We start from the raw sequence: 114,812 nt of genomic DNA, 5'->3' as shown, positions 1-114,812 counted from the left end.
AAATGAATAAAAACCGGAAAAATAACTTAAATAACAAACGGTTTGCAGGGTTAGCATCACTAGGTTAAGGGAATTTTTTTAAAAAAGGAAAAAAAACCCCTCAAAAACCGCCGGTAGGTGCCGCTGACGTACACAAGTAAAAGAAAAGATACGCAAATAACGAACAGAATGCCCCCAAATCGTTTATTACAGCAGTATGTGTTCCACATGACCACCACCATAGGGGATAACATATTGCAGGCGAGTCACAAATCCAACAATAGTAGAGTGCAGTAGGTCCCCATACACGCGGCTTATAACGGTGAACGGGTTGTGGATTAGGAGCGCAAGTTCTTATAACCGTCTCATTTGCATATTTCCACCGAAGTCGGTGGTGGTGATGTGGAACACATACTGCTGTGATAAACGCATTCTGTTCGTTATTTGCGTATCTTTTCTTTGACTTGTGTACGTCAGCGCTACCTATCGGCTGTGTTTTTAGTTTTTTTTTCTGTCTTAAAAAACTTTCCGTGACCTCTAGCGATGCTAACCCTGCAAACAGTTTTTTATTTCGGTTATTTTTCCGGTATTTATGAATTTTTAAAGTTTCTACGCGGACTTTTTGCCCATCCCGTATTTGTACATTTTTATTAGTACTTGATAGATTAACTATATTTCTCATTGACACAAAACGACACGGTAAAACTACGAGCCATCACTAATCATTGCCAAAATAATCGCCAATTGTTCCTAAAACTGCCAAATTACATAAAATAAATATTTTCTTCAGTCAATCTAGTGTTAACTATATTTATAAAATCAAACCTTCAACAGAGAAAAATCACAGGAATTAGAATTTTTTGTTTTTTTTATATGAAACGGTCAAATATAATTATATTTATTTGTAATTGCAAAGTTACACCCAAATTATCTATATTTTTTACTATTTCAAATGAGATAAAATGAATGAAGTTGAAAATATGGGGACTGACCATTTTTTTTACCTAAAAGTCGAGATGACCAAAAAAGACGAAAATATAGCAGTTGTATTAGATTAGCTCCATGTGACGGGAGAGAAAATGTGAAATTTGAGAGAAAAAAAAAAACTATATAAAATAATTATAGTTTTTTCTGCCAAATTTTTGAGGGAAAAAATGATTACCTGATCGTGACTGCTGTTTGATGGGTTGCCTTATTTTCACGAAAAAATACGCCAACTTGACGATGATCCCGAATTATGTGTTTTGTTGTCGAACTTTGGCCAGGGATCACCAACTTCGCTGCAAATTGGCCAATTTCGAGCTTTCGCAGTAACATATACAAGAAAAAAACACTTTGAACACGATTTTCCTCAGATTGCAGTTTTGAGCTCATCCGTAAGTTTAACACATTTGTACTGACTGTACTCATTTGAGTACAGCGAGGATTTGGCTTTGTATAATATTTTAGCCTTGCATTGCAGGTAGATGTTGCATATTTTAGCACGTGTAGATGACAGCCCTACTCAGACATTGGCATCGAAAAAATTTCTCGAGAAGCCATTTCTGGTTTAGAAATGAACTCTCTCTCTTGAAAAGTTGGTGCATTTTATTATCTCGTGGATTTTTTTTTACCTTATATTATTGACGTTATATTATTATTTTGATGCGAGTGATTCTTTAGTAATTGATAATTTAGATTACAGTTTAATTTAACTAACGTAACTAACGTACTAATGTAACTAACGTAACTAATGTAACTAACGTAACTAATACAATTCAATTTCGTTTCACTTCAAAATTTTTTTTCTCTCAAATATGTCGTCATATTTTGCTGTCCTCAATCGATGACACTAGTCGCAAAGTGTCACACTTTCTGTTGATGTATTTGAAAAAATCTCTTGGAATATTCCTAATTGTGGTTCCATTTCAACAAAAATATCCCGATATCGAAATGGAATTCAAAGCACACCACGGTGCGGGCATGAACGGGTTTGGAAAAGAAATTATCTCGCCAAAAATTCTGAAATTTTGTAGAAATATGTATTCGACATGCGTTATAGTAAAATGAACCTCCGACTTTGATATTGACCAATGAAAAGTATTTCTTGAAAATTTTTGAATTATACACACCATTTCTGAAATGTATATACATTTTTTCAAAACATAAAATTCTAACAAATAGTTAGATATCCTAGTTCGAAGTTCATTTTACTAACACACGTCAATTAAATAGTTTTGTAAAGTTTCAGACATTTCTCTTGTAAATAACGTGGTCATCACGCATTTTGGTGCATTAGTTTTTTTTAATCGTACGGAGGAGCTCGGGCGCGGTAGGCCAGGTCGATAACATACTCGCTTAAAGTACCAACGGATGTTTAGAGGTGTCGTGAGTTCGATATCCGGTTCGTCCTTGTCAGAAAACTTAACAAAAGCCGTACAACAAAAACGGTAACAAGACCGCAGGAAAAAATTGCTATCGCAAGGAGTTCCCCATCGAGGGGTTAGCGCACCAACCCCTGGACGAGTATAAAAAAACAAGCCTGCCGTTCGGAATCGGCAATAAATTGTAGATCCCGGTCTAATTAGCCCTCGTGTGCAGAAAATGACCGTGGTGCGACAAAAATGATCAAATGAACGGATGAGCTCAAAAACTGCAATCTGAAAGAATCACGTTCAGTGTTTTTTCTGGAATATTTTTACATTATATTTCATCACTTTCTCTCATTAATTTTGAAAGAACAAACTAACCGATCGACACGAATTTTTTTGCATTTGATTTGCAATTGATTGAAATATTTAATTGTAAATTGTGTAAAACTGTAATTTTTTAACAGTACTAAATATAGATCGTAACACTCCCTTAAACTTTCACGTATCTAATTCACGTTTGTAATAGTTAAATAAAAACACACGAGTTTCATGTAGTTTTTATTCATTTCAATGTACAAACAACAAAACAAATCATTCATACAATTAGTCATTAATGATTAACTGAACGAATGAATACTTATCTCTTTTCATGGCGACACAATCAATCATACAATGTCTCACAGAAACATATCATATAACAACATCTATTAGCTACTATAATGTTGATGCTACAGTCAACATCGATTTTAAGTGACTTTTTTGTTTTTTTATCCTAAACTATCACACAACATTAACAACTTTCGGCACACAGCACATTTTTTATGCAGAAAATATACGTTTACTACTTGTTGTATCTACTTGATTTTGTTTTTTGAAGCAAAAAAAAAGCTCTTATAGGGAATAAATAGGCGTAGCAAAAAATATATCTCAGCATCAAGAAAACATTTGTCTTTGAATAAAATAAGAGTTTCAGTTTTTTTAGCTGAGATTCTTCAAATATTTTGGTTTCATACAAAGATTTCTGACGGGAAATGTACCTACACAAACACTTCAGCCTGAATGCAAAATAAAACAAATTTTATGGATACAGTATTATCACATTCACTTTAAAACGGAGAAAAAGCATTAAGCGTTAAGCTAGCCTTAGCCCACACCTATAAGAAATAGAGGAGTGTCCATGGTTTGGACGGAGAATTTAGTTGTGGCTTATCCTTTATTTTGGTTTAAGGACTAAAAAATGCTATCGTTTGACTACATGACCATGGCCGAAATGATTGGCGCCTTTTATATTAATTTCAAGTTGAATTCGAATCTTGGCAAAATTTCAATTTTGAACATCTTCCAGTATAATTGATTGCCTATCTAATATAATGGTGGATTTCTAGGTGTTTAAAACTTGTATAAATTTACATCTATGTAAGAATCCCAATTTAGGACCTTTCTATCAATCAGAAGACTAATAACCAGTTGATAAGTTTAAAGTCTTGTTACAATCAACGAAATTTCTCTTATACCAGGCCAAAAAATAAGCCAATAGGCCAAAAAATAAAGTTTCTATCAAGTGCGAGTAGTAGGAAATTTGAGGCTGTGTGCAAGGTGCAGGCTGGAGCCAATATCCCGCTACTGAAGCACATTATTACACTCATCCGTGTTCTTTTACTCCAATGTTATGGATACAACCAAATTAATTATAATGATAGAATAATTTCGACTCTAATTTATATTCGTGGTTTCATCAGATATGCCTTTGAAACATAGTATTAAAACGACTGCGTTCAGAATAAGATAATAGAAAGGTTTCAATTTTAGTTTTTAAGCAGACCCTGGTAAAAACTATATCTATAGCCTTTTTGTCATGAATGGTGAAAGTAGAGACAGCATTTAAGATGACTTTATAACGAATACAATCAAACGTTTTGATGTGATTTCTCTTTTGAACAACGGTAAGGCCTGGTTTACCTAAACAACACTACACTTCTCATCGAGAAGATTGGTGTATCTGATATATTCTCCTTTATATACATATCACAGTCACGGCCACAACAATTTCGACTCATAATTTCATCTATGAAATCAAAGATAATTGAGCAATTCTACACACAGTGAAATAAATATGGACTATAATGCTGTAACAATACCCACAATTGCTTACTTCCGATGAAATACGAAGGAAACTTAATGAACAAAAGGTAAAATCGAATCGTGTTTGTCTTTACACTACTACCACTACCAGTAAGAATTTAGATATTCTGCTCTAGTGTGTATGTATAAATATAATAAGGATTCTAATTTCCAGTATTAAATGTCGACAGTAAATGATAAGTTTTCAGGTGAGGAATAATTTTTGGACTTTTACTGTCTATGTGTGTGTCACTTTTTGTCAAAATTCAAGTCCACAATATGTAGAATTATCGGTTGTTTTATACCGTTTTTTTGTAATCTCGACACAACCCATAGCACATATTTCTGTAATTGCTATTATTCAAAATCGTTAAAAATTCGATCCGGGGTGTCATGACCCACCTTGATGACATTACTAATTGCTCTAAAATTTTATACTTATATAGACTTCAATGAAGAGCTTAATCGAGCTTAACGTGTCACAGGGCAGTCGATAGTCAGTTGAAATACAACTAGCTCATGAGAAAATGTAAAATTGGCTATAATTTATTTGAATGATATTATATTGTTCAAAACTAGTTTTTGCAGTATTCATCAGTTTATTCAAGTATAATTCAATTCTCAGTCCCGCTGTACGTGGTATTACAGCTAACTAGCTGTACAATTTGATAATATGAAGATATGAAACATTTTTTGTACGCACATTTCTTGCTTTTTCAACACTAAAATATTTACATTCATGAAAGTTTTAATCAAGATATTTACTTAAATTTAAATAGATGTTACCTTCAATCGATATGGAAAGGCATTCTCCTCTTAAGGAAAGAAATAAATTAGCCTTCTTTAAAATAATTCTTTGAAAAATTCAGAAAAGGAATGTAAGACAATGATGCTTTCGAACCTCACATTTTCACATAAAATGATTTGGGAAGGGCATCAAAAGCTCTAACGCAGATAAATGTTTCAAGCATCTGTGCTGGGATTAAAAGTTCACGATAAAATAATAATAATATGTTTTCACGTACAAACATGGAAGAATGAAGCTTATAAAGTCCCATTCAATCAGATTTGTTGCCACCTCTTCATCAGAAAATGCGACGAGAGCATTTCTATATACACATGTATATATATAGAATAGACATAAATATATATACCTCATTTTCTCTTCGGCAAAACCAAAGATCAAGGAAGTAATGACGGTTTCGAGAGCTCTTTTTTGGCTCTAATTTTTCTTTTTGTTTACACAATATCACTGACAAACATTCTTCTCACATGAGGGCATCTTTTGTTTCATTCAACTTAAAAGTGAAGATGCTCCCAATCAACAGGACGGCAGCTGTCGTGAGGACGGGTAAAGTGCGGCTAATGTTGATGAAGCGAGCGAAGGTTAGGTTGCCGAAGACAGCCGCCAATCGACTTATAGCACTTAGAAATCCATAACCAGTGCTCCTAAAACAAATATATATATATATATATATATAAATGAACAAATTAATTAAAGTGCAAGGTAATGAATTCGAGCAAAGGAGCCCTCAGAAACTATTGTGATACGCACAATAATGTAACTAGATAGTACCATGGAAACGGCGATGAACAGTGACACAATGTATTGCTCCTCTGTCACTAAAATTGCAACGACGGTGCAGATATTTGAATCTTCTTATATAATAATACAGCAAGATATTAGAACTTCAAAAATTGACAGATTTATGTAATTAATAAAATAAGCATGTACATGAACAAAAGCACAATACCTTAGTGTTGTGGGATACGATTCAGTGGTAATTATATCAACCGCATTCCAACCAGATATAGAGATGAAGTTGAAAAGAGCTTCAAACGTTATCACTGATGTTTCATCATTAAGGAACCAGATAAAAAGCGCACTAACACTCGTCAGAAGAAGTGAGGATCCTGTAAAAAAATATTAAGAAAGTTATTGGTATGGGAGCCATAGGCGGAGATACGGGACGGGACGGGGGACGGGGGGGGGCCCAGCGTCAAAAGTGGAGTGGGCAGATCTGATGTATATGTGTATATATGAATTGACATCATCATCATCGTGCCCCCCCCCCAGACTTCCAATCTCCGCCTATGATGGGAGCCACATACATTTCAACATGATATATTTTTAAACAGTAATAATCTGACACTTAAAATGAGCTTCTTCGAGTTTTCCTGATGCCAACTTTATTTAGATCTGCGATCACTCCCTATAACTTTACATTTTTCGAGAACTAATTGTCAACAAACTTGCAATTGATATCACCAGTTCGGAGAAAACAATCGGTGACATTGTATTGGTCCCATATAAGACACAGTGATTTTAACATTTCAGTGTACATTGACAATGTACAAAATATATTACAGGTAGCATCGCCTTATTGTTTTTCTATGGGTGAAAAATTGGTTACTATCCTCGAGCGATTGTTATATATATATAAACTACGTACCTATCTGTAAAATGTAGTACAGATAGGTACTACAGTCAAAGACTACAAAGTGTATGATATGCAGGAGCGGAACTAGAGCAACACACAAGAGCTTTCTTCGCAGATCTATCGATATTTTTCCTTCTAATATTTTCAATATTGTAACATAAGTATATTAATAAAGTGGCTATTCTGAGAAAGACGATTTTTGAAATAATATCTAGATAGTAAGGAGAAGAAGAATATTTCGTACCTAGAATGCGTACACGTCCAAAAATATCAAGCGCAAATGAGGATAAAAGATTTCCTGGTATAATTGCCAACTGCGCAATAAGGTTCGAAAAAAATACTTTAGAAAGGTTGTTGTTGATATCGAAATCCAGTCCGCATCCGTCAATAGTAGTATAGAATGTTGAGTTTACAAAAGTGCAGCCAATGAAGCGATAGGCGTATAGATCGGTAACCTGTATGGATAGAAAAACCAAGATCGACGTTATCATACGCAAGAGAAAACTATACAAGGATTGAGCCGGTTTTGATATTACTTGTATATCCTTAGAATACAGATATACAGTGAAACCTGTGTATAACGATACTGTCTATAACGATAAACCTGCCTGTAATGATATTTTCTTTGGTCCCCGCGGAATTCTTATTCAATGGGAAATAGTGCAAATGCTCAAACTCTATTTTTTCTAGGTCCCTACGGTATCGTTATAGACAAGATTCACTGTATGTAACGATTGCTTAAGGCATATTACCGAAAATTTAACGCCTTGAAAAGTGGAATCTATGAAAAAAGTCCTCGAGGATCGTATCTTGTGGAAAGTCGAATTTACAAAAGTGCAGTGATCGAATACGATATGGTTTAGTAGCAACTCTTCGAAAGATACTTGGCTGAAGGCCACTCTCTCATAATGGATGTTTTCCAAGCGGTTATTGAAATGTTCGTGGCTGATATTTTTGTTGCTTATTATAGTGGTTTTCATGTCGTAGTTTTCTTCTTCAAGCTTGCGAATGTATTCCGGAAACCATATTGACATACCATAAAACCTAGAATGAAAAGTTTATTTCGTCATGCCATCTATAGGAAAAGTTGATTGCATCAAATATTAAAATGCAAACTTATCTAATGAAGCGTACCCAAATGATGTAGTGATCCACACCACTAAAAGAATCAGAGTAGTTTTCATGTAAGGAGGCCACAAAATCTGAGCGAAAGAATTCCAGAACTGATAACGAAAACAAACATTTCAGTGATTTAAGATAGACAGAAATGTGTATGATACTCTGTACTATATGATGTACTAAGGGGGGGGGGGGTAGAGGAGACAAAACTATTAATCCTCACTGTTTCCAGACTTTCGAGAATATCTTCTACGAATCCACTACCAGTTGTATGTTCATTTGCTGATTTTGATCTTCCTGAAGGTAACTCCAGTTCGGAAAGTTGATAATTGGCGTCCGTTCGCTGATTAACTTTAAACATCTTCTGGTAGACACACATTGCTTCAACGTCTCTACCACACTGAAAATATATTAAATGCTCAATCGAAAAATTGAGAGAGTTATGAGATTGCATTATGAGAGAGGTCGCAAACCTATGATTACATCTTATCTGCAAATCATCTTACATTGTTTTGATATTTCCAAATTTAGGTAAATATGTTGCATCGTAATTTCGAAATCGGGTATGTGACGTTTACTCACTTCTAGAAGAAAACGAGGACTTTCAGGTACGAAGCATAGGCCTATCATTGACAGTACTGCCGGAATAGAGCATACCAGCAGAAAAATTCGCCAACGACTCAAACTTTTATCGGGTGTTTCTATGGTCAATGGTGGCAGGTCCATGTAGGAAACTTCAACTACAGAGAGAGAGAGTTGCGATAATCCATTTTTTGAATGAGTTCTTCAGAAACGTATAACATTTGGGGGGGGGAAACCCCCCATAAAAATGTAATTGGCACTGTACTTACCATCAGTGGGAATGATACACCAAGCCATCAACGCCGCGAATACTCCTCCAAAAGCCCAAAACATAAGAAGATAGCTGAGATGTCTACCTCTCTTCTTCTTCATGAGAAATTCAGCGTAATACGTGAACACTATCGGTAATGATCCACCAATCCTAATAATATTTTAAATATTTTAGTGAACACTGAATAGTTTAGTAATTATTCAACAAATTTTTTTATAAAGGATTAAATTATTAAAGGAATGAAAAAAATATATATATATCACTTCATTATACACGCAGTACCATTAAAACCCACTCACCCAATACCACTGCAGAGTCTAGTTAGAAGCAGAAGTCCAAAAAATGGCATAAACGCTGTAGCTACAGAGAAGCAAGCGTTGGTGGCCAAAGCAGTCAAAAGAGTGCGCCTTCGACCCAATCTATCAGCTAAAGTTCCCCAAACTAGACCACCAATCATCATGCCCAGAAAAGAGATTCCAGCTATTTTAAGGAGAAATAATTGTCGCACTTTTACATTTTTTTTCATGTGTCACATCATACTAGAAAACACAAAATAAACATTCAACGAAGCTGTAAAATTAAGTCTTGAAGTTGAAAATTACATTTCTCTCTAGAGATTCTAAAACTGTGGACTGTTAATTTTGAATGTTTTCTATACAGGTAATTCAGCACAAATCCACTGGTTGTCAAGTAAAATGTCTGTACACGTGCATACTTGTACACAATTTGTACTCTGTGGTCATTACCTAAGTTCGCATTTATGATACATGTGGAAATATACACCCAGCGGCCAAAAAATTAGGAACACCCTGCTACTTACCACTAATATGGTGGGAGAACTCCTCTGGATTTGATAACAGCAGATATTCTTCTAGGCATGGACTCTACAAGTTGCTGAAATCATTGAGGAGGAATATTAATTAGAACATGCTAACGAAGTGGCAGCTGTTAATTCCCTCAGATTAGAAGGTGGTGTTTCGGAGCTTCTAGACCTTTTAACCCCGTCCCACAAATGCTCAATTGGGCTGAGATCGGGTGGCTTAGGGGGCCATTGAAGCAAATGAAACTCCGAATCATGTTGCTCAAACCAATCTGAGATAATTCCAGCCCCGTGGGAGAGTGCATTGTCCTGCTGGAAATATATATATATATATAGCCATCATCATCAGGAAACAACATGGCCATAAACGGGTGCCCGTGGACAGCAACGATGTGGAAGTAGACGCTGGCATTGATGGATGTTTCCAATGGATATAGGGGACCTTTCTTTCTCTCTTTCAAACCCAGCAAAACTCAGGTCTATCACCATGGGAAATTTACTAGAGAGTGAGTTGTGCTGGAAGTGTGAGTGTGCGTACCCAACGGTCTGAGTGCATATCTAGTGTTGTGTCAGATTTTGCAGTGCTGCCACCTATACTTCAGAAGTGAAGTGAGTGAAGTGTAATGATTGAATACTTGTACCGTTTGTAGGCCTGTTGCTGTCTGTGGCGAGACCATCTGCACCTCAAAAGTTGGGAACCACAGATAACCAACTTCAGCCGACCACCACTGTGGCGGAAATAAGGGACCAGAAAAATGCTCCCCAGACAGTGATTCCGCCGCCAACCGCTTGAACAGTTGTCATGGGGCATGATGGATCCATGGCTTTGTGTTGCTTGTGCCACATACGGATCCTGCCATCAACATAATGGAGAAGAAACCTTGACTCGTCAGACCAGTCAACCTTCTTCCATTCATCAATTGTCCAATTTCGACGTCCAAAAGCCGGTTTCTTCTGTTCTGCAGCAAAATCGAATGAACTCTCTTGTTGGTCACCGGCTATTAAAACGAATTCGTTTTAAGATCCGTCTTCTAGAGCGTACGGATATGCTTTGCACTGTTTTTGAGTTGTATTGCGCTGCAATTTGTTGCGTTGTAGCTCTTCTGTTGCTGCACACAATACGTGTCAGTCTCCTGGCACCTCTTTCGTGCACAAGCGATTTCCGCCCACTATTCCACTTTCGGCTCGAAGACGCCCACAATCATGCCGCGTTCATAGTCACTCAAATCTCTCGTTTTCCCTATGAACATATCAAATGCAACGTTAACTGGTGCTTCTGACCAGGAAAAAGCTTTTTATCCGCAAATCCGGTTTATTACGTCAGCGCACGTGCTGCACGGACGAGTCGAAGTTTGAATGAGAGGTGTTCGTAATTTTTTGGCCACTGATTGTACATTGCTGTTTTAAGAACTGGAAGCTTTTATGAAAAGTGGCACAAACAAATGTGTTAAAATATGTCTTTTTGGACAGGGGTGTGAAGACGCTGTGCACTAATGGATCCGTAATATCCTCTCTGTGGTTAATAAAGCATATTAAGCTCTCCCCAGCTTATCCCAAGCTGAGTCGGGCAAGCGTGATTTGTCATTCTCGCTCTTTACTCGGGTGTATAGAAATTAAACAGATGGTAGCCGCGCTGCACATTAGCCATGCATGTTGATTGTGCTATTATGTTTGAAAAATTTCTGGCCATACAAAGGGAGCAATAAAGAAGACGACATTTTTAGATAATAAAGCCCGGGAAAAATTGAGCATGTAGGGATTTAACCTCACAGTTGTGCAGTAGGCTAATCTTTGCGCATACTGGATCTAGTAATCATACCTGCATTTAAAAAAAATATTCGAAACATTGAAATTTGTTGAATTCGATTAATTATTTACTTACCCAACCATCCTTTACGTGATTCACTCATGCATAATTCACGCTCAGCGCTAGGCATAACATAAGCGACCACAAATAGTTCTATGGCATCAGCAGCCAGTCCAAAACCAAGCACGAAGAATATAAGTATCTGAAACCAACCAAAGCCAGCCTAAAAAGAAACATTTTAGACTTCAGTAAGAGATTTAGTTTTCGTTATATTTTAGTCCAATAAAACGTTTGGAATCAAAATATTCAGTAAAATAATAAAATATGTTAGAGATGGGCTATTATAACGACACGGCCAGTGGCGTCGGAGCAGGGGGTGCTGTGGGTGCTCGAGCACCCACGGAAGTTTGTAGAACGGGTCCGAGCACCCACAGAATTGATTCAAAAATCGAAATTTCCTACATGAATCTCAAGACGGGCACCCACAGGTTCGAAACACTTCCGACGCCCCTGGACACGGCCATAAAATTTTTGGAGTGGTTTAGCTTCACCTGAGCAAGAGCATCTTCATGGAATTGAGACAACAAGGACACGTCTGTTTCAACGTAATCCATTTCTTTCGGGAGGTCATCGGCTGTTTCATCTCTTTGATCATAGCCACCTTCTTCGGTATACGACGTCACCTCTCGGTTCACTAGAGATTCGCTCTCTGACTCGAGTCGTCCACTTCTCGGCATTTCGTGTAAAAGATAGCAATCGCTATTTTTCAATTATTTTTACCTGAAAATATACATAAAAAATAAATCATCAATCTAGTCACACAATCTAGTAATATATTTCAGGTAAATATGGAAAACTTTTCACAAAGAACTGGACAACAAATTGCAATGATATTTCTTCTGTACGGAGGTTTTTGACAGCTGGCTGATGCGAAGATGAATTTAGGAAAGAGAGAAAATTCAACTGTCCTTGCGGGTAATCGAACCTCCGTCCTCTTACTTGCCGGTTAAGCCTACACCATCTGTAGCAGAAGGCCTCCGCGTAAAGCTCGTGACGTCACTGAAGAAGGTCATCTCACCTATAGACATTGGATATACTGAAAAAAAGGGCAAAGATGGCGCATGCGTCTCGGCCTGCTATATCCAATATCTATAGGTAAAATGATCTTGTTCAGTGACGTCACGAGCTTCGCGCGCAAGCCATCTGCTATAGATGGTGTTGGTTGAGCGCCTTAGACCAGTGGTTCTCAACCTTTGGAAGTCCGTGGCCCTGTTTCATTTGATTTTGTCAGTGGAAGGCCTGTTCAAGCACACAACTAACGGGAAATGAATGGGGGGAAAAGAAACGAACATACACTCGCTGCCCGTAATGAATGATGTCACTGACCGGCGGTTGAGAAACACTGTCCTAGAAAACTAAAGGCGATGATTTCCCGCAAGGGCAATTGAATTTTGTTTCTTTTCTAAATTCATATTCGCATAAGCCAGCTGTTGAAAACCTTCGCATGGATAGTGGAGAGAGACATCATCCGTGGATATTTCTCCTGAACTTGTTAAGAATATATAGGGTGTCCTGTAAGTGCTAATGTCGCCTTTATCTCATCAACCACCTATTATAGAGATATGATTCGAATTTAAGAAATGCTCAAAAGCGTTCAAAACTTACCCTGTAACAGTTTTAAGAGAGAGAAACTGTGTCACAATAAAAAAAAACTAAGTTTATGTACGGCCCCTTTGTCCTCTAACTTCCAATTAGAAAGTTGTTTCCCTGTCTTTTCTGAGCCCAAAAAGAAAATCAAATGCTTTTAACTGCAATATTCACTGAGATATTTTAATTTGAAATTCAAAAAAAGTTGAAAAATAACAACAAAAACTAAAGGACAACGCTCCCTTCCCTCATTATTTGCAGTTAAAAACATAGGATCTCTTTCGGTGGACTCAGAAAAGACAGAGCAATAATTTTCTAATTAGAAAAGTTAGTGAACTGAGGGACCGTATAAAAATGTATATATTTAATTCTGTGACACTTTATTTTCACTCTCAAAACTGGTGCAGAGTAATTTTTCAACACATTTTGAGCATTTTTTAAATTGAACCCATACCTCTACGACTTTAACGGCCGTATTCACCGACACAGTTTAAACTTAAACTACAATCGCAAGTGAAAGGAGGTGATATCAAAACGGATTGGTTAAATTCAGGATTTTAACCAATCCGTGTCGATCTCTAAACCTTTAACCTGCGATTGTAGTTTAAACTGCTTCGGTGAATACGGCCGTAAAACCATTGGTTGATGAATAAAGGCCGCATTAGCACTTACAGGACACCCTGTATAATAATTAATTGCATTACACATTTTATGTAAAATTTTCAACACATTTAATGCGTCTATATACCAAACTAAAATCATTATCACTGAATAAAACCGAGTAACGTAGAGATTATCGTAACCTGAGTATAGGTCTAGTTCAAAATAATATCAGAACTGCAGGTTTATGAGACATGGAATGAAAGACACCGAATGCAAGTGAAGATACACTTGGCATCTCTTATCATCCCATATATTCTGAGTAATATATGGACCCACTCCAGTTTTTTTGTACCATTACTGACAGCATCGACGAATAAGAAGAATCGCATCGCAACAGAAACTCTGACTCTTTGCTAGAAATAACTAATGATACTGCAATCGACATGAATATGGTTGGTAACAGGACATCTTTGTTTGATTATCCTACTATCGTCAAATGATAGCAGTAGTGGTTATCGATTAATAAATGATACACAAATAATTATCCATCCGCACACAACTCTAGTCCATCATCAAAGGGCAATTTCCTACCGTTTTCTGTCGTGTCGGAATGGTGGCGTCTTGTGCTATGGGTGACGAGTGCGATTTTGTGCTGCCATCTATTTCTTAAATAGCTGGTCAGTGGATGTAATGTTAAGTAAATGCATTTGTGTAATGCTGTGGGTTTGCCAGATTGACACTGGCGGTGAGATTCTCTTCCCCAGAATAGTTTGATACATATTTTTCCGTATAAAAACACTTAAAAATATACTTTTAAACACTTAAAAGCATAAATAGGTACATAAATCAATATCTCCAGATCGCCGCGACGCCCCTGACAAAGATTGGTGACGCCCCTAGGAGCTGTGAAGCACACTTTGAGAAACACTGCTCTAGCCCCTCAACGTAAGTCGTATCCCGTTCCCTTTCAGACCCGAGCATTCATTTTTTTCGAAATTTTTTGGATTTTTTGCATTTTTGATACTAAAAAAATTACATGAAAAACATAAATGTCTCAGCTAATATTTTTTTTTTCAAAATTAATTTTTTTTTTGTGAAGAAAGGATCCACTTGGTTCAATTCTTTTCCAACCGAGATGATGCAAGGTATATTCATCTTCACATAAATTTTTTTTCCAGAATTTTATGTAATAAATCACACTTTTCCAGTAGACACATCTTAAAAGCCTCCCGAAAATTCAACTTTAAATGCTGCCCTCTGATGAAAGCCTCCAAAATTCATATTCACCATATTTCTAACTCAAACCTACACAATCCTTCAAGTCAGGGCTTAACTCCCTCAGGTAAAAAGAAAAAAATTCTACAGTGAGAAAAAGCAACCCACACATTTGTGGCACCAGAGTCTGAAAGGAATATGGAAGAAATACATTCGCGTTCTCTCCCTTCTCGGAAATTCTTCATTGATAACCTTGTAAACGAAAGTTGTTTTTTTCCCCTATATCTCAGCTATAATTTTTTTTATTCCCTCCTTCGCTACGGTTTGACGAGTAAAAAAAAGTATTGCTCACGTAGGGAAAAGGGTGACTGAGAGAAGGAGGAAGAGTGGAAAAACTGTTCTCATAAAATCTTTTTTCCCTTTTATTTCCTGTATGTTGACAAAATCACTTTTCGAGGTTTATCTCTGCTAGTTCAACTGGACGGTGTCCAAACTTGTTGCCAAAAGCCAGTATTTAAAGTGGTTAAGGGGAAAGATGGCTCTCATTCGTACTTTGAAATTGAGATATCATGAAAAATCCCCTTCAGGTCAACTCTCTCGGACCGAAAACTGGACCCGGCATGACGATAAGCCCACGAGTTCACAATGGCCAGGTGTCAATCTCAATAATATCCTTAAGATGATGTAATTTTTGTCTTGTACCTGATGGTGGTAGTATATTTTAGTTCACTGCGAAATTCAATCAACTATGGAAAAAACGAGGTTGGTGTTGAAATATTCCAATTTACTCTGGAGCCATTCTCAATTCAGAATATTTAATATTTTCATAAAGGGTGAATGATCATTGAAAGCCCCCCCGCCCCGTCATCAAAATGCGAATCCCCTCGATGCTGACGTAATACAGTAGAATCCGGACTATTCGGCCTAATGTGGCGAAAGCGCGTTCCGGATAACAGAAAAGCCGGATAGGTCGGAATTTTATAAATGCTCACTTCCTACCCACACCACACCATCAAAAACATCATTTTAATACTAAAAACCGCTCCTATTCATATTTTATGACCTCTTGGTACAGGTCAGTACTTTATATATAAATGTTATGTTCTTGGTAAATAAATGTATACATAATGTGAATGCTTGTTATGTACTCTACTGTACGTTTTAAAACTTTATTACAGGAAAAGGAAGTCCAGGAATATAAATATTGCTATGAAAATTATGTAAATAGTCCTCATTTATCATTTATTATGTCATTTTTCGCCTGCAAATAGTCATTGTCTTATGTAAAAATTAAAATTAACGCATTCCTTTGTAAATATCGCCAAATTGGCATCAAACTTAGTGAAGTTTGGGGACAGCTCCGATGATTTGACGAAGCTAAGAGACTTGGCCGGATAATACGGAGGCCGGATAGTCGCGACCCGAGTAGTTCAGTTTCTTCTGTACTTGAATGACCCCTTTGACATGACAAGAGCCGAAGACAGAATGAGGTGAGAAGGAAAACAAAATATTTTCCTGTTTCCTGACAGGTTGCAGCTCACCAATCTTGTCAATATCACGCCAACAAGTGGGCTAAAATACAGTTTTATCATCTTGTATGAAATTCTCGAACCTACAGAGTGTCAAGACATGCAAACGGTCATTTTAATTTGCGAAAGACTTACATTAAATCTTTTTTTAATTGAAAAGCCGTCGAAGTCAAGCGGTGGAGTCTACAATAAATAAAGAATCACTTTTATTGGCAACTTCTATTATAATGTTGCATCAGAATCTTGGCTTTAGATTGGCATCACGCCAATCTAAAGCTATTCATTTTCACTAATACAAACTTTCGGAGTTTCCTTTTTCCAACAGGATATCCGTATATGCGAGTGTCAAAGCGATGCCAGATATTGGTCTAACCCAGTGTTTCCCAAAGTGGGCAATATCGCCCTCCCTGGTGGGTGAAGGAACTGTATAGGGGGTGATATAAGCTAGGAGGATAACATAGAATCATATTGGTTCACTTGAGTCGGGGGGGGGGGCGATGACAGAAAAAATTTCTGAAGAAGGGGCGATAGAACAAAAAGTTTGCTAAACTATGATCGAACCCTTGTATTGTTATTAGAAATAACATACAGTACTACACTCTACGTACCATTTGCATAAGAAAGAAATTTCTTATAAATAAAACTGCACGATCACTGGTGGGCATTTATATTAAATTGTGAGGATACGAAATCGTGAGAAACTTTGAAATGAAGTAAAGAAACGCTTATACAGTACCGTAACGCAATAAAGCGAACACTAAAACTAATTTAAATTCTTTAGGGAATTTCATCGCCGACAGTTTTGAAGATAAATTCAATTCCACCAGAGAGAGAAAAATCTGCTGCGAAAACATCTTCGATGGTGGATTGTATTCAAAAAGAAAATAAAACAACAAGAAATGACGTTTTTTTATGCGATTGGAAAATCATAGAATGTCTTCGAGATTCCATGAAATCCTTAGAAAATTGAATTTGAAAAAATTGAGGTCTTCTTTTTTACCCCAGTAATTCAAAATAAAAACTACTGGATTATCCAAATATTTATTCACCTCAGCATCCTGGATGACCCGATTTCAGTAGCGTCGGAGCCGGAGGTGCTCGGTCCCCCACAGTTTGTAGAACGGGTCTGAGCACCTACAGAATTGATTGAGAAAAATCGAAATTTCTCCTACATGAAACTTAAGATGAGCACCCACAGGTTCGATACACTTCCGACGCCCCTGCCCGAGATTTCGATCTTTCCAATAGTATAATGCTACTTGTATGGTTTGGTGTGATAACTACAATACAAACCGCCTTTAACGTTTAAAATTCCAATAGATCACTAATGCTGACTATACAGGGTGTCCTATATAGTACGAATAGACGGATAACAGAAATCTCTTAATACATATGTACAGTAATGTGATTTCACTTCAGGCTTGGGACAAAAATGAAAACAAAATCCTTTAAAAGTGATTCAAGAAAGTTTGAATCGGGATCCATATCTCAAGAGTCCTTGGCTGTTGATCTAAGCGACCCGTGGTCCCGGCGATCCATAGGTTAAGAATTCCTGCAGTAGAGTAACGGCAATCAGAGGTGAACAGGACCGGGACGCGTAATTACAATCCCTACTTTCTTAGTAACACAGGAAGCATTAGCACGCCGGTGAATGGTTACTGCGAGCAAAAAAGCTACCAAGACGTCACGAGAGGCGGGGTTTTGGGTGAAACCGAATTTCAAAGTTCATTAACGAAAAATGAAAGCATTTTTTATTGAATCAGTAAATGTGATACCTGGACGCAGCTCCGTTGGGCGCTCGCTTCGCGAGCCGTCATTATTGTCTTCTCGATGCACGTGAATTTGATTGAATCAGAAACAAAAATGAAAACATTTTTTAGTAAATCAATAAAGAAATTCGGATGGGTTTCAGAGAGAATCAAACACAACCTTTATCTTTCCAATTACGTGAGTCACGTGCGTGAGTCACGTACTATAACCATTGGTCCAACCGTGGATGCTGGATTCACGCACAATTAAATGTATCTATTGTTAAACGTCGCCAGCAAAAATTTCATCATGAGTGACGTAATGGTTCACCACTCATTTCGGCCAATCACGCGCTAAATTTCTACAATGTAGCTAGAAATGTAGGGATTGTTTATAAGCTACCGGAACACCCCCTCGGATTATCCGAAAAATAATAATGTAAAATGGCTTTTTGAAGGAAGGGAGAGAGAGAGAGAGAGAGAGAAGAGGGAGACCCTACTTTTTTTATGGGTAAATATACCGAGGATGACGTCACTCTCCGCTATCCATACAAAGGTTTTTAACAGCTGCCTGGCGAAGATGAATTTTTGGAAAGAGAAAATTCACCTGCCCCTGTAGGGAATCGAACCCACGTCTTTTCACTTTCCGGGTGAACCCCCTAGACCACTAGACTACAGAGGCAACCAATACCTCATTCTTTCTTTGGAGCTCGCGAGCACTCGATTCCCCGCACAGGGGCAGTTGAATATTTTCACTTTCCAAAAATATATCTTCGCATCAGCCAGCTGTTAAAAACCTCAGACTTAACAGTCTTAGGCTGGGATTACACTATAAAAGTTTGATAAAAGTCCTTTTATAAAACTTGAAAAATTCAACCAATAAGGTTGCATTCTAGAAAATGCGACCGGTGACCTTATTGGTTGTATTTTTCAAGTTTTATAAAAGGACGTTTACCAAACTTTTATAGTGTAATCCCGGCCTTAGTGCGTATCTGGTGTCGTGTTTTTGAATTTTCAGTGCCGCCATCTATGAGTGAAGTGTAATGATTGAATATTTGTACCGTTGTAGGCCTGTTGTAGGTCTCTGTGACGTGAATTTTTAACAGCAGATCGGCTCGAATTTTCGTCTCGAAGTTGGGAACCACAGAAATCGAGACAGGGCAGGGTTGGTAGGGTCTTTTATGTTCCATTAGAGCCCATCTATCACCCTCTTTCGTTTAGCAGAATAGGTCATGTTCACCCTGTATAGCCCTACTGTTAGAAAAAATTGACGGCCATTTTTCGATAGAATCGTTGTTAAAACAGCTGAGTTCTATATCATTTACTATCCTATTCCGATCATGTCCCATAAGTTCGAGGCTTGTCAGTACTAAATAGAAAAAATCCTGAAACGAATGAAGAATTCGGATGTATTTATGCCGTTCAATGAATGAAAAGATAATGGCGCGAAATAAGCATTCCTTTATTTTATTCCGCTGAGGAGGAAACATTGGGGTCCTATTGAGAATAGAAAAGTACAAATCTTCTTATATATACCAAAAAACTTTTTTTTTCAACAAACGCTTTTCCAATACGTGACAGAAATCGACAATAGCCAGAAATCGATTGGTTTGGTAAAAAGAAAGAAAGAGAGAGAGAGAGAAACTTGTGTTCATGGTTTGGGTGTCAACGCCATGTCACGCAAAGGTTAGAGACCAGAAACAGATGCTTCGAGAATATATTATTCAAATACCCTCAAAAACATTCGAATTCAACGACCATTATGACATTTCCACAAAGTTCTCTTACGAATAGCGACCATGTTTTGTCTTGTGTATGGAATTTTCTCTTGATCATCCACCATCTTGATAGATGATTATTAAACTTCTCGGATGAAGAGTAAAGAATATGTTTTATTGATTTTACATTTCGAAGAAACGCCTCTTTCTTTGTATAAAGGAGCCATTTTCTTATTGAGAGAACATGGTTGTTCTCAATTCGCATGATATGCTCGCTATTTGTATTGGATTTTGGAATATTTTCAAATGGTAGAGTATTGAAATATAGAAATATTATTTGAAATATATATCAGCTCATGTTATAGAGAGAAGTGGAGCAGGGAGACGATAGTAAATCTTATCCTTTGTGTTTAATAAGGACAAAAAGGAGAATGAACTCTCAAAATTTATCCGAAAGTGTTCTGCAATATATGTTGGTTGGTTGGGGTACAAAATATCTGTCTTCGAATCAGAAAATCGATTTTCTTTGAATTGAAACTGTACTGCCTGTAAGATTTTAGGATCTGCAAAGGAATAGGCCTACTCAATTCTATTCTAAGAATTGATTTCAGTCTTTTCATCCCTTTGCTCAATTTACTCTCGAACCGATTTTTAGAACCTGCCTGTTGGAAACTTCTGCGCTTCCGTGTTTCTCAGTAGGATGTCTCTCTTAGATTGGATGGAGTAGTTCTGGCAAAAACAGGATGATTCTAAGAAGCAACATGAAACTCCACCTGAAAAGAAAAGTACTCGATCTAAGTGCGCTACCGTTACTGCCTTATGGGGGCAGAAACGTAGACACCCATGAATCAAAACAATACAAAGAATGCAGACGGCTCAAATGGACATGGAAAAATGAAATAAGATGCTAGTTTCTTGCTTCAGTTCCTTTGAAATAAGATGATAGGCATTTGCCAGAACAGACAAAAAGCAAATCACATGGATAAGAAGCAAATCAAAGGAATGCCATCGAAAGAATCAAACGTTTGAAATAGAGAAGATGGGCTGGACACGTCGTTAGAGAGGGCAGGACAACCGATCGATCACAAATATTCTGAATTGGTATATCCCCGGAATGGTAAACGCCCTAGAAGGTAACTATAAACAAAATAGAACGATGGCATCAGAAAGCAGGCTGGAGTTAACTGAGTGAGAAAGGCATCAGACATAGGGAAATGGAAAATTTAAGAGGAGAAACTACATCCAGCAGTAGACTAAAAATGATCGATGATGATGTTTCTTAACTATCGTAATTGAAATAGCAGTCCTGCTTTCTGCTTTACGAAGTTTCACTCATATCTATGAATTTTGTAGATATGATTGCGTGTGTTTCATATAATCATCAGTTTCATATATATAGGCCGTTTCAAAAACTTTTTTTACTACTTTTGAAGTCAACGAGGAATGAACTCTGACCGGGACGTCTCTTCCCTCATACGATTACCTGATCTTCATCTTAGTGCCGGCATCCTGTATAATCTCAAAGCAGAGAAAGTTTGCAGGTTTAGGAAAGGACCATTTAAGGTACGGGTCTTCAACGTTTTGCATCCGAAGGCCACATGAATAGATTCGTGGAGTTAACGTGGGCCACATTCAATGGGAGGGGTGAATCACTGGAGTTGGGCACCCGCCTCCTCCCTCTCTTCCTGACCCATGCGATGAAAATATTATGGTTGTTATAAAATTAGTGAATTTATTTTGCAAAAAAATAAGTATAGTCTATATATAAATAAATTATAATGATCTATGTGCATGTGTGGTGTAGCAGTAGTAGGTAGGGCCTCCAAAAAATGGCTCGGGGATCCATGATGTTCTTAAGTCAGCCACCTCGTTGGGCAATTTGCCTGTTGTGGCGTTGTATTTGTATTGTATTGTATTATTCTGCGCACGCTCGAAGACAGCACTTCCAACTAACATCAAGTTTAACTGAGGGCGATAAAAATATTTAATTAAGCATTAAAACCAGTAGGAAGTGGACTCTATACGACTCTACATTACTTAAAATTGTGCTATTCCACAAGCTTACAGAAACTTTTGTGCGTATGATAGAATTCCTAAAGTTTTAGCAAGTCTTATGATTTAAATACATTTGATTTAAATATGTCATCAATGACATATATACACTATACATGTACTCACTGAGAATGCATGCAAAAAAAAGGAAATTATTACGCAAATAATAATGAAATCCTGTCCAGGACGGCAAGTTGCCAAATTCCTGTAAGCCCAAGGTCATCGATTTTTTCAGCCATTCCTTTCAGAGAAAAAAAAAAGCTGAATTTCTCCAAGAACGAGGTCATTATCGACGCTCAATATCAAGGCAAGTATATTAAAGGTAAATTGTTGGAAAAGGTTACGGAAATAATATACAACCACAGTGACTATTTCCCATAATATTATGCTGTTCATTAGATGAGTCTGTGTAAGCTTGTACTGGAGCTGTAAATCAATCTCAATTTGATAATTTTTGCCACACTATGGCCTTTTAGTCACACGATGGCTAACTAACGGAATACTGAACCTAAAGTTTAGAGCTGATTCGCTTCTACAGTTTCCAAAGATAGATTAATGCAAAGTTACCAAATTAGGAAACTGAGATAGGAGGACGCCTGCGTGCGCGCTCTCCGTACGTCGAGTTTACCAAATTTTACAATAGATGCGTTACTGTAGTGACAAAAAAGACTTCTTAAGAACTTTATATATATATATCTATATAGACCACTATTTTCTATATTAGTGAATCGAAGAGATAACACTCCCCTCCCTCAAGGGCCTCTTAACGGCATCAGAGGGCCAATGGATAAAGTGATTTATTTGCTCCCCCCCCCCCTCAACCTTGCCAGAAATACCTGCTACCCAATTTACATACGTCCAAAATTTTACCAAATCTTATGTTCATGAGGCCCTTTCTGCACTTGAGACGCCCGAGCTGAGCCCCCAACACCACCTATAGAAGAAGGTCTTCACACGAAGCTCGTGACGTCACTGAAGAAGGCCGCCTCATCTATACCCATTAGATATACAACAAAAAGGGGTTAAAGATGACTCATACGTCGGCCTGCTATATCCAATGGCTATAGATGTGACTTCTTCAGCCTTCTTCAGTGACGTCACGAGCTTCGTACAAACGCCTTTTTCTATAGGTGGTGTTGGCTGTGCCTAGGCAGGCACATACATTAAGATGGCGCTGCCCTCTCTCCGCACTTCAGTACACGGCTGAAGTGCGGAGTTCTTCGCGTAGTGAAGAACTCTGGTTCTGCGTGTAGTGAATTGTTTATTCACTAACACGTTTGTTAGTGAATAAACAATGGTGTTCTCAAAATGGATATTGTGGTTCTCTTTTTCAGAGCTGTTTTTCGGACTGTCTTTTTCATTTTATCCTGGAGCAAGCTGGGCCGTGGTAGTATAGAATCTGCCCTCTTGGAAACAATTTGTGTTCTTGTATTCTGGAACGACGAGTAGTGGAAGGGTGTGAACACGTACCGAAAACATACACATACACAAACACTCATGTTAAAGAAAAGATATGATTGTTCCAGTGAAAAAAAAATCCCCCAGAAAAAAAAAGAAAAAGATTCCAGTAACTTGAAATGGCGCTCAAGTGGCGGAGTGATAAGATGCTCGTCTTCCACTATGAAGGTTACCGCAAAGGTTCACGAGTTCGAATCCGGGCAAGAACATCAGAAACAAGTTCTTTACCTACTGAGTCTGGGCAGCACCTACTAGAGATAGAAGGCCTCGGCCGTCTGCTTGTGACGTCAGTAAGTAGTCAATTTTCCCTCAGAATATTCAGGGGAAAAAATTCTTTGCTCGTGTGAGGAAAAGAAATGATCAGGCTCAGAATTGGCGATTTCTATGCCCCACATCCAATCACTATGTGGTATTTGTGAGCCAATCAGGAAGATTCTACGCCAAAATAAGAAGAAACGAAACAGGATGCTGTGTTTCAAAATGTGGCAAACTTGCTAGGTAGTCTGAATGACGTTTATGGCAAACAGTGCAGAGGCCTTCTATCTCTAGGAGATGCTGGTCTGGGGCGACCAACGATAGATGAACTTTTCATTTCCAACCCAACTCTTCTGGTTGGAAATTGCTATATGGCGATATATGACCGGAGTTAGTGTGCGGTGAAGTAGTAACCTGAAAAGAAGGGCGAATTTTCTAAAACGTAGAAAGATGCGTGAAATGACGTCGAAAAGGAAGACATGTCTTCCTAAAGGAGAACGTCTTGTAAGCTCTGTTTTTCACGTGGAAGTGCACCAGGGTCAGGAAAGATTCTGAAAAGTAGTTAGCAACTTTTTCACAAGGCACCAGAACGCTCTGTCATGCATTAAGTCATCAACTTGGGCTACTATAATAAATGACTAAAATTAGTCGGTGTTATACGGGAAATGAAAGATATCACATATCTCTATAATTACAATATCCTCTGAAACCGATCATAATCACCCTGGGTGTTATTAAAGCTTGATTAATAATTGTGGTGATTAAACTATTGTCAAACTACAATCATATATCTTTTTATAATGAACATTACTGTAATTTTAAACTTCCATTCAATGTCTATCGCTTGAAACTTCATTAAGATTTATAATGAGTGAAATATTACGCACACTGACAGGTCATTATTTACAGTCCATAGTTTCTCGTAATTTGATTATTTCTCTAAAGCTATTCTCCATCAAGTTTTGTAATTTCAGTGGCAGCAACGTTGGTCTTTCTATCCGTTATCGCGTAATTACTGAAATAAACGGAGGGAAAAAATGTTTTTCTGACAATAAATTATGTCGTTGTTGGTGTCGTATCAATTTTGGCAGTACGATGAATATACATAAGTAAAAATAGGTTGGTTTAACCCTGTAAAAGAGAACAGTCGGATATCTAAAGTAAAGCTACAGCGGTGTTCAAAATTGCGAAGTAAAAACTACTTTTATATCGAATTTGTTGAAAAATACTTGATAGAATGTAATAAAATTTCGTATTGTTACAAAGTTATATAGCTAAAGTTATATACTTACTTTACCGCACATATCTCCAGTCATATCGCCATATGACAAATTTTTACCGATGGAGCTGGGTAGAAAGTAAAGGCGCCATCTGTAATTGGTCGCCCCAGGCTCGGTAGGTAAAGAACTTGTTTTCTATGTTCTTCCCCCGGATCTAACCAGTAGATCCTAATGGTAACTTTCATGATGGGAGACGAAAATGCTACCGCTGCACCACTCGAGCGCTGAAAGTATATTTCTCGTTCCATACCCGCAGCACTACGCTGCTTCAAACCTCGCAAACAATGGTTTTTTGACGACAAAATCACCTTAGCTACACCTCATAAACTGGTTTTTGTGCAGCTCGGAGTGGTGTAGCGCTGTGAGCATAGATCCGGCTTACACAGACAAAAGTTTCAACTGTACAACTGTGGAAGTACCTATTCGTGATCGTAATTGTTATGAGAACAGGAATGTCCAAAAACTGTCGTTGCAAGATGGCACTCGGAATGAGGCTTGAAGGATGTTGTAATCTTCTAAAGTTACACAGGGCTTTACGATCTCTGTATACCTCGGAGCATTCAGGAAATCTCTGTCTAATACATGGAATTATTTTTGCAACCATCTAACATAATGTCAGCCCAGATCACGATACCTCCCCCGTCATAGTGGTTCTTTTCCCTGATATTGAAGGGCTATCTGATCGCAGGTTTTTTCTTCAGATCAAGGTACATCATGTATTAGTGTCTAGTTTGGATGAAAACTTATCACTGAAGAGACCTGGAGCCTATCAAAATTGAGTGCAAGACTCATATTTTCGGCACCATGCTAGACTCGCCCTCTTTCGTGAGAAATTTCGGAAAAACGTATATTCATTTTTCCTGAATTTAAAACACAGTATAATTGGTTAAAAGTTGAGATGTTTGATCATAACGGCAAAAAACCATCACTTTCATAATAATTTCTTTAGTACGATTAGACACTTCTTCAATCTTCGTCTTACACGAGAGTTAGCTATCTTCCTCAAGAACACTTGGTACCTCGCTGGTCCAGAAAACATGTTTAAATCTGTCTGGACCAACAAATTCGTGGGATGAATCTTATTCCCGAACTACAAAATTACATCTTTCAAGAATGGATAAACATTCTTGAATATACTACAGGGTGGGCAAAAAGTCCGTAGAAACTTTAAAAATTCATAAAAACCGGAAAAATAACCGAAATAAAAAACGGTTTGCAGGGTTAGTATCACTAGGTCACGGGAATTTTTTCAAGACAGGGTAAAAATAACTCAAAAACAGCCGGTAGATGGCGCTGACGTACACAAGTCAAAGAAAAGATACGCAAATAACGAACAGAATATCTCCAAATAATTTATTACAGCTGTATGTGTTCCACATGACTCCCACCACAGGGGATAACACATTGCAGGCGAGTCACAAAAAATCCAGCAACGGCAGAGTGCAGCAGGTCCACATACACAGTTTACAACGGTGAACTACTTGTGGGTTAGGAACGCAAGTTCTTATAACCGTTTCATTTGCATATTTCCACCGAAGTCGCTCGTACTAGCGCCACTTATCGGCTGTTTTTTGAGGGGTTTTTCCTGTCTTAAAAAAATTCCAGTGACCTAGCGATGCTAATACTGCAAACCATTTTTTATTTCGGTTATTTTTCCGGTTTTTATGAATATTTAAAGTTTTTACGGACTTTTTGCCCACCCTGTATATCAGAACGGAAAACAGCGAAACATTAACAGTACACGACAAATATTCGAAAACATCATTTCAGCAAATTTGTCTCAAGTTAGATCCGCCTGCATTGACATATCCTCACCTTGTTGATATTCAATTGCGAAAGTTAATTGAAATGTATTCGACACTGATGCATAGATGCGTGCCACATCTCATCTGATGTACTGGTATTAATTATACGATAATTTGTTCCTTGCCTCCAAGCTAGAGACGGAATCACTTATCATCGGTTCAGTTGGCAAAGCTGAAAATATACAGCGATCGTGCTTAGTCTAGAGAAATTAATTTAAACTGCGCTCAAACTGGCCTCTGGGCATTTTTGGTTCGATAAATCAAATGAGGTCGAGTGGACCTCTCGACGAATGCCGATACTTCCAGTCTGTCTATACTTTGGGTTCTTTTATCCTCGTAATAAAGCTTTTTATTCCGAAAAACAAGAACAGAGCAGTGTATTCGCAAATAAAGTTGACCGTGACAACTATTTGACCCATCTGCATTTTATGGCAGGGTATCCAAAAATTTCCCGTAAAACAGTTTTCATTCTCATTTCTCCAGCATTGAGGCTCGAGAACGTGGCTTCGTTGGCTAAACCCTTCCACGAAAACGTTGATTTCATACCATCATTTTCGATCTTCTATAAGGAGCATTGAAAAGTCTCCTCATTTCATTAAGACGTTCCCAAAGTACCATAGCTTTCTGATGAATAGTTACTGCGATAGACAGGTCAAAACAGGAAGACTTTAATTACAGACAACCTATACATGTATATGAGAAAAGGGTCTACTAGCAGAAGTTTCTATATGCATAGAGAAGTTTTCTTGGGTGGTTTTACCCAGGTTTGTTTCATTACAAATTTGGCATTAAAAAGCGCACAGGGGAAATGAAATGCTTTCTAAAGGACTATTTTGGTTCATAGACTCTGGCAACATAAACATATATAATATGGTCTTATTTTCAAACTTCAATATTCGTCCTCTACTGACCTTCCAATATAAAAGGTAGAGAAGGCACTATTACAGATAAGGTTATACAGTGCACGATTTCCGCCCAGACAACTGCCTAAAGTTCTTGGATACGTATCCGCTAACAGAAGCGTTCTTTTGTGTCTTCTCCATACCATTAAAGTTTGATCAAATGTTTTCTAATCACCTTGCATATAACCATATTGTCTCACAGCCGTTAACTACAACATTCTTAAATTTATAGCTTACGAATCAAACATGTATTTGAACCATAAACATACTTACATGCAACCGATCCATCATGCATTCGTATTAAAATAATCGAACTATAATCGAATTATGTTACGGAAACCAGTTAATGAGATAATGAGGATTAACTAATTAGATAGGTGGTATTGAATTCGATACCAAACTTATTAATTTTAAAGACGGAATAAAAAATTCGTGACCACAATTCTCATGAATACAAACCTGTCTCTTCAAAGTAACATCCAGTGAATTTCCAAGGTTTGTTGCACCGTTTCACCAACCTGCTGGTACTACCTGCGAAGTTGCGAATCTTTGCGTATGATATCAGATAGAATAGGTATTTAGGAAATAAATACGTTTGTAGATTATGATATGCTCACGCAATTTTATATGAACGAAAATAATTTCAAAAATATATAAAAACAGTTATTAAAAATCACCTATTATTGATTGAAAATGTTCGATGGATATATGGAACGTTCCTTTACCATCGAATGGGATCGAGTCTTTGCTCATCAAGTTTCGTTTGTGATCTGGGCACGAAAATTTGCCGCTATTTTTAACGGGGCCTGGGGATGGTGCGCAGAAAGTTACAGTTACGGTACTCCTCTCTTACGTAAGCAGGAGTTTTATGGACTTTTTTTGTTGGTAACAAACTTATTCCGGAGCATTGATCGGTCCCGGAACGTTCAAAAGACTCTCAACGGAACAGAAATTAACTTCCGATACATTTCATACATTCAATTTTTTCGTACATATCTAGATAATATATAGCTTTCTTATCAAGAAAACAGAAATGTGATATCAAGTTCGACATTAACATGAGTTAATTGATATTTTCAAACATTGATAAAACATTTACATTGGTATTTTATATGACTACTTTTCAGTCACCTCGTCGGATGTATATTTTTTTGCTTTAACCTTTGGTTTTATATATGCATTCGAACATAAATGACTTATGTTATAAGACGTTAAAAATGATAGGCACGCATGCTCATCAAACTTCATCCCGCCTACGCATAGATATGCACGTGTGAAGATGGTGGTTGAGAAAAGGGTTAAAATGCCGGTAGAAAATTACTAGACAATGGAATTGAATGTTAATTAAAATAATATGGCAGTTACCGGTACCTTCAGAAGGAAACTATACCATCAAGATCTCATCTCCTATATAAAATCATAATTCCATGTTACCACATGCATATGAATTTCTGGAATTATTCTTATAGGTATACTGTGTAAAATATACATTATCTTCACGTAAATTGAAGACTTCATTTTGAGCATAAATTTAAATTTACCATCGTCTTTAAAACAGTTTACTACTTACCTGTTTGATAATTACAACGAGCATCGTCTATAGAGATTATAACAAAATCGTCATGATTTTCTTCGAGTATATAAATGCCAATATATATAAGTGCTTAAATAATATACGCATAAACTTTTAGAATAGATCACATGAATTGTAACAAAAACTTGAACTTACCTTTTTTTCTCTCTATAGAATTCGAAAATTAAAAGATCTTTTTTCAAACAAAACAAACTGACGCCATCTTGTGCGGTAAATTTAAGTAATATTATTGCAGTTCTTGGAGATTTGAATATATTATATTATAATGTAATCTCGTATTAAGTTGTTGGGGCGCGTCTAAATCTCATTATAGAGTCAAGATTCGTCTCGAGACAGTAACGTTGATAGGATAAGTAAGAGGCCGGGGGACACACCACACAGAGTAAAAGAGTGGTATTTTGGTAGTGGTGGTGAAGGTAGCAACTTGGCTCTGGTTGGCTCCTGGGTTTGGTTCCGTGGAGAATGACAAGGAGCTCTTGTGCTTTTTCCAGTTTCTCTCGCGCTCTCTCTCTCTCTCCGAACCGTTATTGATTTTGCACTTCCAGCGACACCGGGTAACGGTGGGCGCAATCAGAAGTGCGTTGTTGCAGATAAATTCGATTATAAAATTTCCTCGATTCAATTACTATGTTGGAGAAAGTCGACCGGTAACCGTAATAAACATTTTGACCCTTTAAATGTTCTTTTTTGTGTTATACCACGTGACTTGAGCTCATTAATACAATTTTCTACTTTCTAGCAATTATCAAACTTTCTCCGTGAAAAAAAATACTTTTTTACATCTGCTATTAAAAGGCAAGTTGAAAGTTGCACCTAGTAAAAAAAAAATTATGACGAAACTTTCTAGGTAAAATTTACGGTTCCATCATTTTTACACTTATCATTAAAGATCAGAATGATCTAATGATATTTTTTGTCATAATTTAGAACGTTGGGTCGATCGGAACATTAATGCCGCTCAACATCCGACTTTGATTCTAAAGGGACCCTAGGAGAAGGAGGCATTGGGGAGCCTAAACAGTTGGTATGTTTTGTGGGTTAAGTTGTTGTTTAAATTTTTTAGAGTGTCAAATTGGGGGGATCCTAAACAAATGTCTCACTTGGCAATATGGAAATCAAGTCCTTGTTTTAGCTGATTCCGAAAAGTTTCTCTCTTATGTTGGGGAAGAGAAGTTAGTGCGTGCTCTAACGCGTCGAAAGGACTTTTTCTTATTAGACACGTGATTATGTTGGTTTTCTGTAATTTTGCAACTCAATTTTGAGTTTGTTTCCTGTTCAAAACAAGTCTTCAACAGCGATCAACTCACTAACAAAATGAATATTAATGACAAATAACTACAGAGAATTTGTTTGGCCTGTATCGTCATCGTAAGTTTGAGTCAATTCTGAATGTTTCTCTAACACTACTAGCTGTAATCTATAAAAGATTTTGTGAACCCAGAGCAACAGAGCCTACCAAGACGGAGCGAGCCATAAATACGCATTAGATCTCACAAATTTTCTAAAATTTCTTGAAGAGTGTAACTATTTGTGTCGGTGAAACTTCGAGAAAGAACTTAAATTTACGACGGCTCTCAATTTCGGAAACCTGTCTGGCAATTGACGACAACCATGTGTGAAAGCTACATTAAAAGTTACACTCAGGAAAGATTCAATTTGTCAGAGTTTGCCACTTCCGATTTAGAAGATATAGATGACAGTTTTCTTTTCACATTACATGCACGACACATAAGTACCTGACTGTCAGATTTCACAAAGCATAAATTTACCGTATCTCATCTCTGTGAAGCAACAGAGGGATTGCGTACAGTCAGTAGAGTTGAACCAGTGGTTCCCCACCTTCGGAAGCCCGCGGGGCCGGTTACATTTATTTTCGTAGTTGGAAGGCCCGGTTAAACACACGACTGATGGAAAATGAAACGGCCAATAACACTCTCGGCCCGCTTTGAATAATGTCAGGGCCCGGCAGTTGGCTAAACCATTTGCTTACGACTCCATCTATCTTTCATAACGGAAAATACAGATAGTACTTCTACATCAAGAAATATTCTCACAAGGATTGAGCCGGTTTCTAACTCATTAAACTTCGGAAGATCTTTTGGTACATTAGGTGAATGTCTTATCGACCTGAGATATTTTTCTTTAGAATCAAATACCAAATTTCCTTGAACAAAGGAGAACTTATAAATTTGTCTATTATTGATCATAAACTCTTATTTCTTAGACCGTACAAAAAAAAACTAACGTAATATATAAATCTTAAGATAACCTTTTGTACCGACGGGAGAATCTTTTGTGTGACGTGATCGCCGTGTTCCTCATCTAACACGTTTGCTTTCATGTCTCCAACGAGATTTCCGTCGATAGAAATTTCGCAATTAGTCTCTGCTGCGTTTCCTTAGACTTACTTTATTTGTTCTCGAAAGTAATCACGGACAACGCTCAAGAAGAAAAAAAAAATCAAGGTTGATCTTTGGAAACGTTCCAACATATCCACCAAACAATTTTTTCTAGACTGTACTATCATCAACAAAACAGTAATATACCAGTTATTAGATTCTGACGCACTTACCCCAACAACAGTTTATTGTTGATCGTCATGGACACGTGTTTCTTAGAGACCTTTCAAAGTATCTTTCGCGAGTTATTCCACTAAAAGCCTAAGGAAGAAGAGTTTTACTTCTAAGAGTATCCATGCTTTTCGGATCCAGTTTCAGTTTTACTTCTGTCCAAGAGAGAGAGAGAGAAAGCGTTTTTTTTTTCAATAACTCTTAAGTTTTAATAGAATGTTTTTTATTAAAACTCATATATGAGTATAAATAAATTTTTTTGTTTGGAATTTCATTTGTATTTCAAGTTCATGACAGCGGTTACTGTATTTAAAAATGACGTGTTTTGAGGTATTTGTGGCCTTAGCTATTCATTTGAAACTGACAACATGAAAGAGTGTTTTTACACAAATTGTATTGCGCATGCGACTCTGTGATTGCATAATGCGCAATAGGCATCGTTAATCATTGGGCTCTATGTTTTTGATGAGGTTACTTGCTAATGGTATCGTGACGTAATGATGAGTTTTGTGGTGCAAGAGCTTTGGTGATGAGAAAGCTAACATCAGGGATACCCTCAGGGTATCATATAATTATGCAAAATGGTGCAATTGCAACGTCCTGCATTAGTTTTTTTTGTTTAATATTGAGACAAACTTTCACAAATGCATGAATGTTCATTCCTTGCTCATCAGACTAACGTCTAGGTTGGATGGGGAAGACAGCATCCATCAACATGTTTCAAGAATTATAGCAGAATAACTGTAAAAATATGGTTTTGCGAAAGGACAGCTTTGTTGAAAATGAAGAGGGACGCACATTAGTAGCATTAGCGTAGTTAAGTGCCACGTATTAGTGATTTGCTGCTTTATAATGTTTTACTCAGTAAGATGTTTTTCGAAATTCTACCCATAATGGGGTCCGAAGGTTACATAAAGAAATCAGGCCGAGCTGAAATCGCTGAAGCTACAAATATGAAATTTGGTCATTAGTTCCATTTTATGATGCAAAGACTCATTAAAAAAAAAAGTTTTTCGAAATTCTACCCCTGAATGGGTCACAAGGAGGTTTAATGAAAATATGAAATTTGGTCAGTATTTTTATTTTGCAATGTAGAAGTTCACTGAAAAGGGATTTTTCAAAATTCAACCTCTAAGTGGGGTTCAAAGGTTATATGGAGAAATCGTCGCTGAGCCGAAATCGTTGAAGTTGTAAATATGAAGTTTAGTCAATTGTTTTATTTTACGATGTGAAGACTCACTAAGGATGGACTTTTCAAATTTCAACCTCTAAGCGGATCATAAGGCGGTTCGAAGATCAATCATGGCACCGAGCTGAAACCGCTGAAGCTATAAATATAAAATTTGGTCAGTTATATATTTTATATAACTGACGCCCACTCTCTATAAGACGGGATTTCTGAAAATTCAACCCCCAAGGGGATTATGATAGGTTCAATTGTTACATGGGCGAATCATCGCCCTGTAATTTTCAAATTATCAAATCCACGTTAGCGAAGCCTCGGGTAACAGCTAGTTTGTTATATATATGTTACTGCCAAAGCCCGAAGTTGGCTAGTTCACGAACTGGCTGGTCCAGTTGACTCGGCCAATGTCCGAAATTCGGGTTTCCGCCGGGCTTTGGCTGTCCCCTATATATTGATCCCTATGATTCGAGGTCATGACCACGTTGGCGTATTTTTTTTTTTTTTTTTTTTTGTGATAGCTATGGCCATTTATAATTAGCCATAGCTAATCATAATTATTATGGCCAGCTATGGCGACCCTAACGATCAAAGGAATCTGATATCTTAGTGATTCATATATATAGGGATCGACCTATAGAGACCGGCCAAAGCCCAGCGAAAGCCCGAAATTCGGATATCGACCAGATCAACTGGGCCGGCCAGTTCGCGAACGGCAGTAACATATACACATTTAAACAATCTTCATTAGATTTAATTTTAATTACATTTGAATTTTCAAGTCTGCTTTTGGGCACCGTATTTCATTTTCGTTCACCACCTCAGCCCCACGATAAGTCGAGAAACACCACTCTATAGCCCTGTAAGTTGTTGAATTTCGCCGAGCTTGTAAATGGCTACCAGGAAAACACCCCATACTATTAATACACCAACTTTTTTGGTGTAAGATACGGAAAAAAAAATACCTTTTGTGTTGTGTGAAATCAGTTATAAACTGTAGGTCCAGGTATAATCAAACTCGTTGGCACAAAATGACAGTGGTACGGTAAAAATGGTAAAATTAGTAAGACTAATGAGGAAAAAAAAGTAAGATTCATTGCTTATCGTGCAAGTCATTTCTTCTAACACTAAATCTGTTTAAACTACGAAGGATTACACAAATATAAACCGGAATTATTTTATAATTTTTCAAAGAAATAAAAGGATACACAAAAAAACCACAATTTTTCTACACAATTTCAAGATTTTGAATTACATTTTTTCTAATGAAAATTGCTAATTTCTAATACTTCCCACGAAATAAGAAGCGGAGTTCTTTCTCCACTCTCCTCCGTCATCGTCGAATCCCTGTTCTCCTAATGCCTCATTTAGCGGTTTGAACAAATGATAGTCGCAGAAGGATGAATCCGGACTGTAGAGAGGATGTTACAGAGCTGAAAAGTGAACCACCTTCAGCTTCCCTGTTGTTGATATAGAATTGTGGTGGCCAAGCTTTGTCGAAGAGAAGAATAGCACGAGGAACCCACCTAGGAGACACTCTCAGGTACTCCAGGGTCCAGGCCATCCTTATTGATGGATTGAGCTCTCGCATAGCAAATAATGTATCAACTGGTGACGCTATTTCTGATATCTTCATGCAGCCATCTACTTCAATGATTCCGCGTAAAGCACGTTCGTTTTCTGCAGTCATGCTCGTCCTTGGCGCTACGCGGAGGTATTTTCGACATCATCAGGTCCTGCTAAAAACTTTTATGCCAATCACAGATTTGGGTTTCGGATAGTGTTTGTTGCTTGTGAACTAGGCACAGAGCCTCTTCGAAATTCCAGACGGAGTCAAGCTTCTTCAACCAGAAATCTCATAATAAATACAATAGCTGTTATCCACGGCTTCACTCGCGTGGATTTGGTAATCTGAAAATAACTCGGCGATGATTCCCGCATATATAATTTGAACCCCTCATGATCCCCTTGGGGGATGAATTTCAGAAATCCCGTCTTAGTGGGTATCTACGTTATAAAATATAATACTGACAAAATTTCGTATTTATGGCTTCAGCGATTTCGGCTCAGTGATGATTGTTCCATATAACCTTTGAACCCCCCGAGGGGGGTTGAATTTTAAAAAATCCCTTCTCAGTGAGTCTGTACAATATAAAAATACCAACCAAATTTCATATTTATAGCTTCAGCGATTTCGGCTCCACGCGATTTCTCCATATTACCCCCTCTATTAAACCCCTTTATGACTCTCTTAGGAGTCGAACTTCGAAAAAAAAACCCTTCTCAGTTCGTCTTTACGTCATGAAATAAAATTTCTGACCAAATTTCATGAATTCAAGCGATTTCAGCTCGGCGTGACTTCTATATGTTACCTGTTAACCCTCTTATGACCCGCTTAAGCACCGTTTACATGGGAAATAAAATAACTCGGGAACTTACAGGTAACCGAGATTTTTGCTACAACCCGTTTACACGGTGTTCAGTTTATGCTGGTATTCCCTCCTTCTTTCCGGAAGTCATCACTGGTCATTTGGGTTGAACGGAAGGGTTGACTCAAAATGGCTAATGAAGGAGCTAACAGTAGTTTTCGCGGCACAAAAGGATTATGGAAGAGGAGGTTGATGTCAGCTACCATTATTCTGCAACAAAGATGGGCCTCTTTTGACGAATTTCGATCCCATAAGGAAAAAAAGTTGCCATGCAGGTAATAATCACCAAAGCAACCCCCAATCTTACACATGTAAACGATGCTTTAGGGTCAAAATTCGAAAAACCCCTTCATAGTTGGTCTTTACGCAATGAACAAAACTTCTGACCAAATTTCATCAACATAGCTTCAGCGGTTTCAGCTCAGCGTGATTTCTCTACGTTAAACCTTTGAACCCTCTTTTGATCGCCTTAGGGCCGTATTCACCGACATGGTTTAAACTTGTAGTTACAATTTTTGGATAAGAGATCAACATAGATTGGTTAAAACCTTGAATTTAACCAATCCGTGTCGATCTCTTATCAAAAAATTGTGACTATGGCTTAAACCATGTCGGTGAATACGGCCCTTAGGGGTCTAATCTCAAGAAACTCCTTCTTATGGCCGTATTCACCGACAGAGTTTAAACTACAATAGCAGGTTAAAGGATTAGCGATCGACACGGATTTGTTAAAATCCTCAGTTTAACCAATCCGTTTCGATCTTCAATCCTTTCACCTGCGATTGCAGTTTAAACTGTGTTGGTGAATACGACCGTTAGTGAGTCTTTATGTCATAAAACAAAACTTTTGATCAAATTTGATATTTATAGCTTCAGAGGTTTTGGCTCGGCAATGACGAATCGGTCAGTCAGGACATGCTATTTTATATACAATTTATAGATAATACTCTGAGCAACGCATGTGCCCCAAAATGGACTGACGGTTTTCGAAATAGGATAGCAAGAAAACGGTGACAAATATTAGGGTTATTCTTAAAGAATATCAATGTACGGAGTGAGGAATTTTTTTACTTCTCTTTCTTTTGGGTGATACAAATTTTCACCAACAGATGGTGATTCACATCCAGGGGCTGTCAATCATTGAAATACTCATGGAAATTACCTCACGATGTTTACGAAATTCCTACCGTCCACAGCAACCACAATCGAAGTAGAAAATTAGCGGCGGCATTCTTCTCCAAAGTCTTTACTGGAAGGGTTTCACATTCATCACACGGACGATCCGCACCAGTTCAAAATGCAATCGTGGTAGGGTTTCGTCAGGACACTGCATCCTTCAAGTGGCCCCACAGGAAGAAATCGCATGGATTGAGATCCAGTGAATACGGTCGCCAATACATACCCTTGCCCGTTTCATTGGGAGTAGTCCAATGCAATGACGCGGTCGTGAAGATATTCTTCCAGGAAAGTGAAAACATCACCAGTCTGATGAGGCCTAGCACAATCTTGCATGAACCAAGTTGTTTCAGGTGATTCGTCAAAAGCATTGCGGATGGCCACAAATTCGTGCAATATTTTAATGTAACGACAAGAATTCACTGTCTCCTGTAGAAAAATGGGCCCAATGATGCCTCTGTCGCATAAAGCTGTCCATACAGTAATTTTTAATGCATACGAAGATTGTAAAATGCAAACATGAGGATTCTCCAGATCCATCATTTCTTTTAATATACAGAACCGTCCAGATGAAAATGTGCTTCGTCAGATAACCATATGCGGTTTGCGTCAATATTGCCATTGTCAATCAATTGCAGCATTTCGATGGCAATAAATCAGTCTCTTATCTCTCGAAACCACCAAAAGTAGCTGCTGTGTTTGGAGTTTGGTTTGTATGGAAACATTTAGAGACAATTTCGTAGTATTCTTTGTATTGACGTCTTGCTAAATGAGCATGCAGCTGCAGTTTCGTGGACCGACCTCTTCGGACATGTTGTGATAATGTTTTGAACGGCGTGAACGTTTGCTACAGTCGTGTCATACTGCGGCCGTACAAAGTTTCCCATAAAATAATCTGCAACACTACCGGTTTGTTTGAATTTCTCGAACTGTTTCATTGAATTCGGATGTAGACCGTTCTTGACGTCAAAATTGCTCTGGAAACACTTTCTTATCACTGTTGTTCTCTCACCTAATCGGTGGTGTTTTAGAACAATAAATACTCTTTGCTCCAAAGAATACACCATTTTCACGCTTTGCTAACACTACTTTACCACACACGAACTCTGGTCATATCGCCATAAGGGAATTTCCAACCGATGGAGTTGGGTGGGAAATGGAGATGCCATCTATCGGTAGTCGTCCCGAGTGTGACGTCGGTAGGTAAAAAACTTATTTTCAATGCATTTCCTCCGAATCGAACCCGCGGAACCTGAAAGACCTCTTCATGATGGAAGACGAGCATCTTACCACTGCACCACTCTGGCGTTAGTTTTGCTAATACTGGAATCGTTACATACTTATTCACTGACAAACTCTCACATGAATTTGCACTGCGTGGACTCACTGGCTTTTACGCATTCCTCACATACGGCAACATGCTGCTGTAGCACTATCTGTTGGTGAAAATTTGTACTCCCCAAAAGGAAGCGAATTAAAAAAAATCCTGACTTCGCACATTTACATTCCACAAAAAAGACTAATATCTGTCACCGTTGTCTTGCTATCCAATTTTGAAAACCGTCAGTCCATTTTGGAACACCTTGTATGTACCTCTTGCTTGCTCATTACGCTACTGACAAAGACAGGGTCCCAAAGTGATGTCTTCACAAAGTTTTGAAAAAATTACCACTGTTTCTACTCATTTAATTGTGCACAGAAATACAAAAAACATCTGGCGGAATTATTATAGGGTCACTCAAATTTTTTTTTTTAAATATTTATACAGTGGCCGCCGCTTATAAGAATCACGTTTTTTCACCGATTTTATCCTTATAAGCGGTTGATTCTTATAACCGATGGTCTTTCTATGTTAAAACAACGTTTTATTTTGCCGATTTGATTCTTATAAACTGTTGATTCTTACAAAAGTGATTCTTGCAAGGGATGCCTACTGCATTTTGACCGCCAATGATGAATTTGAAAATCCTACAACCCTAGAGTGACGTCATTCAAACAAAACAGAAAAAGAAAGGGGAAAAAATAAGGTTTAAAAGAAAAATGAGACTAGAGTGTGTAAACAAAGTGAAAAAAGACATTTTTTTCATAGATAATCGTGAAGATGCGCGAGAGGCGAATAGTGACCAACTGTCATCATTTTTCATAATTTTTTGAAGCTTTAATAATTGCACTGCACAGCTGAATTTTTTGTTTTTATGTGTTCCCGGGTGACATGTATGTACTCATCATAATTTTTACCTTGGTATCCTTTCCACGTGAGTTCAGACGCGAGTTGCTGCACACGATAAGAAGAGCCCTGCAAAAATCCAATCCACCAAAGTAACCAGTGAAAGGGCCACCCGCCAACACCTCACCCTTCGGGAATGAAATTCCGGTTTATATTTGATTCACCCAAGTAGTAACTAAGAAAATTTAAATTGCAGCGATAAAAGTTTGCATTGAACTTCACAAGATTAGCTCTAACAGTAAAAAATGAGAAGCGGCGCAAAAGACACGATCAAAGTCGTATGGAAAGGCTTCAAGATAATTTCATTAGTCTTTCTCTATCTTGTTAGGAACATCAGACGAAAAGAACTCCTCGCGCCTTATACAAAAATCACCACGACTTTGAATCCATCCAAGTAATTGGACTGCCTTACATAATCCAATAACTGATGTAAGAAGTTTTTTTGATCTTCGTGATTAGATCAGAACGTTTTTTTGACGGAAATTTCGTTAGTAAAGTTGCGTGTATCGTAATATCCGTAAGGAAAATCTATGTTATCAACTACTCGTGTTGAATCTTGACAGTTTCAGTTACGACATGGACTTTAATGTTCTAGTAAATTTTGTTTTCCTCCAAAAAGAACGTATGGTGACAATTTTTTATACGATATTCCACATACCGTCTCTTTTTCCATCGTTTTTAAAATGTAAAAGGAAGACTAGTTGCCACGAAAGAGAATACAATGTCCAGGGTAAAAGTTTAGTGACTAAATTGCCCCCGGGTTTTACCACATTACTCATGGTGTATACAAATGTGAGAGTTTTCCGGGTCTGATTTTATTGGTGCGGCTTATACACCTTAATGCGGCCCTTCGATGCTGCAGCTGACCGTTATGTTGGCCCTTTGACATAAAGAAGTTCACCACCCTCGGTCTATTTGAAGGAATGCAGAGAGGATGAAAAGTCCACGACACATTCCAAAAGGTGTAAAAATCAGCCAATTATTATGAAGAAAAATGCTGTTTTTTACCTATGGCTGGAGGAGTTTTTTTTTTTGATAAATTAAAAAAAACTCAAAATTTCTTTGACAAAAGGTGCTATATCATAAGAAAAAAAGGACTCGATATAAAAACATAAAAAGCGAACAAAACAAAATTAGCATTTATTGCGATTGGCGCTACATATGAGGAAAACTACCACATCTCAATATGAGCATCTTTTGTAACTCAGTCTACATCTAAAGAATACTCGGTTTGAACAAAAAACTGGTTTTGGCGCTCCAAATGATGTCTAATTGTTGAAAAAGAGCAGGATAGGAAACAGCGATTGGCCATAGCGATGAAATTACACTGGCACTCAAAGAGGGCGGATTAGTCAGTCATCTGGGTATTAAGGTGCCATAGACGAAACCATTTCCAGAATGACGGTACATATTGAAAGGTGATATTTTCAGGGTGCTTTCCATTGTGATTAGTACAAACAAGCATGCTAAAATGCAAGAAAGCTCATTTCTGGATACCCAAAAATAAGATTTGTAAATATATTGTTGGTCTATGTTGCGCCATGGGGGGGGGGGTTTAATAATAAAAATCAGGTTATTAGCATAATTAATGTTTTTAAGGCTATCCTGTGGTAAGAAATGTATAAAAATGTTCACTTTTTGGGTCCAAGTAACCCCAGTTTACGGTACTTCAGTGCGAATCGCACATTTTTATGTCGATTTGTGGATTTTTTGATTAACTTTTAAAATGTGTCACGGACTTTTCACTCATTCTGTACAGCTAAGAAAGTCGTTTTTATGGGTTCACTGTTTTACGCAGTTACATACTATGTTGATATTGTTGCTATGTTTAAGAGACAAAGCCTTTCAAAAATTTCAGACTTTATGTTTATAAATTCTCAAGGCAAAGAAACTTCTTTAATTAAGAAGTTTCCGTATGTGATATAAAAAAACGTCGCGCACATTATTTCAACGTTTTATTTTCAACGTATTTAATAGAACAGTATCATTGTTACAAGACATTTGTGTATATAACAGTTGTTTTATGAGTATGAAAGAAAGAGTACACACATACATAAAACATAGGCGTGCGCAGGATTTTCTGGGCTGTGTTGATCTTTCTTTTTCTTCCGAACGGGGGGGGGGGCGCGTGTTTTTTACTGCAAAACCACTAAAATCTCGATTCAGGTTCTCCCCTCCCTTTGCGTACGCCAGTGCAAGATAGATCATGTGTATCACAAACAACATGTTTTAACAAATGTCGATTATTTCTTCAAATTTGATAATTTTTTTCAAGTACAAAAATCAAACAATATTCTATAATACAATAATGACAATCACATCTAATCTAATACGAAGTCAACAAATTTCTATTAAAGGAAATATATTTCTCATTTATATGAAATTATAATTGTTACGTCAAACTTGAGGTTTTCACACATGCGGACGTCATTCGGACCCGCACGAACACTTCGAAGTTGCGGGCGCATTCCGCATCGTGTGAAAAGCTCCGTATGTACCAATATATATATAGTTAACCAATAGTTAAAACTTCTTCCGGACCCGCATCCGCTCCGTGTGAAAGGGCCCTTATGTGAAATTATTTTTTTTACATACCGCCTTAACTGTGTGTGATATTGACTAACAATAACTGCTAATTGATGTCGATTGACGATAATGGGTCATAGTTGGCTCAGTTTATCGTCCATATCTTATCAGTCAGTATGTGTTTTGGCTGAAGAAGCCTATTGAATGTGAATGTAGGATTTACTGTACTTTAATGTGCATATTAACATTTGAATTTGAGCATCAAACAAGTATGCAGGGAAAGTCAAAATGCTAACTCCAATTATAGATAACAATAACTTTAACATAAATATTGATAGAGCAAATTATACACAGTACAGGAGGAAATATTTCCAAGTTATTTTTATATGATAACGTGATTCTCACGTGTTCCCAAGATATCAGGATGATCCGTCCAGGGAACTTGTTATTGTACATCCATGCCCGAACCGGGATTCGAACCCAGACCTGCACAGTCTAGCTCCCTAAACCGTACTGCCAGGCGGCAACTAACAAGTTTTCTTGTTAGTACATTTTGTAATTTTTTTACGCGTACGCTTCCTCACACGGGGATGCTAAAGTTGCATGGGTACCGGAAGACTTGGCAGCCAGGCGATCCAACACGTGTATTTCTATGGCGCCCCTCAGACGATGATATTGGAGTATTGGCGACTAGAACAGAGATTTTCAACGTGAAAGCTCTCGTGGAACCCTTGATAGTTATAAGGCTGCTCCGCGGAACACTTGATGATAATGATGCTGTTCCATGGAACCCAATTAAATTTTTTTCAAAAATCTTTTACTCAATATTTATCTTATATAAAGGGTGTCCCCTACTGCCGTTTTAACAGCGTCATAGGTCCCGGACAATATGATATGCTTGCACACCAACTCTTAATTTCATTATTTATTCACCTAAACCATAGTGCCAGATTGCCTTGTCGTGGAGGCCCCTATGCATCTGAGGTACTCGGACCGTGCAAGGGTGAGGCACACATCGCCCAAGTGTCGCAGTGGTAAGTCTTCCACTATGAAGGTTATTGGCAAGGTCCACGCGGATTCGAATCCGGGCGCAGAACATTAGAAAGAAGTTCTTTACCTACCGAGCCTGGGGGGCGAGCACCGTAGGATGGCTTCATTTCCCACCCAACTCTAATAGTCGGAAATTGTCGTATGCCGATATATGATCGGAGTTGGTGTGCGATAAAGTAGTAGGGTGGGACACGCGCGTTAAAACCACCCTGGTTGTCCCGTAAAGTTCACGTGAGTTCGCAGTTTAAACCTTAGTCTGCGGGAATAGTCATAGAAAAGCTGCTCTCAGTGCGGCTGAGTAAAAAAAAATCCATTTTTTTTTAAGTTGTCTTTTGTCAAAGATGGATGGCAATCAAACCATGGGCGGAGATACGGGTGGGGGTCCTCCAGCGTCAAAAGTGGAGTGGACAGATCTATATAATGTATATATGATTTGACATCACCATCGTTCCCCCCAGCAATATTGACCGTGTCCCCCCGACTTTCAAGTCTATCTCCGCCTATGAATAAAACTCAGAGTTGAAAATTGAATATAATAAAAAAAATTTATGTGTGGAGTTGAAACGAAGAATCTGAATTTGAACCCACAATTACCAACAAATAAAGCTTGGGGGTTAGGAAAACACCTCACCTCTACTCAATAATGTACACCCGCCCAGTAAAGTACAAGCAAACTTGTGTCAGAAAATAGAGAAATAATAAAAAAAAAACTAGAACACATATATAAGGTGTCTCAGCACCAAGTTTACGATTTTCTAGGAGGGGTAGGGTGCACCCAGACGACTCGGAAATGCAGGGTCGGAGATGTTTTCCTGACGCGTTAGATGGCGTTTTACGGGAGTGGTGATTCCAGACGTTTGGTGCATTGGCCTGCTCGATCGCCGGATCTATCATAGCTTGATTACTTCTTCCGGAGCTCCCAGACTGGAGGCATAGCAAAACATTGGTGCATGACACCCCTGTTGATAGCACTGGGGAACTTGTTCCCTGCATTGCAGGGAAGTTCAAGACATGCCCGGAATCTTGCAGAATGTTTGAAATTCAATGCGCACGTGAGATGTGAGAAATGCATTAGTGTCATCCACAGCTCGTGGATAACAGTTTGAACACAGAGCCGTGACTAGGATTTTTGCCACTCCCACAACTTTAAAATTCGATAATTTTGTAACGGTGATCTTTGTTCTCACCTAAAACTGCCACCCCCCTAAATTTTGCCTCCCGGAGCTGTTGCTCCTCTCTAGTTCCAACCCTGTTTGAACACATTTGACCTCTGCTATTTTTTCGATGCACATTCATTATTAAAATGCGTATTCACTTACGTGGTGTCCTTTCACTTCTGATGTTTTCTGTATACCCTACCGCATCAGGGAAGCATTTCCAACCATGCATTGCTATGTGATTCCGAGTCGTCCAGGCGCATCCTACCCCTCCAAGAAGTTTGTAAACCTGAGACATCCTGTATATATGCGTACGCTATCTATACGTAATTTAAAGAGTTTCATCTTAACCCTTTATATCCTGATGGTACTTTAAAGTACCAGGTTAGATAATTTGTTTTGAACTAATTTTTTCAAAAGCATTGTTTTTTTTTTGTCTATAATCAGAACTAAAATTTATAAGATAACTATTTATTATTATCATTACATTTATTCTTTTATTTTAATTTCCTTCTTATTCTACAGGGTGAGCAAAAAGTCCATAGAAATTTTAAAAAAATCATAAAAACCGAAAACAAATTGAAAAATAACCGAAATAAAAAACAGTTTTTGGAGGGTTAGCATCGCTAGGTCACGGGAATTTTTTTAACAGGAAAAAAATAACTCACAAAAATAACGCATTGCAGGCGAGTCACAAATCCAGCAACGGCAGAGTGCAGCAGATCCACATGCACGGTTTATAACGATGAACTGGTTGTGGATTAGGAGCGCAAGTTCTTATAACCGGCTCATTCGCATATTTCCACCGAAGTCGCTCGTACCAGCGCCACCTATCGGGTGTTTTTGAGTTGTTTTTTTTTTGTCTTAAAAGAATTCCCGTGACCTAGCGATGCTAACCCTGCAAACCGTTTATTATTTCGGTTATTTTTCCGGCTTTTATTAATTTATAAAGTTTCTGCGGACTTTTTGCCCACCCTGTACTTTTCACAATGTCGAATATAAAGGGTCGAAAGAAAAAAATTGTAATCACCCCGCCTGGAGGATGAACACGCTACTACGGTGATCATCCCGGGATGAAGGGAGCATGTCGAGGGAGCACGCTGGCTCTAGTTTTTGCGATAAAGTGATAATTAAATTTCAATTCTACGACAGACTGCATTGAAATAGTGAAAAATATGCATTAGTTCAAAAACTAGAGCAACAGCAAAAGTAACACCAGTTTTGAAATCAGCAGCACAAAAATACCCTAAAAACAGTTGAAACTTCCCCTTTGAGAATGCAGGGCGATCATTCTCACATTCAAATTAGAAATTCGTTATTTGTCGTGTATGTTTATGAGCATTAACTGCATATTAATATTCATAAAAAAGTTATTGCCATCTTTAATCGGGGCAATCTCATTTTGTATTTTGACTTACCCTGTATTTCACAAGACTAGCTTAGCTTTGATAGTAATTCGATTTTTTGATCCATATTAATATATTGAGGTCTCTTGAATACTTGGTTTATCACTACTACGGCATAGTAGATGAGTTTTATCTACGAATGACGGATGTGTGTGTATTTTGCCTTATTGATTTCTCTTCAAGAATGGAACTAGAGGAGCAAACCTTTTTTTGTGTGCAAAAGTCTTATATGTTTTGGCAGAGAAATTTCATTAACTTGTCCCAGATGTTCCTCTTCTCTCTTTGTTGGAAGCCAAAAAAAAAAGGTTATGTACTTTATGGAGCCCAGAAAACCCAGTAGATGATATTAAATACCAAAAACGCTCCTGGAAATAGGTATCTGCAAACGTTATCTATCGATTTAGCGAAGTTTTCAGTCAGTTTTGGTAGACAGCAACATTCTTTCTCTTCATACTCTTCGTCTTCGAGTTGTAATTCAACGTCTACTTCTTTGTTTCGACGCCTTCCACCATAATCCAGAGTCGTACCTCCATTTACGGTGAAGACTTTTTTTGGCATTTTCGATGATGTATAGAATGGCTGAGAAAAAACAGACATTTAACGGTAATTAAGAACGAAATAAAATCTCTCTCACTGAACTATATTCTTCGATGTTACTTGGAAGAAAAATTTTATTGTGTATTCTGTCACGTACCTTGAAGATACTCCTCGAATCAACTGTCTGAGAAGATGTAGTTGACCTTGAAGGATTTCTCTCTCTACCTTTGCGAGCGATAAAATTCACAAAAGGAAATTCCAGTAAGGCACAAAACACGAGCCATGTACATGTTTCGATCCAAACATCGACTGCTTTCACGTAAGATACCTACAGAAAATAAATAAATAAATAAATAAATTAGTATATTTCGATCGAATAATGTGATAAAAGATCGACAATACTGATAACAATCTGGAATATTAGAACAATGAACTGCTGTTGATTCTCATCACGCTGAAACCTCGAGTATTTACCCACAAATACAGTATGAGCTTTCGCTTTCGATCACCGTGGATATTGAATCGACGTCACTTCAGATGTGTTGAGTGGTGGCATTGTCACAACAATCAGTGACTAATGACCGAGAAACATGGGCGTTTATTAATATTTTCACAATAACCAGTCCGACCGAAATTAATCAACATTGAGAATTATCATATAGGATAGAAGTGAAGGAACATCAATATCGGTAGAGCACACACACACACACACACGATGAGATTTCTCAATGGGTCTTCGGCTAAATTCAAATCACAATTTGTCACTCATGATTTCTATTTTCTGCAAGCGAATCGGATCCTACCGCCGCATTGATTAGCAGTGATTAAATACAAATGCAAATGAATTAGAATTTCTTTCAGCATCCATGTTATTACAGTAATACCGCTAATGTTTCAATTCATTAATTTTCTGAAAGACTAGACGAAAAACACTAATTGCTGCAATCTAAAACTATGTTATTAGAAAAGAGGACCGAGAAACGCTAAAGAACAAGAATGAACGTTTTCAATTAATTGCTCGAGTGTAGCGTTACCGATAGATAATGACTTTAAATTTTCATTTTACTACTCACTTCACTGAAATTTCGGTATAATGATTTTAATTATGTTGCAAATGAGCATCCGATTTCAGTTTGTTTCTATCTGTTAATAGTCCCATTCGATACGCTCGAGTTTTGTTAGACTTACCCGGGGTATAGATTCTTTTATGCCTCTTGAGCTGGTGATGATGGTTAGGATAGTTGTTATACCAAGAGCAGTTCTCGCTGGTACTGCGTACACGTCGAGCCAGAACGAGAGCCACGAGCCAATGACCAATAAGCTAATAGGCAAATATACTTCCATTAGGTAATATGGTATTTCTCTTCTGAATTTGAGGTGAGCTTTTAGGCTGCTGAAGTTGCCTGCGGAGGAAATAAAATAATAAATGGCAAATTCCGAAAAATCCAGTGTGAAGGTGTGAAATACGCGTTCGACTAAGATAGCACACAAGATGTCTGCCCCCAAAAATTTTAATGCAAGGGTGTTGTTCAATAGTGGCACTTTGCTTTAGAAATGCCATGCAATGTCATTGGCAATTTCAACCGATTAGTTGCGTACCTACTTCGTATCAGAGCGAATAAACGTCCCCCCTTCCACTCAGTGCATATGCGCAATTACAATAAGAAGTCAGCTTTCTAATATAGTACGGTAACGATGTTCTAAAACAGAAAAAAAGCGTCACTGGATAAAATTGAATGTGTGACAAGACGTGCACATTTCTCCGGTGCGACCAGACTCCAGTGCCACCCAAGTCTGGCTTAAGGGCCCACCAAAGATCCAAGCCTAGGGGGCCGTGATCAGTAATGTGGGGCCCATGACGGTAGGCTTTCATCGAGGAAACTACGAGAAATACAGATCGTTAATATAAAAAAATGAGGGGCATCATCACTTCTCGCCAAAAAGAGTGATTTTGGCTGATATTGCTCAAAATATTGCTAATATGTGGTAAATAGAGTTGTTGCAAACTATATAGTGTATTAAAATCTATTTCACGAAGAAAACATTGAACATGATAAATATGTGAAGTAAATTTCCATACATGTATTTAAATAGTCATATGAAAAGTAAAGTAAGTAGTAACGTGTGTAGGTATTAAATCTTAAACATACACGTTATTTGGATACTTTTCTGATTGTATGTCTCTAGGATCAACGGTTCAGTGGTAATTTGTGGCCAAGGGACTTGATGCATATTCACGCGACAAGACTGCTCGTTCGTTTTGGTTTCGGGCCCAGCTTTTTCGGTGTTATTCTCTTTAGAATTTTATGGTCTATGCATTCGTGCCCGATTTTATAAATTTTTGTAATTCTGGTAATACATTGCCCTCATATATCGCAACAATATAAAAAAAATCGGAAATTTTTCAAACTTTTTCAATTTACTCTCTTGTATCTTTTCGAGTTTTTGAGATACAGACTCCGAACTCGAAATGAATTATAAGCACATACAAAATCCCAGACTTTTCTTTAGATAAGCATTCGAATCGGGTGATTAATCTTTGAGTTATGAGATTCCATTTACAGACGCGTGTCGAATATTGAACGTCAATACTGAACGTTACAAATCGGGAGTTCACTCTGCACACGCGCAGTTCCAGACTTCCGGTTGCCACGAATGTCGGAGTGGTACCGGCACGAATGTTCAACCCTTTTCTTTAAAATGAGACCAAGATGGCGGCACTCTGTCTATTTTTAGCCGAGCTATTGAAGTTCAAAATTACTTCGACAGAAACTGTCGCTCGTTCGGGCGCGATTGCCTCCCCACACCCGGCATTGATTTTCAAGTCGTTTTCAAAAGTCTCACCGCAGAAATTTCCATTGGATCGAAATGAATTCTATGAAAAAAAATGGGGTAGAGGCTGTGTCGTAGATGCAGCAGCAAGTTTTGACGTGAATACGTTCTTTGTGCTTACCTTTGAGCACTGGCATAATGAAATTGGTATCACTGGACGTGTCTTTGAATAGCTAACAGACTCTAACAATGTTGTCCATTTGCTTTGATAACTTCTCGAGACATAGAGTAAAACAATTTTATTACGAAAGCGGGCAGCGAGCCTGATGCCTAGATTGAAAGATGTATTAACCCCTTCGCTTACAAGCTATTGGCAAGAAATTCGGATGATCTGTATATGACGAATCGACGATAAATATTATAACCTTGTGTCCAGTTCCTAACCTAACCAAAACTAACGGCACGTTAGAAAGATGCGGTGGCTAAATATGACAAAAATGCCGATTGATGTTACAAGAAAATTCGGAAATCGCAGTCCAATCTACAATATTTGGTGGGAGGTTGTTCCAGTCAGTAATGGTTTTTGGGAAGAAACTAAATTTTTATGAAAATTGCAAACATGGGTTGCAATTTTTGGGGATGGTTGAGTCCAACAGAAAAATGTGAGAGTTTAATTAGAATTTTGGAAGTGACGATATTAAAAAACCCATGGCGGATTTTTTGAAAAAAAAACGTTAAACTAAAGATAAGTGTAACAGAGGTAAGCGGTTGGATATTGAGTTGGCGCTTGAGCTCCGATATGAAAACAGACGAAGACCAACAGTTAAAAAGGAAGCGTGTGGACGTATTTTGGATAGATTCTAATTTATCTATGTTGGTTTGCATGTGGGGGGGGGGGGGGTCCCAAGTTTCACGACATAAAAGAGAAAAGGGAGGATATATACACTGGTGAAATAAATTAAGAGAATTTGCATATTTTATCGAAATTCATGAAAAGAACTGAACTGAATGTAAAACCACTGCTCCTAGACAAAAATGCAAATCTTGTACGTCAAATACGTAAGCGTGCACGTGTGTGTAGGCGGAGCCAGTAGAGAAACAGGCTTTATAAGCGCGCGTAAGTTAAGACGCATTTCGTTCGCTAGCACACATCGGCGAATTTCTTGGTGTTATTTTGCAGCAATCGGTTAATTTCAAATTGTAACAATAAAAATGAGTAACCACCAACGTTTAGATGATGGAATGAGGTGGCGAATTGTGGGGAGGCTAGAAGCAGGCCAATCTCAAGTCCAGATTTGTAGAGAGTTCAATTTAACGCCCAGCGTCGTGTGTAACTTATGAAACAGTTCCAGGATACCGGATCCATCGAGAGAAAGCCTGGGCAAGGTCGTCCAAGAGCCACGACGGCCAGAGAAGATCGCCATTTGTCGGTAATAGCGAGGCATAACAGGAGTACTACAGCTTCTCATCTCTCTCGTGACTTGTATGCAGCCACAGGAACCAGTGTATCAAGGGTGACTGTTTCCAAAAGACTTCATGAGAGAGGGTTGTTTGCAAGAAGACCTGCTGTTTGCGTCCCGCTCACTTCTACGGACAGGAGAATCCGTTTATCATGGTGCAGAGAGCATAGAGATTGGAGTATGGATCAATGGGCGACCGTTCTCTTCACTGATGAGTCCCGGTTCAGCCTAAGCACCGATTCTCGCCGTACGTTCATATGGAGAGAACCAGCGACCCGCTACCTACCCTCCAATGTCCGCGAAATCAACCATTATGGCGGAGGAGGTTTAATGGTCTGGGCAGGCATCATGTTGGATGGCCGCACACCTCTCCATGTCTTTGAAAGAGACACTGTGACTGGTGTGAGGTATAGGCATGAGGTCTTGGAGCCATATGTTCGCCTTTTCAGGGGTGCAGTTGGCACCGAGTTCATTTTAATGGACGATAACGCGAGGCCACATAGAGCTCTTCTGCTCGACGATTTTCTAGAGAGTGAGGATATTCGCCGGATGGATTGGCCAGCCACATCTCCAGACCTTAACCCTATAGAGCATGTCTGGGACGCTCTGGGGAGGGCAATTGCAACTCGCAACACCCTCCGGGAAAACCATCCAGGGAATGAAAACAGCGTTGCTGAACGAGTGGGACCAATTGCCACACGAAATGATAAACTGCCTTATTTCAAGTATGAAATCACGCTGCGAGACCTGTATATCTGTAAGAGGGGACCATACCCCCTATTAACGCATTTTTTTGTTTATTCTGCAACCGCTGTTTCATATCTTCCGACTCCAACGAGTGTTACGCACGATCATACGTGTGTATTACAATTATTGAATGGTTATTTGTTTTGTATTGTATCAATGTATGTGCATATCAAATTTCATTAAAATCGGTACAGTAGTTCTAGAGATAATCGACCAAGTCTGCAAATTCTCTTAATTTCTTACACCAGTGTAGAAGAAAAAGAAGGAAATAATGAAAGGAAAACAGAATAATAGATAAGTAGATAATAGAGTAGGTACGAAGTAGATTTCTCTTTTCGCCCTCACCCTACCTGTTCTCTTTCGCTCTTATATGTACAGTAATGTACAGTAGGTATAAAAAAATCACTAATAAGAGTATAGAAATAAACGGAGGTAAAGGGAACAACTTTATTTCATAGGGTTACAACAAAGCTTCGAGATGATGAGGGGAGAGAGAGAGAGGAAACAGAGAGAACTTGTTTGAATTTATTCCACTGGCGTTGGACGCAATATTACGTCCTTGATCGTAAAGTGGTTAAAACCGGAGTCGCATCATTAGATTTGTCTCAAAACCAGACGACACCATTAGCTTTTATTTGCATTGCAAACCTCTCGAGATACAACGTGAAACGGTTTCGTTACGAAAGCGGGCCGCGGGACATTGGCATTCCCAATGGTCGACCTCCATTGCACTGTCCATTTCATCGGTAACGAAATCCACAGCCATATTTGACGCCCGAGTTGGACGAGCGCGCCTGCGTTGCCTATATTCGCGGCAGTACTGCACGTATGTTTTGGGTTCGGGCCGGGCGTTTTTGGTGTCATTCTCTTCATCATTTTGTGTTCTTCTCATTCGTGCCCGATTTCTGTCATTTTCATTGTACTTTGCAATGATATATCGTGACATTTTGAAAAAAATCTGGAAATGCTCACACTTTTTTAAACTTACAGCCTTTTATCTCCTAGTGTTTAAGATACAAACTCAAACCTCAAAATGAGTTGTAGCACATATATTCTTCAAAACAACACCTGATTCACTGGAATTAGATGAGTAGTTTCTGAGATCTCGTTTATATATAGACACGTGTTTAATTCGAAAGCTCGAAAATCGTTGGTTCACATAGTGTGTGCGCAGTTCCAGTGCCGTCTTAACGCATGGGCCCACTCGGGCACGGCCCGGGGGCCTCACAAAAATGCGATCTAGTTGAAATTTTTTAGAGTAAGCATGTAAATTTGTCTGGTAGGTCTTCAAAGAAACCACTTGACCCGGGGGCCCATGGTGTTCTCAAGACGGCCCTGCGCAGTTCCTAACGTCAAGCTGCCACACAAATACACACACAAAAAAAAACCAGTACTATCATAAACTTTCATCTTTTCTCTCTTTAAAATGAGATCAAGATAACGGAGCTATGTCAAGTTATTGAAGTTTGAAATTAGTTCGACAAAAAACTGTCGCTCATTTGGACGCGATTGCCTGTTCACACCCGGCATCGATTTTAAAGACGTTTTCACGTCAAAAAATATCCAACATTAGGGTTCCCAGATTCGAAAACTGAGAAAGGAGGATGCCTGCATAAGCACCCTTAATGGCGTCACTTATTCCAATTTTCACAATAGATGGCGCCACTATTCCGATCAATAAAGCCACCACAAAAACTTCTCCCAACTTTGAAAGCCGAAACAAACTACACTGCCGTGACGTGATTATAACGTCACATCATAGACGTTGTGAATGCTGATTCGTGGGAATTCTGTGACGGGGAAATCATGTGACGTAGAATTCCGTAGAATTCACTTCACTCACGTCACGTTAGTGTAGTGTGATTCGATCTTAGAAGTGCTAAAAAACAAAGCAGAAATAGAAAAAATTCACGACAACACTAATATCAATGAAGAAATGTTTCAAAGAAAATTTTCCCCAGAAAAAAAAAGGAAAACAATTCCGGAAACCTGAAAAGAAGGACAAAAGGGTGAAATTTCCAAAACGTTAGAGGACGCTTGAAATTAAATCAAAATGAGGACGTTTGGTAACCTTATTCAACATGAAAGGTAAATATTTATATTTTTCATCATAATTAGGACGACCATAGTCCCGTATTGTGGAATGGCAACGTCTCGCAGGGCCGTTTTAAGAGTATCATGGGCCCCCGGGCCAAGTGGTTTTGTCGGAGGCCCTACCTGGTAAACCCTAGAAAATTTCAACAGGATCTCATTTTTGTCAGGCCCCCGGGCCATGCCCGGGTGAGCCCATGCGTTAAGACGGCACTGACGTCTCGTACTACTTGGAATGTCAATTTCCCGTATTTCTTTCGTGGAAATATGGTTAGCTTAATCACGATATAAATAATTAAGCGATTATAGTGATAATTTAATAAATTAGGAAAGTAATTTCAATCTTTGATTTCAACTGAGAATAAAAATTCGGACAGCCTTCGATGAAAACAAAGCGACGTTTTTGCGAAAAGGCCGGAAATGTCCAAAATTGTGTGAAAATACGGTAAGGTCCCGTGTAGCAGAGTGCTGCCATCTGTCAAGAAATATATAGACTATTCTTGTGTCTTCAATTTCTTTTGTTTTTTACTTGTATAAATTTCGAAATTCACAGACGATTTTATTTATTAATTTTATAAAACGTGATTAAAAATTGAAACAAAATTACATTTTCAACATGATTTTGTGTCGAAAATTCTGTGTCTTTAGTATTCGGAATGGAGTTTATTGTTCACTGGAACGGAGCAAGAAATGCCAATGAGATGATTGAGAGAATAAAAATGAAGTCTACAACTTTTTGTACCATCGCCCCCTTCTTCAGAAATTTTTTTTCCCATCGCCCCCGATGCAATCTAACCCATAGGATCCTATGTTATACCCGTAGCTTCTACCGTCCCCCTGAAACATTCCATCGCCCTCCGGGGCGTTAACTCCCACATTGGGAATCACTGGTCTACAGCATAGTTTCCCAAACTTTTTGTCCCATCGTCCCCCTTCTTCTGAAATTTTTTTCTCTTCGTCCCCCCCCCCCCCTCAAGTGAACCCATAGGATACTATGTTAAACCAATAGCTCTAATCACCCTCCCGGACCCTTCCATCGCCCACCAGGGGGCGATATTGCCCACTTTGGGAAACATTGGTCTACAGGGGTGAACGACCTCGGACCAGTGGCGCATTTACGAGAGAGGGGGGTTACCGGGCTATAGCCCCAGGGGGAAAGTTCGGAATGGTGGCAAATTTGAGTAATGGGTGACCAAGAAAATTAGAAGAATGGGAGAAGTGGGACGAAATTTGCATAAACCTCAATAAATCCACCTCTGCCCAGACCGCAAGGGCCTAGGTGAGTGAGTGACCAAAAGAGTGACCTAGAGCAAGGGTGATAAACGTTTTGGAGAGTGCGGGCCACTTCAAATTGAATGTGCCGTGGGCCACTTAGGTGATTTGGAAATGTGTCACGGACTGCTTGAGAAATCTTTAAATGTACCGCGGGTCACTTAAGTAAGCTGTAAATGTGTCGCGTGCTGCTTAAGTCATCTGGAACTATGTCGCGGAGCACTTAAGTAGTCTGGTTTCGCGCTCTGGGTCACGTAAGTGATCTGTAAATGTACCGCAGGTCCCTTAAGTTATCTGGGAATGTACAGAATGTATAGCGAGACACTTAAGTGATGGTCAATTGCACCGCTGGTCACTTGAGTGATCTGGTCATGTGCCATTTAGTTTTACATTTTTAAAAAACTAGGTTTGAGGTCACGGGCGAGATCAGGTGACGAGGGTGGACTACGATTAGCCGGCGGGCCATGGGTTGAGCATGTATTACCTAGAGAGTTTGCGAGAACGCGGGTGAGCAAAAAAGTGACTTAGAGCGTGAGAAAGTATGTGAATGACTAAACGAGTGATCAGGTAAGTGAGTGACCTAGAGAGTGCGCAAGCAAGTGAGTGACAGTATGCAAACATGTCAGTGACCAAAACAGTGCGCAAGCACGTGAGTGACAGTATGCAAACATGTCAGTGACCAAAACAGTGCGCAAGCACGTGAGTGACAGTATGCAAACATGTCAGTGACCAAAACAGTGCGCAAGCACGTGAGTGACAGTATGCAAACATGTCAGTGACCAAAACAGTGCGCAAGCACGTGAGTGACAGTATGCAAACATGTCAGTGACCAAAACAGTGCGCAAGCACGTGAGTGACAGTATGCAAACATGTCAGTGACCAAAACAGTGCGCAAGCACGTGAGTGACAGTATGCAAACATGTCAGTGACCAAAACAGTGCGCAAGCACGTGAGTGACAGTATGCAAACATGTCAGTGACCAAAACAGTGCGCAAGCACGTGAGTGACAGTATGCAAACATGTCAGTGACCAAAACAGTGCGCAAGCACGTGAGTGACAAAACTACAGCCAAAAAATTTTTGGAGGGAAGTAAAGTTTCTAGTCATGCCCAAAAAAGATTGTCAGAGGGATGTCAAGTTGCTAACTATAGCCAAAAAAATTGTCAAAGTGGCGCTGTTCCGTTAAAATTGTGAAAAATCGCCGATGGTAGGAAATAAATGCCTACTGCAACACAAAATTGATCAAAATGTAATTCACAAAAAGCTTTCTATGTTTGACAAATATGTTAAATGAATATATGTATCTGACTACAATTATTTATTACAATTAGAGCGATAATTATCATCATATAATTATAATCTTAATCCTTGATTTCAGTAAAAAATAGAAATTAAAGTAAGATTCGTTGAAAATCGGGAAAAACTGGACATATAGAAAAGTCGGGACGGTCAAAATCATAGGAATGTCCCGTAAAAAGCGGATCATATAACGAACCTTTCGAATTTCAGTTTCTGGCCCGCGAATTGCAGAAATACCACATATCTGGCCAGCCTGAAAAATGTTGTGCACTCCTAGTCTACAGCAGTTCTCATCCTTTAGAAGTTCGCGGCCCGGTTGATTTCTTTTTTGTGAGTAGAAGGCCCGGTCATACACGACTAATGCGAAATAAATTAGGAAAAGTGAAACAGTGTGAATCACTGACGGCGCGGTTTGACTGATGGCAGGGACCGGTAGCGGGCTGCGGCCCGTCGGTTGAGAAACTGGTCTACAGCATGCAAATACCTGATGTTTCATATGTCTGTCTATCAGCTTCACATGTCACGCCGTCTTTGTCCAGAAAGTGTTCGGGCAGTTCGACGCTCTCTAAAAAAGTCACGCAGTCACTGTGCCAACTTAAAGTCAAAGCTTTCATGTCGTACGACCCTACAGAATATGAAATTTACCGCAAAAAAGACGTTTATTTTTCATTGTATTAGCATGTACACTCAATGACCAAAAAATTACGAACACCTCTCATTCAAACTTCGACTCGTCCGTGCAACACGTGCGCTGACGTAATAAACCGGATTTGCGGATAAAAAGCTTTCTCCTGGTGAGAAGCACCAGTTAACTTTGCATTTGGTATGTTCATAGGGATAACGAGAGATTTGAGTGACTTTGAACGCGGCATGATTGTGGGTGTCAGAAGGGCGGTTACAGCATCTCCGAAGCCGCAAACCTTCTTGGCTTTTCTCGTACAACAGTATCTCGAGTCTTCAAAAAATGGCAGCTAAGCGAAAAAACTTCGAGCGGAAAGTGGAATAGTGGGCGGAAATCGCTTGTGAACGAAACAGGTGCCAGGCGATTGACACGTATTGTGTGCAGCAACAGAAGATCTACAACGCAACAAATTGCAGCGCAATACCACTCAGGATCATCGCAAAGCATATCCGTACGTTCTACGAGACGGATCTGAAAAGTAATTGGTTTTAATAGCCGGTGACCAACAAGAGTCCGTTTGTTTTGCTGCAAAACAGAAGAAAACGGCTTATGTGGGCTAGAGAATGCCGAAATCGGACACTTGATGAATAGAAAAAGGTTGTCTGGTCTGACGAGTCAAGATTTCTTCTCCATGACGTTGATAGGAGGATTCGTGTGCGGCGCAAACAGCACGTAGCCGTGGATCCGGAATGCCACATGACAACTGTTCAAGCGGGTGGCGATGGAATCACTGTATGGGGAGCATTTTCTCGGTATAATCTGGGTCCTTTAGTTCCATTGGAAACATCCGTCAACGCCAGCGCCTACCTCCACATCGTTGCTGATCACGTGCACCCGTTTATGGCCGTAATGTTTCCTGATGATGATGGCCGTTTCCAGAAGGGCAATGCATCCTCCCACGGGACTGGAATTATCTCAGATGGGTTTGAGTAACATGATTCGGAGTTTCAATTGCTTCAATGGTCCCCCTCAGTCACCCGATCTCAACCCGATTGAGCATTTGTGGGACGAGGTTGAAAGGTCCGTTAAAAGCTCCAAAACACCACCTTCTAATCTGAGGGAATTAAGAGCTGTCATTCCGTTAGCATGTGTACTAATATTCCTCCTCAACGCAGGGCCGTCTTTAGAGCATCATGGGCCACGGGCCAAGTGATTTTTCTGAGATCCCACCTGGCAAATTCTCGAAAATTTTAACTGGTTCTCATTTTTGTGAGGCCCGCATTCTCTTGAGGCCCCCGGGCCCATGCGTTAAGACGGCACTGCCTCAATGGTTTCAGCTACTTGTAGAATCCATGCCTAGAAGAATATGTGCTTTCATCAAAGCCAGAGGAGTTTCAACACGATATTAGTGGCGAGTAGTAGGGTGCTCCTAATTATTTGGCCACTGATGTATATCAAATGATATCTCGCTCCAGATGTTAAAATATAAGATTAGATGTATACTTACAACTACTGACACGTATACGACATGATTGTCTGTCGAATGGGTAATACTTCAAATTCATCGGACACGACAGAACTAACTGCAATCTGTAAAATTACACAGACACGGTACACATTACATTATGTATCATTTCCTAATTCACTGTGCAGGAAGTCCGAGCTAAAGGTATCCAGAAGTAATTACTAGAGTCCGGATTATATGCGAATGCGTAAGTGCATATGTAATTGCATATTTTAGCACTTTTTATACTGAGTGCATATAAATGCATAAAATCTCCGAAAATTTAGAACAAGTGTATATTTTTAGCATTTTTTCTATACAGGGTGTTGCCTTGAAGTGGCGACAAACTCAGAGTGGTGATATTAGGCATCAAGAGGAACAAAAATTGCCATAGAACATGGTATCGCAAACCACGTTTAGTCGGTGGAAATCGCAAAAATACTTATGAAGGGTGTGACGTCAAGTGGGACAAAAAAGGCCAATAATAAGTAGAAAAAACATTTATTTGACATAATAATTGCAACACAACCTGTGGTGTGTAGATAAAGTGCAATAATAAGTACAAAAAAGTAAAATAAATTTAAAAAAAAACCAATTTACTTGACAGCTTGATTATACAATACAGCTTGAGCAGCACAGTTCAATAAAATTTATTGTACTATATTTTTTACACCACAGGCTGTATTGGAATCATGCTGTCAAAAATATGTTTATTCTACTTATTATTGGCTTTTTTGTTCCACTTGGTGTCACACCCTTTATAAGTATTTTTGCGATTTTTACCGACTAAACGTGGTTTGCTATACCATGTTCTATGGCGGCGTTTCTCAACCTATTGTCCGCGACGATGGTCTGCAGGCAGGGCAGACTTGATGAAATTATTTACTCGTTGTGTAATTGATGTTAGTTATATCCATGTTTTCAAATAAAATTATACCTGCATACTCAGACTCGATCCTAAATACTGGATATCACTAAATTTTGCCAAAAATTGCAATATCTTATTTTAAATGCAATTTGTTAAGTACTGATAAAATTGTGCCGAAGGGTGTAAAATTAAAGGTCTGCTGCAAATCGCAGTAAACAAAAATGTATTTCGGGGAAAAAAATATTCAAATGATCTGGTGACCATATTTCTTTAAGAAAAATACATTAAAACGAGATCTTAATCTGAGTATTAATCCGTAAAACATGGCATTTCGCCAATTGCCGTCAAAAACCTTGTCAGAAGTAAGCATAATAAAAATTCCGAAAAAAATTAAACAAAACGTTAAATCTGGCAAATATGTGAGATGAATATTTATGATTTTTGCCGTAATTACCATAATATAATTTATATTATGAAAATTCTAATGCATATTTTTTCATATATTTTACGTATGTTTTTCAATATACGTATAATGGATAGGCCTACATATGTCCTTTAGGGCACATTGAATAATTTTTAAGACATATTTCATGTCATGCGTATTTCGGTATTTTTAAATGAAAATTTTTTTCACAATTTTATTTATTTATTTTTTTTTTCGGTACTTTCAAATGCATATTTTATTTTATTTTTCATTTTTGCGCCTATTTGAAATTTTTTGTGCCGTACTTTGGCCTTATTAGATGAATTTATTTTCACTTTTCACACATATTTTTGATTTCGTGGCATATTTAAGTAACATTTATCTTTATTTTTATTGCATATTTCAGTGTTTTTAGTGTATAAAATATGCATTCCATCATTTTAGAGCATATAATGCAGGTTGTAGTAATGGCTTATACTGAGAGAACCATACCTGCTTAGCTATGAAATTGCTGAACCGTCTCGATAGAGATTTGTTTCCAGAGGCGCATTTATGATTTTGTCGCCTGCGAGCTACACGAATTTTGCCGCCCTTCTCCCATTCTAGTCTCTTGAGAACACTTTCCTCGAATTCACCACCACGTGCTATAACCCACTTGGCCTCTCCCACCACTCCTGCAAGCACACTTGTATGTCTAAGTCACTCGTTTGGTCATTTTCATGCTCACACACTCTCTAAGTGTCAATTTTTTAATCATTCACATGCTTGCTCACTGTATGGTTCCTTACTCTATAGGTTACTCTTTTGATCATTTACACATTTACCATACGGTCTAGATCACTCTTTTGGCCATTCACATGATTTCACATTCTCTATAGGTCACTCTTTTGTTAATTCAGATGCTTTTCCTCACGCTTCAAGTCACTCTATTGCTCGCTCACGTCCTTGCAAACTCCACGTTACTTCTTGGTCGCTCACTCACCTGTCTGGGCAGATGCTGATACATTGAGAGATACAAAATTATTTTGGCGCCCTTCTCCTATTCTAGTCTAATTTTCTTGAGTACACTTTCCTCGAATTCACCACCCCGTGCTATAACCCGCTTGGCCACACCCACCACTCCTGCAAGCACACATACATTTCTAAGTTATTCGTTTGGTCATTCTCATGCTCACACATTCTTTAAGTCTCACTCTTTTAATCATTCACATGCTTGCACACCGTATGGTTCCTTTCTTTATAGGTCGCTCAATTGATCATTTACACGTTTACCACATGGTCTAGACCACTCCTTTGGCCATTCACGTGATTTCACATTCTCCAGGTCATTCTTTTGTTCATTCACATGCTTCCCCACGCTCTAAGCCACACTATTGCTAACTCACGTCCCTGCAAACTCTACGTCACTTTTTGGTCGCTCACTCAACTTGTCCCTAGCTGTCTTGGCTGATGCTGATATATTGAGAAATACACAAATTTTTGCCGCCCTTCTCCCATTCCACTAATTTTCTTGACCACTCACTCCTGAAGTTCGCTGACCGAAATTTCTGACTTAGAGATAGAAGTGTACTTGCAGGACTTGGGAGAATGCCAAGCGGGTTATAGCACAGGGTGGCGCATTCGAGGAAAGAGTAGTCAAGAAAATCAGACTAGAACGGGAGAAGGGCGGCAAAGTTCGTGTAGCCCGCAGGAGTCAAAACCATAAACGCGCCTCCGTGCATGTGCGTTTTAATAGTCATAGTAGAATGTGGACGCCACAACATAAGGTTCAGTGGTTGTTTAGGCTAGCTGAATTTATATCAGTGATGCGTGTTCAAGCAACACCACCTATAGCACAAAGCCTCCGCACCAAGCTTGTGACGTCAATGAAGAAGGGTATTTCTCATGTTGCCATTGGATATATTGCAAAAAAAGGTAAAGATATCGCACGCATCGGCCTGCTATATCCAATGGTAATAGGTGAAATGGTCTTCTTCAGTGACGTCACGAGCTTCGTGCGGTGGCCTTGTTTTATAGGGGGTATTGGTTCAAGCCTTGCACGAACTAAGTGACACGTATAACCTCTCATATGATTTGTAGCAGCGTCTGCAACAGTTGACTTAATAACACTTAAAATATCATTACACTTGGCAAGAGATCGAATATACCGTTTAGATACCGGCAGAACCACTAATAATGGTGCTCGCATTGATTTATTGACCTACAAATAAACTAGAGGAGTTACCATCTTCAATGCAACTTGAGTAATCACGTATGGTTCTCTCACTGTATGCTATCACTTTTGGATACCTTTTGCCCGAACAGCCTGTCTATTGAAAGAGATAAACATCAAACACTGTTTGGCAATATACAGTAAAACCTTCTCCAACGGAGGGTAAAACGATATTCTCGCATTTAATGTAGTTTTTCCCAATTTTCCTCCGTTTTTCGAATTCGAATATCTAAGTGAATATTGCACTTAGAAACGTGGTATTTTTTTTTCTGTTGGCATCAGGAGAAACAGGGCAACAACTTTCTTATGAGGGTTTTTGCACACACGAAGACTGTGAAGAAATTATTATTTTTTAATTTAATAACTGCACAACCCCTTGAAACATGAATGACATATCTGAGTACTACACAATATTTGGATACTTTTTCTAATTGGAAGTATACCTCTAGGATCAACGGTTCGCCAGTAAAATTCCATAACCCCTGTTTGCTATGCACCCTGTATATGGTACTGCCAAAGCCTGAAGTTGGCTACTTCGCAAATTAGCCAGCCCAGCTGACCCGGCTAATGTCCGAAATTCGGGCTTTCGCCTGACTTTGGCCTTCCCCTATATGTCGATCCCTATATATCGATCACTAAGATATCAATATTCAGATTCTTTTGATCATTAGGGTTGCCATAGCTAACCATAATAACCATTGTGAACTATGGCTAACTATAATAAATAATTATGACACAAAAATACGCCAACACGGTGATGGTCCCGAATCATAGGGATCGATATAGAGATGTATAGGGGATCAATATATAGGGGACGGCCAAAGCCTGGTGAAAGCCCGAATTTCGAACATTGGCCGGGTCAGTTGGGCTGGCCAGAAGTGCCCAACTTTGGGCTTCGGCAACAAAATAACATTATATTATACAATGAATTATATAATTATCATAATCAATTACAGAACGGATTATCATGTTACATAGATCGCCAATTTTAGTTGTTCTTTTTTTGAGAAATATAACGGCCATTTCTAATAACGGCCACTTCCCAATAGCGACCACATTTTTACGGTCCCGTTAGTGGGAGGTTTTACTGTACATAAGTTTTTATAATTTTGTACTGATATGATTTCTGCCGTTTTACATAAAATAGTCTGTTGCGTCCCGCAGTTGCGTTCGCAAATATTGCTATCAATGGCGGTCTCACGGCAGGGCGACCTATGCAATTGATTGCACAGGACGCCAAATAATAGGAGGTGCCGAAAAAAGTTGAAAACGTTAGAAATACATTACTAGAAAATAATCATTAAGGCATTAGAAAAAAATACCGTAGATAATGCACTTATATACAGGGTGTCCCTGAACTCGTGGGCCAAATTTTAAGGGAAAGTAAAGTACACATAAAGAAGCATTTTTTTTTGTACAGCAATGTGGGGTCGGAAATGGAAAGTGTTCGCGGGAAAACACGAAATGCTGAGGAAATGAAAAAAAAGCTTTTTACTTACATTAATAATTACGGTAAGTGCTCGAATGTGCCACCACCAACATCGATACAGGCCTGGCAGCGTCTAGCAAGTGATTGGCTTACCCTTCCGAAGATGCCAAATGCTTCAGCAGCGACTGAAAGTTTTGCAATGAGGTCCTCATCCGAGTTTCTCCGCATACATTTTTCATTTCCGACCCCACATTGCTGTACAAAAAATACTTCTTTATGTGTATTTTACCTTCCCTTGAAGTTTGTCCCACGAGTTCAGGAACACCCTGTATATACAGTATATACCAGTGGTTCTCAACGTTCGGAAACTCGCGGCGCGGTTTCATTTATTTTTGTAAGTGGAAACAGCCGCCCTTAGGGGATGTGTGACAGTTGCGGTCGCCCCGGTCCCCGTGCTTTGTGGGGCACCCGCACTCACCCTTAATTGTTGAAGGCTTTCATAAATTCTGAAATTACTTCTTTCATTAATTCTAAATTTCCAATGGTGCTGGAATTATTTCTTTTTATTATATTCAGTGTTGAATTTTTCATCAATCTTTGCTTTAATTTACATTTATTGTGTGTTTAAATTCTTTTGTATGGATATATCTCAGCATTTTCCTGACATTCTGAAACACTAATAGATTTCGAATTGCCCCCACCAACCAAATATATAAATTCGGGGCAAAGTGGGTGCTAAACATTTTTAGGCCTAACATTGTTGAGTCGCTCCTCTAGCTTCACTATTATATTCACACCGGGCCCCGTGTCGGGTAAGGGCGGCCCTGTGTGGAAAGCCCGGTAAAACACACGAATAACGGAAAATGATTGGGGGAAAAAAGAAAACGGCCGGTAACTCTCGCGGCCCGGTATGACTGTGTCAGAGCCCGGTGGTTGAGAAACACTGGTATATACCGATTTCGGTCAGATAAAAATACACACACACTTGAACTCTTTTCTTTTCCTTTAACCAGGAGATACTGGGCAGCTTTCGATTCTCTCTTTTGTTCTATGAGAAAGATAAAGATTCGAGGAAATCTCCCTCCATCGCCCCACTTTTTACCCAGCGTTTCCCGGCGTTCCACGCACACGCACTTTGGCACCAAAGGCCTCTGGTCCTTCTCCCCAGCTCACCAGACTTACCGAGTAGTGCAACCAAAGGTAGCTCGGTGACACTGAGAATGCTCTAAAAGGGGATTTCAAATCTGAGGTGAAAGGGCGAAAAAAAAAAAATTGGAAAAATGATTTCTGTGCCCATCCTCGAGGGGCGCCAAATCCGAGGTAAAATGAGAGGGGATTGAAATAATATGTTATGACAAAAAATCTCGCTGTTCATTCGAACGCATTAAGACAAGGCCAACTAAACCATTTTTTTTCAAATTAGAGGGAGCTCAAGGGCAACAAAAATAGTCCCACGCGGGTAGAGATTTTGTCTCGAGCCGCCCCTGAGTGCAACGTATGTGTGTGGACCGAAAAATTCAAACAAATCTCACATACACAACTGAACACACCTTTAAGAAATTCGTGGACCTACGGTTTAGATACCCAGGCCCACATTGAATTTAGGTGCGCAAGGTCAAAGCCTCATAGTCTCTATCTAAGAGGCTTTGCTTGCGGTGCGGCCACACCAGCCCGCATAAAGGAAAATTCCATCTTTTTCATTTCAAGAAATTAACTTCTTCGTCCCTTTAAAGCCAACTTGGGAAAAGGAGCGGGGCAGGCGCGGAACCCGAGGAGGGCGGTGGGAACGACCGCCCCCAACACCTCGATAATATAGGGTAATTAATTTGTCCCGTATTATACGCGGTACAGTAGTGACTAGCAATAAACAATGAATCGGCCCCTTCCCTGGATCCACTCCTGAGATGGGGAGGGGTGCGTCGACTGCTGGTTTTGCACAGGGCGCCACGGGATCTAATACTGGTCCTGATTGCTAAAATTGCTATAGCAGTTTGGCAATGTTGCAATATCTTGCCAAGAAATAGGCTAACCGCTCTAAAAAATTCTCACCGGCTTACCACAAGAAAACGTGTTACTATTCCCTTGAAGTCTCTAACAAAAGATTTAATTACCACAAACCTCAATGCATAATAAATACTGCCATCCGGCTCAATTTGGACGTATATGTTGTCCCTCGTAGTGTGTACGAGCTTGCTGTCTCTCTCATTGATCATAAACAAAGTCGGCGTCCAAATAAGATCTCGAAGACTTTTCAGACCAACTACCTTGTTGCCTAAACTGCTATCAAACTGTAGCCTTTCATCAGTCCACCATTGTCTCAGAGTAGTATGTATCTCAAATGTCTGGAAAATGTTAATAAGAACAGATTTTAAAAATTAATATTCAAAACATTTCTTACTAGAATTTTCAACAGAAATGCGGTTGCATCTTACCATAATAAAAATTAATTTTTGGAATATTAAATGCTCATACAAACAGAGTGTCCTCAAATGGGCAGATGGGTTTTAAGCACGCTTAAAGCTGCTCGGTTGTTATCCCAAACTCTTACCGACAGATGGCGCTATGAGAAATGAAACTCAAAATAAGGTATGCAACTCTACACATTGAAAACAATGAGAAATGGTTATTTGCGGAATTTTCAGAGTGCTTGAAGATTTTGGTGATCTTCCTTTAAGTGGTTCCAGAGAGAAAGAGGTCATTGGATTCAAATCTGGGGAATACGGTGACCACTCAATTTCCTCTCTGATTCAAGAGGAGTTTCAATTTAGATCGATTACGTGATTATCGAAATATTCCTCCAGGAAATCAAATACCTAAGCAGTCTGATGAAACCTTGAACCATCTTGCATGAAACAGAATTCTCGAGTGATTTATCCAAGGCATTATGAATGACCCCCGTCAGCGACGCTATTCGTCGGTAAGATTTTGCTTAAACAACGGGACAGCTTCTTAAATAAATGTTGTTTTCAGTCTCACGAATCTTGTACCAGAATCATTTTTTAATCATCAAGTATTTAATAGTAATATACATCCATATTTGTTATGAGCATCGTTTCTCAGTCACCTCTTTAGGCATTTTGCCTGTTGTATTTGTATATTTGTATAAGCGCTATCCTGCCATTGCATTTTAAAAAACCTTCAGCCCATTTCTGGACACCTTATGTTTAACAATGGTTTGACTTGATAAAGTATGTTTTTTTAACGAAGCAAATCACAAACGATTATTTGGGGCGTGGTCCTGATCTCTATAGCGACACAGAAAAGAAGAGCATTCAATCATTCCGATGATGATACTAATTACTAAGACCTCATCTATCGATTGTTTGGCTCAGTTGAAAAGAAGCCATCTTATTTGATTTAGTTTTTACGTAGGTAATAGTAATATTGATCAGTTACTAAACCTTATCGACGACGAAAAATAATTCACCATTTTTTTCGTGTCGATGTCCCCCATGTAACCAACCTCCAGTTGAACTTTCATCGCCAAAGCTGATCCTGTAAGAAGCAGGGGAAAACACATTAGTCTTGTGATAGGAAAAATACAGAAACTAGCGCTTTTTTTTCCTGGATGGAACAGTTGTAAACACTTAATCGTAACACGTTAGACCATTATGATGAGAGAAAAAAAAAGCATCGACATCACGAATACGTTGCATAAAAACACTCAAATTGAGGGTTAGATTTAAAGAGGGAAATTTAGAATGGTGTTCGAATCAAAACGCATCGATGTGCATATTTAATGACCATAGGAGATTGGTGTAGATCGATTTTGTACCTTTGGGTAAATTGACATCATGAAATTACAGCATGCTGGCTGCAATAAAAATGGTTTCTAAAGGAATTTTTGTTTTCAGTTGTTGATTAGAAATTTGGGTAAAGTTTGCCTTTGCTTTGTTTTTCGTCCATGGAATAAATCCGATATGATATCGTCCCACCTCATGCCAGAAGCACGAATATGCAATGTCCTTGAAAAAAAGAACGTGGACGTTTGAATGTTTACAGTAACCCGCATTACTCTATGCAAGTTATTTTCCCTAAAATGTTTTGTAACATGTGTTTTGATAGGGATACACATTCGCATTTCAGGCAAAACTTACACTTGCTTCTAGTCCGCAAGTTATCAAACCCATTTGCTCACCAATAAGGTGTTAAGCGAGATGACTCGCTCCGATGGATATTTTATATTTCACAATAAGATTCTCATTTCTTTTACTTTTTGTATCCTGTGTATATAATATGGCAAGTGTAAGATAACAGATGAGATGGCATGGAAGCCCTCAATTGGTTTTAAAACATACCTCCATCCTAATACGTGTACATTCATCCGTCTTAACTAAACCCCGAAACTTTTCCCAACTCCCGACCCCATCTCGTCTGTAATCATCACAAAATTTGTTGTACGCAACAGTACCCAATTGCCCGGGGAAAATTTGTTGTAAAAATGTTGTATGTTTTTTTTTTGACACAAAATAAAGTGTTCCAGACTCTGCCACGAAGCTGGGCTGGAAGAGATCTCGGCAACGGGATAAGTCCAGTGGAAAAGTTCTGGCGTTCATTCATTCAGGCCAAACTTACGCAGCAAAATAAGGTATCCAATCAGCTGATGAGCTAAAATGTGGGAAAATTTGCACATTCGTACTTCTGACATGTGGGGGACGAGTTGAACTGAGGCTTTTGGATAGTTAGCTACAGTTCGACCGCCATGATTTTAGTTATTTTGCCCATCAGAAACAATGTTAACTAGTTTTTAGAATTTTTTGACATTAATGACTAACATTATCGATCACTAAGTTTATTTTTGTGGATATAGATTGCTCTTGGAACATAAATACTAGTTACATAAAATCATAGTGCTTGAGTTAACCGTAATGAATCTTGGAGGAAGATGAAATAACAAGAATAGGAATACATGATTCAGAATTTGGGTCACTCACGCAACATCAAAAAATATATACAGAAGATAAGTATTAAAAAAATGTATGTAGCGTGTGTTACGTAAGCATCACACTCAACAGTCATGTCAGAAAGGACATTAGTTCAAGTAAATATCATGCAATCAATCTTTATTTTAGTGGTTTTCTTTTAGTTTACCGTCGATAACCTCAATGGTACAATTCCAGACAAAGAAAGCATTTTTCTGTGTGCAAACATAACGATATCTATAAAGAAAAAAACCCATGGTGATTTACAGATACTACCAATGTTAGACCGTGCCATATAAGAATCCAGGCGAAGCATTTATTTCTCAGGTGCATTCATTTTACTTCGCTTGACTGAAGGACCTGGCACCTAATGGATGGTGAAACACGATACATCTCCACTATCCAAAAACGTCTGATGACATCTTGATACACTGCTGTCTGTCACGCATAAGATCGGCTTTATGCAAACATATCATTTTACCGGATACTTTTTTTCGTTTTTTTGTCACTCACTATAAATATTTGACTAGAGTGTCCACAAATCAGTGACGTGTTTTTCTCTGGAATGGCGCATTTACCGCAAAGAGCTCCCATAAAAAGAGAATAGTGTCAATACTAGAGTCTGAACAGATCTGAAAGAGCTAACTATTTTTACCCGTAGATGCGTTCACTTTTGTTCATAATGCATTAACAAAAATGTTCTTGTTCACTATATTATTATGGTATTATTATTTTTTGCAATTATTGGTACGTTTATGTTTTTGTTCGCTGCGAGAAGCTAAGAGGAAATTGAAGTGTCCATAGGTAGCAAAACGTGAAATATATACTGTAGATAAAAGAAATAGCGCGCTTCGTGGCTTCGTTTATTCCCATTTATTCACAGTGTATTCAATTTTATAGTTTTAAAGCATGATCAGTACCGGTTTTAAAATATAATTCTGGAAACTTTGATTATTGCAGAAACCTAAGATAACTAACATTTTCTACATCAGAAAATCAATGTTTAATCTCATTTCAACAATATCCATATAAAGTCCGTTTTATCTCTATAGCCCATTGGTACCATTCGTTTGAGTTTTGATACCAATCTTATAAATTTTCGTCTCCGATAGCTTCTTAGACGGAATCACTGTATTTTAGACTATGAATAGTAAAGCTGTCATTTGATAATTTTATTGCGGGTTACATACTCATGAAACCTTTTAATCTTCAATACACAATAGATGTCTTATATTGATCTGGGTCCTCATCGTAGAAAGTGTTCCAGAACTCTACCGTCTGAATGAGAAGGGTGATATTGCGCATCAAGGCAAACGATTTTTTCAATGGAACCCATGTTAAGGGCCCACTTATTCGGGTTTATATGTGAATAATCCTACTTCAGAAGTCGCCAAAATATGGCAACCTTACTCACATCTTTGAGGAGCATCTTCATACACGGAGTTAGAGGGGGAAGGGAATTCCAGTCCCAATCACGGGCCCCTTCTCTCTCTAACGGTATTTATGCGTGTAGATGAACGCACAATATCGCTTATAGAGCCTTTGTTCCCTTTCTTTTGGCGCCAGTAACTTTAGATTACATGTTAACATGCACTAAATAAAAAAGTCATTTGTGACGCTAGGTTACATTGCAAAAATTGTTTTTCTTGATCTACTATCACCCTTGCATTTTGGTAGTAGAGTTCTCTGGGACAACCATTATAAGAAGACATTCTCATCGTATCTAACCTGGAAGTCATCAATTATAAATGATGAACATCGATTATAAATGCCAATCAAATGTCAATAGAAATAAAAGCTAACATAATGAAGTTGTGAATTTTTGAGAAGTTCACCCATGGAAATCAATGTATTATTCAATCAATAGATAATTCATCAGCGTTTGTGATTTTGTTTTTGCTATAACATGAACCCTGCAACAAACTTGCAGGTTTTTTCTGCACGCAAACATCATCTTTGAAAACGCAAGCAATAGATGAATCTACCGAAGAATGACTGAAAATTCGGTAAATTATTCATTTACTTCAGACTGTTGTGCTCTTGGGCACAGAGATAAAAAATTGACAGAAATTGTATTCTTGCCCTACTTTTTTACCTAAAAAAAAAAATATTGTTCACGTGAGATTGATTACGAAATGTCACGTAAATATATGCCAGAAATATGTACTTGTATAATTGTACCCCAATCACGATGACCATACGTCCCGTATTTTAAACTTTCTTTTCTTTTTCGGTCATTTTTGTTGGAGTAAATTTGCATATATGTATAGGGGGAGAGTGGGGCCAAATGGGACAAATTTAAGGTTTTCATTATTTTAAAGTAAATAAACAATTTCAATTTGTTTTGTTTTATTGATGAACAGACATGTATGCCAAATATTCAAAACAAATTATTTTAGATGATTTTACAGTGATCAATTTTATACATCAACTCTTTTGTTCCATTGACCCACAAGTCTGGGGTGTATTGGGATGTAAAATATAACCCCACAAAAATTATATGTACAGCACGAAATAATACACTTTTGACCGCTCTTACAATTCGTGACCAAATCGCACAATTCTTTTATATATGATGACTACTACTTTGGCAAACACCAACTCTGGCCGTATCGCTATATTGCAATTTACTGCCATTAATGAGTTCGGTTGGAAATGAAGGCACCATCCATCGGTGGCCGCCTCAAGCGGGACGTTTGTGTGCGGTCACCCTATTCTCAACCTACTACACCAAACAACAACTCTGGCCATATCGCTGTATTGCAATTTACTGCCATTAATGAGATAAGGAAAAACGAAGGCGCAGTCTATTGGTGGTCACCTCAAGCTCGTTAAGGGAAATATCGCATCTACATCCTCCCTCTGGTTTGAACCTGGAACCACGTCAGCAACCTTCACGGAGATAAACGAGCATGTTATCACCACGCCACTCGGGATACATATGACGACTGGCTACTTAAATAGCATATTTTCGAATTACAAAAAATTGGGCATCGATTTAACATGTTTTCTTTGTAATCAATATGAATTCCCAATTAATTAACTTTCTAATTAATGTAAATTAATTATCTTAGTTTAATCGAAACAATTAATAGTTATAACTATGGGGAGCCTCATGTACCATGTGACAAAAAGAATTTGGGGAAAAATCTTTTTCTTCCTATTTTTAAAAAAAAAATTATTTCTATTCATGGTCAGGGAAAAAAAATTCAGATCGAAAATTGGAATAAAAATTCTGAAAATTTCATTTTTGAAATTAAAGTATAAAAAAAATCAAATTTCATTGTAAACAAATTTTGAAAAATACTATGGCACTCATTAAACCTTTTATTTCCCAAAAAATGTTTATTTCACACAAAATTTGAATAGAGGGTATTTGAAATTTTTTTTAAACGAAGCGTTGCTCAAATGCGTCAAAATAGTCAGTCAAAAATGGGTTAATCTGATATTAAAAAAGCATGTTCTATGTTAATGATTTAAAAATAATCAACGCACACTGTCATGCAAAGAGTACTGGCTTTTTTGTAGCCACGCCCTTCAAAATTCAATTTCATCTGTAACCAGAGGGGCTGATACGCCACCAATAACCAACTCTAAATGTCAGTTAGTCAAAATAACTGCTTTTAAAACCACATCAAAATATCGCAAATATATATATTTTACTTCCAATTCAAATAAAACTGTTCGTAAGCCACAACAGAGGAAATACAGTATTTACTACAGTCATCTAAATATTTTACAACTATTGATATTTCCGTCGACAATTATGGTGTGTGACGGTTCCCATCATATATAATTCTCGAAATTAAACATCGTGATTTAACATAACTATAAAGAAAAGAATTGTAGAAAAGTCAGTTTTCTATACGGCACCAAAAAACACGGTAAAATCAACACAACGTCCATGTTTTATGGACTAAAATCACGCAACTTGGACGTTGTTTCCATACAAGTCTGCCAAACAAGCGACCAGAAACACATTCGATTGATGGTAATTTTTTCATGACATGAAAACCTTACATCAGAGTACTTTTTACATGAGAAATACATTCCGAAAAATGTGATAAATATTTCCGGACCTACCATTTATACCTTGAGGTCTTTCTAAAGGGTCGTAGTTCTTCTCTAGGAGCAAAGATTTGAAATTCGTTTCTGATAAATGGGATGCATAACTGTAAAAGAAAAGATAAAAGACACATAAGATTCCGAAAAGTAAAAACACAGTCGTTTGAATAAAACTGCATTTTTCGATTATTTAAAAAGAAAAGTTGAAAGAAACACTGATTAAATTGCATTGTGACTTAAAATAAAGGGTGATTATGATTAAAGTTCCCGTACTCTGAGTAGTTTTTCTCAAAAACTGCTCATCGGAATACAGTCAAATTTTTAGGATATCTTAATGAGACTGTAGGAGAGAGATTTATACGAAATACAAAAAAATAGTTCACTTTTCGACCACCAGGTGAAAAGTGAAGCTTTACTCTTGAAGCGTTTACACGGGATTGGAATTGGGGGCAACTTGCTGAATTGGATAGAATCGTGGTTCACAAGTGGAGTTCCTCAGGGAAGTGTCCTTCCATTAATGCTGAAATTATATTCAAATACAAATACAACGCCACAACAGGCAAATTGCCCAACGAGGTGGCTGACTTATGAACATCATGGATCCCCGAGCCATTTTTTGGAGGCCCTACCTACTACTGCTACATCACACATGAAACTCCCCCCCCCCCGCGGAACCCCCCAACGAATCGGTACATGCGGGAATGTGCGTGTACGTGTAGTGCAACCTGACGTAAAGTTTGTTTCTGTGTGTAATGCTTGTTATGTGTAGTACTGTCATCTGCCCCCAGTTTTTCTAACAGTGAGTGAAGTGTTATGATTGAATTATTTATCGTTGTAGGACTGTTGCTCTCTGTGGCGAGACTTTTTAATGGGGGGATCGGCTCGCATTTGCGCCTTGAAGTTGGGAACCACAGAAAACCAACTTCAGCCGACCACCACTGTGGGGTTCGAACCCGGATCCTCGCATCACGAGTCCGGCACTATAACCACTCGACCACCACAGCGGCAAAAGTGTAGCTATTCGGAGGTGGGTGGATTTGAACCCATGTACCCTGAACTCTTCCCATCTCTCACTCCTTATCTTACGAACCCACCACTACTGGGCCCCATACTTTTTTCACTTTTTATCGATAAACTCGATCAGGGTATCGATGGGATTACTAGCAAATTCGCAGATGATGTGAAGCTAATGGGGGTAATCGGGAATCAAAACGATAGGGAGTCGCTCCAGACCAGTCTAAACAGGATTGCAGCATGGGCAAATAAATGGAGCATGACGTTTAGCGTAGATAAGTGCATGGTCGCTCATTTTGGTTCGAACAACCCACGGTTCTCTTACGAGTTGAATGGTGTCACTATCCCGGATGCAACTAGGGTCACCGATCTGGGAATTCTCATTGACGAGCATTTTAGGTTTTCTGAACATTGTTCAGCGGTGGTCAAAAAATCGAATAGAATGCTTGGTCTCATTTTCAAAAAGGTCTCTTCGCGTTCTCTTAAAGTCATTCTTCCGCTTTTTCGAGGCTTAGTTCGTCCTGGACTGGAGTATGTTGTGAGGTTTTGGAGACCATACCTACAGAGGGACATAGAATTGGTTGAAGGGGTGCAGAGAAGAGCTACGCGTGTCCTTATTGGCACACGGGGCTTGAGTTATGAAGAGAGACTTCATTTTTTGAATATGTTTACATTGGATGAACGCAGGTGTCGAGGAGATATGATCGAAGTGTTCAAAATTTTCAATGAAATGGATAGGATGGACCATGACCATATTTTTAGTACACCGCCAATCGACTGCTTTTACAAGGGGACACCAGTTTCAATTGGTGAGGGACAATGCAAGGTTATGGTGTCGCAGGGAATTTTTCTCTAATAGGGTTGTTAATAAATGGAATAGCTTACCCCCGGAGGTAGTAAATTGTAACACAATTGACACGTTTAAAAAGAAATACGATAAACATGTTGGGGTAAATCGAGAAGCTATCCATTCTTATAATAAGACAACCATAAGTATCCTTTATGCGCGTTGTATAATATTTTATCATGTGTATATATTGTTTATAATTTGTGTTAATTGCATTTTTAATTGGGTTGCTGTTTTTTTTTTGAAATATATGACATCCATATTTTTATGGGCATCTTTTTATCAGCCACCTCGTTGGGCATTTTGCCTGTTGTGGCGTTGTATTTGTATATTTGTATATTTGTATTGTATTTTTTATTGCATTTTACAGCGAGTGAGTGAAGCTCGTGATTTAAACACCTTTGATAGTGATCAACTAGTAAGTGCCTTATGCATGGCGAGCGTGGATTCGAGGGGGGGGGGGAGGGGTGATGGGAGTGATCACCCCACTTAAGAGTCAAATAAAGGGGGAAATTCGCCTGCCCCATAAAATACGGGATAATCCGATGCATCTACACAATTGGTTGCTTCTCCAACACATCACTCTGGATCCTCCAGCCTCCGCTCCACAGAGTTTATGCTCCGCTCGAATCGAAGCTGAAGATTTCTGCCTCTGCTCTATTCGAAGATGTCTGAATCCGCTCTATTCGAAGCTGAATATGTCTGTCTCCGCTCTATTCGAAGCTGAAGCAGAGACTGATTAAGGGCGGTTGAGGCCCGGGTGCGGAAGAAAATGTTGGGTCCCCTTAAATTAGAAAAAAAAGTGAAAAGTTTGGGTTTTGCGGGGCTCTTCAGAACTCGGAGTCCCGGACGTGCTCCCGCCGTTGAATCCGCCTCTGAGCTGAAGATATATACTTCGATTTCATTCGCAGCTGACGATATCTGCCTTAGCTCAGTTTGCAGCCGAAGATGCCTGCCTCCACTCAATGCGCAGCTGTACATGCCTAATTCTGCTTCATTCGCAGCTGAAGATGCATGCCTTCACTTCCATTTGTAGCCGAAGATGTTTATCTTTACTAAAGCGCTCATTCCGAGGGGGGCGATGGGAATGACCACCTTTTCCCAAGATCCACATATTGTCGGAAAATTTTCTTGTCCCGTAAAATACGGAACGATCCAACGAACTTACGTTATCCGCCCCTCCTTTCACATCATTCTGGTGGCCTACCAACCCCCACCCCCCTTATGCTGGTAAAGAATAATCCGAGAGATACGGATAATCCACGCTGTACAAAGAGAAAAGGTAAATTTTCGTGCCACCCCGAAGCTTGATGCTTGAACAAGCATCGTTTTCGCTCCGTGTCACAAGGAGTGGGGAGAACCACTCACTAAGATTCAGATTACGGTATACGCGATGGCATTGTGCTTGTGTAAAATTAATTTGTTTACTAATTAGTAATTAATCACGAAAACATGAAATACTTTCATTTTACTATCCGAAAAGCTTTTTTCTTGCGAAATAAATGGCCGAATGACGTTTTCGCTCGCCAAATAAGGAACTTATTCAGAATTTCACGATAGAATTGAATTTAAATTTAAATTCGCATATTAACTTGTACTCACGTGGAAAAAGTTGTAAATCCGCTGCGCGCAGATGGTAGTACGGGATACAGGTGTTACGTCGGAAGAAAAATATGAAAGAGATGAGGTGTGATTTGTTCTTGAAATCAATTGATTTGTTCCCGATAAATCACAATCGGTGATTGAACAACATCGTTCCAGGAAACCGAACAATTTTAACTGACCGCTGCAAAAATTATATGTATATGGGGATAATCAAAGCCGTGGAGAAGTGAACATGATTCAAATTATTCCGCGCTTTTATAGAAATCAAGGTACGTTTACGTAATTTCGCATGAATGATCTTGCTGAAATATCACCACGAACAATAAAATTTGTGATTAAATATGCGTATTTAACTACAAAATTTATATAAAAATGACCACCCTGCTCGTTATGCGCGTAAATCTTATCCCGCTCAAGAGTACAGTGCGATAAATAATAATAATAACACGAGGAAAGCGATGCCAGCGCCACCAAGAAAAGAAAAAATATCTCAGATGCGTGGAAGTGATTGGTCAGGTGAAATGGAAAATATTTTCTCTTATATTTTCCTCCTTGATGTCACGTGATCTCAAGCATAATTCTCTGGAATCGACGCGTGGTAACTTTTGGACGAATATCCGTGGAACGATCATTGAGAGCTGATCCTTGTCTCTCGTATTATTCTTCACAAGCGTCTGGACTCCTGGATCCGCGCCTGATGCATGGGCCATTCAATGCCATTTATACAATAGAGAACTAGACTTTTCGCGTTCGACAGTATCAAGAGTATGACGCAAATACACGGATGGATTAAAAAAATGAGTATTTGGGTAAACTACGAATGACAATTAGCTTTGAGTGATTGAGATCGGAGGCGGCTCTGAACGGTGTATAGTTTACGTTATATACATTACCATCGAAGCTAGACATTAGTTCAAATTACCACCAAGTGGAACGGAGAGTTCCATTGGACTGACCATGCAACGCATACTTCATGAAAAGAAGACAACGAGAGTGATATTGTTTTAACGGTCTTGTCTTGTCTAGAGAACACAGCGAATGGATCATTACCGACTGGAAGCAAGTAGCAAAGTAGCATTGAGCGATGAGTCTCTCGTTTCCAACCACGTCGCGTCGATGGGAGACTGAGAATGTGGTATCATCGCCCTGGATGCCATTCTCATTAGGTCATGAATCCTCCATGTCAGGTTGGAACTGTACTAGTCCATGCTGATGGCTTTAGGTGTTTTCTCTTGGCAATGTTTGGGAACTCGAATACCTAACCAACCGTTCTCAATGCATCTCGGTGTGCAGAAATGTTGGTCGATCGCCTACATTCATTTCTATTAATAGTTCTCAAACCTTTGTCACCAGCGGCTCACCCGTCTTAGTAGTCAACGTCTATCCGTGGCTCCCTAGAATAGGCTAACAAAGAACAGCAAACATACAACCATCAATATCAACCGATCACCACGACGCCCTTAGAATCCACGCCGCACACTTTGAGAGTCACTGATTTATATCGATCACTCACGCGATGGACGCGAAATGAACCAGCAGGACAACTGCGTATCTCAGAGGTCTCATTTGGCTACTGGTTCGAGGAGCATTTTGTGGACTACTCTTTAGTTTTCGAGCACGTTACGGACACTGGGGGAAGCACTACGCCAAGGGTGCTCAACTTTTTGAAGAGCACGAGCCACTTCATTGGTTTGAAAACGTGTCTCGCGAGAGACATAAGTAATCTGGGATGGTGCTGCGGACCACTTAAGTAGTCTGGGAATGTATTTCGTGTCGCTTAAGGGATCCGGGAATGTGCCGCGGGAAAATTAGGTGATCTATAAATGTGCTGTGGATCATTTAAGTGATCTAGAACAATGTCCCAGGTCACTTAATTGATTCGTAAATGCACCACGAGTTACTTAAGTGATCTGGAAATATGCCGCGAATCACTAAAAAATTCTGGTCTATGTGCTACTTGGTTAATTTTCACAAAATGAAGTTTGAGGTCACGGGCCCGCAGGCCATAGGTTGAGCATGCATTGACAACGCCCATGCCATTCAAGTTTAGTGACCCTGCATGCATAAGCGTGCCAGGCACACACGAATACGAGCCAGTCTACCCGTTAAAAAGTCTCACCACAGAGAGCAACAGGCCGGCAACGGTACAAATATTCACAATCTCATTACACTTCACTTACAATTTGATACTTGTACATGACAGCACTAAAAATACACAGACCAAACTACATACTCACTCAGACTGTTAGGTACTTACACACACACACACACTTCCGGCACATCTCAATCGGTAGTAATTTGTCCATGGCGATAGCCCTCCTCCAGACCAACCTTGACCCCCGATCTGAAAAAAAAGTGATGCCAACAGCACGCGGTGTTCTTGGGTGGTCACCCTCGCGCCCGAGTGGCGTGGTGGTAAGATGCTCGTTTACCACAGCGAAGGTTTTTTTATCACGGTCCCGAGTTCAAGGGAGAATATAGATAAGATATTTTCACTAACGAACTTGAGGCGACCACCAAATAAACAGCGCCTTCATTTCCAGCCCATCTAATAGATGACAGTAAATTGCAATATAGCGATATTGCCAGAGTTGGTGTTTGGTGAAGTAGGTGGTCACCCTCCCATGCACTAACCGCGCCTGATGCTGCTTAACTTCGGTGACCGTGACGAGAACCGGTGCTTTCAGCACGGTATGGCCGTTGGCATGGTGGTAGACCGGAGTTGTGCTCGGTCGGAAGGAAAGAAAATGCCTCTGGGGCACATTTCCCGCAAGCTGGTTGCTCATGATTTGTGTCGTGGCAGCCGGACCAGCTAGAAGTGGCATCAGATATCTCTAATACAGTGACACTTCAGTAGAAATAGATTATCTTGTAACATTTCCCAATGAACACCTAGAATTGATCACAAACAAATAATATCGTTATCAATGAAAGAATTGACCTTAGCCGCCGAGGGTTCCCAGAACCACTTCATTGGTTTGGAAACTCATTGCGGTTCACTTTATTAGTTCGAAAACTTGTCGCGGGCCACTTCGTTAGTTTTAAAACTCGTCACGGGTCTCTTAATTAAGTGATCTGGAACAGCAACGCAGGTCACTTAAGTGTAAATGTGCCACGAGCCACTCAAGTAACCTGTAAACATGCCGCGGGCCACTTAAGTGATCTGTAAATATGCCGCAGGCCACTCAAATGATCTGGAATTGTGCCGCGGGTCCCTTAAATGATCTGTAAATGCCCCACGGGTCACTTAAGTGCTCTCGCACTATGCCGCGTTGATATGTAAATATGCTGCGGGTAACGTAAGTAATCTAAAACTCTGTGCGGGTCACTAAGTACTCTGCAAATATACCGCGGTCACTTAAATGATCTAAGAATGCACCTCTGGTCACTTAAATGATCTAAAAATGCACCTATGGTCACTTAAATGATCTAAAAATGCACCTATGGTCACTTAAGTGATCTAAAAATGTACAGCGGGCCACTTGAGTGATCTGGAGATGCGCCGCGAGCCACTTAAATTATCTGCAAATGTGCCATGGGTCACTTATAGTTACAGGATTACTGTTCTGAGGTGATTCTCGTAAACATGCTGGAACTGTGTGCCGAGCCATTTAAACCACCTCGGAATATGCCACAGGTCACTCAAAGTAATGTGGAACTGCACCGCGGATCACATAAGTCATCTGGAAATGTGACTTAGTTCACATTTGTAACGTAATTGCGTTTGAGGTTGCGGGTGGCTTTGTCCACCACCTGATTTGTGTATATGCTACGGTAGATGTGATAAATCCGGTTATTATGCATAATCACCGAGTATTTGAGTAAATTCGGTAAATATCCCTAAATTAATCACTTTAACTGGCGAATATGCACAGTACCCAAGCGTCGTTGGAAAATTTAATAAGCACTAAAGAAATTATTACTTTTAGCGGTGACTATGCATAATACCCCAATCGTCGCGTCGTTGACAAACATGATAAATCGTATTATATGATATACTATACGTGATAATTCATACATGTAATTTAATTGTATGATTATGTCGGGGTAAAATCGTAAAATTTTTGTTATTATGGTATCGGGGTCCGACTATATTCATCACACATACTAGATACATTTGGAATTTTTTTTATATTTATCGAATTCACCAATAGAACGAATACACAAGGGCAGAGGTTCTCAAATTGAGCCCCGAGGTGGCACTGAAAAGGTATTTCGAAGAGGTTCTTTGTTAAACTGCTCCGGAGAACCGCGGATAAGCGTTGATTAGAGAAAGAGACTCCGCTGGTGAAAAAAAATTGAGAACCCCCTGCACTCTAGGATATTATGCATAATCACAGATAAAGGCGATAAATTTCAAGTATTTATCAATTTCACCAACGACACTCGATTATTAGCCATAATCGCATGTAAAAGTGATAAAGTTTTCAGTTTCTGTCAAATTTACCAACAAAGCTTGGGTATTATGCATAATCTCCAGTAAAAGTGATATTTTTTTTAGTATTTACCAAATTTATCAGCGATGTTCGGGTATGATGCATATTCGACGGTAAAAATGATAAATTTTTCAAACTTACCAAGACGATTTGTAAGTATTCACAATAACCGATTATTATGTACATAATAACCGATTTATCACATTTACCGTAAAATATTTAACAGAGATGAGAGTGGATTTGGGGCAATATGACCAACATGGGGGGGGGGGGGTAAAAGAACTGCAAAGACAACAAAAATAATGCAAAACAGTGCAATGCAATTTTGTTTTCAAAACATTTGACTTAATAACTACAAATATGGCTTATGATCCTTAAAGTGGGTCCACGAAACATTACGATAAATTAAGAAAACACACGTTAAAGTTGAAATTAGGTGAATTGCATGCATTAAAAAATTCATTTGTCATTATAAGGATGTAAGCTTTCTGGAAAAAATTACTTTCAAATTCAAATTACGAAGGGAACGAAGGAGACGTAAGAAAAAAGTTCAACAGAAACGATGGTTTCACTGCAGTATAAGTTAACATACACAGAAAACAACTTAACATGGTTCAAAGCTTCAAGCACGTACAGTGCAACCTTCTCCAACGGACACTCCCCGTTAACGGACACTCTCGATAGCGGGCAGTAAAAAATCAGGCACGCTCGAATTTTTTTTTCCAAATTCTAATTTATTAATTTTTGGTCATAAACCGAGAGAATTTTTCACATATTCAACTAAGATTATGTTCAATCCTAAGCTCGTGTTGGTAAATATGATGAATCGTCAGTTAATTACTTAATTAACTGAACATAACTATGGTCTAGGATGGTGAATTCGAATGGTAATGTTGGTTTTGTTTGTTGATCACGTGTGCAAAAATAAAAGCCGACATTACAAGACTGATAATGTTATTATGGATGTTGTTTTTATCTTCTTCACATTTAGTTCAGTTTTTATTGCAAAGTAGGTGTATTGCACTTATCATGAAGAATAATTAATTAGTTTAATGAAAAGAAGAAAAATTATAAATTTCTCCATATTGTATTTGACTTGTACCAGACTTTCCAATTGTATTTGAGAATTATACATAATCTCGCCAATGAAACTAATAAATGTGTGGTGGAATTTAATCAAACTTTCTTTATCAAGACGATTGGCGATTATACACAACCCGGCCCAAAATTTGCCAATTCGCGACGGTTCTGGCCACTTCGCGAATCGGCCAACTTCGTTAAATATTGACTCGGTCAATTTCCGAATTTCGGACTTTCACCGGCCAGTTCGAAAAATGGCCGGTGATCCCTGGCCAATGTCTGATAACAAAAGACATGATTCGAGATCATCGTAAGGTTGGCGTATTTTTTCGTGATAATTATGTCCACGTTAGTTATAGCAACCCATCAAACCGCAGTCACGATTCGGTAATAATATTTTTTTACCAAAATTTAGCAGAAAAACTATATGTTCATTTTTATAATTTTTTCTTTCAAATTTCACTTTTTTTTTCTTTTTCGTCTCATGAAGCTAATTCAATACAGCTACTATATATAAACATGTATGGCACGTTGGCGATAAAAAAAAATGAATTTATCTCCTACCGGGCCGTCTTACATCAGCAAATCCAGCTTTGGCCAGGGAGCTCCGACCACTTCGCGAAATGGACGATCAAAGTCCGAATCATTCTTGCAATTCGGCCAATTTCGTCACGAATTGGCCGCGCTTCGGGCTTTGGCAGTAACATATACATTTTAACATTAAAATGTATGGAATAATAATATCTATGGAATAATAAGTGGAACCTCGTTTATACGACTTTCACATTTATGTCTTCGGTCGCAATTGCTTCCTATACATTTTAATGTTAAAATGTATAGGAAACGAGGTTCCACTTATTGTCCCTCCCCTTTAGTGAACACTTTCCGTTAGCAGACAAAACTTTTGATCCCGTGGATGTTCGTTATCGAGAAGTTCAACTGACATTATCTTTAGAAAATACAGAAAATACGTCAAGTCTAATATTGAAAGAGTTGGAAGGAATCGAAAGCAAAACATTCGAGTTAAGGCAGTTAAAGTTACAGGTTGAATGGTTCCTACAAGCGATTTCACGAGTCCGCTCTGGAACAAATAATGAGTAAAGTCAAGCTGTTTTCTGCGTCTATTGGTTCTTTTATAAGAGTGAATCTTGTGTTTAAAATAAACTTTGTTTTCAAGCTGTTGAATAGTTTCAATTCATATTTACGTTATAAGATTTCATCCATTTATATCTTCTAAATTGGTAGTCTGAGACAAAAAATAACAATTAGAAAGTAGTCAAAATGACCCCAAATTTGCTATGAAAAACCTGGGGTGACATTGCCCACTAAAATTGTCCTGTAAGGTGTAAAAAAACCAAAGCTCTCTCCATTGCTTTACAATCTTCATTACATTTACCAATAACAACAATAACTGATGGGACTCACATGGATATCAAAAAGGCTGCACAAATGAAAGTTTGAAGTCTTCAAATTTTTCTTGATATTAAATCTCGTCGAAAAACTGGCTTAGCAATACTTAATTTATCGAATATCTTTGCATTGGCGCAACACGGGTGTGAAGGGGATATGATCGAAGTGTTTAAAATTTTCACTAGGTTTTTTAAAAAAGTATGGTAAACATATATATTAGGATAAATCGAGAACTATCCATACTTAAAGAAGACAACCATATTCTTTTTTATAGGCAGTGTATTATATAATATTAATTGTTAGTTTTATTTCTTCCGAGATATGCGCTTTTCTATTGAATTGCTGCATTTTGATTATATTTCACACATCCATATTTTTATGGGCATTTTTTTCAACCACCTCGTTGGGCATTTTGTCTGTTGTGGCCTTTGTGTTTTTTTTTTTTTTGTAATATCCCCTATTAGGAAACGCCCCTAAACCTCAGCTCATCTCACTTATATTTGAAGGCTCGACGACTGCAGAGCCACAAACGATCAACCAAGTAAGTTTTTTTTTACACCTCCAGAAATTTTTTTTTTTCAAAACTGTGCAAAGTCACCCTTGTTGACGGTATGTAGAAAAACTCCGCTTATCTTGACTATAATTGGTGTTTTGATTGACTGAACAGTTTTGATTATCACACAATAATTAAAGCATCGTTTCCATCTCAGCAATAGCCACTTACGAATTATATATATTTGAATTCAAGGTCTAGACATTTTTCCCAGAAAATCTCGTAACTCCGAATTCGCGTCGGCGTAATTCGGGCTATTACTATATAAGAACAAAAGAAGATGCGAAAATAAAATATGTCTGACCGGAAAAGCAGCTAACAAAAGAGAATGTTCTAAAGGCAATGAAACAGCAATGATAGATGATTCACTATGAATAGATGAAAAGCTACTCGTCCTCTCTCTCTCCGAACGAACAACAGACAAGACAACAACAAGTTGCGTGTTCTTCTAAGAATTACATGTACGTACACATACTCGTATATATACAATACATATATATACACACCATTCAATCAATAATATGCATTGTGGAAGTTCATAACAACAACGGTATTCATTCACGTAGTACCATACTTAGGCTGGAATAACTTTAGTATTTTTTGTCAGAGACGAACTGGCTTTGATAAAGAGCAGTTCTTACTTTCTTGTCAACAAGGATAGCTCCATTTGTTTATGATACTGTCAACCTTTGGTTTACAAACATCTTGGTTTGCGAACAATTCGGTTTATACGAACAACATAAAATGATTTGGCTTACGAACACGCAAAACGGTTTAAATCCCGGAAGAAGCATATTTCAGAAGTCTGAGATTACAATTTTTCTTCTGCAAAATTTTATTGAAAAATTATATTTCGTCAGAGTAAAATGCCTGCCATCAAATACAGCTAATCTCATCCAGCTCATGGTTCAGCAGGTAATATCACACTTTATGAGCTCTTACGAGAAGGACTTTTTCAAAGATGTTTTGCAATAATATCTGACACAGATATAGAACAATCAGTAACATCTGGAAAAATTATTTTATCATCCTACAATTCTTATTTATAAAGCTTGGCAGCAAGTGTCTTATCACATCGATTTGACTTAAAATATATTTTGTGGCCAGATAGTGTTGCAAGCGGAGATTTTAAGGGCTTTGACACTGAGAGAGAGAGATTATAGATGATACATATTCACGAAACCAGACTTTCCTCTTGCATCGTTTTAATTCCATTTGCATTTCATCCCTTTCGAATTATGGTAAGTTTTTCAGTGTTGGTTTAATGATAACCATATTGGTTATGCACAGGAGTAACACAGAAAGTTTACACTAAAAATCTTCCGAGTCCCAGGAATGGATTAATTCATTTTACATTGATTCCTATGGAAAAAATTATTTCTGTTTGCGAATTCGGTTTACGAACGGATTTCCGGATCGAATTAAGTTTGTAAACTGAGGGCTGACTGTACTTCCCTGATAACACACGTTATTTGGTTTGTTATTAACGATAAGTTCTTAAAAGAACCGGCACACACATCAACTTGAAACAAAATCTAGATGACAAAAAAATAAATAAATAAACAAGATAAAGACGCATCCAATCATTATCCATTTATTTTAGAAGTCTGATGATGGTTCGAAAAAATTTGGTCAACCAGTATCCATTGATGGAACTTTGATCTTTGAGACCAATAACCCAATACAAAAAAAATAGTATCTATCGAATATAGTGAATATTATGCATGGATGAAAAGAACTTTTTTGGCATTTATCAGGCAATAATTTCCATGGCATTCATGTGCTCGTTGCCATGGTATCACTGTGAAGATGCTAAAAGAGTATAATCAGGGTAAAAAGGCAAGGGTTTATCACCTCGTTACTTGTGCAAAAACGACAGCGCGACTAGTCGGCTGGCTAACCCCAATGTCCTCCTAACCCTCCACTTATCCAAAAATAACACACACTTGAGCAGTTAACACTCAAGGTTTATTTTCCAAAAGATGTCATCATTTATCCAAAACGATAATTGCGTGTTATGTTATTTATAAATATACCTACAAAAGCAAGTTTAATACGAATCGTAATACATCGATGGCATTTGTGGTTGTGAAGGGGATTCGAATCATGTGTTTGGCGCCAATTATTTAGATTAAATCGAGAAATCGATCGGCTACTAAACATAAATCTGCGTGCCACAATTGGAGAAAAGCCTCTTTTATATATATATATAACTTTGTAATCTTGCATGACCAATTTCACGAATGTGTTTTCAAGTGAATTCAATTGTGTTGAAATATTATTCACATGATACGACACATCATGGTGAAAAGCAACAGAGATTCGAATGGTTTTTTTATTTATTCCTGTCACGCAGACTTTTTTCTATTCTTTTACAACTGTCGCCTAATTTCGTGACCAGATTGAACCCGACTGGAGACATGTCGAAGGAAAACACGGTGAAAAAAAATAGAAAGATACATGGCGGGTTTTGCATTGTTACTGTAAAGCTATATCGATCACCGTCTGTTTATTATGAAATCAAACCATGGAGAACACTATTTCTGTAGTATTTACCGATTTTTCCTTAAAGCCTTAAATTGAAATAAAACTTACTTATTTTAGATGTAAAAATGTTGTTGAAAGATTAGAAGGATCATAAAAGTTTTCTTGGTAAATGTCTAGACATTCCTGTCAAATGGCCAAAGGGAGCAATAATAAAGGGAGCAACAAGTAATTTTAATTTTCTCTCAACTGCTTCTCTCTGGAACCAATTCAACTAACCTACCTGCCTTCATTTGAGCAACACGTTCCTCGAAATATGTGGGAACTATTTATTATAGAACGTTGGCTGGTAAAGAATCGTTTGAGAATGGTTGAGAATACCATAATAGCCAAAACAAAAGTTTTAAATCATTCTAGATTCAGAGATCGGAAACCAAAATTGATCCTTGAGCTATTTAGTAACTTTTTCTCTAATCAAAGATTGACTCCAACGCATGCTGTGAACCCCTCAGATGTGAATCCAGACTAGGACGATGACCAACCCTCCCCCCACTCTCTAGACTCTGGGAACAAATATGGGAATATATTAGTTCTGTCCCGAAATACGGGATGCATGGTTATGACCGACCATGATCAGGATACGACCTTTCCTCCTTAATTCTCCCCTCTTGCAGACACATTAGGATAGACCAGCGTTTCTCAACCTATGGTCCGCGGATCAGAGGTGGTCCGCAGGCAGACTTGATAATTCAATTCTAACTGGATGGAAAATTAATCAATTTTTGTAATTAATATTACAGTAATGATATCCATATGGATTTTCACAAATAAAAAAATTCTATCTCCATATACTTAGGTTTATCACTTACTTAGGATTTACTTCATCGAGGAAAATTGCAATCCTAAATACGGGATATCACTAATTTGTGGCCCAAAAATGCAACTTACGACAAATTTGATAATTACTACAAAAAGTGGTGAAGGGTGTAGAAATAAAAGGTTGTTACAAATCGCAGTAAACAAAAATTTGACGGGAAAAAACTTTCAAATGACTCGATTACAGTAAAATACGGGACGTCGCCAACTGTCTTTAAAAAGGTTGCCATACGTCCGCAAAATCCCGAATTGTTGTTAAAATTGCTGAAAAATTGAGGAAAAACAGTTTAACTTGACAATGGGAGATGAATATTTTTATTTACATCCAAAATTATTATAAGTTATAGAAACGCTGTTTATTAACTATGAACATTATAAATTTAAATAAACATCATTGAAAAAACGGGACAAATATATAAGAAGAAATTCAGAACAACTAAAAATACAGAAATGTCCCGTAATACGGGACGAAAGTGGTCCGTCGAATTGTTTCAGACTTTTTACTGGTCCTTGGGTTCAGAAAGGTTGAGAAACATTGGGATAGAGACCAATATACCTTAAAAAACTTCGTCACGAACCCGAACTATTCTATGAGATAAATGTCTTTCTTCCTAAAGGAATGTCAGGATCCCGCCTGGAGTCAGTCCCCCAATGTTTCTCATCTTCCTTAATATTATCACTAATTTCACCTTTTGTATTCCATCATCAATAATAATCATCTCTTCAAAATGAACTGCTGATATCGTGCCAATAAAATATTAACTGACTGTGATTTTATTAATTTATGGTGAGAAGTTCTTAAAAAATATATTTTATATCATTCTTTTTTTAGTCGGGATCTGCAATTAAGTACACAAAAACGGTAGGAAAGTGGCTGCTGAAAACTTTCAAGGTTTTAAACTTTGTAAACTCAGTAAACTCCTTTATTATCAAAGAAGGCCATGAAATGTTTTATGGATATTTTGGGGGTGAAACGTTTTACCTGTTTCTTGCAAACATAATTTTTAGGTTTGATCCATTATTTCCTTATTGCAACACGTAATTTGCGTCCATGATATTCGATGGCATTACAAGAATAAGTTTTGAAAAGGATATGATATTAATAGTGTGTGTCAGACACAGAGTGTTGACTTTTATCATTATCGAATAGCTAATTTCTAATACCTAATCTATACTTGCTCAACCCATGGCCCACGGACCAAGTGGGCCCTTCGGAGTCACCTGATGTGGAACGCGACCTCGAAATAATATTGTAAAAATGAGCAAGACTGCACGTGAACAGATCTCTTAAGTGATCCGCGGTGCAGTTCCATATCACTCAAGTCTTCCGCGGCTTGGGTTACATTTCAAGGTAACCCAAGTGACACTCGGTGGTCCAGATCTCTGAAGCGGCCTGCGGCACATTTACAAGTCACTCAAGTGTCCCCTGGCACATTCCCATATCATTTATGTGACACACGACGCTGTTCCAGTTCACTTAATTAAGAGCCCCGCGACGAGTTTTAAAACCAATTAAGTGTCCCGCACTCTACTAAAAGTTGAGCATTCTTGACCTAATCTAAAATCTTAATTCTACCCTAATCTAAAAATGATCACTCTTAGTGATAACTTTCAATTGAAAAAATATTTCAAATACAGTCGCACGTCATCTTCGATGTCGTTTAAGTAAAAAAAAAATTCTTGAAGAATTTCGCTTTCATTTCATTTTTATTTTTATCTAGTCCCTGGGTCTATGTTATATACTGTATAATAATTAATTCAATACAAAAATACAAATTGAAACAAATACAAATACAAAAACACAACAGGTAAAATGCCCAACGAGGTGGCTGAGGAAAAAGTTCTCATAACGAATAAGTATGCCATGTACAGGATGGGCAAAAAGTTCGTAGAAACTTTAAAAATTCATAAAAAGCGGAAAAATAACCGAAATAAAAAACGGTTTGCAGGGTTAGCATCGTTAGGTCACGAATTTTTTTAAGACAGGAAAAAGAATGACTAAAAAACAGCCGTTAGGTGGTGCTGGTACGAGCGACTTCGGTGGAAATATGCAAATAAAACGGTTATAAGAACTTGTGCTCCTAATCCACAATCAGTTCACCGTTGTAAGCCATGTATAGGGACCTGCTGCACTCTTGGATTTGTGACTCGCCAGCAATATGTTATCCCCTGTGGTGGTGGTCATGTGGAACACATACTGCTGTAATAAACGATTTGGGGACATTCTGTTCGTTATTTGCGTATCTTTTCTTCCACTAGTGCACGCCACGCCAGCGCCACCTATCGGCCATTTTTGAGTTATTTTTTTTCCTGTCTTAACAAAAATTCCCGTGACCTAGCGGTGCTAACCCTGCAAACCGTTTTTTATTTCGGTTATTTTTCAGGTTTTTATGAATTTTTAAAGTTTCTAATCGCGCGCGGACTTTTCGCCGGTCCTGTGTACCATGATGTGGATTTTCCTTTATTCTGAGTTGCATTTGTCATAGCGCCATCTGTCGGTAAGAGTTTGGAATAACAACAAAGCTTCTTAAATAGACTTTATGGCTTGTCCCACAAAACCGCTGCAGCCAACCACTTTCCAAATATTAAGCGTGCTCTAAACCTATCTGCCCGTTTCAAGATACTCGGTTTGTATGAGCATTTAATATTCCAAAATTAATTTTTATTTACTTTTTGTCCACCCTGTATTTCTAAAATACAGCAACCGAATTAAAAATGCAATTACAAAATCTAAAAGCTATGTATACATGATAAAATATAATACAATGCCCATAAGGAATATTTATTTATGCCTTATGGATAGCTTTTCGATATACCCCAACATGTTTATCGTATTTCTTTTTAAACGTGTCAATTTTGTATAGTTACTCGCCTAAAGCAGTGGTTCTCAACCTTTTTTTGTTCATGGCCCCCTTTCAACCATTTCTCATTCCTGTGGCCCCCTTGCGAACATGAATAATTTTCTACTCCCCCCCCCCCCGTTTTCCCATTGGAAGATAATTATTCAAAAATTGTCTGAAGTGTAAATATTTTTGAATTTAATTTGATTAATTTTTAATTTATGAAAATAACGAAAAAGCAAAATAAACATAATAGAATACAGTAAAAATAGAATAAATCCCTTGGGGTCACAAAGTGCCTGTATCATCGTAATGTTACTTTTTGTGAAGTTTATTGTTTTATGTTTTTCACAGTTTGATTTGTATGTTTTATGTGTTGTGTCAGTCCAATTAAAAAAAAATATTTTTAATCAATGTAAACTCTACGCTTTGAAGACGGCACAATGTCTTCAGTCGTGTTACAATGTCAAGTTACTGTACTGGATAAAATTTTTATTATTTCCAAATTAATTATTTTTTGTGTGTAAATGATTATGGTTTCATTGAGAAATGTTAGTTGTAGCTTCCAAAATACGCATTCTTATAATGATAAAAATAGCAAAAAATGGTAGCAAGCTGTTTTATTAATTTTATTCTCTTCATGTGGATAAAAGTAGCAATGAGGGAGTAGCCACACAAATGAATCGCAATTGAAAAGTTCAACCTTCCACATCGTTTTCAACAATAATACATGTATCAAGGATATAGGTTCATGTTGTAGCCCTGCTATGAATTTAAAAAAATGAACTAAAATACATGTGAAAATTTTTTAAATATTTGTTAGAACCATTCGTTCCAGAGAAATCACGTATGCAGTGACAAAACTGTTCGTGTGAACATAATAATGATTCAATAACAGGATTTCAAGCCCATCGGAAAATATAAATAATCAGATTTTCAAATAAGAAAATTATCAGTTTGTTGACTTCAATTTCGATACGGTCAAAATCTGATATTTCGTTGGATGACAAGCTACCTTCAAGTGGCTTTTTGGTTCATAATGTGACCGCTCTCTCGCAGGCGAACGAAGCAACGTGCGTGTTGGCTTAAACACAACACAATATTCCACATAACAGCCCGTACTATATTTCATATACAGGGCGCATAGGTAACGGGTCATATGACATTTTACTGGCGAACCATTGGTCCTAGAGGCATAATTCCAGTTGGAAAAAGTACCCGAATAATGTGTAGTACTCAGATATTTGATTCATGTTGCCAGGGGTTACATAGTTATTAAAATAAAAATGTTAACTTTTTATGCGGACACCCTGTGCCCCAAAACCCAATTGGAAAGTTTTGTTTCCTGGTCTCCGACAAAAAAATTCAACCTGTCTAAGTTCAAATTTTCACTGAGATATTCGAAGAAAGTTGGACAGAAACAGCATTGAATGAGGGGAAACCATTTTACCCGCATTTAATGCTGTTTTTCCGAAATTTCCTCAATTTTTCGAATTTGCATATCTCGGTGAATATCGCACTTAGAAACGTGAAATTACTTTAGTTGGCATCGGGAAAGACAGAGCAACAACTTCTTAATTGGGTTCTTTGGCACACGGGGACGGTATAAAAAGTTGTTTTTTTTATTTTATAGCTGTACAACCCCTTACAAAATGAATAACATATCTGAGTTACGTGATTTGGATACTTTTTCTACTTGGGTATGTCTCTAAGACTAACCAGCCGCCAGTAAAGTGTCATACGCCGTGTTACCCATGCAGCCTGCATATACACGTAAAAAAATAACTTGAGACGAAATACAGTCAACTCTCATTTTAACAAATACCATTATAACGGGAAAAATATCGTTTTAACGAAAACTTTTCTAATCCCTCGGATAGGTTTACATAGGAACAATATAAAAATCTGAAATTCCTTTCTAACGAAATTTCGTTATTACAAAGTGATTTCTCGGGTCTCTTGGAGTTCCGGGCTAATGGGGTTTGACCAAAGCGTAGTAATAAAGGGTCTTTAATACGCCTTGGGTTTCACTGTATTTCCCCCAAAAAAAATCTGACATTTTTGCAGTGAAGTAATTGAGCTTCCGCAATTTGATCTGAAAACAGTCCTTTTTATAATGATCATGTCCTTTTTACTTTTATAAATTTAGGAAGGAAACAAAAGGAAGAAAGGGTGAGGAGAAAAAGAAAAATGGCCAAGACGGGCTCGGTTGTGCGTAAATGCCTCGAAATTCCACTTGTGCGCAAGGGGATTCGTTCCTCACTCTCAGTTTTATGACAAAATTTAACATTTATGAGACGTTTGACTACGGGCACGATTAATCTCTATATATATAGCTTTCAATATTAAAATATTTCATTTATACGAAGCACAATTTCAATTATTTGACACATTTTCATTTTGATTCGAACTCTTTGGCATTTAGACATCATTTCCAACTATCAAATCCAAGCAGTTTTTGCAGATTGTGAAAACGCGTCGCTGAATTGGTTTTGCATGCGTATTATCAACACTAAAAACCATAAATTTTAAGTTGACAGATACAAAGAGACGCATTGAGCGGGTTACGGACATTTCAAAGTGAAGACTTACGTGTGAATTTATTGCACTTTTTTTAGAAATCAGCAGATGCAGCGAGTCTCTAATAAACGGATTTAAATTGCTTTAAATGTAGTCATACGCCTTTTTAGAATTTTTTTTCTAATGTCCACAGCATTGTTCTTGCAGGATGGGAAAATTGCATTGAAATTATTTAGGATGTGCTTCAGGCCAGTAGTAGGGCAGTTAAACGGACGCATTACAGTATCGATTAAAAAAAACTTTAAAGATGTGGTGCCAATCTTAGAGGAAGTCCCAATACAGGGGCGGCTCGAGCTTACCTGCCGCCCGGGTGCAAAGCCTCATATGCCGCCCCTACTGGCGACCCTGCCAGGAGGATGATAGGGCTTCGGTGAAGGGCACCTGGAGATAAACCTGATTTTTTTTTTTCCAGAAGAAAGCCGCACATCATTGTTTAACGTGCAAAATGATGTGCGTGACCATACGTCCCGCTTTTGAAGTAGAAATTTTTTTGTCTTTGGTTTTTGTTCTAGAATTATTTTACCATTCTTAATAAATGCCAGATAACTTAATCCTTGAAAGAGCACTCATTTTTGTGAGCCATCATCACTTATCCTGTGAAGATGGTATTTAACGGGGTAATTTTTATTAAGAAAATTTATTCAAAGGCGCTTCCGGTATTCCAGGGGCCGGAAAAGTGAAAAAACGAATTTTTCCTTTGCCTTCATTTGACTATTGTAGATCAAATTCTGAGTGAGGCTATGGGCCCCTAAGTTGGGATCTTTTGCAGACCTCCTCCCAGTCAGATTTCTCACGGCCTCTTCTATAGTTAATTTATAGCCTGAAAAAGTCAAAAAATTATGAGAATTATCCCGGGCTCTTGTGGGAGCCATAGGTGAGGGAACCAAAATGCACACATGGCCCTTGTAATAGAGTACAGGAGTGGCGCTTGGCCATGCGACCCATTGCGGCCACACGGGGCACCGCTTAAGAGGATGCTAAATCCGGGGTGAATGGGTAAAAAAAATTCCATTGGCCAAAAAAAACCAAACTGTCGGCTCTGGGAGGGGGGGGGGGAAAGGTGCAGAATCCGAAATGAAGGGCCGAAAAAAATGTTTTGTTAGGAGTTGTTTGGATAAATTATGAGGGAGGGGCATGACCTTCTAAGGGTACAGCTTGAGGCACGGGACTAAATCCTTATAACTTTTCTTTTTTCACTCTACAAATTAATTGTAGAAGGGGCCCCGTGGAAAACCACGAAAGATTCCCTGACGCAGGAGGTAGGGGCTATGAAGAGAGCAATAGGTAGGAGGCGCAAAACCACCGAGATTACATGAACCACTTTTTTTATTTCCTTCCTCATGTTAATGTTACTTGAATAGGGGAAAAATTGCGAAAAATATATTCTATGCATTTTGTTTGAAATTAAATTTTTTTAGTTAGAGTGACTAAAAAAAGTTTAATGTCACAAATTTGTTCGTGGCCCCCGTATCAGTAGCCGTGGCTCCCCTTTTGCAAGATTTTCATCCGTGGCTCCCCTTTTGCAAGATTTTCATCCGTGGCCCCCCTGGAATATCCTAGGGTCCCCCTGGGGCCATATGGCCCCCGGTTGAGAACCACTGGCCTAAAGTACCAGAGGATGTTTAGAGATGTCGTGAGTTCGATACCCGAAAATGTCAGAAAACTTTCCAGACACAGGGGTACAACAGAAACGGCGACATGACCACAGAAAAAATTGCTACCGCAGGGATCCCCCATCGAAAGGTTAGAGCACCAACCTCTCGATGAGTATAAAAAACAAGCCTGCCGTTCGAAATCGGCAATAAATTGTAGGTTCCGGTCTAATTAGCCCTCGTGTGCAGAAAATGACCGTGGTGTGACAAAAATGATCAATTTTGTATACAATTGACAATATTATACAGGGTGACCTGTAAGTACTTATGTGGCATTTATTATCATCCACCGTTCATCGTATAGGTACAGTTCTAATTTACAAAATTCTCGAAATGTGTTCAAAAATCACACTACCAGTTTCACGAGTGAAAATATGAAAAAAAAAATAGGTAAAAATAATGACAAAGAGGTATCATGGCACGAGAGGGTCACAAAAAAAAATTAAGAGTGAGGAATACCGATAAAGGTAATGAAATTTATTGCAAAAATGAAACATTTGAAGCAACTTCAACGTTGATGTTTCTTTACAATGAGCACTCAAGGCCTATGGGTCAACATAGCTGTCGAAATAACTGCAAGTCAAAAGAAACCCTGTTTCTGAATCAATCTCTAAATCCTTACACATATTTAGGAAACGACAAATTAAAACTAAAAACAAATAACATATCATGGTTCTGAACCATGTTTTTTTCCGGTGAATGATTTATTCAACCAGTCTTGAGATAGCTTCGATATAATGGTCAGGTTATCTCTGGTTATCCCTCCAGCAATAGAACTACACTAATGCTCAAAAGTTGAGCGACAAAATCGAAGAGGCTTGGAAAGCAAATGTTTTAATGCTTTTTTGGAGGAGTTTACACAGATGATAGGGTGAAGCAATGGATACTCTCTGGTGAAATGACAAAGAAAATAGAAAAAATCCAAAATCGAATAACTGGCGTAGAAAAGAACAATTACATATTGAGCAACTAAATATTCAATGGAGAAGGTCGGTCAAATGCTGGATACACAGGCTCGACAACATCGACCCATACCAGTAATAAGATCATCAATGGTATTTTGCGGTATCAGGATCCATTAAGCGAAAGATTTGTTCACAGCTCACCGAAGCTTTGGGAAGGGTCATGGAGAGCAGTTGAATGTTTTCCATAGATGTCTAATGGGTAATTATATTGAAGTTCAAGTCAAAAGAAATGAGTGGCTATTCCATATGAGTCAGCGTTTCAGACTGAACGTTAATGCTCAACAACACAAATTTGGTTAACTTTTGCATTATCGTCCATAAACACAGCTTCAAGTCCCGTGGCAGAAACAAATGGTGCGAGTATATGGTGCAACTGTATTATCTCGACGGTAGTGCATTACCGTCTCTGAACCTCTGGTGCAGTGTTTTTTAACATATGGTCCGCGGACCAGAGGTGGTCTGCAAGCAGGCTTGATAAAATTAATTCTAGTAAAACTTAATTCTAACTGAATGAAAAATTATTCAATCTTTGTAATTGATGTTAATTTATTTCCATATGGATTCAAATAAAAATTATACCTTCATACTTGGGTTCAACGCACATCATCTTGAAAAATGTAAAGAAAAGTGATCCGGAATGCTATAAATTTGGGGTGTATCATTAAATTTTGTCAAAAAATGCAATTTCCGATTGCCTCAAAAATGTATTTAAAGGGAAGAAAAATATTCAAGTGAGATCAGATGACCATATTCCGTTGAGAAAAATACGTCGAACTGATACGTCGATCTTAAATAGGGTAAAATACGGGACATCGCCAATTGCAATTGAAATTGCTGAACGACTTCGAAAAAAAAAACGTTGAACCTGAAAAATATGTGAGATGAATAACTATTGTCGTAATATTATCATAACATAATTTATGTAATATGTATATTGTGAAAACGCCGTGTATCCATATCACCTTAGTAAATATTACCAATTAAATATTTATTGTATAAAAAAATCGGAATAGAGCACTAAAATTAAACTGATGTCCCGCAATACGGGACACAAGTGGTCCGTCAAATTGTTTCAGACATTCTACAGGCCCTTGGGTCCAGAAAGGTTTAAAAACGCTGCTCTAGTGAAGACATGAAGGTCGATGCGGATGCCAATAGCAATTTCTGTCCAGATCATCATACCGTTGCAACGGAGAATTATCAGTTTGTTGTTTATCTTTTGATCATAAGTGTGGGGTGTACGATGGTCGGATTCCTCGTGATGTACCCCGGTTAACACTAAATCTACCTTGTCTTTGTTCTACACCGTCTTGAAATACTTTGCTACTAGCAGATGTTATTGACTGATTTTATGAATTTATTTATGTTTAGTATTGTTTAGAATTATTAGTAAATTATACAAGGGATGGTCTTTTAGTTGCACAAAGCCTTGTATAAACTAAAGAGAAGAAAAGCATAAGCGTAGACATAGAAAACATTTTCTGGTCATCCAACATAAGGGTCCCATCTAATTAATTAAGAAATTAGTTAATTCTTCCTCACAGTTTCGCAAGATTTTAGACAGTACAATTAGGTCCAAATGGAATGAGGTGGCTGTCATGGATTCAGAGGAACTTGATGTAAGACTTCATATAGGAAACGATGCAACGATGGCGCAATAGATGAATTAGCACGACAGCCACAATCTTGGTCACACAAAAGAGAAATCCGCATATCTGCTATACAAAATTTATTTTCCGTATAATATAGCCCATATTATCGTTCAGAACTACTAAAATGAAGATGTTGGGGGGGGGGGGGGCAGATGAATTTTTCAGTTTTAAGATGAGGACTTGAATTGTTTATGTTGGGGAAGAGAGAGAGAGCGAACCGCTAATTTTCGATCTAAGAAAAATCCAACAAAACCTTGCTATATTTTATTTCCAGTCGGTTTTAGGATTTAGCTCGACAAGAGAAAAGTGCTGAAATTTCCAGACCCGGAAGACAAAAAAATAAGTAATCTAACTAGAATGTAAGTATTTCCTTTCAAATAAACCAAGTCTCAGTTCCTTAAAAATCCCTTCAGCTTCAGGATTTATTTTCTTACTTAATTCAATTTTGTTTAAGATTCAGAGCACGTTTGTTTGAAGACTTCTCAAAAGTTCGTAAAATCATTCTTGAAAGCGCGTGAGTTATTTTGAGATATTTCATCCTGTATATAGGAGTGTTAAAACTTATTTGAAATTTCCGAAAAATTTATAAATTAAGAATAGTTACATAAAAGTTATATATTCAGCTAAATAAATTTATAATTTATGAATTGTCGAGGGCACATTTTAGTTCTAATGATATCAGCTGTTTGATTCCCGTGTACTATGTATAGTCAAACTCCGCTATAAAGAACTTCAAAGCACCAAATATTTGGTTCGCAGCAGCCGAGGCTTTTGACTTGATATAATTTAAACAACATAAAAAATCAATTTAAATTATCGAGTCTAAAATGAAGATTTAAAAGGTTTATAAAGGTACCAAAATATAAACATGAATTGACATACCTGATTCTTGCAGAGAATAGGAAGAAATGTGTTGTGAAGACCATGAATGACATGCAAGTGTTCATTTTCTGTTTCTTTCGTCTGATCCGAGCACTTCTTAACCGTCTTTCATGGAATACTTTGATCATTTTTATTCGGATAAATTTTTAAAACGAAGAGCAGCTTCTGAGTAGGAACATCATACCTGATTAAAGGTGGTGTTTATCACATAAATACATGGCAGTGACTAGGTGCTGTGATCATATATTTACACAAATGTGACAATAATTTGAGCATATTCATTGCATACAGCAATGGATAGTTATATCAGAAACGTCAAGTTTTTTCCATCTGATGTCTAACGGAAGATTGTTTAAAAGAACAACTTACTATCAACCTGAATGTGTACTAATACTTATTGATAGCTAATTCAATAACATACGATCTCATTTTTTATCCTTCAACACTTCAAAAAAAAAATCATCATCAAGATATTTAAGTTTTCCTATCAGTTGTGTTAGAAATATTAGAGATAATATCTTACGATGTTCGAAAAAATTCAAAGCCGAAAAATGAAATTTTTCCTCTCCACGAGGCTCTTAAACGTTGGTAATGTTCCATCAATGATTGACTTCGGTTTACCTCAACAATGCCCGGGTATTTTTTTCCCGATCAACGACGTACATTGATGATGGAAATCGAAAGTTTGCGGATGGATCGTTGTCAGCTCCGAAGACAGAGAGAGAGAAAGTTTAGGCAATTTTCTGTCTCACAAACCACGCACCTTCGATGGAGTATATGTGTTATGCGTGGGAAATTTCAGAGCGAAAGACCTGGCGCTGCGGCAGCAACTTGTTGCTTGGTTACAAACATTCTCACATGCTACGCACAAAGACACTCATCACACTCTCTCTCTCACACACATAATATATATATATATATATATACGCGAAACTTTTGTGATGCAAAGTTTTTGTGGATGGAGTTCGCCGAAGAGAGCAGAATGCGCATTCATTGATTCACATTATTAGACTTATGGAGAAAATTCTATATATAGTCAGTGAAAGATTTGCAGTAGACATTTAATTTATGTTTGCGGGGATTGCTTAACTTTAAAATTGATAATCTTAGAGTACACCTATGTAATATAATAGCCCCCGTTTTTCTATTTCATTCATCAGACGCAAATCTTTCGAAAGATGATGAATGTCTTTTCTTAGAATGTTGATTGTGGGTGATTGTTTTTCCAAGATATTGCTTGGGCGTGTGGATGTTTCTAAAAAAATCTTTCAATGTAACGTTTCTTTCATTTTTTAGAGAATTTCAAGATACAATTTCACGCACGAGAACCAAGAATTTATTTGTTTTTTTCTTCCTGAGGGAAATGAAAGTTAGCTCAACCTTTTATACTACTTATTGAATTCTATATTTATCATTCGTTTAGTTGAGTGATTTAACCTTTAAAGCTCTGAACCTGTGGAGGACAATTCTTTGTTAGCGCTCTAATTTCCTTCGACTCCAAAATATGTAGGGACTCGTTATAGAACCACAGAATTGGCAAGTTTTTGGAAGTGTGCACTCATAGATATGTTTGAGTCATTAGTTTTATTGTGGTAATTACGTCTGACTTAGACATTAAGTCAAATACAAATACAAATACAAATACAAATACAACGCCACAACAGGCAAAATGCCCAACGAGGTGGCTGATAAAAAGATGCCCATAAAAATATGGTTGTCATATGTTTCAAAAATACAGCAACCCAATTAAAAATGCAATTAACACAAATTACAAACAATATATACACATGATAAAATATTATACGATGCCCATAAAGATTACTTATGGTTGTCTTATTCTAAGAATGGATAGCTTCTCGATTTACCCCAACATGTTTATCGTATTTCTTTTTAAACGTGTCAATTGTGTTACAATTTACTACCTCCGGGGGTAAGCTATTCCATTTATTAACAACCCTATTGGAGAAAAATTCCCTGCGACACCATAACCTTGCATTGTCCCTCACCAATCGATACTGGTGTCCCCTTGTAAAAGCAGTCGATTGGCGGTGTACTAAAAGTTCATGGTCCATCCTATCCATCCCATTGAAAATTTTGAACACTTCGATCATATCTCCTCGACACCTGCGTTCATCCAATGTAAACATATTCAAAAAATGAAGTCTTTCTTCATAACTCAAGCCCTGTGTGCCAATAAGGACACGCGTAGCTCTTCTCTGCACCCCTTCAACCAAGTCTATGTCCCTCTGTAGGTATGGTCTCCAAAACCTTACAGCATACACCAGTCCAGGACGAACTAAGCCTCGAAAAAGAGGAAGAATGACTTTAGGAGAACGCGAAGAGACCTTTTTGAAAATGAGACCAAGCATTCTATTCGATTTTTTGACAACCGCTGAACAATGTTCAGAAAACTTAAGTCGCTCGTCAATGAGAATTCCCAAATCGGTGACTCTAGTTGCATCCGGGATAGTGACACCATTCAACTCGTAAGAGAACCGTTGGTTGTTCGAACCAAAATGAGCGACCATGCACTTATCTACGCTAAACGTCATGCTCCATTCATTTGCCCATGCTGCAATCTTGTTTAAGTTGGTCTGGAGCAACTCCCTATCGCTTTCATTCCCGATTACCCCCATTAGCTTCACATCATCTGCGAATTTGCTAGTAATTCCATCGATACCCTGATCGAGTTTATCGATAAAAAGTGAAAAAAGTATGGGGCCAAGGACACTTCCCTGAGGAACTCCACTTGTGACGTCTGTCCAACCAGAGAATTCCCCGTTCACCATAACTCGTTGCGACCTATCTCTTAACCACGATTCTATCCAATTCAGCAAGTTGCCCCCTATTCCAATCTCGTGTAAACGCTTCAAGAGTTTGCCATGTTGGACCCGATCGAATGCCTTCTGGAAATCAAGGTAAACAACGTCGACATTTTTGCTCTTACCCAAAGCCTTAGTCACGTAATCATAGAAGCAAAGGAGGTTAGTTACACATGACTTCCCCTTCCTGAACCCATGCTGATTATCCGACAATACATTATTCTCGTCTATCCACTTCACAAACTGCCTTTTGATGATAATTTCCAAAATTTTCGAGAGGGAGCTCGTCAAACTCACTGGACGATAATTAGACACCACTTCTCTACTACCCTTCTTAAATATCGGAACAACGTTAGCCAGTTTCCAATCTCTCGGGACGATACCCTCAGCAACACTACTCCTGTATATCTGTGCGACTGGCCCCAACAATTCATTAGCACCTTCCCTGAGAACCCTGGGATAGATATCATCTGGTCCTGGTGCTTTGCTTGCACATACATTTCTTAGAAGATTTAGGACCTCCACGTCTTCCACTTGAATATCGTTGAGCGTTTTATTACCCCATGCAACACCCGTATATCGAATATCATTATCTCCATTAAAAACCGACGCGAAAAAGTCATTGAAAGCACTACACATGCCTACATTGCTCTCTACTTTTGAGCCTCCTATCGAGAGGGGGCCAACTGTCCCCTTACATCCATTATTGACGTATCGAAAAAATGATTTTGGGTCAGAGCCAATGTTATCTGCCAACCTAGATTCAACTTGCTTTTTACTATCCCTTATCGCTTTCTTCAACAGTCTTCTTTTATCAGTAAACAATGATAGGTCACCTCGTCCACTTTTATACTCTCTGAATGCTCTTTTCTTTTCAAGATAAAGGTTCCGCACGCTATCCGTGAACCATAGAGGGTGTGATGTACAAACACGCTTTTTTCGAACAAAGGGTATGACGTCGTGCAAAACAGAGGACAGCTTCGTACTAAATTCTTCCCATTGACTTACCACCCCTACTGATTCCAACCGGTCTTTGAAAACTTCCGCTAACCTTCTTCGCAAAACATCAAAGTTAGTTCTCCGAAAACAAGGAACCAATCTATCCCTGACTATCACGATGGTCGCTTTGGAAGAAGGAGTTTTGGAAATCTTTTGTAAGGCAACGTATACCTATTCTTCTTCTAAACCGAGAGCAACTTCGGTCTATCGTCATTGGGTAATACAGTACCGTATAAGGTTTAAGTGATCTGTGCCGGAAATGTGTGTACTTCATTGTCTGCGTAAGTATCCTAGTGTAATGCATGAAGTTAGTACTGCCATCTATATTTCAAATTGCATTATTGCAAATTTGCATATATTATTATTCAAATTGCATCATGCATGATTACATTTTTGATTCGGTTGCTGTATTTTAGAAATATATGATATCTGTATCTGTGTTATGAGCATTTTTTTCTCAGCCACATCGTTGGGCATTTTGCCTGTTGTGGTTTTGTATTTGTATAAATTGTAGTTAAAATGTAATGATTGAATATTTGTATCGTTATAGGAATCTGTAGCGCTTCTGTGGTAAGACCCTGACGAAGAGATCAGCTCGCAGTCGCACCTCCAAGTTGGAAAACCTCGGAAAATCAACTCCAGCAGGCCATCACTGTGGTCATACTGTTTCCGGTTCTTATTTTCAACCTACGCAACTGTATTCTGGGCTGGAAGAGATCTCGGCAACGGGATAGGCTCGATTTTCTGCCTTTCATGCTTCCAGTTCATTATAAAGCGTTTGCTGGTACTCATGCATCTTAGTATAATCATCAAAGATCCTGCTCGACTGTACAGGGTGATTCAGAACTCGTGGGTAAAGCTATGAAAAGTGATAAAACACATCCATAATCGTAACGCAAGCGGTGAACCGCTAGACGGCATTGTGAACGAACGCATAAAGCGCTAGTTGTGCCACTTATCTACCGTGGATAGCAGAATGTGCAGACATGCGTTCCATGTACGGTGCTACAGACGGGGAAACGCAGTACAAAGACTGTACCGGGAGAGTTTTTCTTCAATACGGTTGCCAGATTGTCATACGTCTATCTTGTCAGGGATATGAAGACGCCACTAGAAATCCGTTTCACACAGACACCAGCGAAATCGTTCGAAAGTTTTTTCAATCTGCACAGCTTTTGTTCGGGCTTTCAGACCGTTCTCACCTGCAGCACCGTATGTGAAATGCATGTCCACTTTTTTCGCAATTAATGAAACCAGCCACCCATCATTTCTGCAAATTGCAATCCACGATATGAATGACGATACTAAACACTATTTTAGTATCAAGAAAGGAATAACTGGCATAAGCTGCAAAACTAGTGTTTTATGTGTCAATGAAAGCGTCGTTTAGCGGATAACTTCTTACGCTACGACGAAAATTGCTTGTTTAGAGGTGTTATATCACTCTTTTAAGTTTTGCCCATGAGTTCTGAATCTTCCTGTATCTTGAAAATGTGGAAGTACTTATTACATTCGTCAACTTACGCACGATCAACTGAGTTATAACATGATAAGTAACATCCATAACAAGTCGCACGCCGGAGATAAAAATTCAATTATGCTTCCGTAACCTTAAACCTTTATCGTGACCAGGGCTGTCCATACGAGACGCCCGGTACGAAAATAATGGGGAGGGGGGGGGGGGCAAGTGCGTTTCCCCAATTTTAGGGCACCAAAAAATTTAGGGGATTCCCTCCTTTGCCTCGATTTCATATATTTCGGGGGTTGGAAAGGGAATCGGCATCTATGTTATTTCTGAATATAAAGGAATGTTGGAGATATCCATGCAAAAAATTTTAAACACAATTAAATGTAGATCAACACAAAAATTTATGAAAATTTCGAAGCGATTAAAATTCGGAACTGAAGAAAATTTCAAACTAACGAGAGAAGCATTTCCCGAAACGAAACTAATGAAAATTTCAAAATTGATGAATTAAAAATACTGCAATTGAAAGAAACAATTCCAGTGCCAATAGAAATTCAGAATTTATGAAAGAAGTATTTCCATAGGTGATGAAAATTTAGAAAAAATGAAAGAAATAATTCTAGAATCGATCAAAATTCAGATTTAACGGAAGAAAAAATTCTAGAATTACTGTAAATTCCAGAAACCAAATGAAAAATAATACTAACAGAACCGATGAAAGAAATGATTCCAGAATTGATGAAAATTCAGAATTAATGTAAGAAATAATTTAAGAATTGATGAAAGCCTCCAATAATTTACTGTGACTGCGGGGCCTCGTAAAGAGCAGGCCCGGTGCGATTGCACCTGTCGCACATCCCTAGGAGCGGCTTTGATCATGACCATGTGAGTTATGGATTTATCGGACCTTCAATGTATTTCTTGGGGTGTGGATGTGGTTGATGCAGCAAGTAACGAAATAAATTGTATATAGAAATTGTGTTTATTGTTCTATTTGGTGTTGTGTGGTGTTCCACCTCAAATTTTCTAAGTGTTTTTATTTCAAGTTGTTTAGAGATGGAAAAAAATTGTGGCCTTTCTTTCCTAAATGATCTCTTTTTGTTCTAACACGTTAAGGTTCTTTATCGGGCACTTTTAAAGTTAAGTTCTGGTAGAATTTAGTCGATTAAGTGGCAAAAACAGTCATTTTTGTGGCTTTTGCAGGATTACTTCTGCTTATTGTTTTGCACACAGATAATTTAGAAGGAATGAAAGCTGAATGAAGTGATATATATAGTAAGTATGTTCCTTATTTTCCTCCTTTTAAACCAAGCACAACTCCGGTCTATCGCCATGGACAATTTACAGGGTGTCCCAAAATGGACTGATTGTTTTCGAAATGGTATAGAGAGAGAGTAAGAAAACGGTGACAGATGTTAAAGTTATTTTTGCGGAACGGAGTTGGATTGTATATGCGGTGTCCGGAATTTTTTCTAGTTCGCTTTCTTCTAGGTGGTACAAATTTTCACCAACTAATGGTGCTTCACGTCCAGAGGCTGTCATTCATTAGAATAATCATGAAAATCACGTCACGATGTTCTTGAAATGTTCACCGTCCGCTGCAACCACATGTCTCAATCGAAGTACAAAACTAGCGACGACGTTCTCCAAAGTCTTTATTTTTTGGAATGGTTTTACATTCATCACGGACGATCCACACCGGGTCCGCAATAGTTTCGTCGGTACACTGCATCCTTCAAGTGGCCCTACAGGAAAAAATCGCATGGTTTAAGATCCGGTGAATACGGTGACCAATCCATACCCTTGCTCGTTTCGTTGGGGTAGTCCAATGCAACGACGCGATCATCGAAATATTCTTCCAGGAAAGTGAAAACATCACCAGTCCGATGAGGCCTAAGCACCATCTTGCATGAACCAAGTTGTTTCAGTTGATTTGCCCAAGACATTAAGGATGGCCACAAATTCGTGTCCGATTTTAATGTAACGATACGAATTCACTGTCTCCTGTAGAAAAATGGGCTCAATAATGCCTGTGCTCCATAAAGCTGCCCATAAAAAGATCTTTGATGCATAGAGAACTTGAACTTGAAACACACACGAGGATTCTCCGTTCCGAGATCCGCCAATTCTGTTTATTTACGAAACCTTCCACGTAAAAATGTGCTTCGTCGGAAAACCATATGCGATTTTGCGTCAATGTTGCCATTGTCAATCAATTGCAGGATTTCGTTAGCAAAAATCAGTCGCTTATCTCTCGAAACCGTCAGAAGTGGCTGCTGTGTTTGAAATTTATATGGAAACATTTCGAGGCAATTTCGTAGTATTCTGTGCATTGACGTCTTGCTCAATGAGCACGAAGCTGCAGTTTCGTGGACCGACCCATTCGGACATGTGATAATGTTCTGAACGGCGTGAACGTTTGCTACAGTCGTGGCTGTCGAGCGTTGCCCACAAAATCATCTGCAGAACTACAGGTTCGTTTGAATTTCTCGAATTCTTTTATTGAGTTATAGAGGGTGTTGTGTAAGTGCTAATGCGGCTTTTATCTCATCAACCATTTATCGTGGAGGTATAGTTTCAATTTAAAAAATGCTCAAAAGGCGTTCAAAAATTACCCTGTAACAGTTTTGAGATTGAAAATTCAGTGTGACATCATATCAGAGACATCATCATCCACTCCGATCTTCATCTTTAAAACCGAAATTCTCTGATTTAAAACTTGGCGAAACCGTCGAATTGTTGATTCCCATAAAATCAACATATCCTTAAAATTCATAGATATTTCTACAGTTTTTGTGAGAAATGTTACTTTTATGGCAAAAAAATAACAACCCTGAGTGTCTAAAATGTAACTTTTGATCAGTCATAGTCTCTGGTAAAATATTCAAAATACACCGATATTACGATGAAAGCCACACTGGCTATCTCGGTAGTCTTTCAATTTTCCCTGATGGCAACAAAGTGTTAACTATGACAGATTTGATTCTGATAGAAAGACACATCAGCAGCTGAAACACGCACCTTTGAAAAAGCGCTCATAACTTTCGGGGGGGGGGCGAAAAAGACGAAGTTCTTTTTCTAGAAACGATTTTCTGTCAAAAAACAATCATCTCCTATTGATAATTATAATCGTTCTCCTTATACATTTTCTCATTGACTAACCATTTCGCTTTGCGATCAAGTTCCCTATTTCGTACAGTACAGTATTTCCAAATAACCAATACAGAGATTGAATAGTAAAAGATAGAAACAAAAAAGTCAACGTTTCCTGTCGTTTTCAGGAAAAAAAAGAGAACGAATCTTTTTTTATATATATATTCCTCGAAGGTTCTTTCTTGCGCAAGAAAAACACCTACCAGGGCATGCGATACCATTAATGGTCGATCGAAAACATGAGGATAACGCTAGACATGGCAGACGTGAGTGCTTTGTTCCACTCGGGAAGATAAATTTCCTAATGCAGGAACGAATGAGACGACCGACGTCCGGGACCACAAATGTTGCGTGAACGTGATGGAAACTGAATTGGTAGTCGAAAGGGACAAAGCCGACGTCTGATTAGCCCAAATTTATGAAGAGCCTAGCTCCTTTAACTGCTTCTAATGGGCTGTGCAACCTGATGATGAGCTGCTTTGCGGAAGCCTTAACAAACAATAATGCACCCGATTCATCCGTTTCTCAGTTGCATAATCATCTGTTGATTCATTCCTTTGTCCATTTTACAATTGATACGTTAGATGCCTAAATTACGTTATCTTGCTGCAATGTGATTCGTAACCTAGTCTATTTATAATACATGGACCTTTTAATGGTTTGCGAATAAGATTTATATCTCTCCCAATCGATCTCTGAGGGAGCGCATTATAAGACAAGGCAATTTTCAAGTTATTCTTCTCGACAGTAAAGATTTTCTCTCTCTCTCTCTCTCCAAATGTTTCCATATCATAACTTGATTACTGTTATTTATCAAACTTTTCTATTATAAAATTCAAAAAGCCGTGTTTGTGAATTAGGTTTCGTTCAAATTTTCCCGTATTTTCATCATCGTACTTTGCGCATACAAAATTTTTAAGGCAACTTTTTAAAAAAAATTCGAGAATACACGTGATTTTTGACTGCTTCAAATTAGCTGATAATGGGGTTATTTTTTTCTGACGGATAGTAAATTTCGAAACACAAATTTTCTACCGAATTTCCTATAAAAGATATAAAATAGTAACTAATGCGTTGATTAAATTTTATTCCAATTTCAGAAACCGCAGAATGATGATAAAAACAACACGTTCTCGCATCCAAAAGTTTCAACATCTGCGAGCTTGAATTTTATTACACATGGTTAAAAAGTTTATACACTCGTGTGCAACATTAAGAGAATTAGAACATTATATGTCGAATTTCTGAAAAACTAGTGGACAGATTTTAATGAAATTTGGTACGAATACACAAAAGTTATAAGAGATATACCATACAAGTCATAGCACGCACGCATGATTATCAGTAAAGCTCATCATTGCAGGAATGTCCGAAATCCACGTTGCGAGATCGAACCGAAAATGAGTCTAATATGGGGTATGGTCCCCTCTCACAGTCAGACAGGTCCGCACAGCGTGACGCATACTGGACACAAGACAGTTGAGGAGTCCCTGTGGCAATCGGTCCCACTCTCGCAGCAACACAGTTTTCAGTTCCGGGATGGTTATCGGAGGGGGACGGCGAGATGCAATTGCACTCCCAAGAGCGTCCCATGTTCTATAGGGTTAGGGTTGAGATCTGGCTGGCCAATACATACGCCGAATATCCTTACTTTCCAGATAATCGTTGACCAGCTAAGCCCGATGTGGACGAGCGTTGTCGTCCATGAATAGAAACCGAGGGCCAACTGCGCCTCTGAAAAGTCGAACATAGGGCTCTAAGATCTCCTCTCTATACCTCCTAGCAGCAGCGGACCCTCTGCCAAATACATGGAGGGGTGTGCGGCCGTCCAACATGATGCCTGCCCAAACCATGACACCTCCACCACCGTAGTGGTCCATTTCCCTGATGTGGGAGGGATGGTATCGGGTACCAGCCTCTCCAGATGAGTGTACGTCGAGAATCAGTGTCCAGGCTGAATCTCGACTCATCTGTGAAGAGCACGGTGCTCCACTGAAGTCTGGTCCAAGGCTGATGTTGTCTGCACCGTGCCATAGCGAGATGCAAACAGCTGGGTCTTCTGGCATAAAGCCCTCTCTCATGAAGCCTTCGAACAACAGTAAACCGTGAAAGTCGAGTTCCAGTGGCAGCATGCAGCTCACGTGAGAGCTGTGATGCTGTAGCGCCATGCTCAAAGTGCCAAATAACGATCCTCATTGGTCGTCGTTACTCTTCGACGACCTTGTCCAGTTTTTTCGATATGGATCCAGTGCCCTGAAACTGTTTCCACAAATTGCAGACGACATTGGGCGTAACATCGAGCTCTGTAGCCTCCTGCACTTGTGATTGCCCTGCCTCCAATCTACCGACGATTTTCCATCTCATTCCGTCTTCCATACGTTTGTGGCTACTCATTTTTACCTGATTTAGCTTATAAAATTTACCAAACTCTTGCGAGAAACACAGCGAATGTCGCCGAGGAGTACGAGCACACGAATGGTGGAAAACGCCTCGTGCCCTTATCACCTCCGTGGTCACATCTCCGCCCACACGCACGTGTACGTTTACGTATTCGACACTGAATATTTGCATACTTCTTCAGTGGCATTATTGGTACTTTTGGTTCAGTACTTTTTGTGAAAATAGACACAATGTGCAAATTCTTTTAATTTTGCACACGAGTGTATGTAGTGTGGACACATCTTTTTTTTTCTTTTTCTGCAATGACAGCCGCTAATCTATCAAAAAAGCCACCCATCAGCATTTTGTACATTTTGCCATATGGAACTGAAATTTTCACTATTCCTTCAAACGAATGTTGTGTCCCGGATACCTCTAAAGCATAGTCTCCCAAACTTTTTATTCCATCGCCCCATTAATCAGACATTTTTTCCTCCCATCGCCCCCCAACTGAAGTAAACCCATAGGATCCTATGTTAAATCAGTAGGTTCTATCGCCCCCCCAGGACCATTCCATCGCCCACTTTGGGAAACACTGCTCTAAAGCATAGTTTCCCAACCTTTTTGTCCCACACACACACACACATCGCCCCCTTCTTCAGAAATTTTTTTCTCCCATCGCCCCCAACGCAATCTAACCCATAGGATCTTAAGTTATACCCGTAGCTTCTACCGCTCCTCTGGAACTTTCCATCGCCTACGTTGGGAATCACTGCTCTAAAGGAACTTTGTATACAGGGTGATTCAGAAAAGATAGGAAAAACTTTAAGAGGTGGTAGTTCGCACAAAAACAATTTTCATCAAAGAAAAAAAAAAGCCTTTTATTCACTGTGACGCCGATTTTCATACGGTTTCTTCTTCACCAGGTTACATTTGCATACATGGTGTTCTTTTTCTCCCGATAAATTTCAACATGGATGCCGTTTTTGGTTTTATTTATGGGGTTTTTTAAAAAAAAATTTTTTTAATGGGAAAGATGTTCAATCTCACGCATATACATATTTTATATGTTTTCAGCTTTAAGATAATAATTATCTGAAAGCTGAAAACAATAATTATAATTATTACAAATTAATAGGGAACGGTAGTCCATGTCGATAACACACTCGCCTACAGTACCAAAGGATATCTAGAGGTGTCGCGAGTTCGATACCCGGTTCATCCTTGTCAGAAAACTTTCCTGACACAGGGATACAGAAAAAATTGCTACCGCAGGGAGTCCTCCACTGAGGGTTAAGAGCACCAACCTCTCGATGAGTATAAAAAACAACCTACCGTTCAAAATCGGCAATAAATTGTAGGTCCCCCTCTAATTAGCCCTTGTGTGTAGAAAATGACCGTGGTGCGACAAAAATTATCAAATTATAAATTGAGAAATACATTTTATAACAACTAGACTATACCACATTTAAAGTGCCCAAACAGTTGAGTGATGTGCTTTTCCCTTAACTGGTAAATTAGATTCTGGAGAAGCATTAAGAGAGTTGTTTGTTCAATCAAAAATATTTGCTCTAATTGTTATCTCATGCATTTCTTAATTTACATATCAATTTATAATTACCATGGTGTTATTATAACTTACCTTAGATACAGTGTTATTGCTTAATTCTCGTTGCCATATTCTACTGGAAAATCGTTGATCTTAGAGGCATAGTTCCAGTTAGAAAAATTATCCAAATAACCTGTAGAACTCAGATACATCATTCATGTTGCAAGGGCTTGTACAGTTATTAAAGAAAAATAACTTTTTATAAAGACACCGTCCTCAAAAACCCAATTTGAGAGTTGTGTTGCCCTATCTCTCTTGAGGCCAACAAAAAACTTCCATGTGCCTAAGTGCAATATTCGCTAAGATATTTGAACTCAAAAAGCAGAGAAAAGTTGGGAAAAAAACTGGATAAATGGGGGTAAAATGTGTTTCACCTGCATTTATGCTATTTTTTTCCCAACTTTTCTCCATTTCTTAAATTCAAATAACTCAGCAAATATTGCATTTAGAAATGTGAAATTTTCTTTTTTGTTGGCCTCAGGAGAAGCAGGGCATCACATTTCTAATCGCGTTTTGAGGACAGGGTCTCAATATAAAAAGTTAATTTTTTTATTTTAAAAACCATACAACCCCTTGCAACATGAATGATGTATCCGAGTTCTACATGTTATTTGGATAATTTTTCTAATTGGGAGTATGCCTCTAGGATCAACGGTTCGCCAGTAAAATGCAGCAAGGGGAATTAAGTAATCACCCTGCATAGTTTGTTACTTTAATGTACAAATATTCTTTTTGCCTTTTTTTTTTCATCTACACAATTTAATGTTTTATCACTTCTGGTGAGGTGAACTATGAGGATTTATTTGATTTGTTAATTTGTAGTGTGTTAGTGTGTATAAAAATTTATGGTATTTGAAAAAATATAAATTAAAAAAACATTTTTTAACTTGTAGGAAAAAAATTATGCATTGCATATTACATTCAAGCTCACTTCCAATCTTTATCAAAAATTACATATAATTTCTTAAAAATACAAAAGTTCACTAACTTTTTTCAAAGCCACATTTCAACAACTTTTATAATACAACATTTATCTCCCTTATTATATAAAACCACTCTGTTGTTTTTTTCCCTCTAAACTATGATATGGTTTTGATATGTATCAAATTACATATTTGAATTTTTCAAGAAACTCGGAATGAATGAGTTCAAAAACTACAAAAAAAATTCAACAATATTTCCAGTTTTGAAAAATACTGAAAATGTTCATCATGCTACTGTAAAATACTAAGCCTTCATGGCAATTGAAATATCATAAAAATTTATTGAAATTATAGTATCCTAAATAATCACAAGGAAAAAAAGATAACATTTGTCTTTTAATGACTAAAATAAAAACTATAATTCATTAGCACCTAACGTCGATTTATTACATAGAAAATGACACTGGTCAACAACAAAGAGGAGGAAAGAAAAAAAGCAGTTGCATATGAATGTAATTTCAAACGCCTATCAATCTTATCATTTACATCATGTAAAATCTTTTTCACAAAAATATCTGAGTAGAAGCTCTCTGTAGTGTGGTTAGTGTCACTCTTTATGAATGCATCAACATCTTGAGCAATGTTTGAAAGCACTTCCTGCTGAACATTTACAAGGCCTATAAGATTATGAGTTTGACTCTCTACTTGATTTAAAATAGACTTAGAATCACTATTAGGCAACCTTAATTCATCAAGATGCTCTGATATCACATGCATCTTTTGCATAACACTACAAACCCTGTCGATTTTCTCTGCATGCGCAGAATTATGTTCTTCAATGACATGTTTTATATCCTGAGAAAAAAGTTTAATATCCTTGCGATGTCGCCAGTTATTGATACTGGATCCTATTACACCAACACATCCACCCACTACACCAGCAATCAAAGATATATATTTATTTTTTTCTCTATATGTCTTTTCATGGTCTTGACTGTTATTGATAGCTAAAGCTAGAGCTGTTTGTTCTTCTCTTTCAGTTTGATCACAAACTGCTAACAAACTCTGCAGATATCTCTGTTGCTTAATAAGCTCATGTTCCTATCAAATGATAAAAAGAGACAAATTTATTACATACATTTGCAGAAAAAAGCCAGTATGAAAGAAATTAATTTAGCGCACAAACATAACATTTAATACATAATCATTTATGTGCAATGTTAAAAAAAATAAATAAATATACTAGGAAAACTTCAATGGGCAAACTTTCTTGTTTTGGTTTACGAGAACCCTACCTTATGTAGATATTTTGTGTCACTGAAGAGATATGTGCGAGTATTTATACTTACACTATGTGTGTTACATTTTTTTTAAATCAAAAATCAGCAAGCAACTTGAATGAATTAAACCACTATGCTATTTTAACCAGTGTGAAATAATGACTTCAAAATCAAAAACTTGAATAAAAAATCAAAAATATATTCAGAGACACATTTTTTAAAAAACATGATTAATGCAAATATTAAGCAAGTTAAAAGTAAAATCTAATGTCTGATGGCTCAAAAATGAAAATAAAAACTCCAAACAGCTTTTCTGGCTTTTTTAGCTTCATTTTTGAGCCAACACATGTTGAAGCTTATTTATATAATTAATTTGAATTAGCTGCAGAATCTAAAATTTGACTTTTAAAGTGATACAAGCTATGGCTTTGTTACAGGAAATTACAGCAACTTATTTCCATATAGGGTATTTTGAAAGCAGTTTTCAGAGACTGTGAATAATAGTTATTGAAGGGCTTATGAAATTTTAACCAGCACTCACAAACAATTTAAATATTAAATACTTTCTCTCAAGCTAACATGAAGCAAAAATGATGTCTGAAAATCAAAGCATTAAAAAAATTAGGCATTGGATTTATGAATTTTAAAAGGTGATAAAAAGTACTATTTGAGCTAACAGGAAACATCAGCCAGTACACACACTAGTTGAAAATAAGGGAAGCACACCAAAAAAATTTGTCAATTCTATCACTCAATAAGAAACATGATTTAAAAAAAACTACCAAGCTCTATAATACCAAATCTTTTTATTCATTAAATTTAGTTGTTGCTAAATGTCTGAATATCCACAGATGATATAAATTTAAAAAAAAATTCAAATAAATCTTCTTTTTTTTTCTTATATCTGAGAGTATCATAATATAGTTACCTCAGCAAATAAAATCAACCACTTTATAAAATCAAATTGCTAAGAATAGATTAAAATTAATGATCATAAAAAAAAGTTCCACTCAATAAAATCAATGCAACTGTTTTTAAAGATCAAAACTTTTTGAAATGAACTTTTTTGTAAGGAACTGTGCAATTCCATTTCATTTTAGCATCTCAATATCCTTTGTTTGATCTAATTCTTTTAGAGAGCATGGTTATTTTATTGTAGAAATTGAAACCAATACATTTGCAGAAGCATTTAATGCTGAAAATGAACTGCATGAAGAATTCTTGCAGTAACACTTCTGTCAATGTTAATCATCTACAAGTTTTGACGGGCAAACCATGAAATTAAGAGATATCCTCAGGTGGTCTAATAGGTGTGAATCAAAATTTGATTGCTGAACCTACGTCATCTGCAGATAATGTTTGGAAAGATTTTACATGTTACGAGATAAACACTACAGTGGTAATTCCAATCAGTACCTACCAAAAGACTCTTTCGTCAAACATCAAAAGAACTAAAGATCCCTTGATTCCTGTTTATTAATTGGAATGTAAAACAAGCATTCAATAGTGTTCTCAGTCAATAGGGAAATAGATAGATCAGATAAATTGATCATCTAAAGCTCAAATTATGCACACTTATGTATAAAATAGTGTACTACAAACATAAATAAAAACTCAACGAAAAATGCTAAATCAGGTGGCTGAATGAAAAAAGAATAGAAAAACCACCCATATTAAATATTGTTGTCAAGATAATTGAGTGTGTTATTATTTAATGTGTTTTTATAGCGTGTTATAAAGATTGAAAATATCATAGATAATAGGGTGTATTTATCTCTTCTCTTTTGTTTGTAACAATAAGATGGAATGATCATGAATTATTATATTTACATAATCACAGTAAAAACTCGTATTAAAAATATTGCTTGCAATTTAACATTTAACATTAGTTCATTCAGACATTGCACAGATCCAATAGAATATAAAAAGATAAAGAAATACAGTACAAACAAACTCTGTCAGAGAATAGGGAAATAATTTTAAAAAAAAGAACATATATTCATATGTCATCTATATATCATTTCAAGAATTTCATCTCAAGAAAGCAACAATATTACTATAATTCAAATCATCAGAAAGCGATTGAGCAAATCACTAAGGCCATCATCTAGAAGCAACAATGGGGACAGTTTTAAACGTTAATAACACAAAATCCAAGATGATTTCAGAGTAAATAAAAATACTAATAAAGTTCATATCTGATTAGTAGTTTTACAAATTACTATACAGTGTACCGTATGGTTTTTATTTCTGACTTTCTGTTTGAAATATATTTTCAGAAAGTCAATAAATTATAGGAAGTAATACATGAAATAAATTGAAGGTAATTATAAAATTTTTGTGGTATTTTGTTTGATGTTAAGGATTCTGTTTCATTCATAAAGTGATTTTTTTAAACATGTAATCTGAAACCTAGCTTAAATGAACCTTAAATAAAAAATAAGGATTGATGTGAAAAAAAGTTATTACCTGAGTTACAACTGAGAGAAACATGTCATCTCCTCTCGGTATTTTTTCAAGTTTACTTTGGACTTCTTGTAAATTATTCTGCACCATCAAAATATCTTCTTGAATTTTCCGTCGCTTCTGTTGAACTTCACTTACTCTAGCTTGAGCCTACCAAAAAAAATGAAAATACAAACAATTAAAACTATTGCACCATAAGTTTATCTTAAAATCCTTATAAACAACCAACATTTCATAGCAATAAGAAAGCATACTTTTCCTTTCACAAATATCATATCGTCCCCCCTTATGCCAGAGACATGAATGTACAAATTTTCACTTTGTGGGTATATTAGCTGTTGGATCACTTGTTTTGCTATTTAAGTTTTACCAGAAACACGAATGTGTATCCCCTATTGAAACACGTTGTTCTTGCCATGCACGTTACATGAATGAAGTAAAACAGATGAATTATATATGTGGGTAAAGTAAACATTCAAACGTCACTTTCCAAATTTTTGAAATTTGCACATTCATTTCTGGTAAAAAGTGGAGGATATATCATGTCAATTGAAATCTCTGTAAATAGTTTTTTCCCCACAATGTGGTCATTATAGATATATACACAAGAGCTAACTAGACTATTTTACCACACACCAATTCTGGTCATATATCACGATATGGCAATTTCCAACCAGTGGAGTTAGGTGGGAAATGAAGGCGGCATCTATCTGTAGTTGCCTCAGGCTCAGTAGGAAAAGAACTTGTTCCACAATGTTCTTGCTCATGTGATGTATAACTTGTCACAACCAGGATCAAAAATAAGTAAGCATCACAAGCAAACACAAAAGTCAAGAATTAAAACTTATTACACAAGTAACTATTATTACTGAATTAAACATTATTTAAACTTATTGAAATCTGAGAAATTTTGACAAAGATCAAGTTTCACCATAAGACTCGCGCCCACAATGTAACAGTTTGTATCTTCAATTCATGGAGAATCAGTCGCTTAAGGTGTTTGTCGATCACTCTCGAACTATGCCACAGAGTTCCTTGACTTTGTGGACCTTAGAGATGATCAAGCGGCCAGAGTTGAATTCAGGAACATCAATGATGGAGAACCAGACTCTCCTGGTGGAGTCGAGTGCGACTGATGAAGCAAGTTACAGAGATGAAACTACGATTGAGATGAAAATACAATGCCCCGAGGTGATCATGCTGTCACCTTAAGGCGTGTATACACTAGCATGCTGATCTTGCAACACACGCCCCCCTGCAGCAGTTCTAATTCGCTCGTGGGTACACAAACTTCCTTTGTGTTCATTGAAAAAACAGATTCCAGGTGGGTCCAGTGAAAACAGCTCAAGAATCATTCACAACACGTACAAATTACTGAACAACCAATTGTGAATGCTTTCATTGCATGATCCACACGCTAGTGTATATGCGCCTTTATGTAGGGTTGGCTGCTGTCAAGGTGACCAATCAGCACTAATCACATTCCATTTGCATATGGTCTATTGTTCCAGGGCCGTCAGAAGAAGCAATGGCACTACATCATTTTGCCCTAACAGTGGTGAGGCTGGCAGATTTCAACAATGGTGTGGCACC

General features: G+C 38.0%; 3 protein-coding genes across 4 annotated transcripts in view; all 3 read right to left on the bottom strand.

Moving 5' to 3' along the window:
• Positions 1-2,878: 2,878 nt before the first annotated feature.
• LOC149065457 (synaptic vesicle glycoprotein 2B-like) lies at positions 2,879-29,761 on the bottom strand. Of its 2 annotated transcripts, none has more exons than XM_089253845.1 (12): positions 29,433-29,761; positions 12,043-12,271; positions 11,567-11,714; positions 9,164-9,344; positions 8,863-9,014; positions 8,594-8,751; positions 8,235-8,411; positions 8,027-8,115; positions 7,645-7,936; positions 7,137-7,347; positions 6,206-6,365; positions 2,879-5,900 (listed from the first exon to the last, which is right to left on the bottom strand). In XM_089253845.1, exons 2-12 carry the CDS (start codon positions 12,226-12,228, stop codon positions 5,720-5,722), a joined length of 1,935 nt encoding a protein of 644 aa, XP_089109971.1. In that variant the 5' UTR covers positions 12,229-12,271; positions 29,433-29,761; the 3' UTR covers positions 2,879-5,719. The 2 variants fall into 2 exon arrangements, with proteins under 2 accessions (XP_089109971.1, XP_089109972.1); XM_089253846.1 differs by lacking the exon at positions 29,433-29,761 and adding an exon at positions 28,163-28,247 and having other exon boundaries at positions 5,629-5,900.
• Positions 29,762-45,289: 15,528 nt separating this feature from the next.
• LOC149065456 (glutamate-gated chloride channel-like) lies at positions 45,290-75,867 on the bottom strand. Its single transcript, XM_089253991.1, has 9 exons — positions 75,761-75,867; positions 71,263-71,351; positions 65,685-65,752; positions 64,376-64,599; positions 57,328-57,410; positions 55,683-55,823; positions 46,747-46,961; positions 45,716-45,886; positions 45,290-45,600 (listed from the first exon to the last, which is right to left on the bottom strand). The coding sequence occupies exons 1-9, from the start codon at positions 75,865-75,867 to the stop codon at positions 45,337-45,339; spliced, it is 1,362 nt and encodes a 453-aa protein (XP_089110117.1). The 3' UTR covers positions 45,290-45,336.
• Positions 75,868-109,414: 33,547 nt separating this feature from the next.
• LOC149065455 (uncharacterized) overlaps positions 109,415-114,812 on the bottom strand; it is a 9,265-nt gene continuing 3,867 nt past the window's right edge. Inside the window, exons 2-3 of the mRNA XM_089253891.1 lie at positions 113,223-113,369; positions 109,415-110,574 (exon numbers count right to left, since the gene is read on the bottom strand). Coding sequence (XP_089110017.1) covers positions 109,906-110,574; positions 113,223-113,369 — 816 coding nt within the window. The 3' untranslated portion in view covers positions 109,415-109,905. The remainder of the gene's footprint in view (positions 110,575-113,222; positions 113,370-114,812) is intronic.

The sequence above is a fragment of the Pholcus phalangioides genome, unplaced genomic scaffold (genome assembly GCF_987345545.1).
Source record: "Pholcus phalangioides strain wild (caught in Gottingen) unplaced genomic scaffold, Ppha-v1.0 ptg000039l_1, whole genome shotgun sequence".
Taxonomy (NCBI): domain Eukaryota; kingdom Metazoa; phylum Arthropoda; class Arachnida; order Araneae; family Pholcidae; genus Pholcus; species Pholcus phalangioides.
This window is presented reverse-complemented; position numbering and strand designations above follow the sequence as displayed.

Coding starts and splice junctions, on each gene's coding strand:
- LOC149065457 (XM_089253845.1), bottom strand. CDS start 12,228: ATGCCGAGAAGTGGACGACTCGAGTCAGAGAGCGAATCTCTAGTGAAC. Junction 9,345..11,566: donor ATCACGTAAAGGATGGTTGG/GTAAGTAAATAA, acceptor TCCTTAAAATAG/CTGGAATCTCTTTTCTGGGC. Junction 7,937..8,026: donor TGGATCACTACATCATTTGG/GTACGCTTCATT, acceptor TTTTCATTCTAG/GTTTTATGGTATGTCAATAT.
- LOC149065456 (XM_089253991.1), bottom strand. CDS start 75,867: ATGGCATCCAGGGCGATGATACCACATTCTCAGTCTCCCATCGACGCG. Junction 71,352..75,760: donor TTGCTACTTGCTTCCAGTCG/GTAATGATCCAT, acceptor TTTCTTTTACAG/TTATGCATCCCATTTATCAG. Junction 55,824..57,327: donor TCGTATACGTGTCAGTAGTT/GTAAGTATACAT, acceptor CATATTCTGTAG/GGTCGTACGACATGAAAGCT.